Source organism: Odontesthes bonariensis, chromosome 21 (assembly GCF_027942865.1).
Source record: "Odontesthes bonariensis isolate fOdoBon6 chromosome 21, fOdoBon6.hap1, whole genome shotgun sequence".
NCBI classification, from domain to species: Eukaryota; Metazoa; Chordata; class Actinopteri; order Atheriniformes; family Atherinopsidae; genus Odontesthes; species Odontesthes bonariensis.
In genome coordinates, this window is record NC_134526.1 from 30980024 (window position 1) to 31124202 (window position 144179).

Consider the following 144179-nt stretch of genomic DNA (forward strand, 5'->3'; position numbering starts at 1 on the left):
TACAGAAAGGCCTCAGCCGGGAACCTAGAACCCTCTTGCTGTGTTAACGGTGCTAACCACCACACCACTGTGCAGCCTAGTTATGATTGTATTACAATGAATTACTGTATGTTCTAATTGGCTTGTATCTTTGAAGTGCCTTGAGAGGACATTTGTTGTAATTTCGCCCTATATAAATAAAATGGAATTGAATTGAATCATCGATGCAAGGGGGAAAGAAAGACTAGTCATGCATCAGGACTTAACAATTTATTATGTACTTTTCAAGAACTTGTGTGCAATACATAGATGTTAAAGACCTGGAAATTATCACTTTGTTAGTAATCCAGGCAATATATGGCAATTACATTTATTATGATATAAGCTACTTTTTATAACAATTCTATGAGAAAATGAAAATAATTAAAAGGAATGTCCTAGATTAGTAATCCTATCCGAGTGTGACATAATGCTGACCAGAAGCAAACTGTTCCACCTCTCTTCATTAATATGGCTGTCAAATTCTAATGGCAGATACCAGAGACAACTGAAAAAATTAAGAAAATCAAACATCGTCAACAGTCATTTATTTGTCTTACTGTATGGAAAAGAGAGAGAAGGGAGAAGGGCAGTAATGATGGATTTAAAGTGAAATTGGAAATGCTATTAGGATACAATTTTCTCCAAATATTGTTACCTTTAATTTCAATGTGTTAAACACAAAGCCAGATTACTGGTAAACTTAGCACTGAGGGCTTTATCCAAAGGAAACAAACTGCTACCTATCAGCGCCTCTAATGCTCTTTGATCAATGTGAAAACAAGATGAGGGTCTTGTCAATTTCTTGACGAAGCAAAAATGAAATTTCCATTGCATCTGGCAACTCCTTAAAAAGGAAGCTATAGTCTGGGAAATAGGTTTAGATCTTTAACTGGGAAAAGGTGTAAGTGCTTGCGAACAGTTAATTTAGTCATCTCCCCACTTTAGCTAAGCTAATTAACAGCTCAGCGTATCTTAATATCAACAGCAAATATCACTCAACCCGAACAACTACCTTTCAGACTTTTTTTTAAAAAGTCACTGTTGCTTTCAGGGCTGAGTTTCTCATTGTTCACCTCAGATGTAATGTAACATTTAAATGTTGCACACTCTTATTAAAATAACAGGTCATAATTTTGCCTCTTCTTTACACTGGCTTTGATAAATGTTTTAATCTGTTCCAGAGTTGATGAAATAAACAGCTACAGCAGTTCAAGTCAAAACACATAAACATTTCAGACTATTACAGCCATTCCCTGTTTCCACAGTGTTTGATAGACTTGTTGGAGCAAGAACGCTTCCTGGAAGTTACATAGCCAGCAGATTAACTGCAGTAAACCTGCAACCAGGATTCAGATGCTTACTTGATTTGTGGAAGCCTTTTCAAAAAAGCATCTGCTGAATCAAAATGAGGGCAATGAAGTCATCTTTATTAAAGAGTCTTAACTAGAAAGTGAATATTCAGAGCCAGAATGTGGGCTGACTACTGCAGCATTCTCCCCTCCCTTTTCTCCTTTTCCAAGAGAGAATCCCCTCACATTGTTCAGACAACAAGAAACACTGCCTGTTAACAAGTTCATTAATTCCCTTCCTTGTCAACAAGGACAAACACTGCCACTATTTATATAGACTAAATCAACTGTGTGTTGAAAAGGCTCGTTCTTAAGTAAATGATTTTAGATGTTTTGAGTGCCTTAATATCTCAATATGCTGGAGCGCTGAGCCCATCTTTGCCAAGTCTGACATCTACTGGTGGAAAAAATGCACTTGAAATAAGGAGTATATCAGCCAACTACAGTACTAGATTTAAATTTTCAACGAAATCAGCAAATTCTATATTAAAGAACTAAAATAAATTAAAATTAAATCTTGACAGGGGCATTAAATCGCTTTAAGCAGAGGGGGACAGAGTGATTGTGTTACTTGCAATGAGCACAAATGAAGTGTTACTTTATTTTTTCTTCTTCGCCTCACAACTTCTTGAGTGGAAGTAGAAAAAGCCCAGGATGGTGTAGTTTGCATCTTGTTGAATTAATTACAATAGACCAGCCCCCCCAAAAAACAGCAGGGTTTACAAATAATACACTCTACACCACTGTAAATTTCCATTAGTTTCAGTACAACAATGAGATATAAGCTTAACAAATGCATAAAGATGGATACAAATCAAACTGACATTTCTGTCAACAGTTTAATTCAGTATCTGATAAACAGATTAACTGTCAAATGATCAACACAATTAGAAGTGAAAATTAAGCATTTTTTCCCCCAATATAATATTCAGGAACTTTTGTATTCACAAATCCAGAGCTGTGTTGAGTCTTTATCCATCCTGGCCGCTGAGGCAGATGAGGTCCAGACTGAAAGTGTAGCTCGACTTATCCTTCGCCAAAGGAGACCAAGCACGTCCACAGCAAAGCCTGTTCTGACTTCCACTGTTTTAAAGGTCAGTCAAAGCAAACAAGGCTACTTTAAAGGATGGCCTGCACTGATGGAGGTTTACATCTCCCACTGCTCCGGGCCATGTCTGATCATCTTTGGCTGGAGCAGTGGAAGATGCAGAAGATCTCCCTTCATCTTGCTCAAACGTGTCGTAGCTTTCGAGCCTTCTACTCCCAGTAAAACTTTCCTTGGGCAAAAAATATAAAACAGGTTTGGGCTTGTGCGTCAAAATGTAACAACTTTCTGACGCAAACGTACTCTAATGCCCTATTCTCCCAGTAGATGGTGATAAGTGCTACCACCCTGTATTTCTCTGTCTGCAATAACCACACAATAAAAGCTTGATTCCAACCCTAAACCCTGGAATCACCTTTGAAATCAACATGGCTAATAAAGCCGTAAACTTAAGCATTGTATTCTTTTCCTGTATATTCCTCCCCAGCAATCGATCAATCAATTTAAAAAAAAAAAAAAAAAAAAAAAAAAAAAGGGCAGGGGGGAATTGCCCAGCTTCATGTCCAGCACCATCGGGTCAGGGTTGAGAGCTGCCCTGGCTGTCGGGGTCTGTTCCGGAGGAGCTGGTGTCTGAGTCTGAGTCGTCATCATTGTGGACGTGTTCTGCCAGGCTTTTCTCCCGTATTCGCCTGTGAGTGGCACTAAGGCGAGCCAGCAGGCCCTGGTAGTCAAAGCGGCCACGCTTCTCTCCAAAAGGATCCTGGGGAGAGGCAACATTGACAATGATAAAGGGAAAATGTGACAGGACAATGCAGGACCTTCTTCTGCTGCACAGACTTTTAAACAGCTAAAATTTTGTATTCAACATGAATGAACACAAATTCCTCTGCCAAACCTGCTACCATTAGTGTCTATGGCTACATTAAAAAGAGAAATCCAAATCAAGGGTGATATAAATACGCTAAACATGCTTCTCTCCCAGTTTTTTTTTTTTTAAATTCTACATTTGTTTAATTTCCTTAACAATAAAGTTGGTCATTGAAGACACTGAAAAAACATTTCATTTGTACTTGGACCCATTAACAATTCAAACAAATTACAGATTTTTTGTTTTTTTTGTGGCAGGTACCCAAAAGCATTGGACCTCAAATGGACCCTTGGGGGACCTCACATGTGAAAGGGTTTTTGAAGATGATGAGAAACCACCCACTGTGACAGAAATGCTTTAGTCAGTTGAATATGATTCAAACCAATAAAAGCATATCCTTTGATACCTATACTACGCTCCAGTCAAGAGACTTACCAATACTTCCTTTCAGATCCCTCTAACAACATGAGCGTTATCATTAAGCCGAGCATCAGTTTATAGGTTTTTAAATGCCCATCCAGACGGGGTAATGATCGTCGTAGGGGGACTTAAACCAAACAGTTGGAAACAGGGGAACTCAAAACAGTGCTACCCAAGCTCCATAAAAACATCTTTACAGCACTGTTTTGACATCACAGACTGGGATGTCTTCTCGGAGAGGTCCGACCTGGAGGGTTACAGCACTGCTGTCTTGGACTACATAAACTTCTGCACAGAGACCATACTGCCCACCAAAACCATCAGGGTGTTTCTAAACCAGAAACCCTGGTTTACTGGAAATGTACGGTCACTGCTCAAAGACAGAGATGCCGCCTACAGGTCAGGGGATCAGCTGGCCTACAGAGCATCAGGGACACCAAGAGCAGATATAGGAAGCAAATAGAGGATCACTTTCATAACAACGACCCTCGCAGCATGTGGAGAGGTATCAAATCCCTGACAGACTAAAAGAGCAACACCACGCAGGTCAGGCAGGATATTGATCATCCCGACACCCTGAACCTCTTCTTTGCTCGCTTTGATAAGCAACAGGCAACAGCCCAGCCTGATGTGAGGAGCCAACACTCACCCTCCAGCAGCACCAGGTGAGATCCTGAGGAAGATCAACACCACCAAGGCAGCCGGACCAGATGGGGTGACAAGCCGCCTCCTGAAGACCTGCGCTGATCAGCTGGCTGTCGTGTTCACAGACATTTTCAACCTCTCCTTACAACAAGCTGCAGTCCCCACCTGCCTCAAAACCACGACCATCGTTCCTGTGCCCAAAAAGTCTGCAGTCACAACCCTCAATAACTATCGTGCAGTCGCCCTCACCCCTGTCATCACGAAGTGCTTTGAGAGGATGGTGCTAAGACACATCAAGATCAGCATCCCTCCAGACCTGGGGCCTCATGTACAAAGACTTGTGTGGATTTCCTACTGAAACATGGCGTATGCTCAAACCCAAATGCCCTCCAACTTCAGATGTATGAATCTGTGCGCACGCATGAATCCAAGCACATTTCGTTTGTACATCCCAATCAACGTGTAATTGAGCGCACATGTCGCAGTACCCGACTCCTCCCTGTCCACGCCCCTACTTAAATATGCAAATTATATTTAAATGAGCCCTGCGATTCCCTTCTCTGTACGATTAGAAAATAAAGAAAAAAGAATGAATAAGACGGAAAAAAGAAGAACTTCACGGAGAGCGAGATGTCGGTGCTACAAAAAAACGCAAGAGGAGTGGGTTGGAGAGCGTGTGCGAGGCTGTCAATGCTGTGGGGTCTGAGAAGCCACACAAGCAGAGGTGAAGAAGAAGTGGTCCGACATTAAAGCTGCAGTCTGCAACTCTTTTTCAAGCATAATGCCTGGAACTGTCCGGGGATTCTGAAAGTAGTACATTAAATACCCCAATACAAAAAAAAAAAAAAAAAAAAAAAAAAAAAAAAAAAAGAGTTCTCTAGGTCCCCTATATGTCCCGCTAGGTCCCTCCAAAGCCAGCAGGTTTGTTTACAAAATTGCAGACCGGACCGGTAAAAGGTAACCAATCAGGTTACGAGCTGGGCTCTGCTGCCTGTCAATCACCGATTGTGCACGCGCGATACAAGGTAGGCTCGTCCCCACGCTTATTTATCTGGACTATTGAACTTCATTACGGGCTAGTCTACTTACTGTGTCTTCCATGATCGCAAATGACAGGTGAGTTGATGAATGAGGAGTCGTGTAAGCGCATCTGGCGTGCATGTAGACGTGCACGAGTTCTCATGTGTTTTGATGGGGCGGGACAGGAAGTTGAATAACTTTTTATTTTTCGGTTAAAAAAATAAGCATTTCTTGCATTTTGCGACTACGGAGGTCACCGTTTTCAACTTCAAGCGTTCTGATAGATCATGTAAACTCTTAAAATGCCAAAAATTAGGACTTTACGTATGACAACAACAAATCCTGCAGACTGCAGCTTTAAGGTGGAGGTGAAGCGGAGACTGGCTGCCCACCGCTGCAGTGTGGCCAAAGCAGGTGGGTGGGGTGGTGACCGACTGTTTGAACAGAGAGTCGGCGCAACTATGGTTGGCACTGCTCTCTCTGGGGTGGTGGGAGCACGTGTGGGTGACTCTGATTACCCCCGAGGTAAATACCGATGTTTTTGTGTAACTCCCAACAACGTGTTCATACAGTAACGTGCAGAAGTGCGCCGGGGAAAAGTCGAGGCTGATTAAGACATTTCATACTTTGCGCAAAGGGTTATTAACATTTGCACACAGAGACGATCAGGGGCTTGTTAGAAAGATCTTAAGCTGAAGTTTAACCAGCAAAAAACTAATTTTAACCTCCAACAGGATAGAAATTGGGGGGCGCATATACTCAATGCACGTCACGTGGGAATAATATTAGGACAATTACACGAATAAAGTTACTCATCAAGAAGCCAACCATCACGCACAGTGCCAGCTTGTAGTCTGTTCCCAACAGTGCTGTTACTCAGAATGTATGAATCGTGCGTTGAACCAGGCCACCTCGTCACAATGTTGGTTAATTGCATTTGTGCATCACATCACATCCGATTACATTTGGAAAACCGGCTCTCACTTCAAATTGCGCTTAAATGTTGGCCTGTTCAACGGCAATGTGGGAATTTGATATACGCGGTTGAGATGCGGGTAATTCTGTCCCACACGGCTGGCATGGCTCGGCTTAGGGTCAACTGGCACAGTACCAATCGGTTGGCCAGCTCCCTCTGGAATGCGCCTGTTACTAGGCCGCTGCCAACGCCAGCCGCAGCTCTGCGCACATTTCCAGGAGGATTTCCCTCAAAACGGCTGATGAGCCAGGTACCATCATGTGTCAAGAAATCCTCTCTCTCGGAATACACGCTCTATTCGAATTGCACCATTTGCAATAGGCGCATTCCCACTGTAGGAACCTTTGGCAGTTCCTATAACCTTTTAAGGAATAGGGCCGTTTTTTCCCGCATTCGTACATACAGGAACTAGGGACCACGGTCCTCAGTTCCTATAACCATTTTAGCTCCTTCTCCGAGGCTGGGTCTGTTCTGGGTTCTATAGGAACACATCTGACGGAGGTGTTTGGGGGTTGGTAGCTCCGCCCCTTGTCATGTTGTCATGGCTGAAATGTTTACTCATACGACACGGACACAACTGGCGCGTGTTTAATAAGTTAAAGTATCACGTCACTGTCGCAGACGGCTGTGTCGCATCAGTCCCTATCAAGGTTCCGACTCATGTGCGAATGCAAAATGAAACAGTCCCCTGGACAAAGGCAGTTATTAGAACGAAATTCGAGGTGGACCGTTCTTAGAACTGCATTCTTAGAACTGATCTGTCCGAATGCAGCTAATGTCTTCCAATACTGCTAAATCAGCCATTGTTTTTAATGGAATGCATTGCACCACTTTGCGCATGCTTATATCCACTCGTGTAATTGAAGACACATGGGTGTGTTAATTGTTCATCAGTGTTAATTGTTCATGTGTCTCAGATGTGCACATCACTCAGTCTAAGGACAAATTGTGTTCACATTTATTAATTATAAGTTTCCCAACATCACCTCTAAGTGTCGCCAAAGAATCAACAGCTGTAGAAAAGTGCGTATGCCAGCGCTGAAGTTGGCGCGAGGCACCGCACATTTCCACGGTCTTTTCGCTCTTGATACATCCGATCGTTGACGTGAAGAAGTGCGTACCCTTTGTACATGAGGCCCCAGGACAGCCATCAGTTCGCGTACCGGGCGAACAGATCGACAGAGGATGCAGTCTCCATTGCACGTCACACAACCCTGGAGCACCTAGAGCGGCCTAACGCTTTCAGGAAGCTCTTTGTGGACTTCAGCAGCGCATTCAACACTGTAGTCCCCCACAAACTGGTCCACAAACTCATAAACCTCCGACTATTCAACAGACCACAGAATGTCAGGATGGGGAAGCTGACATCTGACACCGTAATCATTAACACTGGCACTCCACAGGGCTGTGTGCTCAGTCCGGCCCTCTTCACACAGGACAAAGAGTTGTTGGTCATTTATAGTCTTAATTGGGAATAATATACTTTTGCTAATATTTATTTTATGCCCCGATAGTTGTTCGAATTTATTCAAAATTGAGATTATTGCAGGGACTGATTTAAATGGGTCAGAGATGTATATTAATAAATCATCTGCGAACAGCAAGACCTTGTGCTCTTTGCCTCCTCTATGAATCCAATTGTATTCTTTTGAAGACTGCAATGAGACCGTAAGAGGTTCTATTGCCAGTGCAAAAAGCAGCGGTGATAGTGAACATCCTTGCCTAGTGGAGCGTGTTAACATGAAGAATTCAGATCTCATCTTATTTGTCTGTACTGAAGACATTGGAGATGCATAAAGGAGCTTGATCCATGAAATATACTTTGAGCCAAAACCAAACCTTGACAGGGCCGAGAAGAGATAATTTCACTCGACCCTGTCAAAGGCCTTCTTTGCGTCGTCCAGTGATATCAGTAGCTCAGAGAGTGAGTTAGAGTTGGATGTAATAAGTCGGATGTGATAATATTAAATAATATGCTAATTTTATGGGTCAGTTGTCTGTTTTTAAAACAAACCTGTTTGATCTTCGTGAATTATTGTTGGGAGTAGATTTTCCAGTCTAGTTACCAATATGGTAGATAGAATTTTGGTGTCTATATTTAGTAGACTCACTGGTCTGTAAGATGCTGCTTCCAGTGGGTCCTTCCCTTTTTTGTGCATTAGAGAGATTGTTGCCTGGTAAAATGTTGTAACCCTGTCCCAGATGATTTGTTAAAAACTTTCAAGAGAAGAGGTGCAACTTCCGTAAAGAAAGCCTTATAAAATTCGGGTGTGTACCCATCTGGGCCTCGTGCTTTCGAGCTTTGTAAGCTGCGTATTGCTAAGGTAACCTCCTCTAAAGTTATAGGCTCCTCCAACAATGCACCTATCCTCCTGACAGATGGAAAGAATCTTTAAGTTATCAAAAAAACTCTTGTATAGTTCAAGAATCAACTGTTGGTTCTGTCATGTATAGTTTAGAATAAAACTGTTTGAATTCTTGATTTATTGGTCTTTTGTGGTATTTCCAGAACCAGTGAGAATTTCAGCTATATGTCTAGATGCCTCATATTTTTATCTGATGGGCCAGTTGCCTACCTATTTTCTCCCCATGTCCATAGTATTTATGCTTGGAACGATTTATTAATTTAATTGTCTCAGCTCTGGACAGTAGGTTGAACTCAGTCTGCAGACTTGTCCTCTTAACAAGCAGGTCTGGAGTAGGAGACACTGCATACTGTTGATCCAATTCAACAATTTGTCCTGTTATTCTATTTCTTCTCCCATTTCTTGTTTTGACCAACTGAGCGGAGTAGGAAATAATCTGTCCTGGAACGTATGCTTTTAGGGCCTCCCTTTTTAGGGCCTCCCATTGCTTTGCATTTATAATGCTATTTGGGAACTGATAAACTCTACATGGGTTTCGCTAGTTAGTAAACCGTTATCCATATACCACGTTTTGGCTGAGGGTCTGCATGGAAAGCTTAGTTGTAGTCTTAGTGGGGCGTGGTCTGATAAAACGATGGCTTCAGAATCTATATATTTCACTGCTGTGAGTAGTTTCGAGTCTATGAAGAAATAGTCAATCACACAACAGACCACAAGACATGTACGTCTAATAAATTCTAACAGTCTCTCATCTTCTAAACTTTCAAACGTTACAACTACCCCCACCCCCCCAAAAAAACTGGATCTGTAAGTGAAGTGACTCATATTAATCTCTCAAAGATAATAATAACTGTATTCCTTGTGTCAGTAGTTGTCTACCTCATTATATTATAGGTTGGAAAATGTTCATCCACAGCCTAAGCAGAGAGCGGGCACACAGGGGTGTACAGTGTTGATGAACGAGAGAAATGAAAGGGAAAACATAAAATACAAAAAACCCGTTACTTCCACTATTTCCATATAAGTCCTGAGTCCTCCACAACAATTATTGATACCACAAGCTTTAGCATAAAGGATATCAAACTCAGATCACTGCTAGCACTTGCGTTGATTGGGGTCAGTCCCCTTTGGCGATCTTCTGGTTGTGGAAATCCTCAGCAGCTTTCAGGGAATCAAAGGAGTGTCTAATCCCGTCGACACTGATAGCGAGCCTGGCTGGGTAGAACAAGCTGTACGTGACATTGGCCTGTTTTCTCTCCACTGGATTGAAAGCAGCTCGTTGTCTGCTGACTTCCAGGCTTATGTCGGGAAAGATGTACACCTGGTCTCCTTTGGATGTTAGTCGCCCTCTAGTTTTGGCCAGATCCAGTATCTTAGCATAATAGTGGAGACGGATGAGAATGGTCCGGGGTCTCTCTCTGTTGGCCGGCCGTGGGGCAAGTGTGCGGTGTGCCTGGTCTATAAGGGAACTGAAATTGTCGGCTCCGAGCATCGCAAGGAATTTGATCATGTTGCCTCCTTCGACTTCTTCTGTAATACCAACCAACCGTAGATCTCGTCTCCTGCTTCTGTTTTCTAGATCTTGACATTACGTCCTGCATTTTCTTACATTCCTTAGTGATTAATTGTTGTGACTTCTCCAGCACAGTTACTCTATCAATCGTTTCGCCGAGCGCGGCTCCTATCTCTTTATATTCATTAGCTGTCTCAGCCTGTGCCGAGTGGAGTCGTGCTAACTCGCTGGCTAGCTCGTCCCGTGTAGCCCGTATATATCGGTTTTGTCTCTTCGCGGAGCGAAACAATGTCTGTTTTAATTTCTTTAAAAGATGCTGCGATTTCAGCTTTTATCTGGACCAGCACCTCTCCTCTGGATGTCTGTAGCTCCTCTCGAAGCATCTGCAGCGAAAGCGTGGTCTCGGGGGTGGTATCAGGTGATTCCATCGGTGTATTCATCGTTGCACCGTCGGCCATTTTTGGACTGCCTCGTGTGAATGGAGTTATCGTTTTCTGTACCTGCGTTCCTTGTTGTTTCCCTTTGCGTGAGCGCTTCCTCATATCAAGAGTTTTGTTACTAAGTGGTTAAAAATCAACCCATTTGCATAATCACTCACCAGAATAGATATTCTGTTTCTTTTCTTAAAAACATCTTAATAAAAAGATTAAACCAAAATTGCAATCCTCAAAACAGAAAAATTGGTGAATAATACTAGATAAATACTCTGAAGGCGCCATCTTACTGGCCTGGTGTAGTTTTGCTTGTTGACCCCTATTTCCTGTTCTCTCAAGCCCCAGCCAATAGAGGCAGATAGCCACCCCTCCTGAGTTTGGTTCTGCTGGAGGTTTCTTTCTGTTAAAAGAGAGTTTTTTTTCTTTCCACTGTTACCTCGTGCACGCTCAGGATGGGGGATTGAACTGCCCAGCTTAGGAAACAATCTGTTGGTTTCCTAAGCTGGGCTTGTTTTTGTTTTACTTCTTTATTTTATTAATTGGCATTGTACAAATTGGTCTAATACGTATTTTAATGAATTTGATTTGGTTGGAATATAACTATTAAGCTGAAATGAAATAGACTTCAGAAAAAAATGGAAATCTCTGAAATGCCTTGTGATAACATTTGTGATTTGGGTCTATATAGATAGAACTGAATTTAATTAAATTTTGTAATTTTAATTTCTCCAACAACATGGTCATGTGGGGTAAAGAAACTGGTTAACAGATAACCATGATTCAAGAAAGACACACTGCTCTGGGTTTTAAGTAGTGGGTCTTCCAGTTTCCCTTAAAACATAATCGAAGTAGTAATGTTCCCTTCTGCATTGGCAAACCATGTCTTCCTGCACAGGTGTAGATGCTATATTAGGGCCAGCAGCTGGAAGTAATCTTTGCAGTGTGTTCAAAGCACTTTTTTTTGTCCAGATGCCACCTTTTGTTGCTGCTGGTTCATCATATGGGTTTGGTGGCTATGAGGGCTTCCAGATATTTTTTTTGAAGAAATGAATACATTGTGCTTCGGACTCAAGGGAATTCAGACTTGAGTAACAAGTCCAAACAACAAGTCTGGGTCTATGATGGTATTAGGCTGCATCAGTGCTCTTGGCAAAGATAATTTACATTTCTGTAATGGCAGCATTTTTTGCAGAATAGTACATTGAGACTGCACAGATTTTATACCAACAATGAAAAACCACATTTTGCACATATAAATGGTTATGACTGTAGAAGGAGGGGCAGCTGCAGAAGAAGTGTTTGGCTTGTCCTCAATAGAGAATGAGTGAAAAACCATGCACAGTAGAACACCTTAAACTATTTTGTAGAAAAAAAAGAACACACGAACCTCTTCAGTGCTTGGCATCCTCAATGTCATAATGTCTTAGTGTTGTGCAAAAGAACAGCGATGGTACAAAACAGTAAAATGGCTTCTGGAAAGTATCGCAGACCTGGTCATTCAAAAATGGATGCATACATTTTGGATGCACAAATATAGCTGCCAAAAATCAGTATGTCAATTTAAAATGACTGAAAATACTTCAGTGTTATGAAAGACTGAACTCATTTTGTTGCCTCTAGCTTCCAGTTTGTCACAGTTTCTGTCATCAACTCTTTTCCCCTGCCCATCGTACCTCCGAATTTCAAAACTACCTCCTAGCCAAGCTCCTTAAAAATCTTGAATGATCAGTTGAGGGAGTATTTGTGTTCTTTTAACATTTCATCTTTCAATAAGCCTCATTTCAAGACACAGCATAGCACAGTGATTGCCTCCAAAAAGTTTCTAATTATGTTGTGGAAGCCTTGGATGCCAAAGACAACAGTGCTGCACTTTTTCCATATCTGTCCAAATTTTTGGATGCTGTAGATCATGGCACCTATATCAGAGGCTTTCACACCAACTACTTGTTTTTTTTTTAGCCATCTTTCTGGTCAAAGGCGGTGTGTGCAACTCAGTTGTCTCTTGTCTTGTTATGTGAAAGTCACCAAGGTGTGCCCCAAGGTTAAAGTTTAAGTTCCATTCTCTTTATGGTGTGGACTAGAATGTTACCGATGCTGCATTATATCATTATGCTAATGACAGAATTGTTTACTGTCTTGCAAATAATGTTGCCCTGCTCTTTGATTGTCTGAAGTCTGTCTTTCATACTTTCTAGTTCGGTTTCTCTTATATTAAATTTGTACAAAATGCCCCTCAAAAAACAAAGCGTATTCTGTTTTTTATTCAGTTTTTAAAACACCAATAAAGTGCCAGTACTCTTCCCTTTAATTAAATCCACATAAGGCTCCTCCATTGATTGGGCTTCCTAACCGATGAAAGTCTCCCCTTTAAATCCCATGTGGAGACTTAAAGGGATAGTTCGCCTCTTTTGACATGAAGCTGTATGACATCCTATATTAGCAATATCATTTATGAACATTTTCTTACCCCCTGCTGCGTCCTGTGAGCAGAATTCCAGCCTCGTTTTGGCGTTGACGAAGGTAGTCCGGCTTAAAAAATAAAGCGTCTTGCTTCTCAAAACATTATGCGTTCAAAAAGAGTAATACATTTGCATCACAAAAATCATTAGCCAGAAAAAGTCAGACCTCACAATCGCTTGGCCCTATTTTCTCTCCCTTCATATCAACGCGTTCAGCCACCTGCCGATAGCTGCACCTGTTACGGTGTTTACTGCTCGGAAGCAGAGCTCAGTCTGCACTTCGGTCTGCACAGTTTACACAGCAGGCAGTGACACGAAGGGAGAGAGAAATAGCACCAAGCGATTGTGAGGTCTGACTTTTTCTGGCTAACGATTTTGTGATGCAAATGTATTACTCTTTTTGAACGCATATTGTTTTGAGAAGCAAGACGCTTTTTTTTCGGGACCCTAGCAAACTAGCCGGACTACCTTCGTCGACGCCAAAACGAGGCTGGAACTCTGCTCACAGGACGCAGCAGGGGTTAAGAAAATGGTCATAAATGATGTTGCTAATATGGGATGTCATACAGCTTCATGTCAAAAGAGGCGAACTATCCCTTTAAAGATACCCTTTTAAAGAAACTGAAACTGGGATTTTTCTTTAGGAGTAAATCTTGTTTTTCATTCAACGGAAATGGCTTGTTTCTGCTACCTTTTATTGATTATTGTGAGACTGTCTACTGAAAGCCTCTGTCAGCTCTCCACAGCTGTTGGGCATCATGAAGCACTACGGTTCACAACAGGCTGTAAACCCCTCAGTAACCATTCCACTTTGGACCCTCTGGTCAAGTGGTAATCATTATCTGAACACAAACTTTTGCATTATTACCCTAATGTTCCTTCAAAGACATTTTTCTTTTCTGCTCCCTTTGACTTGGAACAGGCTACAACAGGATCTGAAGCTGTCCAGTTTGGTCCCACTAAGGAACATTAAACTTATTTGAAAGAAAATGGAAAATGCATCCTTGGAAATTTGTTTATCCTTTTAGTATTTTCTTGTTTTTTTCCCTTGCTTTTGAATTTAAATGCTGTCTGAACTGCACTAATAATGATATCAAATCATTTGTTATATAGTATGTTTATTTGAAACAAGTCACTACTGAGAATGTCTCAGTGAGATTGCCTGTAAAATTTCCCTGACATTTAAGGGAAAATGAATTAGAAAAACTGTTGGTATTGACTACTGGTCATCGGTCATCTTTTTTTTTTTTTACCTAAACAGTCTGCCCATATTTCTGTTTATTTCTCTATTTATCTTATCGGTGCACTGTTAAATCAAGTTAAGAACCATTAATACAGTCACCTGCATGTTCTGACCCTGAAGATGCAGCCTTTCTCTGCACACTCCCTCGTAGAAATCATAGTATTCTAGGAAGGATTTCTCCATCACACTCCTAAAAAACATACACATGCACCACTCCAGTAAGTTATCAAAAACAGAAAGAAGAAAAGCGTGAATGAAAGACTAGACAAGCGATAATACTATTACAATTCATGTGAGTTGTTCATCTCACCAGAGAGCTTCAGGACAGGTAACTTTGCCCTCCAGCATGTCACACACGGCCACCCTCATGGTTTCATGGCGAATGCACTCATTGTAATTCTTACTGTCCCCTGGGTGACGCTCCTGAAAACAAATCATAGTTAAATGTACAGGTAACAAGAAAGAGACAGGACATGATGGTGGTAGGCTGGCATTTAAGGTCATCAAGGAGTCTTTAAAGAAGAAAATTAATTTGTCTCCGGAGACAAATTAGGACAAAACTAGCATCGCTTTATTCTCATGTAAACCATGACATGGTATCTGCAGTCTAATCTTCATCGACTTTAGCTCCGACTTGTGTGTAAATTGTTGGCCCTTGGACTCCCATATTCCACCTGTATCTGGATAAAGGACCTCCTGACGGAATGCATACAAAGGGTCAAGGTCGGCCCGCACACCTCCTCAGCCATCGGCATCAGCACCGGCTCGCCTCAGGGCTGTGTGCCGAGCCCCCTGCTCTTCACAGCGTACAATCACGACTATACCTTCACCCGCCATAGCAATACCATCATCAAGTCTGCAGATGACAACACGGTGGTGGGCTCATCAGCTCATCTGTGGTGAATTTCCCAAATCGTAGTCAGTTTTTAAGCAAGAAGTTGAAAAATAAATATTTTGATCAGTGATACTATGTCTTTAAAGCTACCAAATTACCAACAAAGGAGTCAATACAGGTAGCGTACCAGTTTATGTCAGCAGGTGGTATAGTTGCACCATTAAGTGGGATTTAAACGAATACTATGTAACATTTCTACCTTAAAATAACAGCTTGAAAAAAATTGTGCGGCTAGAATGAGTTTTAATATTACGATTGGCCTGTCTCCTATGCCCTTCGGGGGTCTGAGTTGGAAAAACTGCGCTATGTAACTTTGCTGGACCGGCCCGGGAGCTGAGCGGAAGTACTTCGACTTGCTTTCTGGCACACCTACCGCAAAAACAAATAGACCCCTCTCATGCTCCCAGGTACATTTGATTACTCTTACCTTCTCGGTCGACATAGCTTACACCTTCTGACTCCTCGCCGGTTCGTCAACAAACGTGAAACGTGAACGCGAAAGGGTGTTGTATTTACGACAGTGTAACCGTACATTACCTCCAAGCCTGTAGGGGGAGCTCCATAATGGGCTTTTTGAGAAGTTACATTGTATTGCTTTAAGATGAGCTGCAACGATAACGCGGATATTATTTTCCACATTTAAAAAAATTCTATGTGTCATAAAAAACTTTCAACACCTATTAGTTGAAACATATGTGCATACACGATACTTAAAGCTGCAGTCGGCAGGTTTTCAAAATTGCGAGTCTAAAGTCGGAAAATTCGAACTGACACAACTTTCAGGTCCCTCCCCCAACCTCTAACAAGCTCCGAATCGCCCCCCCCAAACCCCTCCCCCTCTGTGGACGAGGTTGTGCACGTGAGTTCACACCAGTGTGAGCGCACACAAGCTGGGGCAGACTCACGCTCAGCAGCGTGTGCACAAGCTGTGATTGACAGGTAGGATTCCTCCACCCTAACTTGATTGGTTAAAAACAGCCGGGAGCGCTCGATTTTTGCAAGCATGATTACAGGCTTCAGAGGGAGCTACAGATTTCGTTATTTTTTCTAAACAGCCTATTTAATATTCTACTTCCAGAATCCCATGACAGTTCAAGCTAATATGACTAAAAAAAAAAGTTGCCGACCGCAGCTTTAAACATGGTGACTTGCTTGTAGAACAATATTCATAATGGGACTAAACAACAGTATTGTGAGTTGGGTATCGCAGATTATTTCTCAACCTCAAAAAATATTATTTTCCATTTTACAATTATGTTTGATAAGTGATAGCACTTCTACAAAAGGAGGGAAGAGAAAACATAAAAACTGCTAAAACACCATCAAAGAAGAGCTGCTTTGGGATGGGAGCATGGTGCACTTGCATGGAGCAGGTATGACTGAAAAATGTGGGTTTTTTTTTCAAGAGCGGCAATACTTAAAAATAGAATGTCAGAAAGTCATGTCTGGTGGCCCATCACACAGTGTTGTTGCAGTGCTGACAAGTCCTGGTGTGGAGTGTTGGAAAATAAAATAAAAGGAGCTGTTTGTTTACAACAAGTTCAGCACCAGTGTGTGCTACTTGCATATAAACATATTTGTAGATTCATCATTCTAGGTGTACCTAGCAGGCTATCTGCTGCTCTCTGCCTGGTCAATAATTCAGTCCCTGGAAAGCCCTAGATTTAAACTGATATTCAAGCCCGTTTACAGAGTAAATAAATTCTTGCTAACCTTGCTCGAACTATGTTCTAAACATGGGAGCCCATATCACAATGCTCAGAACAGAGCATATCAGATATCATTTTTCTGGGTTATCCATATCCAACAGTCTCCCTATAGCAGTACTGCCCAACCAGTCGATCGCGGAGTGGTCCCAAGTCGACCGCGAGGGGTGTAGGGAAAAAAAAAAAGAAAAAAAAAAGAAAGAAATCATTCTCACGCTGAAAAGAAATTATAATATAAATTTCTCTGGCGCATCACTATCGCTATGGAAACGGCAGGAAACAAGCACATCTCCCATAAGTCTGAGCAGAGCAGTTATTAATAACAACAACACTAATGATAATATTAGTATTGAAAGACCCCCATTCCTGTGACCTGTCCAACCGGCCCGCTCAACGGGGTGGGGGTGTGTCTCACTCTTACCTGCATTTAAAATTCGAGAGCCCTGAGCTAGCAATCAGAGCGGTTAGCATTCCTAAAGCTAAACATGGCTGAGGTGAAACGCGCCAAGATCTATCAGAATGGGAAGAAGATTATTTTTTGGTTTATTCTCATTCAAAGCCAGTGTGTTTGATTTGCAATGCAACAGTGGCATTGGCAAAGAAAGGGAATCTGGAGCGGCATTTGAAAACGGTACACGGGAGCTAGCAGGAGGCGATTTCGTGCCGGTTATATATGGTGGCGCGAGTCGATGTGCCAATAGTTACAATTTTCTCCGTCACAGAGGTGTCGCTGCTATGTGAAGGTTACCGCTACTCTATAACCACAAAACTCAAGAAGAAAACAATGCCACTGTCAAGAGCAGGAACACTGTCATGATACTGCTGCAGTATCTGGAAGATGAAATGCTTCGTGTGTTTCTGTGTTTCACGAAGTTCGTGAGCCAAGACAATTCAGTCAATAGAGGTGAAGGTCTGAAGCCCCCGGCATCACCACTTGGAGTCTCTGTCCTCTTCTTTGCCTTCACGTATCTGTCCCGTAGCTTCTTCCACACATTCTTACAGAACTCTCCCTCTTTCCCCAAAGTTCTGCCAATCTCTGTCCACCAGTTTTGGGAGTTTACGTTGGTCCCTGTGCTGTTTCACTGCAGTGTCGTACAGCTGCCTGTACAAACGCAGCTCCTGACTGAGCCTGGTCTCACAACGGTCCATCCGGTTTGTCGTTCTCGGCGCAGCCAAGTTCCAAAATTCGACTGGTGCACGACAACGCGCAGCGCCGTCTTTTCAAGGGAAGCGCCAGGCCTGAAACGTCATTTTGACGTCACGGGCCGCCACCGCCGTGAGCGACGCGTCAACTGTTAATCCAGCTTTACTCGCCTCGGCTCAAAATACAACGGCAGCGACGTTTAAAAAAAAAAAATTAAAAAAAAGTGTGGGTTCAAACAAAGGGTGGTATGTCCGGAGTTTTTTAACACATCTAGATGTAAATACCAGGAAATAAAAACTGACATTCTGAACTCTTGTCTCATACTCATCTTTTGATCTTAAACCCTAATGTCTTCAGTGAACAACAAAAACAAGGGAATTTGCCTTGCTGTTCCAATACTTTTGGAGGGGACTGTATATGCATCTTTTATACTTGCATAGAATAAATCTAACTTTTTATTCCTCCTGGTCAAGCAGTTGATAAACTGTGAAAGGTTAGAAGTGTATCAGAGAGGGAGACATGATTGAAATCCCCAGAAATGATCATAAATAAATGTCACAGACAGTGTTGGCAGCAGCGCCAGGTAATATATAAACGTTACCAGAATAACACAAGTGCACTCTCTCAGTGGGTAATATGGACTCGCAGCTGGCAGTTCAATGTCCAGGTTACAGATACTCTCATTCACAGTGACATGTCCAGGATCTGTTGTTAACAAGCACTGAAATACCTCCGCCTTTGCTCTGCCATTGCTCCTGATATCTCTGCCACATTGTCTTTCCCGTATAATTAACATCTACAGTCTTTCCTCTTCAAGTTGTCAGGGTCTTTTTTTTTTTTTATAAACTCAATCAGGTGCTTCTGGTTGTAAACAACTGTTCTGTTGACATGGTAACTCATAAAAGATTTTGAAATGTGTTAGAAATACAATAAGAATCCACTCAAGCAGGACAGCTTCCAAACCAGCACGATAAATCTCTCAAAAATCACCATTTGTTGGAAAAACAAAAACAAAAAACAGTTCAGTAGAATCTCCAGCTGTCTGGGGACCAAGATTGGTGCGATTAGATGACTCAGAGAGAAGATCTTGAGGCTATTGGAGTGTGGAATGGGATAGCAGAGATTTCACAGCTGAAACTATTAAATGACTAATTCAGTTCATTGGCCCTGTCCGGGATGCTCGTACTGCTGCTGGCGGTCTTTATTGTTAAAGCCTGCGATTTTCTTAATCTCAGCCAAAAGGTCTCCGATGTTACTGCTTAAGTTTCACATTCAAATTCTGCTTGTATGAGTCCTTAGCCCCACTTTCAGCTCACATTTAACTCCTTCTCATCAGATCTGAAGGTTCTGTTTTTACTTAAGTAGAAGCTTCTGGTCATATGTGACCCCAATGTCTGTGAATAGTGAGGAGAATTGAGTCCAGACTGGCATAGCTGAAATAACCAGTAATAACTACAAAAGCCTCTGGGTGTTTGGACTGTAGAACAGAGACAGACAGTGGCATGTAATATGCAATGTGCCTCATGTAAACAACAACAAGTATAGCAGAAGAAGACACTCTCTGCAAAAAAAACAGATGCATAATTATGGCTAAAATATCAACATCCAAGGAGTAGAAATATCCTACCATGGTAACATGTTTAGGATTTTACAATCTTTTATTGACTAAAAAAAAGCCTTTTGTTGTACTGCAGAGCCTAGCATCCCCATTGACCAGCATTGTTCTGAATACAGCTATGAAAATACAGTAGGATGACGTCCTCTTTCACCTGGACACGTCCTCTTTTTGAGAGCTAAAAATTACTTCAGACTGGAATTTCAAAATTGTCTGCAATTTTGCTCCATCTTAGCCTCAAATATGCTTACATCGAATTTGCGTTGTGTGTCCGTTTTGGACTTCTTCCACACTCTGACTGTAGAGAATCACCATCTTTGGTCGATTGCCTTCTCTCTTCAAACATTCAGTTGGTCAGCACTATGATGAGCATGAAGTGAGTCTCTATGTTTACCACAGCTTATGGCGCCGGCATCCGTAGCTAGAAAAAGCCGAAATTTAAATGTAAATTCATGGACAAATTATAGGAAAAAATACCCATGTTTTCATCTTGGTCATGATGCATGGCAAGCTCAGTGCATGACATGCAAGGACTTTCATGCCTACATGATCAGTAGTTGCCGACTATTGGGAGAGATTCAATCTTCCGAAAAATATGCCCAAGCACATCAGGACTGAAGTGCCTGGTGCAATGGCCAACTCATTCATTTCAATACTTTAATCTGTGGCCATATAAAGACAGGTTTCATCTTTTATACATTTTTGTTTGTTGAATAGAAAAAATTAACTCTTGGCCAAAGGGTTGTCTTAGAGTACATTAAAAGACCACACTGAAAGTGGACTGAACGCCACAAGATTTTTATTTTTTTTTTCCCCCACACGGTTACACTTTATTTCATCTTTGGCCAAAAAAGAAACAAGAGAAGTTGTTGTTTAATGTTGTGGAAAGTAGCTAATATAGATTCAGTGTAAAAGTTCAGTGGAAAGTAAGCCTGTTGGTCACAATATTCTTAAAATATAAATAAAGCAACCAATAAATAACCAATAAAGCTCATTATCACACCATTGGACCCTTGACTGTGGGCATATTTGTATGCTTTCACATGGTCATGGTACCACATGTGCTACAGTACATCTCTCTAAAATCATGAAACTGAGTTTCTCAAAGCCAGACTAATATACCACATAATGTAGTTGGGGGCTTGTACAAGCTTAACTGGACTCACATTTTATAACCGTAGTGTCATCTGTCCAAATCCCTATTTTCTAATGGTCTAAACACCACGTATGTGCAGGGATTTCGGTCAATGTTCGTAAGCTTTTAATGGGCTGTTTTTCAGTCACAACTTCTTACACATTAAACTGTCAAACCAATGAATGAGAGCAGCTTTATTCAGCTGCATCAACACTGTTTGGAGCATGTGAAGAGCACCTAGATTCATTTACGTCTAGTCACCTTGCTGCAGCAGCAACAACTGCACTTTGTTGTGGCTTGGTTCTGTGTTGGATTATGTAATAATGAGCCCAAAAGCATTATTTCTGATATTGCTGTTCCTATACAGTATGTGGGAAAGCAACTGTCCATGTGCAAACATGTAAAGAGAGAATGTTCCATAATGTGACATGGCAAGACCTCTGGTTTCACCATCCATAGGACAACACTGAAACCTGAGTTTTTAAATATCTTCACCGTAGACTTTCTTGTGAAGTTTGTTTTTAAAAATTTCTACGCAGATGGAAAATCTGCATTTGCAAAAACACCTTAGCCTTAGGCAGCGACAAACTGATGAAAGGGTGAAATAGGATCAGACATAAGCATCCGTGTGGCTGAAACAAAGATGGTAGCAGAGCTAAAAATATTACCTGTTCAAAGCCTGGTTCGTTGTGATAAGGGTTCTCCGTCATCAGAGACTGGATGGATATGAGGACAGATGAGATGCTCTGGGCTGGACTCCATGCTGGGCCTGTCCATGTCCTACACACAGATACACACACACAGGTCACAGAACTAGTAAGCCGTTTCCTATTACAGAACATGTTCCGTTGCAGAGATGCATGTAATGAACAGGCTAATCCCTGCAGAACTCAAAAGCCAAAACAAACATAAACACAACAAAAAGGCAAAAACCTTGACCCACCCCAGGATGCTAAGGCACACTTTGCCATTGCGGTAGAAGTTGGGGTTGAAGCGGACGGTGTTGTGTCCGGTTGTTATGAGTTTGACCCGTGGTGGGTGGATAGGGTAGTCTGGAGGACAGCGGAAAAGGAAAAGGAAGAAGCCGCCCTCATATGGCGTGTCAAACGGTCCTGTGATCAGGGCATGGATCTAAAGTAGGAGAAATAAGGCAGACAAGAAAGATTAACGGAAGCGAGGACAGAAGAACGTGAAAAGAACAACACACCAGACACTATTTTTAAAGAAAAGTCTACAAAGGGCAGTGGAAAAAACCGACACGAGTGCAAGAAGGGCTGTTACTCTTACAGTCTACGGTACATTCAGCTGACCGAAACGCAATGAACTAACTTTCTGTGAGTGATTGCTTTAAGCAAATATAAACAAATAAATTACCATTCTAACAAAAATTGTAATTGAGAAAAGCTTCATTTGGGAATTCTGTTGCATTAGAATACAGTAAATAAGTGCAGAGCAGGAGAATGGCAAACATATTCTATGAGCTACTACATGGCAAATACAATGATATATATTCATGTCTCCATTTCTTTTTTTCCCCCAATCTGTCTAAAAACATTGAGACCACATCACCAAGCTCTAAAACGCTATCACAATATCTCCACCTGCACTATTGATGATGGTATCTGCTTCAGACTATTAACCAACCCAAGCTTTGGCCATACTTTTCTCTTCATTCTGGAACAGATGGTGTCGGATTCATCTGTCTGTTCATTCATCCGACAGTGGAGGAGATCATGATAATGTACTTTCACAGAAAGACGTACTAAAAGGCAGCCTAACAGTCGGCAGTCTCTCTTTAAAAGTTTTTAAAAAGATCTGCCATTGCTGTTTTTGTCCTCTTCTCGTTTGTTCCTTCCGCTTAACGCACGCAAACACTGAACCCTTCTTCTAGTCGGCAACTTGTCCAGCTGCGACCTGCCAGCAGATGGCATGGTACTGAACCTGAGGCCCCCCTTTACTGTTGCTGCTCTGTCTATGGTCTCTGCCAGCACGTAAAGTTAGAAAGCAATACCGAGGTGTTGTAGTCCAGCACAGGTTCTCGTCTTAGTGAAACAAACCTCCATTTCCAATATGTCCTTATCATGATACAATATCAGCAACAGCTGAGTGTCTTCTTTGAGCGGCTGCCTAGCTGTCCGTGCAAAAGTCCTCACAGACCTTTTGAAGCTGTCTTATAATGCATTTCCCTTCCAGTGGTAAGGGGGAGACAGCTCTCAATCCCCACAACAATGGATCTTTAGCAGTTTTCATTTATCTCGTAACAGCTGTAGGAAAAACACGTAGGCACTGCAACTACCTACCAATAACAGCATTGTTTTTTTATTCTTTCTGAAATCAGCTGTTGAATTCCTTTGATTAGAATATTTTAAGCCAAACCGACACTTATGCATGTGTGTATGACTGCATGCGATCCAGACTTGCAGAAAACCCATTCTGCGCCTACCCTAACCCAAACAACATATGCATCACTGTTAACTCGTGCACACACAAACACTCACCACTGATGGTTCATTTTAAGTTATGTCTATTTAATCACAGAAAATCTAATCAACATCAGCCTTCAACCAGTATTGCTCAGTTCATCATGGCTTTTGAGCCATTTCATGACATGCAGTACAATAGTTGGTGTGATTTGTTATGGAAGGGCACCATGGTTCTCAACCAGCTACAGTGCAGAATATTCACCACCTTTGGCATTTTTCTTCTTTTGTTGCGTGCCAATACCCACTAATGTTACATGTAGAAAGTAAAAAAAGAAAATGCAGAAGAATTATTTCTTATTTGAACACTTTTGTGTAAAATAAAAGTCTCTTGAGTAGTATCTCCATGTCTCTTGGCTGTAGATGGGGCATTCTATTTTAATGTACAGCACTTTGGTAACCTTTGCGTTTATTTAAAATGTGCTTTATAAATAAAATTGATTGATTGATTGATTGATTCTAGGCAAAGCTACTCCAGCTTTCTGTCGCTCTACATGCGTCATCTGGTATAAGTGATACAATTGGTTACGAATCGTGCGCAAAGCAGCATGGGAAGAACCAGACGCCATTTGATAGACATTCGTAGCGCCCAATAAACGACTCTAGGCATTCGTAAACCACGCCTCAAATACGAGAAAATGCACACCTAGTTCCCAGACCACCATCTCATCGAGATGTGGACGCGTCAGCCAGGCTACTGGTTTACAGCAATCTTTGAATATTGAAAGCTCAAGGAGAAATTTAAAGATTGCTTGGCAGCTGCAGAGGGCCTGAGTTATAACAATTGAACTCAAGATTTATTTTAATGGTGCATTTACAAACAACCACAGGGGATCAAAAAGGTGTAGAAGCTAGGGCTGGGTGATATGGCCAAAAATATGATCATGTTAGCATTTTCTATGAAGACCGTGCAGACCGAAGTGCAGACCGAGCAGTCCCCTGCGTCCAAGCAGTAAACACCGTGAAACAGGCGCGGTTGTCGGCAGGTGGCAGCAGGCAGTGATACGAAGGGAGAGAAAATAGCGCCAAGCGATTGTGAGGTCTTACTTTTTCCTTTACTTTGTGATGCAAATGTATTACTCTTTTGAACACATATTGTGTTGAGAAGCAAAACGCTTTATTTTTTAAACCCCAGCCAACTAGCCAGACTACTTACATTGACAACCTCAAAACGAGTTCCGTCCTCGTTTTGACGTTGTCAATGTTCATAAACGATATTGCTAGTATGGAATGTCATACAGCCTCATGTCAAAAGAGGCGAACGATCCCTTTAAGGCAAAATTGCTCCAAGTAAGGGAAAGCACAGTGCTTTAAACACATTTAAAAGCTTTACATATATACCAAAGTAAAAACAAAAAAGGGCCTTGCAGAATTTGGTTAACATTCCAAAATTGCTCAGAGCAAAAGAACATTTTCATAAAATGATGCAAAGAAAGCCTGAAAGATGTGGGTCCTTTGGTCAAAGCATGCATGCAAAGTAACAGGGATCGATTACCAATCAAAGATTCAGTGTCTATCTAAACCAGTGTTTCTCAATTCCGGTCCTCGGGACCCACTGCCCTGCATGTTTTCGATGTTTCCCTCCTCCAGCACACCTGATTCAAATGATCAACTCGTCATCAAGCTCTGCAGTGGCCTGATAAGGAGCCATTCATTTCAATCAGGTGTGCTGGAGGAGGGAAACACCGAAAACATGCAGGGCAGTGGGTCCCGAGGACCGAAATTCAGAAACTGATCTAAACAATGCAAGCGTGACACTGTGGCACCGTTAGAGAAAAGCAGTACAAGGCCACATGGCTAGCGTAAAAAAGAAAGAAAGAAATTAATAAAAGGAAAAAAAAAAAAGGTTGTCATTTTTACAAAAAAGCAGTTGGTGCATTAAGTGATGTTGGATTTCACACTGTTGGTAACACATGAAGTTTTTCCACTGGAGTAGAGAAAACTTGAACTGTTTGTGGATGGCTCAGTGTAACAAACAGCCACTGTTAAGAATTAAGTAGTAATTCACTAGTGAGAATCAAGTAGATTGTGTTAAACTCTTATGTGAACTCTTTAACTAAATTAAGAGAAGACAGACAAATTTAGCCTAAAGAAGTAAATCAATTACTCAGTGACATAAAATGACTGTCTTCTCGATGCTGTGCTGCTCCCAAAAATAATATCTCACCAACATTTCAGTCCTGCGGCAGACAGCAACACAAGAGTAGAAATGGCAATATGTCCGTACGTATCCGTATTCTTGGCAGTAAGTCGAACTTGTTTACAGTGCGTGTTGAACTCAGCCAGTGTTGGGCTGTACCTCGTCACCGATCCTGTTTGTGATTTTCATGGACAGGATCGTGAGACAGTAATGGAGAGGAGGGCGTCTGGTTTGGGAACCTCAGGGTCGCATCTCTTCTTTTTGCAGATGATATGGTTCTGTTGGCTTCTTTAGACCAAGGCCTTCATCGTGCACTGGAGCGGTTTGCGGTTGAGTGTGAAGCAACTAGGATGAAAGTTCCAAATCAGAGGCCATGGTCCTTAACCAGAAAAAGGTGGATTGAATCTTTGCCTCAGGCACAAGAGTTTTAGTATGGGATCTTGTTCACGAGTGATGGCAGATTGGAGCAACAGATGACGGATTGGGGACAGATTGGGGGGCTTCGTCAGAAGTAATAAGGACGCTGCCCTGGTCCAATGTGGTAAAAAGGGAGCTGAGCTGGTCCATCTTTGTTCCAACCTTCACATACGGTTACAAGATCTGGCTAGTGACAGAAAGAATGAGATTGCGGATACAAGCAGCTGAAATTAAAGGTTTCCTTCAGGGTGGCTGGACTAAGCCTCAGAGATTGAGTGAGGAGCTCGGCCATCTAGAAAGAACTCGGAGTAGACCCGCTGCTCCTCTGCATTGAATTGAGTCAGTTGAGGTGGTTCGAGCATTTCCTTAGGATGTCTCCTGGTCGCTTACCTTTGGAGTTTTTGGGAAAGTCCAACTGGGAGCAGTACCCAGAACACACTGGGGGGGGGGGGGGGGGGGGGATTATATATCCCTTCTGGTCTGGGAACGCATTGGGATCCCTAGGAAAGGCTGGAGAGTGTCACTGGGGAGAGGGATGTCTGGGTTTCTTAACCTGATACTTCCGCGACCCGGCCACAGATAAGTGAAAGACAATGGATAGATGTTCCTTCAGACTGCTGTTGAATGACCTCAACTTGTAACATTAGATCACAGGGGCTAGCATAGTTTGCCCAGAGAAACTGGCATGAGTACAGCACTGTTGGGGATGCTACAGGAACTTGTTCATTTTTGTGAAGGAAACTGAACTTTTATCCTGGACCTTCCAGTAGCCACCAAACTCCATCACAGCACTCCTCCCCACAATGACCACTAAATGGACATTACACAACAAAGACTAAACACTGTACAGTGAATAAAAAAAAAAAAAAAGTATCATTATTGTAATATCCAGCCATCCATTCATTCATTTTCTATACTCGCTTAATCCAGTTCAGGGTTGTGGGGGTGATGGGAGTCTATCCCATCTGCAATTGGGCGACAGGCAGGGTACACACTGGGCAGGTCGCCAATCCATAAAAGGGCCACATAGAAACAACCATGCAGGCTAACACTTACTCCTAAGATCAGTTTAGAATGACCAATTAACCTAACGTATATTTGGACAGTGGGAAGAAGCCGGAGTCCCCGGAGAGAACCCACACATATATGGGGAGAACATGCACACAGAAAGGCCCCAGCTGGGATTCGAACCAGGAACCCTCTTGCTGTGAGGTGACAATGCTAACCACACATGATAATTGCTAGGGGTTGCCAATGACATGCTGCATCAGTCTGGATGCTTAGTCATGGCGTGTGCACGTTTGGCGGCGCCCGTGTTGGCTGCGGCTGCTCTGATTCGCAACGGAAAAACAAAGAACGGAGTAAATAACAGCGAAATAACTGCCTCTATCAATGGCAGTGAACTTATAAGGACATATAACAGTCAGACCTTGCTGCATCTATGCTCAGAAAGCAAGTCGGCAAACATAGATGGGATTACTCTACAACTTCTGGAATCCCTCGGACTGCTACGCGTACAGAGCAAAGAGGCCCACACAGCTGCGGAGCCCCCGCTCAGCACTGGCTGCCTCAGAAAGAGACGGAGCAGGCGGGAGAGAAAGCAGAAGTGTGGTGACCGCGGAGGAGCTAGGGCTAAGCTAAAAGCTAACCCCTACAGAGCGCCACTACCGTCGATTCTGCTTGCCAATGTAAGCTACCTTGAGAACAAACTGGATCACCTGAGACTGGAATTAATGACAAAGAAAGGAGATCGGAGACTGTTGTGCGCTGATTTTTACCGAGACTTGGCTGAATGCGGACATACCGGACTCCGCCAGACATTGGAGGAGGTAACATCATTCCGGGCGGATAGGAGCAGCACACTCAGCGGTAAATCTCGGGGTGGTGGTGTGTGCATATACATAAATAACAACTGGTGCTCAAACCCCACAACAGTCTCTAGTCACTGCTCTCCAGACACTGACTATCAAATGCCGTCCATTTTACCTACCCAGAGAACTCTCTTTGGTTATGTTCATGGCAATATACATCCCCCCCAGTGGAGACACAAAGGAGGCCCTGAACACACTATACAGCGCCATCAGTGAACTACACTCCATACATCCAGATGGAGTGATCATTGTGGCTGGGGACTTCAGGCTAACATGAGGAGGGTTGACGCGCTGCAAGACAGCTTTGAGAGCACAGACTGGTCTGTGTTCAAAGAAGCAGCCACAGAACAACAAGGGGTCAACCTGGAGGAGTACGCGGAGGCTGTACCTGGGTGAAATGCACAGAAGACATCTGTGTAACCAAAAACATCACTGTACGTGCTAACCAGAAGCCCTGGCTGACCAATGAGGTGTGAGCAAAGATGAAAGCCTGCAATGCGGCCTTCAAATCGGGGGATGACGCAGCCCTCAGGTCAGCAAGAGCCAATCTGAACCGTGCCATCAAACGCAAAGCGGGCACACAGCAAAAAAATCCAGAGTCACTTCCAAGACTCCAAGCACGCCCAGCAACTATGGCAAGGCATCAAAACCATCACAGACTACAGACCCGCCCCCCTGCAGTGTGATGACAACACAGACTTCCTCAAACTGAACCGCTACTTTGGACGCACTTAACAATACACCCACCATTAAAACCCCCCATCACCAGGATGACCAGGTTCTCTGTATGGACCCAGCTGACGTACACCGGGCCTTGCGGAGGGTCAACCCAAGGAAAGCAGCTGGTCCAGATAATATGCCCGGCCATGTGCTTAAAGAGTGTGCGGACCAACTGGCTGAAGTTCTCACAGACGTATTTAACACCTCACTGAGCTCGTTCCCTCCTGCTAAAAGAAAGCAACTATCATCCCAGTACCTAAAAAACCCACCGTCACATGCCTCAACGACTACCGCCCCGTAGCACTCACACCCATTATCATGAAGTGCTTTGAAAAACTGGTGAATGGTCTACCCCCATCATTTGACCCACTTCAGTTTTCCTACTGCCCCGACCGTTCCACTGAGGACGCTGTATCCTACGCCCTTCACCTCTGCCTGGAACACTTGGAAAAAACAAAAAACCTATGTCCGAATGTTGTTTGTGGACTTCAGCTCCGCATTCAACACCATAATCCCCGAACACCTGGTGAACAAACTGGGCCCACAAGGTCTGAGTACTCCCATGTGCAACTGGATTCTGGACTTTCTCAACAGCAGGCCCCAGCAGTGTTGTTTTCGTCAACGATGACGAAATCATTTCGTTTACGCCACTTTTTTTCATGACGATAACGAGACGGTGACGAGATAAACATAGCTTTCTGATGACGAAAACATGACGAGACGTGTGTGAGTTTTCGTTGACGAGACGAGAATGGACGAAAATGTTAGTGGGTGATCTGTCAGACGTTTAAAATGCATGACATTTCTGCTTATTGTGCGTGTCAATTAAAACCTAAAAAGTATCTGCTGCGGCACCTTAAGGCTCGCCACAGGGATATTTTTTCGAAGGTAAGTTACAAATGCTGTTAACATAATCGATAAATTTCATAGTAAGCTAATACATTAGTACGTTTTCCACATACTCCTGGCGCAAATGGGCTGCTAACTTCAGGCTAAAGTTAGCTTTTGTTACGCTAACGTCAATTCATTATGTGTGTTACTTTAGCAGCATGTTTACATTCAGTGACGGTGTGGTTATCTCTTTGTGTGTACGTTCTGTCAGCACGTAACTTGATATGTTAAACAGGTCGAGTTACTGTTATACGTAGAGTCTGCTAGCTTTAGCCTAAAAGCCACAAGTGACGTTGTGCAGCCCTAACCAGGACCTGTGCGTTTAGTGCGCTTACAGTAAGTTGGGACACACGCACAGTACAGAATGAAAAATCAGAAAGCTTTAGTACAGGTGAGTAAATAAGCTATGTATTTTTGTTCTGCTTGTTTGATAGTTAAGACCATACTATTTTCTTAACACGGTAAACTATACTTATTTTTTCTTTTTTTTTTTTGACTAAAACTAGACTAAAACCCTTTTGAGTTTTCGTCGACTAAAACTGGACTAAAACTATCACATATAAGCCGCTTTCGGACAGACCGTTCTAAGAAAGTAGTTATCAGAACTACCCTCCTCGAATTTCGTTCTGATAACTATCCTTCCCCAGCGGAACTGTTTCAGTCTGCATTCGCACATGAGTCGGGACCTGATAGGGACTGATGCGCCGCGCGCAGCCGTCTGCTTCAGTGACGTGTTAGCCGTTAGCCATTTAGCGCTACATTCAAACACAAAATAAAACGGTAAAAGTAAGGAGAGTAGAAAAAACACCACCAAGAAGCTAATATGGAGAGCGGGGGGGGCCACCGTGTTTATGGTCTGCATGATGGTGATATTAATCATGGACAATCACATCAGGCATCTAATATCGAGGCTGGAAGAGCTCACAGAGAGAGTCAGGAGACGATACTTTTTCATTTCATGAAGGAAGAAAGGAGAGCAGAGCGCTGCAGACAAATGAGACCAGTGTAAGTTTAACTTATTAAACACCCGCCGGTTCTGTCTGTGTCTTATGAGGAAACAGTTCAGCCGTGATAGCATGACATGGGGCGTAGCTACCAACCACCACACACCTCCGTTAGATTCGTTCTATAAGAACTATGAAAAGACCCGACCTCGGAGAAGGAGCTAAATAGTTATAGGAACTAAGGGAGAAAGCCCCGAGTTCCTGTATGTCTGAACACGGGAGAAAACGGCCCCGCGGATTAAAAGGTTATTAGAACTGCCAAAGGTTCCTACAGTCCGAAAGCGGCTATAGAAGTGACTAAAATGTGACTAAAACTAATAAGCATTTTAGTCCAAAAGACTAAGACTAAATCTAAGATGGTTGTCAAAAACAACACTGGGCCCCAGTCTGTACGGGTGGGAAGCAACACCTAGAGATTGTCCAGAGCACCAAGTTCCTGGGGGTGCACATCTCCAGTGACCTGACCTGGACCCGGCACACATCCTCCTTGACCAAGAAAGCCCACCAGCGACTGCGCTTCCTCAGACGGTTAAGGAGAGCACACCTCCCCCCTCACATCCTCACCACTTTCTACAGGGGCACGGTCGAGAGCATCTTTACAAACTGCATCTCCATCTGGCATGAGAGCTGCACTGCCATGGACCGTGAGGCCCTGCAGAGAGTGGTGAGAGCCGCTGAGACGGTCACTGGCACTCCCCTCACTCCCATCAAGGACATTGCCCACAGCCGCTACCTGTCAAAAGCCACAAAAATCCCTGCAGACCCCACACATCCCAACAACGGTCTGTTTTCCCTTCTGCCCTCAGGCAGACGTTACCGGGGCATTCGGAGCAGAACATCTAGGTTCTGGAAATGCTTCTTCCCCACTGCAATAAGACTCCTGAACTCTCAGTAACCCCTCCCCCCATATTTGGGTCATGTTTACATTTCAACTGTTGCACTACTTTGCACTTGCAATTGCACATATTTTTAGTATATTGCCACTTTATTTATTCATCTTTGTCTTTATGTGGAGTAAGCGGCAACGAAATTTCGTTCCACTTTGTACCCGTCTGGCACAGGGTGAAATGACAATAAAGAAATCTTGAATCGGTTTTGGGGAAAAGAAACAAAAAACTAAACATATATTTTGAAAAAAATAAAGCATAATAATAAAATTGCACTTTGTGCATTTTGTTGGGCGTCTTTGTGAGTTTAAATGAGCATACAGGGGTATGATATTGGTCACACACACACAAAAGAGAGAAAAAGAATAAAAGGCACTTTGATACTTCATCAGAACATGCCAAAGTTTTGCCAGCTATCACAAGGATCAACTATGGAGCAATGGCTTCTCAGAAAAAAATTCCGGCTCGAGACTTTTGCCAACAAGAAGAGTCACAAGGTGGGTTACCTGAAAGTCTGATAGTACCACCATCAAGTGAAAAATGCAAAGCGCCGGAGTCAGAGTCCTGAGTGCCCAACAAGCTGCAAAGGTATCACCCTGACTTTGTCCTATATGCAAAATAAAAAAATAAAAAAAGTGGAATATCCACACACGTTTGTTCTGCTTGCACATGAAACCTTAAAACCAGTTAAAATTGAAAACGAGACATTTGAAAACGAAAGACACTTCTCACAGTAGCAAACCATTTGAGTTTTTTTGACACAAGGAGGGAGAACTACAGAGCCAAAATTAAACTGTGAATGACTATGCCACGACCCCTGACAGCATCATATGAAGTGGCACATCTGGTGGCTCAGCCAAAAAAGCTTCACACTATGTCTGAGAGCCTCATACGCCCAGCAACAGTTGCAATGACAAGCTATGCATGGTGAGAAAATGGTAAGCATGCTTTAGACTATTCCGCTGTCAAATGACACAATTGGACATCGCATTCATGACATGGCATCAAGAAGCAGCTCACAGACAGAATAAATTGGACAATTTTCGACGAGCAAGACCTTCAACACTGTGTAGTGTTCTCCAAACAGTGGTTAATATGGTACACAGTGCAAACCAGACAGTTTGCCACACTGACAAGAAATGGTATCGGACAATAGCCTGGAAAACCAGCGCCAACTGCTGGACGGCAAAATGTTTTGCCTGCGGTTGGGTCTGGCCTCGATCCACTTGTCATTTTGAAAATACTGCCCTGAATCTGGCAGATGGCAACTAAACCAATCACAACGCAGAGATGTGTTTTGAATCAACGCGGGCGGGCCAGAGGGTTCTGAGGGAGTGACGACAGAGCAGTGCGACGTTGGGCAGTGGAAGCGAACATAGACAAGCGAAAGCACAACAAGAAAGATGGCGGCGGCAATGGAACAGTGCTCGTTTGATTCAGCCTTGGCACACAGCCATTATAACGAACAGCCTTGCCACTCTCTATTAAGCCCCATTGTACCGGCTTTTTGGCTGCAGTTCCACCAGAATTCCACTGGGAGCGTCGGTGGAGACCAGAATGAATGGGGCCCAATGGAGCTAGATGCTACAAATGGTCAGTTTCACCTAAGTCTCCTCAAGAGCGCTCAGATTTGAATGTAGTTTCTGAGAGCTCAACATGGGTTTCAAGTAAAAAATCAACTGAACGAGTACATATATCCCTTTGATTTCTTACTGGTTGGCTTCTTGTTGTCCACAACGCGCTAGCATTGTGCTAATGACAGCTGGTCGACCAGCTATGTATGACGTCATATACACTTCAAATCCTTTTTTTAAGCAAATGAGTGGCTCTAAAAATCTAAAACTCAGCCATGGGTATTTTCTAAACACCCTCTTTCGAAAACAACATTCGAATTACTAGAGAAAAAATTATATCTTGAGATAAGGGCACGAAAGGGCGTATAGCTCCATAGGACTCCATTCATTCTGGTCTCCAAAATTGGGCGCCCCACGTGGAAAGAGGGTGGAACTGCAACCAAAATCGCCTCGTTGGAAACCGGAAATGCACCGTGAGTGGCGTATCTGTCCTATTATAGAATCTGTGCTTGGCATCAGTTTTGGAAGAGTCCCCTCCCACCAAAGCTTTCTGTCGCGCTTACTACGTCACAGTCAGTTGCGCTGATTGGTCAGAGCGTTGGCCTATAGGCACAGACGCGGTTTGAAAGACAACGGGTTGTGCTCATCAACAATGTTCCGTTGTATCCATTGATCGGTGCCAGACTAAATTAGACATCCAATCCATTTAGGCTGGTTTATCAGGCTAATCGGACAAGGCATCGCTCTACTGTTTCACATGGAGGTTGGATGGCTTTCTCTGGGTAAAGTTCTGGGCAGACTCTTTGAACCTCGTGAGGAGGTCTGCCTTTTCCTGACAGCTTGTGGCTGTTCACTGGTTGACCATCTGTGTTACCGGTGGCTTGCCAGCCTTGCATATTTGGCAGGCATTTTTTGACGAGCTGAATTGTCTAAATCTGTCCCAAGGACAGCACCAAGGCCCAAACACAAACATTATTACTCTTTCTGACAAGGTAGCAGCATTTAAAAAGAAGCTGGAGCAATGGGGCATGCGAGTTGAGGAGGGCAATGTTTAAATGTTCCCCAAACTGGAGACCTTTATGGATAGTTGCAACATGAGCATCCAGACAGTTATCACTACTCACCTTGGAAACTTTCTTGACAGTTTTAAGAGATCCTTCCCAAAAAATGACCAGAGATACAACTGGATATGCCAGCCTTTTACAGCTTCCAATCCGCAACATCTGTCGTTGCAGCTGGAAGATTACCCGTTGGGCCCGTCCTCTGATCAAACATTACAGGCTGCTTTCACAACATGCACGCCAGGAGACAGTGGACTTTCCAAAGATGCAATGAATGTACTCATTCCTTTTAGATCTACATATTTATGTGAAATTACACTTTCGTCACTAACATTTATCGAGCACAAACACGGATAACAGCTCACCAGAGTTGAGGATGATCTTAGTGTGGCAGTTTCCAACATTAAACCAAGAATACAGCTTCTTTGTTCAAATATGCAGGCCCAGCCAGCTCACTTGATGTTACAAAGATGTGTTCTTTATTACCATTATCAATATCACAATGATAACCGTTTTCACAAAAGTCCCCCGGCCCTAACCGGACTGCCTGTAAAAGTTAGTTTAGAATGTTCATTCTTCTCTTTAAAACCGTTATCATTGCGAAAGTATTTCTTATGGCATTAATCGATGGAATGAATTGATAGAATACTCCATTACCTATATATTTGTTTTCAACAGCCCTTGTGTTTTTCTAATCTTGTGCAGCCCTAACATTAAGAAGAGTTCCACTGTGGTTTATGGCCAGAGAAAGAGAACAAACAAACAAACAAAAACAAACACACACACAGGGCATAAGCAGAATGTGAGGCTGCTAAAGGACTGCTTACATGTTACCATGAATGCACTGATTAGTTCAATTCGAATTTTTGTTCTTTTCATGTTTTATGGTTGCTTTACTCTAGTTTGCATGCAAACTAACAATTCTCCTCTCTTTAAGCCAGTACCCTAAACATGAATTACACACATACTAGTAAATTGGAACACTACAAGAACTGGACCGAAATAAGGATTTTTAGGTCCCATCTTCATACGATACTTTATCGTGTTGTACAACGTATCGAAAAATGCACACATACGCAGTCAGAGCGCAACTGTTGATTCTCAAAGATTTCTGCAAACAAACACTATTGCACGGTCAAAGGTGAAATTTGCTGCAGTCATTGTAAGTATGTATGGTTCTAAAGGCTGTGGTTGAAAAGGTTAGCGGTGGAGTTTAGTCTGCTCTGCAGGTGTCATACCGGTTCCATTCTGAAACATCAGATAATCATCTGGTGCTGAAACAAAATGAATATCATGATCGGTTTTATTTAGGGCTGGGCAACGATTAAAATTTTTAATCTAATTAATCACATAATTTCCCTGATTAATCATGATTAATTGCATTCGTACGCAAAATCCAAGAGTAGTGTATAGCTTTTAGCATTTAGCTTTATTTTAAATGTGCTGCCATATGAATGAAAGTGCCATAACATTTGTTGTGCAAACACACTTTTAACATCAGCATCTTTCTGTAGTTTTTATGTAGAAGCCTCGCTCCACTGTCTGTTTCCTTGAATGACTTGCTGCTATCAGTTGTGTGTTTTGCCTTTAAGTGATATTTTAGACTGGAACTACTACGCTGAGAAGACAATTCAACTTGGCAGTGTTTACAGATGACTTTGGTTCTGTCGACTCCGCCGTCTGGAAGAACTTTAAAATGAAAATGGCCGAGTAAAAGTTCCGTACCTTTCTCCATGTTTGGTGGATCCGCCGATTACTTTCTTTTCCGGTTCCGCAGCAGACAGCAGCAGACTTTTACAAAATAAAAGCCTGTGAGCAACAGACTTTTACAAAATAAAACAAATGATAAAACAGGGGTGGTTTGTGGCGTAGTGGGTTGAGCAGGCGCCCCATGTACAGAGGCAATAGTCCTCACTGTAGCTGGCCCCGGTTCAAGTCCCGCATCGGACGACCCTGTGCTGCGTGTCGTTCCCCCTCTCTCTGCCCCCTGCTTCCTGTCTCTCTGAACTTTCCTATCTATTAAAACGCACAAAAGCCCCCCAAAATTATTTATTTATTTTTTTTAAACAAACGTGTTAATGCGCGATAAAATATTTATCGGCGTCTAATAATTTATGCGTTAACGCGATAATAACGAGTTACCTTGCCCAGCCCTGGTTTTATTACATGTTACCTGCCCATATTAATCATCAACATGTCGCCAGCGATGCAGATGGGGCTGAGAGAACACAATAGGATTATATTCTAAATTGCATAAAGTTGAAATAAGTTGGATCAACTTTTCTCACAGTTAGAACCAAGTGTAAATGGGATCTGTCAACTTAGTTTCCAAGTGGAAATCTAGTGCATCTAGAAACAGAAAAAAGGTGCGCAGTGGTGTTAGCTTAACAGACGTACTGTAAGCAGGAAACCTGCACAGGGAGCAGTGTATTCAGCATCATGTGCAAAATAAAATGGGCCTCCATTTGGATCTTGGCAGTTGACAGAAGTGACAGAAATTGATTGAAAAATACAACATTTTCCATCCTCTGAAAAGCAAAGCATATGTTACCAGCTTCTGTGGTGAAAAGCAGGAAAAACATTTCTGACAAACGATCCGACCGTCTCAAACATTCTGGTGCCAAAAAAAAAATAAAAAAATCTGTTCATGAGAAAGTGTGTTAAATATGTATTCGAAATGCAGAAGATATCCAATGTTGACTGTTCTTCACTTTTTACCTTGGTCATGTCTTGGGGATCCGGAACAACAAACATTCCAGGTGGAGGTTCCTTGTAGATGGACATGATATCCCTACAGACAAAGAGAGGGACAAACATTGTTTTCTACAAAGAAATGGAATAGTGATACATGTCCGTAACAGAGCCACAACCTTGCAGTCCACCATCAAGTTAAAAACTATTTCTTTGATAAGAATTAGATCAGATGACAAATGTTTGAAATTTTGTTCTCCATACACAAGATACCGTTTTCAAATGTTATTTTTAGAGGTGCACCAAAATGAAAATTTGTGGCCGAAACCGAAACCGAATAATAATTAATCACTTGGCCGAATACCGAAACCGAATATTACAGTTCAGTTAAGTTATCAAAAGTTACATTTTTCACCATTTTTAAATATTGCTTAAATCTACGCCTTACAATAAATGTTTAGACATGTTTTTCAAAGAAAATAAATGTTTATTTGAAATCTTCAAAAGTTATTACTAATAACTATAACTAATAACTAGAGATAAGTTTCATTAATTCCCATTTTCAATTAATTCTGGGTTTTTTTTCATTCATTTCATACAACAAAAAATACAACATATTATAAAAGCGCTCCAACACAAAAATGTAAAAACATGCAATATAACAAATTATCTGAGTGTCCTAGCCTGCTCCTTCAGGAACAGTGGCAGCATTTTTTGTAGTTTGTGTGTTTTGCCTTTAAGTGATATTTTAGACTGAAACTACTACGGTGAGAAGACAATTCAACTTGGCTGTAAATGCAGGAGTTTTTATTTTTAATTTATTTTGAAATACATGCTTTTATGTATAAACGAGTAAAACAGGAAGTAGCGTCGGTTAGCTCCGAGAGCTTCACACAGAGACCGAGGAGCACCTGTAGCGTGATGTTACCTGCTAGTTTGTTTTTATTTTATTACTCTATGCTTCGTGGTGTTTGCTGTAACGGTGTGAATGTGATGCAGAGGAGAAGTGTAAGTTAAAGAATCCTAGTTCTGACCCTGCAGATTGCCCCTGGGGAATGACTCTGCCGTTGGTTGAGAAGCAGCTAAAGTGGCCAGTACTACTTTGATTATTTATTGGTACCAGCGACAATGCTAAGAATGCTATTTCTTTAAGGATTACAACAACTAATGTTGTCTTTTACTTTGTTTACTTGAACATTTAGTTATACGGTGTTGATGTGGCGTTAATAAACATCTGTGAAAAGAACCGGAGTCTCGCATTGAATCAATGGGCGGCATATTGGCAGAGTTTACAGATGACTTTGGTTCTGTCGACTCCGCCGTCTGGAAGTGGATAATTTTGCGTCACCACTATTCGGCCTCCGATTCGGCCACTCATTTGTCTTTCGGCCGAAAGCCGAATGTGTTTTTTTTTTGCGTTTTCGGCCGAATATTTTCGGTTGCCGAATATTCGGTGCACCTCTAGTTATTTTATTCAATTAAGTTTCACTTTTCTTACAGTCAGCTGTGAGAAACATCTGAAGCGCCGCTGAAAGTCTGACCATTTGTTGTTTTTTTTTTGTTCTTTTCCAGCCAATTTAACATGAAGCATCATGTTTTCTCTGCAGGTTTAAAAGGGAACCAGGCACCGAGCAGGCCTACGCTTCACTGACATCAAATCTGATTGTTTTTACAGCATCTTGTTCGTTTAAACTAATGTCTTCAGTCTGTAGATAATGATGGCTATGATGATGATGAGAATGACAAAACAAATCCATTACAACTGGTCAAAGGGCAGGTACCAGAGATGGGACCAAGTCACACATGTCCAAGTCTCAAGTACGTCTCAAGTCTTAGCTTTCAAGTCTCAAGTCCCAAGTAATTTGGACAAGTCAAGTCAAGTCCTGTAATTGGTCAAGTCAAGTCACCTTATTATTGCAATTTTACCTGCAGAATCTGATCTTAATAAAGTGAAAAGACAAGATATAAGTAACTGTCAGTAAACATCATTGGCCAATGTGTCCAACCTGTCCACCCCGTATCATATCAAGCTAACGTTAGCTAACTACCGACTAGGCTAACAGGATAATATTAGCTAATTTGACGAGCACTTACTGGTCAGAATGGATCTTCAAATGACGAACAAAGTTCCAAGTTATGCTAGATGCTTAACACTCAAGTCATTCAAGTCATCGTGTCTCAAGTCAAGTCAAGTGCCAAGTCTTTAACTTCCAAGTCCGAGTTGAGTCTCAAGTCTTTTATTTTTTGTCAAGTCAAGTCACAAGTCATCAAAACAGCGACTTGAGTCGACTCGAGTCCAAGTCACAGTGACTTGAGTCCCTATCTCTGGCAGGTACTGTACCAGAAGACTTCTGTCACAAGGAACACCTAAAAGAATTTGGAAGCAAAACTGCCACCATGTGAGTTCCAAACACAATAACAGCACACACACACACACACACACACACACACTGCTGTCCCAAAGTCAACAGGACAGCAATGTTATTTGCATTTAGGACACACACACACACACACACACACACACACACATATGTATGTATGTATGTATATGACAATAGAATTGTTATTAAAGCTATAGTGTCCTGAAAAGTACCTTCACTTACATGGGCGTCGCACCCGTGGGGGATGGGGGTGTTTTGACACCCCTACTTTTACAGCAAGATGAGCAAGGTAAATCCCTTTGCAAAGTAATTGAAAGTAAAGCATTGAAAAGTAAATAGTTTGTTTTAATGTTACGACAGTGCACTTTTGAGTTTATCTGATTGGTTTTGATGTTTGGAAGGGAGGATTTTTGGTGAAACATGAACAAGGATGCATTGTCAACTTCAGATTTGAAGGATTTTATTGAAATAAATGCTGAAAAATGACCTGAAACACCATGTTTGCCTCATGTTGAATATATTTTACATTCATGCAGGCTGCTTGTGTGACCAGTAAAACCTACAAACTTGCACCTGATCAAGTCGAGATCATTTTGTATTAATGAATAAATACTACTGACAGATTTTTGGGTAAACTACATGGAGTAGTTTTACATGTCACTGTATCTAAAACACACATCGGAACTTAATGGGGAAAAACAGTGTTCAGAAGCTTACTCTTTTGGCGATCTACGATGGGCTCAGGGCAATTATATCTTTTCGAGAGTTTTCCATCAATCGCAGAGTTTTTTTCCGGAACTTCGTAGCCTACAGTAAATCCATGGTGATAACTCCGTGATAGTGATTAAATGTTACATTTTCTGATCAAAAATGTGTAAATTATGATACCGGACCTTTATTGTGAGGCTTGGCCTTTTTATATACAGTCTATGGCAGGGGTCGGCAACCTGCGGCTCTTTCATCCTTATACCGCGGCTCTGCGTGGCTTGGGAAAATAAATAAAAAAATATCCAATTCAAGTGTATTTTATTTGTGTTAGTTCGATTTCTTTTTATTGTAGTTCTAAATTGGAAGATTATTGTGATCTTGAAATATTAAAAAACTATATTTCATTATTTTTCGTTGCTGAAGATATGCGTCACACTCGAGACTTTCAACTCCACGTAGGCCAAGTATGGAGAAATGTAAGAAAAGAAAAATATCTGAAGAAAATAGAACATTTAATAATGCCTGGGCAGATTCGTTTGCATTTACCTCTGGCGAGAGTGGCTTTCCAGTAGGCCTAATTTGTGGTGAGAAAGAAACCTTCAACTCGTCGTGTTTTTTTTATTATTATCATTATCTTTTCAAGAGTTCAAAATGTGTTCATTACATAAATAAAATTTAATTTTAGCACTTCATGGATTTTGTAAGCAACACACTATAGTTGTTTATTCAAAGCATTAAGGTAAAAAAACAATATCTTCATTTTAGATGTAGAAAAGTATTAGCGGGCTCCCAGTGTTTTCTTTTCCGTGGGAACCGGGTCCAAATGGCTCTTTGAGTGTGAAAGGTTGCCGACCCCTGGTCTATGGGCTTGATGTGGTGCTCATGTGCCACCCCTGAAACACCCCCACATTTAAAATCACTGCTCCGCCCCTGTTCACTTAATTGTGAACTTGAGTGAAGGCACCATCTTTCAGAATAGATTTGACTCATTCAATGGGATTACAGGCCTCAGCAGCACTTCTTAAACCCGCTTTGCTACTTGGTAAAGTCTGAATTTACCTCTTTATCCTGAGGATGCACTGCTGGGAAGCCTTCTCGTTGTCCCAGTCCGTACTGAGTGTCGGGTCCCAGGAAGTGGCGTGGATCTGGGACAGGAGGCCCCCTCCTGCCACTCCGGCGACCCCAAGCCCAACGCTTGCGACCGGAGATACGGCCACGAAAGGCGGCGCGGTACTCGGAGTGTACGAGTTTCCCAAACACACGGGAGCGGTAACAGCGGAAACGGGGGCCACTACGGAGGTTAGGCCACTCTGCGTGGCAGCAGCTGGAGGAGGAAAGGCCGAGTTGGGGCTGCTGTGAGCACCGCTTGCTGCCGAGTGTCCCGCCGGCGGAGAGTTGGCCAAAGTCGGCAACGGCGAGGGAGCGCCGCCTTGTCCGGTAACGTCTGAGCCAAGGGCACCACCGCTGGACTGCTCACCATAGCTGTCTGCCATGGTAAGCTATCAAGCTACAGCGAATCAGTTGGTATTGGCTAATTAAAAATGCTAGCTGCTAGCTACATTGACAGCGGAGTCCAAAGTTATCTGTGTGGGTTCTGTTTTCCGGTGGGTTTAGAGAGCAGAGGAACACGCTGGAGGCGAGGCGAGAGAGCAAGACAATTCTTCCCACGACATGGTGGCTATTTATCTTTAGCTTAACTATATTCCCCCCAGGCCTCCTGAAAGTATCCAGTCTTCAATTAATATTCAAAACGCTCACCTCGTTACGACCATCGATCCTGAAACTTGTATATTCCTGCGGACTGTTATCAAGCGCAGAACGGCAATATGATTTCAGAATTTCCGGCTTTAAACCGAGTCCACCAACACAATGCAATCATCATATCGCAACTTCAGGATTTTATCTCCTCTGTCAAGTCCTCCGTGTTTAGTCAACGTAGCACATCCGGCGGGAACTTTCAAAGTAAAAAAATAAATAAATAAAATAAAAAATAAATAAACTCCCAGTAGCACTTGGTCACACACCCGGACACAAATAGTAACGGAAACACTTTTTGGTTTTATAAAGAGTGATGCTCCCACTGAAAAAGAATATTTTTTAATTAATCTCATTTTAATTCTTGCTAAGTATTACATCCACAAATGTAAATTTGCAAAGTGAAACCCAATTTTTGTGCTTTCATGGTAGAACTCCAGATGTATTTCAAGTCAATTTCCTCCTCTAATAACAAGAAAGCTATCAAAACTATAAATCTAGTCTCCCACTTTGAAATCTTTAACTCAGTGTAATCCTCATTGTTCATGCGCTCTCTCTCTCTCTCTCTCTCTCTCTCTCTCTCTCTCTCTCTCTCTCTCTCTCTCTCTCTCTCTCTCTCTCCATTTATTATTTAAACTACTTATGTATGTATTTATTTTGGTATGCTTATTTGTTCTTCATTTATTATTAATGATACTTGTCATGTTTTTGCACTGTTTTTGTATCTTGTAAGGCAAAATAAAGTTGTATTAAGACAAAAAGTAACACAAACAGACATTGTGCGATGACAGCGCATTATAATGACTAAACACACGTAAGTAATTTGATTAAGTCACCTCTGACTCGAGAGAACTGAGTAGCTCTTTAAAATTCAATGTTCATTTCAATATCTAATGTATCTGCAAAAAGAATTGATATTGCTGCAGCACACGTTGTTGTTATAGAAAGAGAACAAAAGAAAATGAAAATAAAAATGAGTCGACACATTTGTGGAAAGTTGAAGTGTAGTGAGGAAAGAGTGAACGTGACCGTGACCGAAGAGTGACCGTGAACTGGTAGTTGCTTGCCCAGTGTTGGTAAATAGGAAAAAAGATGAACTCTCGGAGAACAACATGGACAGAAACTCACAGTTCACTACGGGCTGTGTAAACCGTGCAGACCGAAGTGCAGAGCGAGCAGTCCCCTGCTTCCGAGCAGCAAACACCGTAACAGGCGCGGCAGGCGGCAGCACGCAGCAATACGAAGGGAGAGAAAATAGGGCCAAGAGATTGTGAGGTCTGACTTTTCCTGGAGAACGATTTTGTGATGCAAATGTATTACTCTTTTGAACCCATATTGTTTTGAGAAGCAAAACGCTTTATTTTTTAAACCCCAGCCAACTAGCCGGACTACCTTCGTCAACGCTAAAACAAGGCTGGAACTCTGCTCACAGGACGCAGCAGGGGGTAAGAAGATGTTCATAAATGATGTTGCTGATATAGGATGTTATACAGCTTCATGTCAAAAGAGGCGAACTATCCCTTTAATGCGCTCATTAGTTTCAACGCGTTTTTAGAAAAAAGTGCAACACTTCTGCAGCTGCAAAAGAGAGGGAGGCGGCGTGGGAGAACATTGCTGCTCGGGTCAATGCGTAAGTTTAAATGTAGTCCTTTGCAATCACAATATTACAGGGGAAAACTGCTTGAATGGTAACCTATTAATTTCATTATTTCATTTAGGTGCAATCCTGCGGGGGATAAGCGCACTTGGCAGCAGTTTAAGATGAAATATAAAAACATTGTTCAGACAAGTAAGACACTTTGGAGGTACATGGAGGTACTTCATTTTGATCATGTTTTACACTGTAAAGTAAATATTGAGTGGCTGTTTTACTGTGCAGTTGTTTTATCCCCAACATAATGCTGTTTTCACACACATAAATATCTTCTCATCTATATCATGTTCTGTTAAATAATTAAGCCTATTTACACTAACACAGACTTCTACTCAGCCAACAGAAAGAAGGCTGGTGTGGTGGCCCAGCACCGTCACCTCTAACGGAAGGCCAGTGGCTTAGGGAATCCCTGGAGGGAGTCCACCGCCAAGACACTAAGCCTCTTCATACAAATATTTATTTGTATTTTCTTTTGTCCCAACAGATTATGATGGTGCTATCTGCCTGGTGGAGCCCCCTTACGCCACAACAGACCTTGTAACTGTAAATTAGCAATACTCCAAAGATTTGACCAAAAAGGAGTTTAAGTATACTGAAACGTACCACTCATCTGGGACGAAACGGATGAGGAAACTGTGTCTGCTGCCTTCACAGAGGGGGACCCACACAGGCCTATAGAGGTAACATCTTCATACGTTACTGATAGTTCTCTTCCCGTTCCCATTTCTTCACTTTCTGGTGGAATATAGTGACATTTAGCCTACACTGAAGTATTAACACATTCTCATCCTTTTTAACAGAGCAGGGCTGGGCAGCAGCAGGAGGGTCCCTCAACTTCCACTGCACAGATTGACACAGTGAGATGGATGTTCAGTAAACACCAGAGGTTCATTCTGTGGAATTCGTGTGCAACTGTATAATTTAATGTCGTCCTTATGTATTCCCAGTTGACGGTAAAAGAGGTTTATAAATTTCACCTGCTGAAATTTTTTTTAAAAACTGATAAAGAAATGTTCTACTTGGACCGCCAGATTAGGAAGACAGATCTGGAAATTGAAATACTGGAGCACAAGTTAAAGGTGGCTGCATGGTCACAGGTGAATTATGTTAACTATTGGAACATTAACTGAACTAACTACTAACTGTATTTGTAGGAAATAAAGAAAACCAAATGAAATTTGTACTATGTCTTTATTTGACTGCTGTGGTGGTGATGGTGACTTAAACTCTAAAGTGATTATTGCATATGGTGTCTCCAGAGATGGGGACTTGAGTCACTGTGACTTGGACTCAAGTCGACTCGAGTCGCTGTTTTGATGACTTGTGACTTGACTTGACAAAAAATAAAAGACTTGAGACTCGACTCGGACTTGGAAGTTAAAGACTTGGCACTTGACTTGACTTGAGACACGATGACCATTCTGACCAGTAAGTGCTTGTCAAATTAGCTAATATTGTCCTGTTAGCCTAGTCGGTACTTAGCTAACGTTAGCTTGATATGACACGGGGTGGACAGGTTGGACACATTTGGCCAATGATGTTTACTGACAGTTACTTATATCTTTGTGTTTTCACTTCATTCAGATCAGATTCTGCAGGTAAAATTGCAATAATAAGGTGACTTGACTTTGACTTGACTTGCCCAAGAAAAAATTACTTGGAACTTACTTGAGACTTGAAAGCTAAGACTTGAGACTTACTTGAGACTTGCACATGTGTGACTTGGTCTCATCTCTGGGTGTCTCTGACTGCTCTGCCGTCCTGGATAGCTGGCAGGTGGATGGGGTCATCATCAGCGTCTTCCATCTGTAGGGCAGGGTGTTGCTCTACTCTAATATTATGCCACAGTTATATCACAGGCCCTCTCAGGGGTCACCCTGACGTGACGTAGGCACTGAAACGGGCTTTCAACAGGCCTATGGTCATCTCCACCCGGGCCCTTGTCCTGCAGTGAGCCCGGTTGAAGTTCAGTTGGGGGGCCTGGTTCAGGGTCAGGGGTCAGCAGCCTAGGTTGGCATGGGTAACCCCTGTCACCCAGCAGAAGGCCATCAAACTCTCCTGTAATGCATAGTGGATACATTGGAGTGTATTAAAGGAGGGAGACAAGTGAATTATATTGTGCAAATCTTTAGGCTGCTTACCATGTTGTAGTCTGCTGCTCACGATAAATCCTTGAATCATGAACAGACCCAGGCCACTCGGCCTCCACATTTGAAATGATGTATTCAGCATCACATATGTTATTGACAGTGCAGAGAATGAGAGATGTTGGAGCTATGATGAAGTCTTTAACATCTTGAAACAGTAGTCAGTCTACATGTACCTGCACATTTATGCTGTGAATGGACTTCCTGTTCACATAATCGGCTTCATTATGTGAGGGAGCCGTGATGGGGATGTGTGTGCCATCTATGCAGCCAATCACACTGGGAAATCCTAAAAGAAAGTAAAATTACTAATCCCAGTCTGATATTGCAGCACAATGTCATTAACAGAATATAATTTAACAGATCTCTACATCATTCACCTGCAATCCTGTGGAACTCCTCCTTGATGGCTCTGACAGGTTTATATCCAGGGAAAACCACAAACATGGGTAAAAGCCGTTTCAGGGCGAGGCACACTTTTCTGACCGCCCTGCATACAGTTGCCTTAAGTGCTCTGCATCTCCGAGATTGTAAAAGAAACTTCCATTTGCAAAGAAACGCAGTGCAACACATGATATCTGCTGGGATGTGACTACAGTTGCTAATGTTGCTAATGAAAGGACGGATTAGGTTGTGTATGTAAATGATGGACTGTGACGTGAAACGGTGCCGCTCAAAAAGATAATTGTCTGGAAATGCTAAAACATCTATGGTCTGATAACCATCTCCTGACGAATATTTAATTTTCTGTGCAGTAATGCTGCACCTTCATCCACGGGATCGTTGACAACAGGACATGCCATGTTCGTTAAAAAAGTCATCTCATCCTGTGCCTAATGGACTTCTAGAAGTAGAAGAATTCGCTCTGCTGACTGAATGAATGAGGAAATCAAATGGCGTGTGACGGAGACAGAGAGAAACTCCAGGTTCATTGAGTAAAACCTGGTCCCGACCAGGTTAGGTTCATAGAGTCTGTTACTACGGTAACTGACCGAGAGCTTAAGTTACCTCCCTTTGTGAAACAGGCTAGAGTTACCCCTCTTTCTCTGGTTTGAGTTGCCTCCCTTTTGTGAAACAGGCTAGAATTGCCCCTCTTTCGCTGGTTTGAGTTACATCCCTTTGTGAAACAGGCTAGAGTTACCCCTCTTTCTCTGGTTTGAGTTACCTCCCTTTGTGAAACAGGCTAGAGTTACCCCTCTTTCTCGGGTTTGAGTTGCCTCTCTTTCTCGGGTTTGAGTTACCTCCCTTTGTGAAACAGGCTAGAGTTACCCCTCTTTCTTTGGTTTGAGTTGCCTCTCTTTGTGAAACAGGCTAGAGTTACCCCTCTTTCTCTGGTTTGAGTCACCTCCCTTTGTGAAACAGGCTAGAGTTACCCCTCTTTCTCGGGTTTGAGTTGCCTCTCTTTGTGAAACAGGCTAGAGTTACCCCTCTTTCTCTGGTTTGAGTTACCTCCCTTTGTGAAACAGGCTAGAGTTACCCCTCTTTCTTTGGTTTGAGTTGCCTCTCTTTGTGAAACAGGCTAGAGTTACCCCTCTTTCTCTGGTTTGAGTCACCTCCCTTTGTGAAACAGGCTAGCTCAGGGGTCTCCAACACGTCGCTCGCGAGCTACCAGTAGCTCACCGCCCCTTTCCAAGTAGCTCGCCAAAGGGCCAATGAATCATACATTAATTTGAAAACTTAATTGGCCTCTCGGCAAATCTTGATGAGTCAGTGGTGATGTGAGAATCTCACATCGCCACTGACTAGCGACCGCAAATTGAATTTGCTCCCGGGCTAGTCTAGTCACTTGTTGTCGTTTTGCGAGGCTGAAAATCGAAACTTAATCAGGCCAATCAAATCGTGAGGAGCGGGGTCGGAGGCCGGGCTATCTAGTGACGACAGAGGTGCTACGTTTCAGTGTGTAGTTCCAGAGAGAGGTAAACAATGGCTGCGCCCAGCCAACAGGCTTTCGAGTTGGCTTTGGCAGCGACTCTAGAAGATTTAAATATAATTTTTTCTTTGCGAGACGAACAGATAACTGCACTTAAGTTTTTGGAGTTTTGCTCACCGGGTACAGTAAAAGTTTAATTTACCAGCTTTCTCTGTTGGTGGGACGACGCTCTGATTAGTTGTTTCGCCATCCTATTGCGTGGCGTTGAGTGCAGAGGGAACTTAACAGACAACCGTACAGCGTCAATAAAAGCTGTACAGGTCTGGCTTGCTAGGCTAGTGAGAAGGAGTTTACGATGGCGACAACATGATCAGTGCTGTCAAGGCGTTCAGTGCAAAACTGTCATTGTACATTCAGCAAGTGAAAAGCAGAAGATTTCAGCACTTCCCCTCTTATCTCAAAGATGCTGGACAGTCACACAGGTGCAGCCAGCGTTTTAAATGTGTCCAAGTATTGTGACCTCTTATCAAGGCTTGGACAGGAGTTTGCTGACAGATTCAGTGACTTTGAGAAACTTGAGCCCTGTGTGACATTTATGGCCAACCCTTTCATGGATGTGGACATAAGTGAGATTTCAGGACAGATGGCTGAACTTTTCTGTGTCGATCCTGTGGAAATGGAAATGGAGGTTATAAACCTTCAAAACAATGTGCAGTTAAAGTCTCAGCAGCATTCACAGCATTTCTGGAGCTTGGTAGAGCCAGATAATTATGAAAATCTTCACCAAGCAGCTCTGAAAATGTCTGCTTTGTTTGGGTCTACATACCTCTGTGAGTCAGCTTTTTCTGACATGAATGTCCTGAAATCAAAGCTCAGAACGAGACTGATTGATGAACATTTAAATGACTCCATAAGAGTGAACTTAAGTGGATACACTCCAGCATACACCTCTCTTGTTGACTCTTTGCAGTGTCAGTCATCTCACTAGCTAAAAAGGCTGGACTTCTGAACACATTCACACACACACACACACACACACACACACACACACACACCTTCACTGCTCAATATTGAACTGAACTAAATGGTTTTTATTGTGAATGCAATTTTTGTTCTTTATTTTTGTGATGTTTTAATACAGAATGTGAGATGTGGACAGTAACATATTGTAAATGTTCAGGAAAAGAAGGCTTATTGAGTTTGTTTGTTCAAAATGAGCGATGATAATAAATGTTACAAAACACAAGTAGCTCTCGGCCATTTTTATTTTGTTAAAGTAGCTCTCAGAGGGAAAAAGGTTGGAGACCCCTGGGCTAGAGTTACCCCTCTTTCTCTGGTTTGAGTCACCTCCCTTTGTGAAACAGGCTAGAGTTACCCCTCTTTCTCTGGTTTGAGTTGCCTCCCTTTGTGAAACAGGCTAGAGTTACCCCTCTTTCTCTGGTTTGAGTCACCTCCCTTTGTGAAACAGGCTAGAGTTACCTCTCTTTCTCTGGTTTGAGTTGCCTCCCTTTTGTGAAACAGGCTAGAGTTACCCCTCTTGCTCTGGTTTGAGTTGCCTCCCTTTTTGAAACAGGCTAGTTACCCCTCTTTCTCTGGTTTGAGTTGCCTCCCTTTTGTGAAACAGGCTAGAGTTACCCCTCTTTCTCTGGTTTGAGTTGCCTCCCTTTTGTGAAACAGGCTAGAGTTGTCCCTCTTTCTCTGGTTTGAGTTACCTCCCTTTGTGAAACAGGCTAGAGTTACCCCTCTTTCTCGGGTTTGAGTTACCTCCCTTTGTGAAACAGGCTAGAGTTACCCCTCTTTCTCGGGTTTGAGTTGCCTCTCTTTCTCGGGTTTGAGTTACCTCCCTTTGTGAAACAGGCTAGAGTTACCCCTCTTTCTCTGGTTTGAGTTACCTCCCTTTGTGAAACAGGCTAGAGTTACCCCTCTTTCTCTGGTTTGAGTTACCTCCCTTTTTGAAACAGGCTAGAGTTACCCCTCTTTCTCGGGTTTGAGTTACCTCCCTTTGTGAAACAGGCTAGAGTTACCCCTCTTTCTCTGGTTTGAGTCACCTCCCTTTGTGAAACAGGCTAGAGTTACCCCTCTTTTTCTGGTTTGAGTTGCCTCCCTTTTGTGAAACAGGCTAGAGTTGCCCCTCTTGCTCTGGTTTGAGTTGCCTCCCTTTTTGAAACAGGCTAGAGTTACCCCTCTTTCTCTGGTTTGAGTTGCCTCCCTTTTTGAAACAGGCTAGAGTTACCCCTCTTTCTCTGGTTTGAGTTGCCTCCCTTTTGTGAAACAGGCTAGAGTTGCCCCTCTTTCTCTGGTTTGAGTCACCTCCCTTTTGTGAAACAGGCTAGAGTTACCCCTCTTGCTCTGGTTTGAGTTGCCTCCCTTTTTGAAACAGGCTAGAGTTACCCCTCTTTCTCTGGTTTGAGTTGCCTCCCTTTGTGAAACAGGCTAGAGTTACCCCTCTTTCTCTGGTTTGAGTTGCCTCCCTTTTGTGAAACAGGCTAGAGTTGCCCCTCTTTCTCTGGTTTGAGTCGCCTCCCTTTTGTGAAACAGGCTAGAGTTACCCCTCTTTCTCTGGTTTGAGTTGCCTCCCTTTTGTGAAACAGGCTAGAGTTGCCCCTCTTTCTCTGGTTTGAGTCACCTCCCTTTGTGAAACAGGCTAGAGTTACCCCTCTTTCTCTGGTTTGAGTTGCCTCCCTTTGTGAAACAGGCTAGAGTTACCCCTCTTTCTCTGGTTTGAGTTGCATCCCTTTTGTGAAACAGGCTAGAGTTACCCCTCTTTCTATGGTTTGAGTTGCCTCTCTTTCTCGGGTTTGAGTTACCTCCCTTTGTGAAACAGGCTAGAGTTACCCCTCTTTCTCTGGTTTGAGTCGCCTCCCTTTGTGAAACAGGCTAGAGTTACCCCTCTTTCTCTGGTTTGAGTCACCTCCCTTTGTGAAACAGGCTAGAGTTACCTCTCTTTCTCTGGTTTGAGTTGCCTCCCTTTTGTGAAACAGGCTAGAGTTGCCCCTCTTTCTCTAGTTTGAGTTGCGTCCCTTTGTGAAACAGGCTAGAATTACCCCTCTTTCTCTGGTTTGAGTCACCTCCCTTTGTGAAACAGGCTAGAGTTGCCCCTCTTTCTCTGGTTTGAGTTGCCTCCCTTTTGTGAAACAGGCTAGAGTTACCCCTCTTTCTCTGGTTTGAGTTGCCTCCCTTTTGTTAAACAGGCTAGAGTTGTCCCTCTTTCTCTAGTTTGAGTTACTTCCCTTTGTGAAACAGGCTAGAGTTACCCCTCTTTCTCGGGTTTGAGTTACCTCCCTTTGTGAAACAGGCTAGAGTTACCCCTCTTTCTCGGGTTTGAGTTGCCTCTCTTTCTCGGGTTTGAGTCACCTCCCTTTGTGAAACAGGCTAGAGTTACCCCTCTTTCTCTGGTTTGAGTTACCTCCCTTTTTGAAACAGGCTAGAGTTACCCCTCTTTCTCGGGTTTGAGTTACCTCCCTTTGTGAAACAGGCTAGAGTTACCCCTCTTTCTCTGGTTTGAGTTACCTCCCTTTGTGAAACAGGCTAGAGTTACCCCTCTTGCTCTGGTTTGAGTTGCCTCCCTTTTTGAAACAGGCTAGAGTTACCCCTCTTTCTCTGGTTTGAGTTGCCTCCCTTTTTGAAACAGGCTAGAGTTACCCCTCTTTCTCTGGTTTGAGTTGCCTCCCTTTTGTGAAACAGGCTAGAGTTGCCCCTCTTTCTCTGGTTTGAGTCACCTCCCTTTTGTGAAACAGGCTAGAGTTACCCCTCTTGCTCTGGTTTGAGTTGCCTCCCTTTTTGAAACAGGCTAGAGTTACCCCTCTTTCTCTGGTTTGAGTTGCCTCCCTTTGTGAAACAGGCTAGAGTTACCCCTCTTTCTCTGGTTTGAGTTGCCTCCCTTTTGTGAAACAGGCTAGAGTTGCCCCTCTTTCTCTGGTTTGAGTCGCCTCCCTTTTGTGAAACAGGCTAGAGTTACCCCTCTTTCTCTGGTTTGAGTTGCCTCCCTTTTGTGAAACAGGCTAGAGTTGCCCCTCTTTCTCTGGTTTGAGTCACCTCCCTTTGTGAAACAGGCTAGAGTTACCCCTCTTTCTCTGGTTTGAGTTGCCTCCCTTTGTGAAACAGGCTAGAGTTACCCCTCTTTCTATGGTTTGAGTTGCCTCTCTTTCTCGGGTTTGAGTTACCTCCCTTTGTGAAACAGGCTAGAGTTACCCCTCTTTCTCTGGTTTGAGTCGCCTCCCTTTGTGAAACAGGCTAGAGTTACCCCTCTTTCTCTGGTTTGAGTCACCTCCCTTTGTGAAACAGGCTAGAGTTACCTCTCTTTCTCTGGTTTGAGTTGCCTCCCTTTTGTGAAACAGGCTAGAGTTGCCCCTCTTTCTCTAGTTTGAGTTGCGTCCCTTTGTGAAACAGGCTAGAATTACCCCTCTTTCTCTGGTTTGAGTCACCTCCCTTTGTGAAACAGGCTAGAATTACCCCTCTTTCTCTGGTTTGAGTCGCCTCCCTTTTGTGAAACAGGCTAGAGTTACCCCTCTTTCTCTGGTTTGAGTTGCCTCCCTTTTGTGAAACAGGCTAGAGTTGCCCCTCTTTCTCTGGTTTGAGTCACCTCCCTTTGTGAAACAGGCTAGAGTTACCCCTCTTTCTCTGGTTTGAGTTGCCTCCCTTTTGTGAAACAGGCTAGAGTTGCCCCTCTTTCTCTGGTTTGAGTCACCTCCCTTTGTGAAACAGGCTAGAGTTACCCCTCTTTCTCTGGTTTGAGTTGCCTCCCTTTTTGAAACAGGCTAGAGTTACCCCTCTTTCTCTGGTTTGAGTTGCCTCCCTTTTGTGAAACAGGCTAGAGTTGCCCCTCTTTCTCTGGTTTGAGTCACCTCCCTTTTGTGAAACAGGCTAGAGTTACCCCTCTTGCTCTGGTTTGAGTTGCCTCCCTTTTTGAAACAGGCTAGAGTTACCCCTCTTTCTCTGGTTTGAGTTGCCTCCCTTTGTGAAACAGGCTAGAGTTACTCCTCTTTCTCTGGTTTGAGTTGCCTCCCTTTTGTGAAACAGGCTAGAGTTGCCCCTCTTTCTCTGGTTTTAGTCGCCTCCCTTTTGTGAAACAGGCTAGAGTTACCCCTCTTTCTCTGGTTTGAGTTGCCTCCCTTTTGTGAAACAGGCTAGAGTTGCCCCTCTTTCTCTGGTTTGAGTCACCTCCCTTTGTGAAACAGGCTAGAGTTACCCCTCTTTCTCTGGTTTGAGTTGCCTCCCTTTGTGAAACAGGCTAGAGTTACCCCTCTTTCTCTGGTTTGAGTTGCATCCCTTTTGTGAAACAGGCTAGAGTAACCCCTCTTTCTATGGATTGAGTTGCCTCTCTTTCTCGGGTTTGAGTTACCTCCCTTTGTGAAACAGGCTAGAGTTACCCCTCTTTCTCTGGTTTGAGTCGCCTCCCTTTGTGAAACAGGCTAGAGTTACCCCTCTTTCTCTGGTTTGAGTCACCTCCCTTTGTGAAACAGGCTAGAGTTACCTCTCTTTCTCTGGTTTGAGTTGCCTCCCTTTTGTGAAACAGGCTAGAGTTGCCCCTCTTTCTCTAGTTTGAGTTGCGTCCCTTTGTGAAACAGGCTAGAATTACCCCTCTTTCTCTGGTTTGAGTCACCTCCCTTTGTGAAACAGGCTAGAGTTGCCCCTCTTTCTCTGGTTTGAGTTGCCTCCCTTTTGTGAAACAGGCTAGAGTTACCCCTCTTTCTCTGGTTTGAGTTGCCTCCCTTTTGTTAAACAGGCTAGAGTTGTCCCTCTTTCTCTGGTTTGAGTTACTTCCCTTTGTGAAACAGGCTAGAGTTACCCCTCTTTCTCGGGTTTGAGTTACCTCCCTTTGTGAAACAGGCTAGAGTTACCCCTCTTTCTCGGGTTTGAGTTGCCTCCCTTTGTGAAACAGGCTAGAGTTACCCCTCTTTCTCTGGTTTGAGTTACCTCCCTTTTTGAAACAGGCTAGAGTTACCCCTCTTTCTCGGGTTTGAGTTACCTCCCTTTTTGAAACAGGCTAGAGTTACCCCTCTTTCTCGGGTTTGAGTTACCTCCCTTTGTGAAACAGGCTAGAGTTACCCCTCTTTCTCTGGTTTGAGTTACCTCCCTTTGTGAAACAGGCTAGAGTTACCCCTCTTTCTCTGGTTTGAGTTACCTCCCTTTTTGAAACAGGCTAGAGTTACCCCTCTTTCTCGGGTTTGAGTTACCTCCCTTTGTGAAACAGGCTAGAGTTACCCCTCTTTCTCTGGTTTGAGTTACCTCCCTTTGTGAAACAGGCTAGAGTTACCCCTCTTGCTCTGGTTTGAGTTGCCTCCCTTTTTGAAACAGGCTAGAGTTACCCCTCTTTCTCTGGTTTGAGTTGCCTCCCTTTTTGAAACAGGCTAGAGTTACCCCTCTTTCTCTGGTTTGAGTTGCCTCCCTTTTGTGAAACAGGCTAGAGTTGCCCCTCTTTCTCTGGTTTGAGTCACCTCCCTTTGTGAAACAGGCTAGAGTTACCCCTCTTGCTCTGGTTTGAGTTGCCTCCCTTTTTGAAACAGGCTAGAGTTACCCCTCTTTCTCTGGTTTGAGTTGCCTCCCTTTGTGAAACAGGCTAGAGTTACCCCTCTTTCTCTGGTTTGAGTTGCCTCCCTTTTGTGAAACAGGCTAGAGTTGCCCCTCTTTCTCTGGTTTGAGTCGCCTCCCTTTTGTGAAACAGGCTAGAGTTACCCCTCTTTCTCTGGTTTGAGTTGCCTCCCTTTTGTGAAACAGGCTAGAGTTGCCCCTCTTTCTCTGGTTTGAGTCACCTCCCTTTGTGAAACAGGCTAGAGTTACCCCTCTTTCTCTGGTTTGAGTTGCCTCTCTTTCTCGTCAATGGCAGGTTACTGTGCGCTCGAACAGCTCAGAACTATAGCTCCAGTACAGCTGTCTTGATTTAGCAACCCATCGGCAAATCACAAAATAGAATTTCTCAGCCAATCAGAAAAGAGAATTTCTTGTTGCCGGGTGAGGTCTGAAATAGCTTTCAGCTGCAAGCACGCGTGCTTGCAGCTGAAGCTCATTGTAGACGAGCTGGAGGTGGAAGAGAACCGTCAGGATCATCAGCAGGTCATATCTTCATTTATTTGAATCTTTTATTAGTTACTATAGTTTTCCTGCTCTTTGTAAAAGACCAATACCTGGCGATTAAAGTGTTCGTTGGAGTAGTAGGCCTAAATATTCAGCACACACCCTTTGACATGAGCAACTTAATGAAAAATGAAAAATATGTAGGAGTGTAATTAGGCTTCCGTGGTTAATTTTTTTCAAAGGTATGAGCAGATTCCCAAGGCTACCTACAATTGCCAAACTGGTATTAGTTCTGCTACACTGAAATGCTGATGCAGAGAGGGTTTTTTCCATGGTGGGGCTCAATTAAACCAAGACCAGGAACACGTTGGCTCTGAATGGAACTCTGTCATCCATCATGACTGGGGAAATGGCTGTGCTTTAAATGGGAGCCCCCAATATCAGTCATCAAGCATCAAAATCTGCCACAAACACTTACAACAAGACATACATTTTTTTTTTTTTTTTGTTAAGACTTTGCATAGGCCTACCTAAAACAATTTATTTTCAAATATAGCAGAATTTAGTCTAAAAGTGAAGATTTGTGATTTTGGTATAAATAAAACAATTTCTTTGTTCTTTAAGTAGCTAGTTTATGGCGATGGGATACTGCAAGGGACCAGCCCCCCCCCCCAAAAAAAACGAAAGAAACCCCGCCGCGCACACGGCCTGGCCCCTGCCCCGCCCGAATCTCACTCCAAGCAAACTTGAAAACTTGAGAGCCCTGGTGAACATATGTCGCAAGCGGCTCACTCTCCCGTATTCTGGCCTGCACCCCTGAGTAAATGCCACTCATATTTGCGGCTCCGTCGTAACCCTGCCCACGGCATTTTGATAAGTCAAGACCGTTGCACGTGATGCTGTCCAGCACATTAACTGCCAACTCACTTGCGGATGTATCGACGGTCTCCACAAATCCCAGAAACGACTCCATTATTTTTACATCGACAGCTTTGTCCATCGCATTTCGAACTATTGTTACATATCTGTATACTTGGCTGAGTTGGTCGTGCTTGGACATATCCTGTGTGCTATCCATTATGATGGAAAAAAACGGAGCTTCATTAATATCAGCTGTGATTGCGTGCTGAACTCTCAAGGACAGTATGTGAATGAGCTCGTTTTGGATTGCTGGACTTAGGTATTTAATGGAACCCTGTGGTCGGCTTATGAGCTCTTTCAGTAAAGGGTCGTAACCCGCGAGCAGCTCAATTATAGAAAGAAAATTCCCACTATTGGGCTGTCCCAGTACCTCCCGATGAGCCCTGAATGCAAGGTTACAAGACGCCAGAGTAAGTGTAACATTGACTATGCGCTCCAGCACTCCTCGCCAAAAAAGCGCGGCATTACGCACATCCCTCTCCAAATCTTTGTCAATGGTACCATGGAGCTTCCATTGCTCAAACACAACACAGGCTGCTACATGTGGCTGAGAGGACTCGTGACATTCAATTTTTTGCGACAAATGGCCCCAATCATTAACTCCATTCACCCATGTGTTATTATAATGCGATGAACGGCGATCTCCAAATAGCCAGCATGGTTCACAGTAAGCACAATCCAATTTTGGTGAATAGCAAAGCCACATCCGTGGCAATTTGACACCTGCCTTTGTTTGGGTATGATAAAACACATCAGAAAAAGAGTGATTGTGTCTATTTTTAGGAAAAGGGCCGGTAGGTTTACATGAACCCATTGTTAAAATGTAGTTTTTAACAGAAGCGTCCAAGACATGTTCTTGAAAGTGTCCCCTGTCTGTAGGATAACGTTCTTCCCCCGCTCCTGTCCTGTCCAGCTCCTGTTCTGCACTGTCACTGCCTGACGTCTGTTTACCACTAACAGTTTCGTCTGCAGACAGGTCACCTGCGCCACTGACTTCATCGCTAGTTTCTGGTTCTTTCTGTTGAGAGCTGCAACAAAGATTATACGAATCGAAATTTAGAATGAGCATGCAGTTTACTATAGGACTAGGCTAACAAGCGCTAGTGTAACGGATGACAACTGCCAACTAGAGTTCGGCGTAGAACGTTAGTAAACCTCCCTCCCGAAGCCTCATACAGTAGTTCTATCGGTACACTGTAACATGCTAACGTTCAAATAGCTGCACTGAAATTCCACCGAATGACAGCTCAGTGGAGAATAAACGGGCCCTGCAATGGCCACGGGCCCCGGTGCGGCTGAACCGGCTGAACCTGCTATAGTTACGCGCCTGGCTAGAGTTACCCCTCTTTCTCTGGTTTGAGTCACCTCCCTTTGTGAAACAGGCTAGAGTTACCCCTCTTGCTCTGGTTTGAGTTGCCTCCCTTTTTGAAACAGGCTAGAGTTACCCCTCTTTCTCTGGTTTGAGTTGCCTCCCTTTTTGAAACAGGCTAGAGTTACCCCTCTTTCTCTGGTTTGAGTTGCCTCCCTTTTGTGAAACAGGCTAGAGTTGCCCCTCTTTCTCTGGTTTGAGTTGCCTCCCTTTTGTGAAACAGGCTAGAGTTACCCCTCTTTCTCTGGTTTGAGTTGCCTCCCTTTTGTGAAACAGGCTAGAGTTGCCCCTCTTTCTCTGGTTTGAGTCACCTCCCTTTGTGAAACAGGCTAGAGTTACCCCTCTTTCTCTGGTTTGAGTTGCCTCCCTTTGTGAAACAGGCTAGAGTTACCCCTCTTTCTCTGGTTTGAGTCACCTCCCTTTGTGAAACAGGCTAGAGTTACCCCTCTTTCTCTGGTTTGAGTTGCCTCCCTTTGTGAAACAGGCTAGAGTTACCCCTCTTTCTCTGGTTTGAGTCACCTCCCTTTGTGAAACAGGCTAGAGTTACCCCTCTTTCTCTGGTTTGAGTTGCCTCCCTTTGTGAAACAGGCTAGAGTTACCCCTCTTTCTCTGGTTTGAGTCACCTCCCTTTGTGAAACAGGCTAGAGTTACCCCTCTTTCTCGGGTTTGAGTTACCTCCCTTTGTGAAACGGAAAACTCAGAGTTTCCCTCATTTCAGGGTTAAAGCTGCGGTCGGCAACTTTTTTTTAGTCATATTAGCTTGAACTGTCATGGGATTCTGGAAGTAGAATATTAAATAGGCTGTTTAGAAAAAATAACGAAATCTGTAGCTCCCTCTGAAGCCTGTAATCATGCTTGCAAAAACCGAGCGCTCCCGGCTGTTTTTAACCAATCAAGTTAGGGTGGAGGAATCCTACCTGTCAATCACAGCTTGTACACACGCTGCTGAGCGTGAGTCTGCCCCAGCTTGTGTGCGCTCACACTGGTGTGAACTCACATGCACAACCTCGTCCACAGAGGGGGAGGGGTTTGGGGGGCGATTCGGAGCTTGTTAGAGGTTGGGGGAGGGACCTGAAAGTTGTATCAGTTCGAATTTTCCGACTTTGAAAACCTGCCAACTGCAGCTTTAATAAAGTCAGTTTTAACTAAACCTGCTTTGTAAAACGGACCTCTGGTGTGCAGTAACACTCCTTCACAGTAACATGGTGAGAATCTGTTTTTAACAAGCATTGCAAACCGTCTTCCTTAACTCTTACCTCTCTGTCTGCAGTCTGTCTACTCATATGACATGAAAGCCAAATAGAGGCATTTTTAAACTTGTTTAGACTGCCATGTCTCAGTGAAACAAATATCATTGCCCTCCACATATTCCTGCTATGTTTTCGTCAGGACTCCAAACTCATCCATTTTATCTGCACATGATCTCACATTTCCCAAATTACTTGGGCTTTCATAAGCTTAGTCAGCTGCTCTCACATGCAAACAAAGTCTCTGCTGGCATGCAGGGCCGTGGGAAGTAGTTTTTAACAGGGGGTGCGGTTTAAAAAAAAAAAAAAAAAAAAAAAAAAAGGGGGGGGGGTTCTCAAACTTGTAGAATATTATGTAAATACAATAAATAGCTGTATATATCTCCTTCAATGAAATATTTTAATGAGCAAAAAACGGAGCCTTTCCTGCAATCTGACCGTGGAACTCTATCCGTGCTCGTCAACGCAAACACCCATACCATTCCAAAAAAAAGTATGCAGCCTCATCAACTGGTAAAATATTGCATTTTATTAAAGCACTAAAAATTCATGGCAACAAGGGTAGCCTATACATTAAGCCTACTGAACTCATGTGTGTGATGTGTCCCACGTCAGCTCACACAGCATCAGTCGAAAGTAATCACTAACAGAACTAATTAAGAATTAACTACATGCTGCGCGGAGGTAGCTGCAATAACAGCAATAACAGCATCGTCGAAAATAACTCAAAACTCAAAAAAATAACTATGCGTACATTACTGCTCGGCGGCAGCTGGCTTAACAGCATTTAAAAAAAATAAGCTATATAAAGAACAGAATGTTGCTGGGCTGAACTTGTTGGCCACACCTCCATCGAGGGTCTCTGTGGATGACGAGCACAGACAGACAGACAGACAGACAGTGGACATTAAACCAGAGGGGCCATAATATCATAAACCACGTCTCATTCTCAGCCTCCTCATGGAATGAGCCTACACGCAGGAGCACGCGAGTCCTGAGTCTTAACTTTATTTTTGTTTAACCTTTTTTTTTACTATTTTATTATGTTTATCGATGCATTTGTAATGGATGCAAACTAGCAGAGAACAGTCGAGTCTAACCATAGGCTACATAAGTAAACCGCGCTGTCTCGCATTACGGAGTAGCTACAGATGTCAATAGCAACTTTGTAACGGTAGCCTGGAGCAGTGGCTCAGTTGGTAAGAGACGTGCTTCCGTTGCTTGAGTTGGAACGTTTGTGTTTTGAGACGCGTGTTCGAATCCCGATCGGAGGAGACTGTACAATAGGTTTTCATGAAATATATTTTTGTTAGCTCCCCACCATCTCGCAATGCACATTCAGCAGGGGGTGCGGCCGCACCCCCTGCACCCCTAGTTCCCACGGCTATGCTGGCATGGTAACAATAGGCGCATTCCCACTGTAGGAACCTTTTCAGGAATAGGGCCGTTTTCCCCCACATTCGGACATACAGGAACTCGGGACCACGGCCCTCAGTTCCTATAACCATTTTAGCTCCTTTTCCAGGCTGGGTCTGTTCTGAGTTCTATAGGAACACATCTGACGGAGGTGTTGGGTGGTTGGTAGCTACGCCCCATGTCAGATTTCCGCTTCTTCATGTTCCTAATCTGCTCTACGCAAACAGTAGAATAACGGCTGAAATGTTTCCTCATACGACACGCCCGATGTGATCGTCCAGGATTGATATTACTATCATGTAGACCATGAACACGGTGGCCTCCCCGCTCTCCATGTTAGCTTCTTGGTGGTGTTTTTTTCTTCTCTCCTTACTTTTCGTGGGTTTTGTTTTGTTCTGTTTTGTTGTTGAATGTGGCGCTAAAGTAACACGTCGCTGTCGCAAACGGTTGTGTCGAATCAGTCCCTATCAAGGTCCGACTCATGTGGGAATGCAAAATGAAACAGTTCCACTGGGGAAGGGCAGTTATTAAACGGAATTCGAGGTGTGTTCTTAGAACTGCGTTCGAACTTCTGTCCAAATGCGGCTAATGTAAAAAAAAGAAAAAAGTACCAGCTGAAATCACTCAAGCACAGCATGAAAACCAGCATAGAAAAAATATTTGCAAAAATCAATATTTTGATAGAAAAAAAAGTTATTAGAAATCCAGATCTACAGCAGCTAACCACCACTAGCGCCACTGTAGATTACATTCATATTGTTCTAAAAGTGAATAGAGAAGAATATTCTGAATCTTTTTTTGTTAACAGTTTGTTCAGCACTGTCATTTTTCTTTTAGTTTAGACCATTTACACTTTGAATCACTAAAATACTAAAAGTCAAACGTCCCGACATGAAGTGGCTGGATATACACTGGCTTGCAGAATGAGTCACTCCTCTCGACATTTTTGTTTTTTTTGCGTTACAAATTCATTCAAATGGATTTTTTTAAGTGATTTTATGGGGGGGGGGGGATCTAAATTACAGGACTGATTTGGGGAAAAAACAAGTACTTTCATAGCCTGGCTGACGCGTCCACAATCTCGATGAGATGGTGGTCTGGGAACTAGGTGTGCATTTTCTCGTATTTGAGGCGTGGTTTACGAATGCCTAGAGCCGTTTATTGGGCGCTACGAATGTCTATCAAATGACGTCAGGTATTTCCCATGCTGCTTTGCGCGCGATTCATAGCCAATTGTATCACTTATACCAGATGACGACAGAAATTCGACGAGGAAGAAGAAAAAAATGGAAAATAAAAGTAAACTTGCGCTCTAAGCTACTTAAATTGACAACAAAGTAGGCCTATATGCTATATTCTACATGAATTTTTATGTTGTAGAGTTGTGAATTTATTTTAATAATGGAGAAATTGAGCAGCCTTGCTTTGTTGTCTACAGTAGTAGATCAACCCTCATCTTACTTTGAAGCTCCCAGCTCCCAGAAGTGACGTCGACGTAGCTTTAGCAGCAGAAAAGCTATCAGGCTTGTGTTGATGATAATAATAAACTCCTGGACTATGTACAAACTTCCAAATGCATCGTTTTGTGAGTACAGACCATATTTGTACTACTGTAGAAGTTTGGTTTCATGACATGTGATTTTAGTGTGGTCATTTTGGAGATACTGCCAGGGTCCGTTAGCGCTTGTACTAAGCTATTCGGGATAACTCAGTAACTCAGCTGATGTTCAGCCAATATCGGAAAAACTTCGGGTGGGCTACTTGGCTGGATGTCACGGTTCAAATGACCCTAGGGTGAATCTACTCCGAAACACTTTCTAAGGCTGCATTGAACGGTAACGTTGTGTCCGCTGTCATGTTGAATTAACACTCTACAAGCTTCGGTGTAGCGCATAGACGTCGTCATCGTCTTGCTGCCGCCCCCCGTTCTGTGATTGGTTCCCAAACTCTGGCAAAAATAAGGGCGGTGGTTTCCAGGCTGACTTTGCAGTGAGAATGAAATCGAGCGCAAAGCAGCATGGGAATTCCCAGGCTAGTACTTTCAAGCATTTATATTCTTCCCCTTTGTTACAAAGCCCATAAATAAGACCTGGTGCTGTAAATGACCTTCAGGAGACTGAACTTACTTAATGGGACACTATGTAATATATTAAGTCATTTATTAGCTCAAATCAACATATTCATTCATAAATTAGTCCTCATTGGTGTAAAATTATCTCTGTCAAAAATCTCACTTATCCTCCTGAGTGAAGAATCACTTGTCTGTATCTACATAGAGCGGGCAAGCTCTATGGAGGCTGCCATGTCCTTCCGCTCTATGAAAAACCACGAAGTGCAGAGAGGGACATAATAATAATAATAATATTTTATTTATAAAGCACTTTACATCAATTTAATGACCTCAGAGTGCTACATTTTAAAACTAGCATTTAACTCTTTCGGTGCCATTGACGTCTATAGACGTCAATTTAAAAAAAAACGTTCACTGCCAAAGACGTCTATAGACGTCAATTGCGTTTTTAACGGAGCGGCTGGGGGACAATCTAGCGGAGTTCGTCACTAAATCTTAGGCTTGTAAACACTAAACAGAGAATCCATCCATCCATCCATCCATCCATCCATTATCTATACCGCTGAATCCGTCGATCGGGTCGCGGGTGGGCTGGAGCCTATCCCAGCAGTCAATGGGCGAGGGAATGAACAGAGAATATACTGGCAAAATTACCCGCTAGGTGGCAGCAGTGCCACTATGCACAAAAAAAAAAAGAGCTCGTTTTCTCAATTTTTTGGGTCAAACAGCTGTTTTTGGTGAAACCAACCTATGTTCTTCTGTCTATTACTAAAGGACTGAAAATGGTAGAAACAAACTTTTTTTTCCTGATCAAAGAAGAGAGTCTACTCTTTCTTTTGGTAATTTCGGTGTGTACATAGTCATAAGACACACTTTTCTGTGAGTCTTGGAAAATCAGTCAAAATACTGAAAAACACTTGGCAGTATGGGTGTCTCTGAACTGAAAATGGCTGGCAGCCAATGAGTTAAAATAAAGCATATATAAATAACATAAAGCACTTCGAATCGCGGTTACCCCATTTTGACGTCATTTTGAGCCAGTCTACGCCATTAGACATTCTCTGGTATAAACCAGCCTGAACGGCCTGCACTTTTGTTCGCAATGGAAGACCATAGTTATCCCACGCCCCAGGAGAAGGGATCCTCGTCGCCAAAAAGAGAATTGAAAAGGCAATGTGAGCTTCTTGAATCTTGACACATACCGCCTGCCGTAGTTCAACGCACATTTGAAAACGCGAGGCGCTAGAGAGCAAATTCATTCGACTTTGCAAAATAAAATTGCACCACTAGATGGGGGAAGAAATTACATAGTGTCCCTTTAAATAAGGTATCACTGTGTGCAGTGGAAGTGTGCCCTTCCAGATTGGCCTTATAAAACCCAGACCTCAATCCAGTTCAGAATCTAGTGGCCTGACTTAAAGATTGCTGTACACCAACAGAATCTGTCAAATTTGAAGGAGCTGGAACAGTTGTGTTGAACAATTGCCAAAAATCCCAGTAGCCTGATGTACCATGCTCCAGCAAAAGGGTGCTCTACAAAGTACTGACTAAACCATGCATGCGTGCACCACTTATCTTTCTAAATCCCCCATTATAATCTATATTACAGGTTGCAAAAAAAAAAAAAAAAAAAAAAAAACTAAAGAGGCTACTTTTATACTTTACTTTTTTGCAATACATTACACCTACCTTTTCATTTTTAATGGTAATAACCTGACAACTACTGTAGATACCAGAGGGAAGGAGCTTTACTTTCAAATAAAATCTTCAGTGTCAGAACAAAGAAAGATGTAATATAAAGTATAATTAACTTACACCCATTTTACAGTTTTGAATTAACGCTCCATTTCAGTAAGGATATCATTGCCCATTATTCCAAATGGATACTTCTAAAAAAAGCTGCAATAGATATTTTCCCATTGAGATGTTAGGAAGGCAGATGGAACTCAGGAGGAACAGCGGTCGTCTGCCCATAGGAAGGTCAGTAGTTTGACCTCAGCTTACCTGGACCACATGTCGGTGTCCTAGAGCAGTGTTTGCCAACCGGGGGTACGCGGAGGTACTGCAGGGGGTACGTGGGGTACACTGGTGTGATTGAGGGAAAACCCGGTAATACTGTAGTGTTGAATGAGCGTGTATGTGGTTAAATGTGACTTGGAGAATAAACAGTTAACTTAAAAAAAAAAAAAAAAAAAAAAAAAAAAAGCCAGTTCTGTGGTCAGTTGGTGTATTTCTAAAGACTACAAACCTTGAGGAAAAGCAAAACAATGCATTGCTTGTACTCTGACATTGCTTACTATATGCACACTAAGCAACACAAGATAAAACAAAAACAGACCATTTTTTGTCATCCCAAGTGTTTATTTTGGACAGATTTCAAACAATGTGAGGTTTTACATAAAACTTGAGAAAAAAAGATAAAAGAGTAGGAACATAAAAATGTAGGATTGGAGGTTTGTTCACCTCTGATGCAAGTATCCTGTAATATTTTATTGTGTTGGTTGGAATGGCCTTCCACCCAAGTTCCTGTTTTGGAAGCACCACTTCGTTTCAGGATTAAGAGGGAGGGATATGGGAGCAAGGCAGACGGGGAAAGAGAAAGGGGGGATGGTGTGGTTGCATTTCCAGGTTTACATGGCGAACAGAATGAGGAACGCCACCATCAGACAGAAGAGACCCATGGCCTCAGACAGAGCAAATCCCAGAATGGCATAGGAGAAGAGCTGCTGCTTCAGGGAGGGGTTCCTGTGGAGGAAGGCAGACAGGTGGGATGACATGCTGAACTTTAAGTTAAGACCCCTCCAGATTTCGTATTAACAAATCTTAAACTCCTCCGACAAACACTAAAAAACATTTTTCAGGTTTGTGAATTGAGTAGTCCCAGTTTTAGGTCAGAAACTGTAAAGGTAGTGGTATGGCAGCCAGATACTTCTGCATTGCTTGCCAGAAGGCAGCAAGGTGAAAAGGCTGGTGACTTTTGTCTTCATCTTTAGTAAGGACTGTTGATGTAAGGCGATAGAAATATCCAAAAGCCAAATTAAATACTAAAATGTGTTTTACCAGCCATAAAATTAGATTATTATGCCAAAGAATAAAACAGAAATATGCAATATACAGAATATTAAATGCATTGATAATTACTAAAGACAGTTCATTGTTTAATCACTATTCTGTCAGGGATGGACAGCACTGTCCACCATGTTGAGTAGCTTGTGCAGCTTTCTGCTTTGCATCATCTGCTCGGGAGCAGCGGTCAACCGTTTAATGTCAGACAATATTTTCACAGACCGGCCTTTAAGGTGTGCCGGATAAATACAACAAATGACAATAAACGTGAATCCACTGTGTACTTCTATGGAACTTTTAGTTTAGAAGGCTTCATGGCCTCAATGGAGAGCCGGCCGCCGCATATGATGCAGAGCGGGCTTGGTGCGTCACCATAAATCCATATTTTAAGAAGGCCTCCTGGTGTTGTCTGTTAAATGCAGATTTCTTTTTCTTAGTGGTCATAGGCTCTTCTATCTCCTAACTGGAGCTTTTCCCCTTTGTAAAAAAACTTTTCAAAGACTGTTTTATTTTCTCATTTTGCTAGCTTGTGGGTTTAATATTAGCGTTAATGTATCACATGACCGAGACAAGCATCTTGACACGTGTCCAGAGGGAGTTATAGACGGATGTAACAGAGAGAATTTGTTTTTTCTCAAAATAAAACATTGTTCAGACTTGGATAATAAATAAAACGGATAGAATGTAAGTTATTTATTCTTTCTGTGCGGCCCGGTACCAAACGTTCCGTGGCCCGGGGGTTGGAGACCACCGCTCTAGAGCACAGTATGAACATGGGTGGGCCAACAGAAAGAGAGTACTTTTTTTTTTTTTTTTTTTTTTTTTTTAAATTAAAATATCCAAACTAAACCAAGTTAACACCTCTTTGTGTGAAATGTGAGATATTTCCCCGCAGAGAACAACTCATTTATTCTTGTACCACAGACTACATGTCATACACTTTTCTCCTGCACTGCCCACTGATGGGCAGCAGTTGGGCATTTATTGCTCACTACTAAAATAACAAAAATAATATTTCTAAGAGGCTAAAGTCACCAGAAATCTATCTGAGAATTTTTCTTTTATAGGGTTTGAGGGACATTGAAGTGATAAAAGATTCATTAACATCCTTATCATACGGTGTCAAAGCTGGAGATGCCTTTAACAATCGTGGCCGACACAGTACCGACTGATTTTCCACCAGCTTTGTGTCTCCTCGTGCCTCCTCGTCTCACCCGGTGAATGACCCTCCGTCATTAACAGGCAAGTTTAAACTCTGGGTCATGCATTGGCCATTTTTAAGATCCAGGTTTCCTTACACACACTTTATTTTTTTTTTTTTAAATGAGTACAGAGTTGTTTAAATTGTGTCAGTCATTTAGTACACCTTTCCAAAAGACATGTCTAAAAGCTCTTTGCTCTGTGGAAAGATGTTATTATCCAAACCAATGAACTCAGGATTAACATTCCTTCTTTGATCGAATAACAAGTGGCCAAAATGTTAATGCCACCTGTGCTGTTACTGCATGACAACTCCATATCATCAATGATGGTGGAAATGGACCCATTTTCTTCAGGCACTCATATTTCCATGTTTTATTGGACCTGCAGCAGACTTAGATCCCAGTACTATCTCCTTTTCCGTGGCAGATCTGAATATCACCTTCATCCAATCATCCTTAGTCCATGATTACTTGGTTTTAGCCCACTGTAACCCGGTTTCCTGCTCTTCAAGCGTCAGTGAACATTTATGAAATTTCCTTCAGCTACTTTCCCATTTACTGTGTATTTGCTTACATTTTTATACAGAGCTAAGTGGGAACAACCAGAATCTTCTGCCACACTGAGCTGCCTTCCCTTCGTGTGGGACTTCATCCTTTCCATCCTTTCTACTGACGGCTCTCCTGTTGAGGCCATGTTTCCTGCCAATCAGCCAGGTGCAATAACTTAACTGTAGAGTGATTTGCATTCATAGATTTGTGCAGGTATTCGTTTTAGAAATGCAAATTACAATAAGATTCCATCATTTATTTTCAGTACTTTATGTAAGGGAAAAAAAAAAATATATATATATATATATATATGTTTAAGGCGAGACACGGCAGGCAAAAACAGGGATTTTTCATGCAGTGGTCAATTTTGAGATTTTGGGCCAGTCTACTCCTTCAATATGTGTTATTTCAACCTGCTATAGAGAAATTTTATTCAATATTAGTATTACTAAGGGCCTGACCATTTATTCTGTTTTTGAGCAATTGTTTCCAATACAAATGTATTGAATTCCCCCATTTAAATCTTTAAATGCCGTTTTCTCAAAATCAGTTTTTTTTTTTTTTTTTTTCCAGTACAGTGAACCCTCGCTATAACGCGGTTCACCCTTCACGGTCTCACTGCTTCACGGATTTGCATCGTGTTCTGCATTCTGATTGGCTAAACAGTCTCCCTGCTTCTTCTCTATTTGTTTGTCAATAACGTTGCGGTTTAATATGTACCGTACACGTACGTAAAACAGCTTGCCAAATCTCTTGCTATTTCAAGTTTCTCTGAAACCCATAATGTCGACAAAACGTTCTGCACCGACAAAGGCACTTGCGGTCGGGCCCAAAAGGCAGAGGAAGATGCTTACTATCACAGAAAAAGTTAAACTTCTGGACATGCTAAAGGAAGGTAGAAGCTATGCCGCTGTAGGTCGTCATTACGGAATTAATGAATCTTCCGTTCGTTCCATAAAGAAGGAGGAAAATAACAGAAGGACGACAGCAGCAATAAGTTTCAGTAAGGATGCAAAAAGGGTTGCAACTGTCCGCAACAAGACAATGGTAAGGATGGAGTCTGCATTAGCTTTGTGGATTAATGACTGCAGAAAAAAAAAACATTACGCTGGATACGAACGTTATCTGCACAAAAGCTAGAACACTGTATCAAACCTTTGCTGACAGTGACAGGGAAGAGGAGGATGCAGATACCGGGCCATCATCAAGTGCTGTTCACGCAGTACCAAGCGCATTTAATGCTAGCAAGGGCTGGTTTGAAAAATTTAAGAAACGCTTTGGACTTGAAAATGTTTCTCTGCACGGAGAGATCGCCTCTGCGAATACCGCTGGAGCAGAAGCGTTCGTGAACAATAAATTTAAAGCGATCATTGAGGAAGGGGGATATAAGCCTGAACAAGTTTTTAATATGGATGAGACCGGCTTATTTTGGAAACGAATGCCCTCCCGCACCTTCATCATGCAGGAAGAAGCCAAAGCCCCAGGATTTAAAGCCCAAAAAGATCGTTTGACTCTGGTTATGTGCGGAAATGCTGCAGGTTTTATCATGAAACCAGGGCTTATTTATAGGTCTAAAAATCCCAGAGCACTGAAAAACAAAAATAAGGATGCTTTGCCCCTTTACTGGATGCACAAGGCAAAGGCTTGGATGACCAAAATCGCTCAATCTGGATTGGTTCAAACACTGTTTCATCCCGGAGGTCAAGTGTTATTTGAGAGGAAAAGGACTAGACTTTAAAGTGCTTCTGCTCGTTGACAACGCCGGAGGTCACGCTGGTGATTTGGCATATGAAGGTGTGCAAATCGAATTTCTGCTGCCAAACACTACATCCCTGATTCAGCCCATGGACCAAGGCATCATCCGTGCTTTCAAGGCTCTCTATACGCGCAACACCCTGCAACATCTTGTTGAGGCTATGACTCGGATCAAGATTTCTCACTAACGGACTACTGGCGTGGATACACCATCGCGTCATGTCTCCAAAATATTCAGAGGGCCATTCAGGAGATGAAAACTGAAACTTTGAATGCCTGCTGGAAAAAACTGTGGCCAGAGGCAGTGCAAAACCCAACCGGAGGCTCGCTTGACGAGATCCATCACTCTGCCGTAGATGCAGCTGTGAATCTCGCTAAACAGCTTGGAGGAGACGGCTTTAATGACATGACTCCGGATGACATTAATGCCCTGATTGATGCAGACGCACATCCGCTGACCGATGCAGACCTGGCAGATATGACAAAGCCACCAAGCGACGATGAAAGAGAAGAGGAAGAAGAGGACACAAGTGTGGATAAAGATGAGGAGGATGGACTAACACTTGGTCGCTTAGCAACAATGCTGAGAATGGCCACTGAACTTCAGCGAGCAGCTCAAGAATGGGACCCTTTGATGAGCCGTTCATTACAGTTCTCAAACTTAATCGATGGTGGCATGTCGGTATATAAGAATCTTTTTACTCAGAAGAAAAAAAAAAAAAAGAGACAACTACCGATAACTATGTTCTTCTCTCGAAAAAACACACCTGCACCGCGGGCTTTAGGAGAAAAAAAACGCTACAGAGCGGAGTCAGGATGCAGCGGCTCAGTCAGAAGAGCAGTGAAACACACGCGAGTCACCATTTGTCCTACTGTACTTTTTTTAATCATTTTTCATTTTCTCCCGTTCTAATCCAATGACTCGGGTCGCGGTGGGGCGGTGCTGATCTCCGCAATTTGAAGCCTTCAGTTCGTATTGATGATTAAAATTATTATTTTACAGTAGGCCTACAGTAGTTAATTGTAAAAAAAAAAAAACAAACAAAAAAAACAACGTTTATACAGTACTTTTATTTGTTAAACAAATGCTTGGGCCTGTAAAAATGTTTTGTTCTTTGGTTTCAATGTGTTATGGGGTATTTCACTGTATAATAATTGTAACAAAATAAAGTTTTCTACTTCACGGATTTCGCCTATCACGGGTTCTTTTTGGAACGTAACCCCCGCGAAAAACGAGGGTTCACTGTATCGATATCTCAGCCTATGGAGCACCTACTAACACCAAACTTTCCAGGTATACACTTAACAGTATTCCAAAGATATTTACAGAAGGATTTGTTGATAAATCATTCCTGGCCTGATTTATGTGACATTATAATAAAAACATATGGCGAAAATCTATGTTTTTTAGTCTATGGACAGTATATTTTGATTTCCTAGAAAATGAAAGCAGATATCCTGAAATCCTTCTGTAATCTTTTCATTATGTGTGTAAACAAAATGAAAAAAGAATTTTGCACCTGGCTTTATCATATGTTCAGATCTAGCTTCTGGAAATATATGCAAATGTGCACATATTTAATGAGATAATGCCTCATTTGCATAATTAAACATACACATTTCTAAAACTTGTAATCGTTTTTTTTTTTTCATACTTATATAAGTAATCAACTGAGGAAGTTTCAAGGTGATATCTATTATTTTAAAATATTACCCTATTCACCTGTAGTGTCTCGCCTTAATAAAAGAAAACTGTTAAGCTATTAAACTTACAATGAACAGACTGTTAAAAGAAGAGGGGATGCTAAGCATTGCCCCATCCCACCTTGAGACGAGTTGCATCCATTAAATTTAGTATGAACTCATTCTTTTCATCAAAGAGAACATTGTTTTCTGTTATATTGTGAATAAAATTTAAGAGCTTTGGAAAAAAAGCCTTCTGATTTGAATTCAGCATCCCAGATCTTTGGAACTGGAGTTTTATCTATAGAGGAGTCTCAACATGAGCCCTTCAAAGATTATGTGCATCATCTTAACCAAGCGGCAGAGGTGGTTGATAAAACAAAGTTACCTGGCATAGCCAATGATGAGGCTGCCAAACACCGTTCCAATTCCAGCTCCTGAACCAGCAACACCGACTGTGGCAGCACCAGCACCAATAAATTTGGCAGCAGTGTCGATGTCCCGGGTGATGGCGCTGGTCTGGAAGAAGCGGGTTAGGCCTGCACATGGACCGACTGGCATCAGGGCCTAAAGCAGGGAGGTGGAGGTTAAAGAAACTGCAGTGGATGACACTACTGCAGTAAGTCCCAGTGAATATTTACCAGTCTCAATTACTTTTAGCCATTCAATCTATTCAATTTGGTTCACTCCAAGTTCTATAGCATAATTAGTAGGGGTGGAACGATATGCTTTGGTCACGATTCGATTGTGTCACGATTCTTTTTTTTTTTGGGGGGGGGGGGGGGGGGGGGGGGCTTTTCATGCCAATAGGACAGTGTGAGAGAGACAGGAATGCAAGGGGCAGAGAGAGGGGAGACATGCAGCAAAGGGCCGCTCGGTGCGGTACTCAAACCGGGGCCAGCTGCAGCGAGGACTAAGCCTCTGTACATGGGGCGGCTGCTTAACCCACTACGCCACCGACCGCCCCTGTATCACGATTCGATATAATCAGTAATTGCAATTTTCTTCCTCTTTAAAAAAAAAAAAAAAAAAGTTGAATCATACACTCCTAGAATGAATGTCGTTCCCATAAACAATGCACATCAGTCTGTGTCAGTCAGTCCAGCAGCTGACATTTATTTCAACTGAGACAAAAAGAGGTGCTTAACATGTACAGCATTTAGTTTAAGTTTACAGTCACAAAATTAATTGAAATATGCACATAGCACAAATGTGGACTAGTCTTAACATAACTTCATGTTATGAATTGAAGAAGTTTTTCTGGATACGAATATGACGTAATATATTTATGGGAGAAAAAAAAAAAAAGAAAAAAAAAAAAAAATGATATGTACATGAATCGATTTTTTTCGCCCACCCCTAATAATTAGTCAAAACATTCAGTATGAAGACTGGCTTATTGGACTGTTATTTTTCATTAATATGGAACAACAACAACAACAAGTTAAAATGATAAACAGTGAAATTATTAGCCAACTGCAAAAACACTTCTTGGCACAGCTGGAGCCAAAAATATTTATTCCTATATATTTTATATATTGCAACCTAATAATAATTCCATGTGTGAACAAAGTAGAGTTGGTCGCCATTTACCGGTCTTTGGTTGAGAAGCAGCCTGACCTCATTTCCCTTTCACAGGCTGAGCAAATCTCAAAGGCTCTGAGACTCCTCGGCTACTCCAACATGAAACACTTGTACTTTTGTAAGGTTTAAAGATAGACACACTATGCACATGTTGTACCACGGTCATGGCCAAACTTTAGTTAGAGAACTAGTTTGCCAACTCAACTATCAACTTCAAAACATGAAACTCTAGAATGAGCCTTCAACAGTATGATTAATTACTTCTGGGAAGGAAGATGTACCGATGGAACTGCGGCACGTCTGCCAGCAGCATTTTAAAGGTAGAAATCAACTAAACAAAGTTCAGTACATGAAACATTGGAGGTGGAAAGGAAGAGCTGTGGTTTATTAGAATCTTGGCTCACAAGGTTGTTTTTTTTTTTCTTTTGAGGGTGTGTCTGACTCTCAGAAAGCAAATGCATGAACATGTACATGATATCTCCAGTATGACAAAACAAACGTTTCTCTTCTTAAAGCACCACTGAACAGTTTTCTGTCCTTTCAAAGGAAATCTTGAGGTTAACTGTAAAACGATCAGTTTATCACCAGGTCATTTATCAGTGATGCAAGAAAGTTGGATAAGATATGAAAGCCTTGTGGAAAAGTCAACTGTGACAACGCTTTTAAGAGTTTGAGTTAGGAGTCTCTGTGTCTGTGACAGCGTTTTAAGTCCTCCACCAACATGTTCCTGATGCTCGTCATGTTGCTACGGATACACTTTGTGAGCAAGAGAACCGCGGGTGAAAGTACCAACCTGCTGCTCCACTGGGGCTTCAGGTCTGTTGAAGAGGGAGACGGAGACTGGCCGGACGAGGACTCTGGACCCCCCACGCAACTACAGACGAGCAGACATATTTGGAGAGACGACATGTAACGCACTTCCAAAATGGGACACGATTTTGACATTTAAGAACAAAGTTTGTGGCTATGTTAACGGCACAGCAAAATTAACGGGAGCCATTAAAAGCTAAATGAATGCTGTATGATACGGGATAGAAATGCAACCACACGTGACTGACAGTCTGCATTTTTAGTCAATCTATTTAGTCCTAAAAATTGGAATCCCTTTAACAAGTCCTTTCTCAAATCAGTATTCTGAGCTTGGTAAATTGAGGAATGCTGTGATTTGTCAATAAAATTGATTTTTCTATACATTCCTGGGTTTATGTTTCAATTGTAAATCAACCGATCTAAATGGTACCAGACTTTAGGAGCTTCCCAAGGCCAATGTGCTTCAATACAGTGTACCAGATATACACTGAACTTTGTACTCCAAAACACCTCCATGAATGACATGTCCAACATGCTGCAAGGTCAACTGGCATAGATGTGGCCGTCAGTGTACAACTGTCCAAGAGCATGGACCACACCGCCATCATTTACTGACATAAGCAGCTTTCAGACACAAAGACGCTGTAAAGTGCATCAAGTACTAACCTAGACCTTTTACCTATGAACAGCCACTAAAGACAAGTACAGTACAGTTTGCTATTCTATTACTGGTTTTTGGCAATACCGTTAAATCACCACACAACAGTTACAGTATATATATATATATATATATATATATATATATACAAATGTATTCTTAAAATATAAAACAGACAGCATACCACAGCTGGAGACGTGACGAACTTTGAGCAGGCATACATGGCTGGAACCTGGAAAGAGGGGAGAGGTTTGGTTGTAAGACTTTTCAAAACCTGGATTCTTTAGGATCAAGCAGACATTTATCAAAGGCTGCATGTAAACACTGCATTCTGTTACTGCTGCAGAGCCAACAGCACCTGAGGAAAAATTGTTAAAACAGAAACATATCGTCGTGCTACATAGCTGGGAATTCAAATCCAGACAATGCAGGGGGGGGACACAAACGATAAAAGCAAAGCGTTCAGTTGGGGCTTAAAAACCTTTGCAGGCATGCTGAGTGTAATGTTCCATACTACGGAGCCCCTAAAGGGACATGGAGGGATTTTTTTTTTTTTTTTGCCAGATCTTGCAAAAAGTATTGCGAGATCTCGCAAAAGTTTTTTTTCCCACGTCAGTGAACCTGAAGTAAAACAGACACAGCGATGGAGGAGCCTACCCATCATCCGTGGGAGAAGTTTATTGATTTCTATTTTAGTATTGGCCTAAAATATAAAGACATCAAATCCGTTCTTGCACGTAGACATGGCTTTGACATAAGTGAGAGACATCTGAAATCGCAGTGTCCGTTTTACTTCCGGTTCACTGATGTGGGAAAAAAACTTTTGCGAGATCTCGCAAAAAATAAAAAATAAAAAAAATTCCTCCATATCCCTTTAGGGGCTCCTTACAATCCTGAGTCCACAGCTCAACATTAAATAGCCAAACTCCAGACAACGTTTTAAGTGCATCAAAATAATCCAAACTCATGAATTAAACTTAGGTTAAATGCCACGGTTATGGAAACGAGCCCTGGAGTGTTCACAGTGTAAGTCTTGCAACAAGTTTAACGGAGGAGAAATGAGTTTGTTGCTCCTGAATAGTTTAGCCAAGAAGCTTAACCACTGCTACAAGTCATTTGGGACAGTGCTAAACATGCACAGAGGCTACCAAGTGAACGACTTTAAAGAATCCACAGTAAGACGTCTTTAGTTTATAAAACCAGAAAGGAGGTTCTCGCATAAGCACGTCACAGCTTATTAAAGTAAAGTAGTAAATAAAGTAGTCCGTTTACCGAGAAGAAGGGGGGAAAAACGGAGCTAAAATTCTACGCTAACCAGCCTGCAGGCGTGAAGGTCAAAAATAAGGCACAGACTAGCACATGTGGCCTAGAAAGCAAACACAGTGCACCCCCTGCTTAGAAAACCTTACCGCGTTGTAATAACAAGAGGTTTCGTGACATCACTGGACTCCGACAAAAGCCTCTTTGCAGCGGCGGAATGATTTAAAGTTATGTAGGCCAGGGGCCTACGACAATCCAAACTCGGAGTAGCTAAAGCGCGTTGTGCTCCCTTCGTGACCCGGTGCTTGTAAAATGATAATTACACAGTCTCCGACACGCACGCTATTTGTTTGCAGCTAGCCTTCACATAAAAGTACATTTCAAATAGACAAACAGGCTCACAGGCGAAATCAAAAACCAAATCACTGAAAGCCCGACCTTGCTTTCTGGCAATCGAATGACTACTCGCTTATACTTGCGTTTACAGACAACCTATGCAAACATGCACACACCATACGTATATAAATTTGCATATGTACCAAACTGAGTAGAGAAAGTGTGGTGGTTAACAGATATTACCAGTTTGTGTTAGCTTTTGGAGGGTCCGTAGATGGTTATTCTCGTGCAAAGCGGCAGCCAATAAGTGTAGGATTAAACCGCCTGTCACCTTGTCATTTATAATATCCGGATATACGTCCTAAACACCCATTGGTTAGAAAAAACCCTCCTTCATTTACAATTGGTACTTGGCCACATCACGTCCGCCTCTTTGGCCAATCGCGCAGAGTTTTATTGATACACAATGTTTTTGACTGGCTGAAGTATTTATTAAGGTGGGACTAAATGAAAGTTCATTACATTTATTGGACAACGTCATAGAGAAACAACAAATCTACAAAGAGCGTCCTTTCAACAATAAACGTAGAAAACAACTCCTACAAGTGCGCTGCTGGTGGAAGCAGAGGAAACCCCACTCAGTTTAAGATTTAAAAAACTTTCCTTAACATATTGGGTTAGACTGCAGGGAAGTGTTAACAATCCAGCAACAACAGTGCTTCATGATTGCTGGGAGTATCTCAAGAAAACAAAGGGATTTGGATGACAAATATAAATCTATTTGAGGAAAAGAAAGATCATCCAGATCAGCAAAGCTTTGCAATAGTATGTAAAAACTATCTGAGTTCTTCATATCATGGGTACATACACATTTACACAGATGGATCAAAAGATATACAAAATGGACACTGGGGCATAGGAATATATATACAAGAATTCAACCAAACATAGGCCTATGGATACAAATTGAGTAATTTATTATCAGTATACTCAGTTGAAATGACAGGAATAATAACTGCTTTGAGGTGGATTGAGGAAGTTAAACCCCTTAAGTCAGTCATATGCACTGATTCAATGGCAGTCTTACAAAGCCTTGTGTCAGGAAATTCAATAAGAGAAGACCTGGTTATAGAAATGAGACATCTGTTAGCACACCTTAGAAACCTTGGTATTGTAGTCCAGTTATGTTGGGTTCCAGCACATATTGGGATTAAAGGTAACGAAGTAGCTGACAAAATAGCCAAAAAATCTCTTAAACAAGATCACATAGCTATCCATATTCCATTGGGGAAAGGGGAAGCTAAAACAATAATTAAAGAGAAGACTACGGAAAGATGGCAGGAAGAATGGGATGCTGATATCAATGGAAGACAATATTTTAAAGTCCAGAGTCATGTTGGGGGGAAAAGGGTTACAGCAGTGGGTGTGAACAGAAGAGAAGAGGTAGTGTATACTAGACTGAGACTAGGGCACACAGGCCTTAATGCAACAATACAAATAATAGGGAAAAGTGATGGCCTTTGTGTTGACTGTAAGGTTAAAGAAGATGTAGATCATGTTTTATTTCATTGTACAAAGTATAATGATTGCAGAAAGGAATGGTTTGAAAAAGAGGAAGAATCAGGAATCCATAACATACTGGAGGAACAAGGAATGCAGAGAAATAGAATTAAGGCTCTTATCCATTACCTAAAGATAACAGATTTAATTAAAATAATTTAATATACGTTTTGGTTTGTTTGTTTATTTGATTTTATTCTGTTTATTTGCTTTAGTTTGTTATTTTTTTATTTTAGATATTATTTATCTACACTTCATTATGAAAAAGTGATATAGTCTGGCCAGTTCCTTTACACACTCCTGTACAGTAGGTGGCGGTAGACACACTAAATGCTGTAACCCGCCAATAAACAGAAGAAGAAGAAGAAGATAAACGTCGAAACCTCATACAATAGACATAGAACGCTAGACTGAGCGAGAGCTGCACCACTCTGGACTGGGCATTGGCTGCTGAGACGCGAGAAAAACGACCGCCATCTTCGAGTGGTGAACGTCGAGAGACCACACCAGAGACACTGACAGAATGCCGGGCTGGTGCGCTGCGTACTCCTGCTCAAACGAGCGAACGGTAGAGATGAGGAAACAAGGGATAACTTTTCACAAGTAAGATTTAACATTACCGTGCTATTGTTTGTATTTTGTAAACAGCATATTATCATATTACCAGAGAGTTGAGAAGGCGCAAAGATACTGAAACACAAAAGTATAACTATAATAGCTAGAATTGCTTGGCGATGAAACTGATTAAAACATGACATGTTTGAACAACATAAAGTTGAAACAAGTGATGGAAGATAAAAATGGTAAAAGAGTAAAATTTCAGTCCACATTGAGTTGGCGGCGGGGGGTAAGTTGTTAGATAGCAACTTAGTCAGCAGCTAACGTTAAAGTTAGACAATCAGATGGGCAGTATAGCTTTCCAATGCAATGTTGTGTGGTACAAAATGCGTGAAAACCCCCTTCCAACCTTACTTGACACCTGGAGTGGAGTAATATTGGGATTAGTGTTGAACTATTACATCTGAATTGACTAGCTGTCGACTGCTGTTCCTAGACCCTCGGTGTTTACCTCATAAGCACTGACTGGCCTTAATTCTGTGCAATATGAGCAGTTCAGTGTAGTAAACCCCCAAAACACACACACACACACACACACACACACACACACACACACACACACAGTCACTGAGTATGTTGAAATGGGGAGTGGGGATGCACATTAAAAATGATGAACCAGAATGTATGTAACCAGCACTGACCAAGACTACGTCTGACACTTTTGAAGGTTTCCCAAAGATGACAGCTTGAGGAAGAAGTGGGAAGTGGCTTTGAGGAGAGAGGGATTCACTGCAACGAATAATTCAATACTCTGTAGTCAACATTTCAAACAGGCTGATTTTGATCGAACGGGTCAGATTGTCAGACTACGTAATGGAGTTATTCCATCCCTTTTCAGCTTTCCAGTTCACCTCCAAAAAGTAGGTGTATCATCATAAGGCTATTGGCATTCGAATACATGTAAATATTTTATCGTCAAATATGTATATTGTTGCTGTTGTTGCATTATGTTTTATGCATAATGTTTTCTTCAATTCAGCTGGTGAAGGACAGGACTACATCTACCTCCAGAAGAGCTGAAGAAAGCCTGTTCATGGCCTCTGAGGATTCCCCGGAAATGGCAACCTCAAACCAACAACCTCAGCCTAATGAGGTGAATATTTCTGTTTTAAACATCATATCATAATTAGTGCAGTACTCATACAAACAATGTTTTCCAAGAAACTTGTCATGTTGAATTGGTGATGATGTAGATTCAGGGCCGTGAAGTTAGTATAGCCTTTTTCCTCAAAGGAATGTTGCAAACTAATATTAGTTAAGCGAAATAACAGGTTGGGGTTGCAGCTGATGACATTGTTAGACGCACTGCATACCCGTGCCTTTTGCTGTTGTTGCGAAATTATATTTTTGTCCAAAACCCACCAAACTTTGCACTGTGCTCATGCACACCAGTAGCAAGATACATGCCAAATTTGCAGTCAGTCTGAGACTTATGCATGGAACAGACAAACTGGTGGACAGAGTGACTCACAGACAGATGTTGCATCCATAGATAGATAGATGTTCCTGGACATATAAAAATATCATGTGTTTTGCTCCCACTCATTAAACACACTCAAAAATGACTGGCTTTGATAGCTGATGATGCCATAAACTAGTGGTGTCAAAGTGATGTTTGTGAAGTAAAACATTGCTCAAACCATGTTCATCCCACTTTCTACTAGGAGCATGGGTATGCGTTGCCTGCTTCTCTAACCGCTTTGAAGACCAGACTCAATGAAGCCTTGGAAAGAGTGGAAATTCTTGAGCGAGAGAAGAAGAATGCCATCTCCAGAGAAAAGAGGGCAAAGATGACAGTGAAGAGTGTTTTGGGGGAATTGAGGGAAAAGAACCTCATTAATGAAGAGCTCAGTGAGAAGCTTTCATTCCACTCGGGTAAGAGAAAATGAGAACTTTGAAAATCATATACATGTTATTGTTACTCTCTATCACTCTCTTTATTAAACTCCTTGCTTAATATCTGAAGGGGCCTAATTCATCTCTGCTCATAACATTTCAGATCTTAAGATGGACTTTGTACCAAAGCAGGGCCATGAGTATACACAGGACTGTGAAGAGTTTGCACTGACGCTCCACCTTCATGGTCCAAAAGCATACAAATATCTCAGAGAGACTCGACATTTTCCCCTCCCACATCCACAGACATTGCAAAGGTAGGAAGGGTTAGGGTGCCCAGCGTCCACCTGCTCCTCTGCTGTCCTCTGCTGCCCAGCGTCCACCTGCTCCTCTGCTGTCCTCTGCTGCCCAGCGTCCACCTGCTCCTCTGCTGCCCTCTGCTGCCCAGCGTCCACCTGCTCCTCTGCTGCCCTCTGCTGCCCAGCGTCCACCTGCTCCTCTGCTGTCCTCTGCTGCCCAGCGTCCACCTGTTCCTCTGCTGCCCAGCATCCACCTGCTCCTCTCCTGTCCTCTGCTGCCCAGCGTCCACCTGCTCCTCTGCTGTCCTCTGCTGCCCAGCGTCCACCTGCTCCTCTGGTGTCCTCTGTTGCCCAGCGTCCACCTGCTCCTCTGCTGTCCTCTGCTGCCCAGCGTCCACCTGTTCCTCTGCTGCCCAGCGTCCACCTGTTCCTCTGCTGTCCTCTGCTGCCCAGCGTCCACCTGTTCCTCTGCTGCCCAGCGTCCACCTGCTCCTCTGCTGCCCAGCGTCCACCTGTTCCTCTGCTGCCCAGCATCCACCTGTTCCTCTGCTGTCCTCTGCTGCCCAGCGTCCACCTGTTCCTCTGCTGCCCAGCATCCACCTGCTCCTCTGCTGTCCTCTGCTGCCCTCTGCTGCCCAGCGTCCACCTGTTCCTCTGCTGCCCAGCGTCCACCTGCTCCTCTGCTGCCCAGCGTCCACCTGTTCCTCTGCTGCCCAGCATCCACCTGCTCCTCTGCTGTCCTCTGCTGCCCAGCGTCCACCTGCTCCTCTGCTGTCCTCTGCTGCCCAGCCTCCACCTGTTCCTCTGCTGCCCAGCATCCACCTGCTCCTCTGCTGTCCTCTGCTGCCCAGCGTCCACCTGCTCCTCTGCTGTCCTCTGCTGCCCAGCGTCCACCTGTTCCTCTGCTGCCCAGCGTCCACCTGTTCCTCTGCTGCCCAGCATCCACCTGCTCCTCTGCTGTCCTCTGCTGCCCAGCGTCCACCTGCTCCTCTGCTGTCCTCTGCTGCCCAGCGTCCACCTGTTCCTCTGCTGCCCAGCGTCCACCTGTTCCTCTGCTGCCCAGCGTCCACCTGTTCCTCTGCTGTTCTCTGCTGCCCAGCGTCCACCTGCTCCTCTGCTGTCCTCTGCTGCCCAGCCTCCACCTGTTCCTCTGCTGCCCAGCATCCACCTGCTCCTCTGCTGTCCTCTGCTGCCCAGCGTCCACCTGTTCCTCTGCTGCCCAGCGTCCACCTGTTCCTCTGCTGCCCAGCATCCACCTGCTCCTCTGCTGTCCTCTGCTGCCCAGCGTCCACCTGCTCCTCTGCTGTCCTCTGCTGCCCAGCGTCCACCTGTTCCTCTGCTGCCCAGCGTCCACCTGTTCCTCTGCTGCCCAGCGTCCACCTGCTCCTCTGCTGTCCTCTGCTGCCCAGCGTCCACAAAAAACTAAAAGAAATTGACAAAATACTCTTTGATTTTGTTTGGAAAAAAATAATTCACTACTTAAAAAAATCTGTTGTAATGGGTTCCTTTGAGAATGGTGGTCTTAATTTTTTGGATTTTCAGACTTTAAATAATACATTTAAGATCAGTTGGATAAAGCAACTAATTAAAAACCCCACTTCAATTTGGAATATTATTCCAGCCCATATTATGTCCAAACTAGGTGGTATAGATTTCTTCCTTGTTTGCAACTATAACATAGACAAAATTCCTGTTAAAATGTCTGAATTTCACCGCCAGGCTTTTCTCTCATCTACAAGCGTAACTTTTCTCCTCACAGATATTTTGTATGGAACAATAAGGATATTCTCTAAAAGCACAAATCTCTCTTCTTCCGATACTGGTTTGAACACAATATCAAATGGGTGGATCAGTTGTTCAATGATGACGGGCTACTCCTTTCATATGGAGAATTTCTGAAGAAATATAACATTCCTGTTACCCCAGGGGACTATGCCAAGATCTTTGGAGCCATTCCTTCTGGTGTGTGTATGCTATTTAAGAGTCAACCAAGACTTAACCTCAGTTATTTCTCCTCAGCGTGTGTAGTTAATACACCAGGAGGAAAAGTCTGCTTCTCCAGCCCTCCAGTCAACAACAACAGATCCATTCGTGCTTTACTTCAAAAAGACATCACGTCTTTACCTTATGTTCAAAGTTATTGGGACAACCTAGGAGTTGGGATACCATGGAAAAAGCTCTGGCTATTAACAGATAAATATATGACGACTAACAAGGTTAGAGAAATCTCTTTTAAGCTTATACATAGATTCTATCCAACCAAAATGTATATTAAATCTAGATTTAACAAGGACATTGATGTAAACTATACCTTCTGTAATGACTGTCCTGAAATTGATGTACATTTATTCTGGCATTGCCCTGCTGTGAAAGGCTTTTGGCAGAGATTCTGTGACTTTGTTGTTAATAATATTGTGGAAAACTTTGTTATTTTCTGGAAGGATGTACTGTTTGGCATACACAAGAACAGCCAAATCAAAAGTGATGCATTGTACCTGATTAACCTTTTGATAATACTTTCTAAATTTTATATTCGTTGTTGCAAGTACTCAGGGAAGAAGCCAAGCTTTATAGCATTTTATAATACATTTAAACAGTACATCCTTTAAATCAAGAACTCAAAGAAACCCAAAGCCATAAGAACTATCGAAACATGTTCCTCATTGAAGATAATTGATGAACCCTGAACCTCCCTGGCAACTCAGAAAGCATGCTCTCTCTTCTTCTTTCTTATTGCCTATATATTGATATAAGCACTTGTATATTGAGAATTCACGTTTTGTATTGCAATGTAGATTGTTGTTGTTGTAACATTGTGGTTTTCAATAAAGAAAAAAAAAACATTCTACGTTGTTGTAACATTGTGGTTTTCAAAAAAGAAAAAAATATTGGAGCTGACGTATCAGCGCAGCAAAGCAAAAATTTCATTCATTCTTAGAGATTATAACAAATCTGAAAAATCAACTATTTGGACAAAATACTTAAAATTCCCCTTTCCCCCAAAATGTAAAGAAGTTCATTAAAAAAAATAGAAACAACATCTATCCCTCAAATGAATTTTTAAAAAGAAGATTTAAATTTGTTATAAAAAACTGTTATAATTGTAACACAAATCTGGAAACCTATTTTATGAATGTGAGACTGTCCAAAATTTGTGGAAATCTCTCCATGACTTATTATCGTCCAGTTCCATAAACACTGATTTCTGGTCTTTTCAAAACATCCAAGTAGGCGTAATCCTCAAAGATAAAAAAAAAAAACAGAGTTCTTGGTAAATAACCTCATCATCATCACTAAATATTATATTCACAAGCGTCGATATGCCAAATCCCCAGCTCCATGGCTTGCATTAAAAAATGATATATCCTTGTTACAAAAATGTCTGAAACATATAAATAATCCCCATGTAGATAAATTATACACACTCATAGCAAATCTTAACCTGTCCTAACTCCTTGTAGCTGTTTAGAATGGATTTACCTTTTCTTTTCTCCTTGTTTTTTATGATTTATCCTTTTTTTTATCTTGTGCATCCAAGATCCGAAACTTGTAGATTGTTAATCCAACATGGCAGCGGACACAACGTTATCGTTCGATGCAGCCTTAGAAAGTGTTTCGGAGTAGATTCAACCTGGGGTCATTTGAACCGTGACATCCAGCCAAGTAGCCCACCCGAAGTTTTTCCGATATTGGCTGAACATCAGCTGAGTTACCGAGTTATCCCGAATAGCTTAGTACAAGCGCTAACGGACCCTGGCAGTATCTCCAAAATTACCACACTAAAATCACATGCCATGACACCAAACTTCTACAGTAGTACAAATATGGTCTGTACTCACCAAACGATGCATTTGGAAGTTTGTACATAGTTCAGGAGTTTATTATTATCAACACAAGCCTGATAGCTTCTCTGCTGCTAAAGCTGCGTCGACGTCACTTCCTTGATCTGGGAGCTTCAAAGTAAGATGAGGGTTGATCTACTACTATAGAGGCAACTTAACAGACAACCGTTTATCCCGCCCACACTGCTATCCAGCTTCACTAGACCCCTGTACAGCTTTTTGCTGTAGGGTCTGGCTTGCTAGGCTAAGGGACATCAACAACCTCAGAAAACTAAATCATTACCCAAAATCAATGAAATGCCATCAATTGGCAATCTTGGATGCACAGCTACTTTTACGCGTCCCGTCACAAATGCTGAATGCAGGTGCACCACGTGCAAAGGGGCTCTAACAACACTTATTTTAATACCCCACACCAATATATCAGAACCACAATAAGTTTGTTCTGACGATGGCAGAACAGACTCCAACACAAATGATTTGTAAGCACCCGTATCTCTTAATATAGTAACTGGTACCTAGAAGCCTTTCGAAATAAATGGCAAAAAACGGTCATCTATTGTTGCATCCACTTCTGATGTCTTTGAATTATTTTGTACATGAAATGTGCCATATAAATAAATTTGATTTGATTAGATGACATGCTTCTACGCATCGATTTTGGTGACTGGTTTATTTGTTCAGGTCTTGATTTTGAAACACGAGTGGTTGGTAAAGAAAATACACTCTTATGAGTTAAAACAAACTCGTCAGTCAAAGCTGCTGCTTTAGAAAGTGAGGACACCTTCTGCTCATTTAAGTAGATCACCATGCGCTCTGGGAAACATTTCTCAAACTCCTCAAGCAAAAAATACGGAAGAGTATTAGGGCCAGGCATAAGAAAAAATATTTATATTTTACCTGTCGAGAATAAAGTCGAAATGTTGAAACGACTTTATTCTTGACATTTCAACTTTATTCTCGACATGTGGACTTTATTGTCGACAGGCAAAATATAATTATTTTTTCTTATGCCTGGCCCTAATACTCTTCCGTAAAAAAAAGCTCTCTCAAATCCTCAAAACCTTTGACTTTACAAGAGTAACACATCTATCAAATGAGAGACTTTTTTTCTCACGCAAGCTCAACAAAAGACTGGTTGGCAGTTTTTTCAAGAACAGTCTTCTTCAGAACTTCATAATCCAAACTTTCCTCAATTGCTAAACTTGCACAAACTTCTTGGGCTTTCCCAACAAGTTTGCATTGTATCAACAAAGACCAAAACTGTTTTGGCCAGTTTAATGCAATGGCGATACGCTCGAAAGCGTTGAAGTATGAATCCACTCCAGACTCAAGAAACCGAGGAACTAATGCAGAGCCGTTTCTTGCTATAGGCTAACTAGGTGAATGCTTAGGCCCCCCTAGCCACCAGCTTGGTTTTTCAGCTGGCATTAAAAGTACTAAAACAAAAAGATCACATTCATGTAATGTGAAAAGATACATTTTCTCGTATTTTAATGATCTATGATTAATAGATATTCATTGTCCTTTGTGTTCCAGATGTTGATTTAGGCCATAACCTCAAAAACTCAATTTTTTAATAAATATAAAACCCAAAACAGCTCAAGTTCCTGGTCGAGAGGATGAGAAGTGTTCTCATCCTGTGTTCAGTACACTACTGCAATTTGTGTGTGTGTGTGCAGTGGGCATGTGCTGTTTGTATTAAGTGTGTGATATGTTAGTGACCATGACAATAACATCTGTACGTAAAAAATGTTCATATGTCGTTGAAAACTGCAATGAAAACATTACTAATTATCTCATGCCAAATGTGTGTTAAAAAATGCCCCCAAAATGAGGAATTAAAAAAAAAAAGCATATGCAACAATTAACAAAACTAACTATTTATTTTTGTAACGTTTTTCTTATCTCTGTTCATGTAATTACTATGTATCTATGAATAACTTGTGTAATGTGGATATGATTTCCTTACTCTTCCATACCCCGCCCTTCTCCATCTCTCAATCCAACCCATTATCAGTGATGTCTGACCCTAATGTTGTCTGTCTTGTAACTGCAGTGTACTTTGCCAAATCTATTCCTGCTTTTTCAAGATGAAAATGTGAGTTAAATGTTAAAAATGTAAATGTAAAAATACCTGTGCCATCTACCTCCAGCGCAGAAGAGGCAAGCTGTCATGACTTATGTTTACTATGTAGTGTGCTAATTGGTTGAAGGCATTGTTTAGAAATATTTATCAGATTCACCTCAGAGCTAAATGATTTCCACTCTGCAGCAGCAGGGGGCGCCAGAAGATAAGAAAGATGGCTTTGTTCAAGGTAATTGAACAAAGATAAAAAAAGATAAATGAAAACCTTGGCCATGCATTCAGTAGATAGAGTTTTTAGATCCACATTGTCCTAAGACTTTTTGCCCATGTATATTGTTTAAGTTTTTGACATTCACATTTATTAATGTAGCAGATTATCTATGATTTTCTATCTAGAGCAATTTACAAGTGAGGAACAAGACTCAAGCCTAGTAAGAAACCCTGGTGTAAGCATTAAGTGCCATCTATTTCTAGTACAGAGTATAAGTTAGAGTTCGAGTAAAAGTAAGACTGGACGAACACGTGAGTTTATAATAATAATAATAATATATAAGTTTTATATAGTGCTTTTCCAAATGCTCAAAGACGCTTTACATAAGGAACAAACAGAAAGCAGAGACAAAAACAAGACATTATAAACAAAAACACAAGAGAAAAACACTGTTACAGACATTAGGCACAGGGGGGGGGGGGGGATGGTGGAAGATGGCGGGGGAGAGGAACATTTTATCAGGTGTTGTAGGTTTAATTTAGTTTAGTTTAGCTCCATAGTATCTTCTCAGAAGAGGTCTTCAAGAGATCTTAAAGCTAGAGAGGGAAGTCCCTGCTCAAAGTGTGAGATCCCTCTACCATTGTGACACAAAAATGAGAACAGTATGTGCTGAAGCTGTCCTGTGAGTGGGGCTGGCAGAACCAGACATCATTTCTAAGCAGTGCAGAATGGTTATCAATATAAATAAGTTCAAATACAAATTATTATTCAAATTCTACGTCCTAAAGTTCCAACATGACATTAGTTTCTTTATGAAGACCTGCATATGGTCTATATAAGTGTTGTAAACTTGTAGAAATATTTCATTGGACTATTTGACCTTATATGCTTTACTGAAAATTTATTTTGTCCTTTGGGGTTGTTAGATAACAACAGAAATATTGAATAATTTAATATTAGGAACACGGCTATAATGATTCATATGAGAAAAAGTTAATAGATTGTTAATATTTGGGATTACAACAGTGCAAAAGTGACTTTTTTGTCCCTTCACTAACTACATAAACTGAAATACAGTTATTACACTTTCAATCAAAATTCTCTGAAATCACACACAATGGTTCTTTGGTGTAGGTTAAAGGTGTAATAGCCGTATGATATTGTATATTAAAAAAATAGAAAAAGCATTGTAAAAACATTTTTTATCTTTTTGAAATCTAAATTTTAATAATTTTTTTTCATTAAATAAAAAAGGCTGATCGATCATTAAACATATGCTTCCAAATTTCAGAAACTGTTGTTGAGGGGCTATTTCGAATGAAAAGATACTCCAGTATGTTATTGCAGTATGCTTCTTCTCCTTTTCTTGAACAAAGTAGAATAAGAGTGTCTGCATTGTGTTAAATGTCATCTTCTATGATGCAATTTATAAAGTAAAAAATAGATCAATGAATTAAGGTGGAAATATCTTAATAAATGGCCCAAAAATCTATATACAAGATTTGTCAAAGATTTTAATCTTTTTAGATGGTAAAAATCTCCTTTGTGATCCCATTCTAAGTAACAGTTTGTTTTGCACAATTTTGCTGTGATACTCCAAAACTGGAGAGGGCTGATTGCTATCTACAGAAGTTAAGACATTAACAATTAACGAGTAATTCACACGACCATACTGAAAAAAAGAAGGATAAAAGAAGTTCTTAAACATAAAGTCAACTGGCTATAAAAATTTTTCCTAGATGAAACACAAACCTCTCACTCTTAAGTGTGTGAGAAATGAGTTGATCAAACTGGTCACAGGCAGTGGGCGCTTTAGCCCAAAAAAACATTGAGGATCTTGAAATTAGGTATTTGTTTTTGACTGAATAACCTGTGTAAGAACACTAACACTACCAATATGTCTCTAATTTTGTACTTTTTTGATTTCTAGTTGAAGATATTAAGAGATTATGAAAAAAAATAATCAAACATTTGCTCTCAAATGATGACATTTAGTGACGGTGGTTAGCACCGTTGCCTCACAGCAAGAGGGTCTCTGGTTAGAATCCCAGCTGGGGCCTTTCTGTGGAGAGTTTGCATGTTCTCACCATGTATGCGTGGGTTCTCTCCGGGTACTCCGGCTTCCTCCCACAATCCAAAAACATGCATGTTAGGTTAATTGGTAACTCTAGAATTGTCCCCAGGAGTGAGTGTGAGCGTGGATGGTTGTGTGTCTCATTTGCCTCCGTCTGGCACTGGGATGGACTGCCGACTCATCCAGGGCTCCCCCCACCACTCGGCCAATATATATACAGCTGGGATAGGCTGTATAGGCATATATGTATATATATATATGTATTTATACATATAATTACATATATATATATGTAATTATATGTGTATATATATATATATATGTGTAATTATATGTATATATATATTCAATTCAATTCAATTCATTTTTATTTATATAGCGCCAAATACAACAAATGTCATCTCAAGGCACTTAGATAGTAAGTCCAATTCAAGCCAATTGGAATTCAATTAATTAATATATATAACTGTATGCAGTCTAGATAACTGTCCTTCCAATTGTTCCTCTCTTGTACCTCTCAACCACAACTATCACCAACTCAAGTGCCTTGAGATGACATTTGTTGTATTTGGCGCTATATAAATAAAAATGAATTGAATTGAATTGAAATGTGCACAGAATTGTTTCTGAAGTTCCTGAAAGAGGAAACAAAACAGACAGTCAGGCTCTCCTAAGGTCTGTCATGCAGACATGCAGGTGTGCTGAACCACATTCTGGGAATTCTTCCAGAACCCTGTCACCCTAAAGATGAGAGGCGTTTTAGAAACTGGATGAATAGATAAGGGGGAGGGTGAAACATCCAGCCATGTTTCCATTGTCCTGCACATATTTATCAAACACACAAACACCGTGTTATTAAAGTGATGAAAAAATATTCACAGTAGTGTGTATAATAATCTTCCCTTCACTAAATCGGATCTAAATCATGAACATGGTGTTTTTGTGTCCACGGAGACTCATCTGTCTCTAGTCTGTTGATCACGTTGAGATTGGTCATTATTACGAGGCTACTGTGGAATGTTGAGCAAGAGTGTATGTGTGTGTTTGTACGTGTTTTTCCATATTCCTAAGGTCCAGAAATGACAGCTTTCCTATACTTGTTTAAAGGGATTTTTGAAGGTCAGAGCTTGGTTTTAGGGTTAGGCATTCAACTGTGATGGTTAGGTTAAGGGGCATTGTGCCAACAGTGAATCACTGCAAATACAGAAAAACAAGTTGGTGTGTGTGCATGTAGGTGTGTGTGTGGTGACTATGAGGTAGTTTTTACAAGCAATCTCGTTACTGCTTTGTGTGGCGCACATCTATTTTTACTAGACTACAAGACAGAGAACACACACATACACAGACAAATACACACACAGCCCATTCCAATAAGTACCATGTGAATGGTTTGAGCCAGTTGGCTTGGTATTGAGTTCTCTCCGGCTCAGTTTATGAGAAAGCTGCGGTGCAGGAGGTAGGGTGAAGGTGGAATGCAGATAGGTGGGGAGAGACATTAGTTTAATTGTCAGTTTTTGTCAGAATTTGAGACCAAAGCAAGTGTTCATACTCTATACTCTCATTCAAGGCTCTGGGTCTCGTATACTTTTACTGTGGCGCTTCAGAACCCTTAATCATTGAGAATCTTTGAGAATGTTTAATATATCTATATTTTTCTGTCATTTCTTGATTTTCATCACAATAGAACAAAAGGAACACATATCAAAATGTTCCCCCATTTGCACTCACACCCATATTTACCCTTTACATTGTAACAGGCTATGAAGAACGCATTACATGCAGCGTAGGGTCCAGTGTCTTGCCCAAGGACACTTTGACATAAAGTTCATGGAAGCTGTGGATCAGACCATCCTCCTTCCGATTGGCAGATGACTGCTCCTCCTCCTGTGTTGGGTTCGTGTAAGAGGCTGGAGAAGTCATTGTGGAGATGGTTTACCACTGTGGTGTCCCCTCCACTACGAACTAAGGGCTGTTATGCTTTGTGGATGGTAGAGAGATGAGGACCCAAATGCAGATCAGCTGACTGGAGACAGAAAGAAACTTAATTTGAGGTTTATTAAAGTCGAGCTGGAAAAATTACACTGTGGAAAAAAACTAAATTAAATACAAAACAAACCAGTTGGTGAAAACAGATAAGCAACTAACAGGGAATTACCAAAAGGCAGTAACAGTGAGGATCCGACAAAGACTGAGCTGAACAAAGGACTATATATTCTGAGGGGGGGACTATTGAGGAAGTGGCTGCAGTTCAGGTTGACTGAATGGGAGAGAGATGTGGAAGTGGAGTTGATAACCAAAATGGGGGAACCCAGGATAACTAGGAGAAATGACCAGAACAAGAATCTCAAACACAATATGAAGTATAAGCTCAAACAAAACACCAACTAAGAACATAGAAGAGTAAAACAAAAAAAGAAGAAATAATTCAACTATAGAAAAGACCAAAAACTAATTTCTCAAAAGCTATGAAGTAGCTATGGACAAAAAGACAAATCAAGACTTGACAAATATAAAAGCAGAATAAATCCTGACCAATGACTAAATAACACAAACAAGAAAACAGATTAGACACAAAAACACAGAAAAACCAGGACAAGAAAAAGTCAGAAAATCCATAAATCCTAACAAGGACACGAGTTGCTGAGCCTTTGAGAGCAGAATGTTATCTCATCATTGTCTGAAATAGGATTCTAGTAGCTAATCCCATGTCTTTTTTTTGGGTCATATTTTGTGTTTCACAATGCACCAAATTTTCTCGATTGAAACGTTTGGACTGTAGACAGACCAGACCGGAACATGGACTTTTCTACTACGAAGCCATGCTGGTGTAATAGATAAAGTATGTGAATGGGTGGAGCCGAACCCAAATACAGTATTCAGAACTTTATTGTCCCTCGGGGGGGACAATAAATACTTTTCAGCCGTAGTTAAGAATACAGAATACAAGACGTAAAAACAGAAGACAGAACACAAGATATTGCAAGCAAGCAAAATGACCAAAAAAAGTCCACTGGAATGTCAGCAATAATAAATATTAAACAAAATAATACTGCTGCTTAAAGTGTCGTAGCGGATTTGGCTGATTGATTAAGTGTAGTAATTGCACTTTGAATAACGGAAAAGTTATATCTATTGCTCTTTGCCCGCGGCAGCCTGTACCCTGACCACATGCCAGAGGAACAAATTCCTCCAATAGAGGATGTCATTGCTGGCTAAAACTTTGATACATTGATAGCAGCTGAATGCTAATTGTCTTGATGATTGTAAGTATTAATAGAGGACAGATGATATTTGTCCTGCATTGAAAGGTTACCATACCAAGAGACATCAGTGTCACCACCATCAGCAAAACCCTCAGTGTTTTGTCCACATTACAATCTTCGTAAAAAGTAGTCTTTGCAGGCCTTTTTTGCAGATTGTTCAGATCCAAGGTGAGGTTCTTGTCCACAACTGTACCCAAGTATTTATAACAGTCAAAACTCTCAACAGATGTGCCCTTAATAATTGTTGAAACTGCTGTTTGAGAGGTTTTACGCAAGTCAATGGTAATGTCTTTGGTTTTGTTGACATTTAACTTGAGGAAGTGGTTGTCACACCACTCCACAAAGTAATCCGCCATGATGAACATCTCCATTCTGTAGACGACAAATTAAAACAGTATCATCTGCAAACTTAAGGAGGTTAAGAAGGTCTTAAGGGGATAGTTCGCCTCTTTTGACATGAAGCTGTATGACATCCCATATTAGCAATATCATTTATGAACATTGACTTACCCCCTGCTGCGTCCTGTGAGCCGAGTTCCATGCGAGTTTTGGCGCTGACGAAGGTAGTCCAGCTAGTTGGCTGGGGCTAAACAAATAAAGCGTCTTGCTTCTCAAAACAAAATGCGTTCAAAAGAGTAATACATTTGCATCACAAAATCGTTTTGCATGAAAAAGTCAGACCTCACATCGCTTGGCGCTATTTTTGCCTCCCTTGATATCAATGCGTCCAATGTAAACAGTGCAGACCGAAGTGCAGACCGAGCAGTCCCCTGCTTCCGAGCAGTAAACACCGTAACATGTGCGGCTATCGCTAGGTGGCTGAACGCATTGATATCAAGGGAGGTAAAAATAGCGCCAAGCGATGCGAGGTGGTTAGTGCTCCGTTTGTGCTGGTTTGTGCCGTTAAAATCTTTGTTTGTGCTCCTTCGGTGGAGAGGGCATTCCACCCTTTCCCGGCCAAGGACCATGGTCTCGGATTTGAAGGTGCTGATTCTCATCCCAGCCGCTTCACACTTGGCTGCAAACCGCTCCAGTGAGAGCTGAAGGTCACGGCCCGACGATGCTAACAGAACCACATCATCCGCAAAAAGCAGAGATCTGATTTTGAGGTCGCCAAAACAGACCCCCTCAACGCCCTGGCTGTGCCTAGAAAGTCTGTCCATCAAAATTATTAACAGAATCGGTGACAAAGGGCAGCCCTGACGGAGTCCAACCCTCACCAGAAACATGTCCGACTTACTGCCGGCAATGCGGACCAAACTCTGACACCTGTCATACAGAGACCGAAACAATCCTCAAGATCCTGTCCATAAAAAAAATCACAAATAGGTTCAGTGACAAGAGGCAATCCTGTCACGCACTACAAGTTCACAAAAGACATGGTCTGGATGGTCAAACTACCAGGTTCCCCTCAGTAACTCTGCAAGGGTAAAGATCTGGTTCACTGTTCCATGACCTAGGCAAAAACCACACTGCTCCTCCTGAATCCAAAGTTCGACAATCGGTCGGCGCCTCCTCTCCAACACCCTGGAGTAAACTTTCCCGGGGAGGCTGAGTAGTGTGATCCCCCTGTAGTTGGAACACACTCCAGTCCCCTTTCTTAAAAATGGGAACCACAAACCCGGTCAGCCACTCTAAAGGCATTGTCAGCCAAGACAGCCCCACCATGTCCAGAGCCTTCAGCCCCTCAGGACGAATCTCATCCAACCCCAATGCTTTGCCACCATGAAGTTTTTTAACAACCTTCACACCTTCCACCAAAGTAAAATATGTGTATATATACAGCATATATGTACTAATGGCACAAAGAGTGTTTAATAAACTCGCAATCCACAAGATAATTTTGAGCATCGTCATGTTCCATGGTCCAGGAACCTGGACAAAAGGTGGAAACCATTGAGCTTAACAAAAAGAGTTTATTGATAAACTTCGAAAAAGATGCGATCAATAGTCAGTATGTAGTGCGGCATGGATGCGGGTGGGTGTTATGAATGAATGTGTGTGTACAAAAACCTAAACCTAAACCCAAACAACTAAACAAAGGCCCTCAAACACCCCACAGGTTGTGCTGGAGGTCCAACCCGACCTAAGTGCAGAGAGCGAGTGGCTTCCATAGCTGAGCCTTTCTGCTCTGACCTGGGTAGCCACAGCCAGCCAGGTGCAAGCCATTAACCCTGACGAGCCTCCTCCATCCACAGCATTTATTAAACACATTTTGTGTTCTCAGTACTGTCAGTGAATAACTTCAGCACCATGCTTAGCTGTCCAAATGTAATTCTAAATACAACATGCTTTTGAATCTATTCTAAAAAGTTGCAACTCTAATCCCCATACCCTGAAATTACCAAAGGTGTCAGGGAATGCTACTTAAAATTGAATGGATGTAAAGATGAATACAATCAGTATTCTTTATCTAACAGCAGAAAAAATCCAAACAATTGTTAAAACCTGCAGTGTCATGAGTCACTTGGTTGTGGTGTGTTCTGAGTTCTCGGCGGAGCGGAGCAGGAAGTCCAGGCGGAGTCTGGCCTGCTCCTGTCTGCACACCTGTTGTCCATCTGCCTCCATGACTGGCTGCTTTTTAAGGAGCAGCAGGAGTTCCAGTCTCTACCAGATTGTCTCACAGTTACCTGTGGCCCACTTTTGAGTTATTGGCACACTGAGTGTAACTCTCAATAACTAACCTGCCGTTGTACTTTTCTTCTTAAGGGGATAGTTCGCCTCTTTTGACATGAAGCTGTATGACATCCCATATTAGCAATATCATTTATGAACATTGACTTACCCCCCGCTGCGTCCTGTGAGCCGAGTTCCAGCTGAGTTTTGGCGCTGACGAAGCTAGTCCGGCTAGTTGGCTGGGGCTTGAAAAATAAAGCGTCTTGCTTCTCAAAACAATATGCGTCCAATGTAAACAGTGCAGACCGAAGTGCAGACCGAGCAGTCCCCTGCTTCCGAGCAGCAAACACCGTAACAGGTGCAGCTATCGCTAGGTGGCTGAACGCATTGATATCAAGGGAGGCAAAAATAGCGCCAAGCGATGCGAGGTCTGACTTTTTCATGCAAAACGATTTTGTGATGCAAATGTATTACTCCTTTGAACGCATATTGTTTTGAGAAGCAAAACGCTTTATTTTTTAAACCCCAGCCAACTAGCTGGACTACCTTCATCAACACCAAAACGAGACTGGAACTCTGCTCACAGGACGCAGCAGGTGGTAAGTCAATGTTCATAAATGATATTGCTAATATGGGATGTCATACAGCTTCATGTCAAAAGAGGCGAACTATCCCTTTAAGGTTGTTGCGCTTATTTTTGTGGACTTCCAGTCTTCCCAGTTACTTGCTTGCTGCTGCCGCCTACCTGCCCGCCTGCCCGCCCGCCCGCCCGCCTAACTGCCCGCCTGCCCGCCCGCCCACCTGCCCGCCCACCTGCCCGCCCACCTGCCCGCCTGCCTGCCCGCCTGCCCGCCCGGGATTTCCACGGAAGCCCTGAACCGCCTTTTGTCGACACTCTGTTTCTCCCCAGTGAGCACCTGAACCGGATTCACTCTCTTCGGGGACACACACACCAGCCAATCCTCCTAATAAACTGGTTTTTGATCTTCCCACTCAGTCCCTATCTGCATTTGGGTTTGTATGTGCAGCCCCTTTTCTGGCGTGACATGCAATGATGTTTTCATGTGTTATTACACACATTTTCAAACTTTCCGTTAAACAGTATGTAAATCTGAATCACATCCCACAATCCCACTAGCTATAGTATAGGTATATCTGAGATGGTAAATAAAAAAAGTAGAAAATATTTTGTGGCAGTGTTACCAATGTTCATGCTTGTTTGCATGTGCTGCAACCTAACAAATGTACTAAAACAATTTTTTCCTCCAAAGTGTAGAAACATAAATAAATGGACTAGATCCATTTCAAGAAGTAATTAGCCCTTTATATGAAAAGTGGAGGATTTTGAAAAGGGTGGTGGATGGATGTGTTGAGCATCTAGATCTGCAGATCCTGTCACATTTAAAACAATAGGGCTAAACACAGGTTTTACACACTGTTTAATGTAATCATTACAAAAAGAAACAGCATATACAACCCAGCATTGCATTCTCACAGAATGAATAACTGCTATTTTAGTTCACAGTGCAAAATATGTTTCAAAAAGTAGGCTCCAGAATTGTCCCATACTTATGTTTGACTTTAATAATCGTCACATGTCATAAAAGTAATGTTAAGCTATGTCCTTAAATATTTGTTTTCGGACATAATAGTAGCTTTTGAATATTAAGATATACATGAGTAAGGTTAGAAACAAAAACACAATATAAAATGTCAATCAAAGTTGACTCAGTCTCACTCTTTCGCTGTTAAAAATGTATTCCCATTTAAGATAAATAACTGAGTACTTAGAATCATGACCCACATTCCATGTCAGCTGATAACAGAGCACCGTAACAGTTATTCTATCTAGATCTAATGACTGATCATTTGAAATCTCATCCTCTGTCAGCATACATTGATTATGAGGCTTTGCTTAACAGGGTTACGCACAATGCAGCCCTCTAAATGGCAAAGGTGTTTATGTTCATGTTGTAGAAAGCGTATTTGCATGAAAAAACCTCTTTCATTTAAAAAATATCAAAATGTTTCATAATACAATGAAATCGGAATTTAGGATTAATCTCAGTTATCTACACAGAATTATGTCATTACTCACAATTAAAAGTTGGAACTGTTTGACAGCCCACAATCGAAAGTCTCCACAGGCTGTGATTTAAATTGCTTGAACATAATCTCTGCTCTTCTATCAGCTAACATTCATTGGTTTTTCCAAAAGATAAGAAGATTAGTAGCTAAGGTCATTAACTCCCAGGCAAAGTATTGTTGTACCACCAGAATTAGGAGCATTTAGTTTTCCTCAGGCTGTGATAGTTTATATTTATCTGATTTGACCTTATTTATGCTATTTACAGTTTTATTGCTTGTGGCACTGAGATTTAATTCACTTTTTCTGGTTTATAATGGCAACATCCATCCATCCACTTTATATACCCACTGAATCCGTCGGTGGGTCGCGGGGGGCTGGAGCCTATCCCAGCGGTCATCGGGCGAGAGGCGGGGTACACCCTGAACAGGCCGCCAGTCCATCACAGGGCTAATGGCAACATAATGATTTCAATTATTTAGGATTTGTTGCTTTACAAACTACATGTTTTGGGGAAAAAATAAAATAGTGGAATACAACTCAGAGAAAACAGAAAAGAGTCGACAAGACTCAATGTGTTAATCGACTCAAATAGTAAGGCAAACTTACAAATCATTTCATCGATCAACAATGAAAATGAAAAGGAAAACTTTACCGTTTGCTCCTAAATTGTAACACCAACCATTTTTTAAAATTACACTTTTTCTGAAATTTGAACAATAGTAAAATCAAATTTCAAAACAGGTTAAACTTTTAAGTTCATATTTGAGAATAAAAAAAATTCTGTGACTTATGAGGATCGAGTTCCCCAGTGGGGTACGCGTCAGTAGAACAAATGTTCATGAATCTTAGTCTGAAACTTGGAAATGAAAGATAAGATGAGGTGTTTGTGATTGGTGAGAAAATTGCAAACATCATTTGTCATTTGCGTTTTGCTTTTTTTTCAGTTTGCAGAGTTTTGGTCAGCTTTCACACCATCTCTCCCCTTTGCTCTAAAGAGGTAGACTGAGTTTTGGCCTTAGGATCATTAGCATGGCTCAGTCCTACTGCCTCCCCTCTGGTTTTGAAAAGTTGTTCTTGTCCCCTGTGGGGGGAGAGGAAGCAGTGACATGAGGAGGGATGGTGCATGGTGCTGGCAGAGGGGTGAAGGGATACCATTGATGAACTTTGCTGCCCAGGTCTGTTGTGGTTCTGGGGGAAGTGAAAAGGATTCAGTTGCCTCATCACTGCATTGTAAGGACTGTGAGCTGGAGATGCTGGGTAGGAGAGACCCAGAGGGAAATGGTGGTGTAGAGGGAGGTAGGGAAGATGAAGTGGGATAAAGGAGTAACTCAGGGTTGAGGGTGGAGATGCATGGCCCATCATAAGTGTCCCCAGTGGGTCAATGAGCTGGTTAGGCCATGGCATGGAGTGTCTCTGTCGTTTATCCTTCATCCGTCTGTTCTGGAACCAAACCTGGAGAGAGCGAGGACCAGAAAAATGCAAGAACGGCAAGTTAGGAACAAGAAAAAGGAGCAACACAAAGAGAGAAGAAAATTTGAAGAAGGAAGTGTGACAGAGGTGACTAGATGACTAGATCTTTCAAAATGGTCAAAAAAAACATGATAAGAATACAAAATTTGACAGATAAAAGGTAATAGACAAAGAAATAACATGGGAAAAGTTAAAAAGAGTCAAGGTAGTAATGCATCCTAGGAATTGCTGTGGAACTATGTGAAGTATTTCAGGATTCAGCACAATAGCCGCTTTCGGACAGACCGTTCTAAGAAAGTAGTTATCAGAACTACCCTCCTCGAATTTCGTTCTGATAACTATCCTTCCCCAGCGGAACTGTTTCAGTCTGCATTCGCACATGAGCCGGGACCTGATAGGGACTGATGCGCCGCGCGCAGCCGTCTGCTTCAGTGACGTGTTAGCCGTTAGCCATTTAGCGCTACATTCAAACACAAAACAAAACGGTAAAAGTAAGGAGAGTAGAAAAAACACCACCAAGAAGCTAATATGGAGAGCGGGGAGGCCACCGTGTTTATGGTCTGCATGATGGTGATATTAATCATGGACAATCACATCAGGCGTCTAATATCGAGGCTGGAAGAGCTCACAGAGAGAGTCAGGAGACGATACTTTTTCATTTCATGAAGGAAGAAAGGAGAGCAGAGCGCTGCAGACAAATGAGACCAGTGTAAGTTTAACTTATTAAACACCCGCCTGTTCTGTCTGTATTGTATGAGTAAACATTTCAGCCATGATAGCATGACATGGGGCGTAGCTACCGACCACCACACACCTCCGTTAGATTCGTTCTATAAGAACTATGAAAAGACCCGACCTCGGAGAAGGAGCTAAATAGTTATAGGAACTAAGGGAGAAAGCCCCGAGTTCCTGTATGTCCGAACACGGGAGAAAACGGCCCCGCGGATTAAAAGGTTATTAGAACTGCCAAAGGTTCCTACAGTCCGAAAGCGGCTAATTACAGATGGTCAATTTGACCCAGAAACAATAACTGAAAGGTTGACAACAATGGTCAATTACCCAAACAACTTTGAATAAAATACTACTTTAAGTGTCAGAAGTCAACTTCAAAATAGCTATGTTGGTGAAGTATTTGGTTTTAAAGTTTAGAAACTAAGAATTAACATTTTTGTAAAACAAATAAAAAGCTGTTGCAAAGCTATAACTGCTTATCATTTGTAAATGAAAGAGAAGATCAATAACAACCCTTGGTTTCCTTTGAGCACTGTTGCTATGCTATGTCACTATGCTGACCAAGAGATTGTCTTGGCCAGAGTCTAAATCAAGTTTGTGCATGTGCGTGTAGTTACTTAATGATTGTGTTTTATAGACGAACATGCAATGACACCTACACTGGCTTGAAGACAAACCCCTGCAGCTTGCTGGTAACATCCAGCTGTGAGAACCATCCCTTGTCCATATCTACAACTTCCTCCGAGACACATCCTGTGGTTCACAACTGCGCACAGCTAGCCTGGAATAAGGATCCTTTGTGCATCCAAATTCGCCCTCAGACACCAAACCATGGTGCAGCAGCGCCCCAGTATGACACCTGCAAGCATAGTTTAATACAACAACAAATTCCTCATTGGCTGAACATTCCTCCTCCCACACCGATCATGGGCTCATTCATACTCAACGCATACCCACAACTCTCACCTAGACGAGAAGCCACTCCTCCTCACCACGTTTTCCTGCATATGTCGGGTTTGTACTTCAGAGCTTTGACGTGACACTATTGTGTTAAGAAGATCCTGTTTGATGCTGCTGTAAAACCCTCCATGTTTTATTTGGTTGAAACTCATCGCACCATTTTGTATCGGAACCATTTTGCCAGCCAGCTTCCTTCAGATTCTTTACATGAGTATTCATCGGAAAGAAAGAACGACAAGAAGACTTCTTTACAGCTCAAGAACCAGCCAAAGCTTTCAAAACTGAGGCTTACAGTGTCTGAGATGCAATTCTTAGGCCTTTTGCCGTTTTTCTGAGTATTACACAGTCTGACCTTGGTGGGATATTTGCTCCTGGAAAGACTGGCAAGAGACATTTTTTCACTTGTTAATAACCTTTCTCACTGTAGAAAAATGTAGTCAGAATTAATTGGACGAGGCCCCATATTCTTTCCTGTATTAATGGGCAGCAAAATTTTGTTGTTTTTCAGAGGCTTTCTGTATTTTAACTAAGTATTTAGTCAAATAAAAAATGATACAGTGGGAAATTTTACCTGATTTTAAGACCTGGTAAGAACATGATTATTTTTTTTAATTACATTGTAATACATAACAACTTACAACTGAAAGAGGGTGCACTTTTTTTCCATCTAACAATCATAACCTTCATTATGGTTGGTGCTGTAGGCAGGAATGACCTCTTGCATCCTTTTATGGTGCATTGAAGCTGAAGCTGTCTCTTGCTGAACACACTTTATTGTTTCAACACATTGGGCCTCATGCAACAACTGTTCGTACGCACAGATTTGTTCTTAAGTCGTTCGTACGAGTAATTTAAGAGAATTAAGTACGAACAGAATTTACGAGTGATCCAGAGCTGTCGTAGGAGTTTCATAAAATAGTTCACTGTTATTCCAATCAAATTTGCTTGACTAATGGATTCTATATTTAATTGTTTTGAGGCAAACATAAATAAATATTTACATTATACCCCATAATGATGCTGACATTATTCTGTTTGGCTTAAATTATGCACTAATTGAAGGTTAATTTGAATCTGTATATAACAAGGTCAATGGGAAGTGTAACCAGCGGCTGACTTTCTACTTTTGGATGCATTAGCGCATGTGTGCTTCGAGACCGTGTTGACAGACAAATGACTGACATCGCGATTTAGATTGCCAAGCACTGTGCTGCTGCAAATATGCAGCTTGCTAGAGCCACAACTCCAGAGAGAAACACGCCGATAAAACCCAATTCCACCACACGTCCAGGTCCTCACCACCCTTGGATTTTTGGCCACTGGAACCTTTCAGAGGGAGATTGGAGACAGATCGGGGGTGTCCCAGTCCTCTGTGAGTCGTGCGCTCCCCTTGGTCATCAAAGCTCTCATCAGGTTATCACCCATGGTACATCAGATTCCCATACACCGCTGTCCAACAAGTACAAATTAAGAGGAACTTTCGTCCCGTGGCTGGACTGCCAAACATAATCGGAGCAACAGGAAACATGCATGCGCCCTTTGAGTTATGCTTGAGGTGATGATACGTATCAAATAAACAATAAAACACGTAAAAACATGCCACAGGCCCCGTAACATAACAGTACCAGAGCATGATAAATGCCAGCACCTGTAGTTAAGGAGCAAGGATGGAATTTATGAAAATCAAAAGAAATTGAACTTAAATTAAAAAATATTTAATCTCTCCCAAAGGAAAAATTATAATGTTGTGATAAATACTTTTTTAAAAATAAAATGACTGTTGAGTGTTGCATATCGATTGCTGTTCTATGTTACAGCTGAGCTGAAAAGGCTTCTAACTGAAGCAACTTTGTTGCTTCATCACTGTGTTGTGTAGAGTATGTGCAGTGTTGTCTTTATGTTCAGAAACTTATTTGCACAAGAATAATCAGAGCATCAGAGTCATTTGTTCTGATCCTGCTGCTCCAATTGATCGCTGAAAAGTAGATGGCACTCACCATCATAGATTTATAGGGGATATGCAACATCTTGGTGCAAACAATGAAGGACCTAAGCTTTCTCAGGGAGTATAGTCTAATATGACTATTCTTGTAGATAGCTTAAGTGTTGCATTTCTTGTCTAGTCTGTTGTCCAGGTAAACTTCCAAGTAGGTGTAGACCTTCACCATGTCCACCTCCTCTCCCAAAATGTAAAAAAGATGTTAGGCTCGTCATAAAAAAACACAAATATCTTGTTTTCTTTGTGTTCAAAATAAGGACATTGTTCTTGCACCATGCCAAAAGGGTTCTTCTTGTCCATCTGTGGTGGATGCTCCTACCACCACCACATCGTGTTAGTATTTATTCTATATTTGCATTTTAGATATTTTTTTGAATGATTTACTTACACTTGTTCTTCTGCTTTGAGGTGCTGCAAATTGAGATCAGCTGGAGGAGGTAGCCTGCAACATGCCACTCTTTCTAAAAGACTGGGGTGAACTTTATTTGTTAAATATTTTACTTAATTTTGTCACTTTAACGTTCACTTATTATTTGTGCTAAGTTAAAGTTAGTTTTGCTTTATTTGTTTTATATCTTGCTATAGCTAATGTTGTAATTTTTCCCTTTTATTATGCTCCCTTGTGTGGCAGACTTAGGTTACTCCGTCCCTATTTAAGCAGCCTTTGGTTCTTTGTTTGGAGGTCAGTTTTTGGTTGTGTTGTTAGTGTTCAATTAGTTGACCTTTTAGTTGGGCCCAAATTTGTTTTTTGTATGATTTAATTGTTATTCACAATTGACTTTTTTTGGATTTATTAATTTTGAACTATCAAATTGAAATTTTTCCTCATTTTTTTAATACCTTTGTCCTTAATTAAGCTTGGTCCCTCACACCATCCCTGATGCACCCCAGAAGTGAAGAGTCACCTGACTATTTCTGAAGATAACAGGACTCTGAGTTGTACTGACACTGTAGGTGTACAGTTTGAAGAGAAACTGCAGAAGTACAGTTCCCTTTGGGGTGCTCCTTTACTGCCGATCAGACACACAACCTAAACTGTGGCCAGTTTGTTAGGTAGTCAATACTCCAGGCAGGTGTGTAGGCAACCACTTGTATTTTCTAGAGCTTCTCACATAACAGTGCAGGCTGAACTGTATTAGAAGCACTGAAGAAATCAAAGAACATGATAACCACCATGTTGTCTGCTTTGTCCAGATGAACAGTCTCTCCAGACCTTTCCTAAGTGGGGGAATAGGGCAACTGCCCTGTTGTCACTGTGAGCAGATAGATGAGATATTTTAGGCACTGGAACAAGACAGGATATCTAGAACAGATCTGGAACTTTCTTCCGAATAAGGCTGAAGAATGGCACATAGCTGCTCAGTGCAGGACTTCAGGAGCTTGAAGATGATACCATCTGGACCTTCTTCACCTAACTGCTGGAGACAGTCAGGCTGGAGGAGGAGGCAGAGGAGGTCTCAACATGCTCCTTGAAATTTGCCTTTCCAAGCCTGCAGAAATGCCCAATGATGCATATCATGTGATGTAAATGTAGGTGCAAAAGTTGACTAGCAGATATTCCTGGCTTACACGTGTCCAAAAACCTGTTGTCCTTAAAAATCCACAAGTCCAGCTAACGTTAGAAAAAATATAGAAATTTATTCCACAAGTGTCACTCAAGTATCCATGAACCTGGCTTTCAATGCAACATAGGACGGGACACGGTAAAAAACCGTGTGTCTCCACTGCTGGTCTGACGTTCACAACACAGGTGTAACCTTCCCAACTTCTTCAAGTTACAGTACCGCCAGTATTAAACTGAAATAAAATAGCCCGTACTAAACAGAAAAGATGAACAAACAGCCACATTCAATAAAACTTTCTCATCAATGACTATTAGACCAATATTCAAACTTAAGAATATAGAACATATAGTTAAATTACATAAGCAGAAATAAGAAATCGGCAAATCTGTACTTGCCTCATACAGTAAATGTTGATGAGGCTGTGTTAAGATCCAAGATTGAGTTGACTGGGTGACAATATGGGGGGTATGGCAGGGAAAATATGGGTCCATGAAGGGTCTGAGGTCAGTAGAGCTGGGGGCAGGTGAGGTTAGTCTGATCCCTGTTTACCTTAAAGCCTGTCATTTTTTTTCATCTGACCATGCATCTCCCATGTTGCTCTGCTGGAGTTTACCTTCTAGCATTTTCACACTCCTTGCTCTCTCACATCAAAAGCTCCCTTTCTGCCTCCCTGAAGGCTTTCTTCTTCATGTTCAGCAGCTATTTTCAGATCACTTGGGATCCAGGGTTTGTTACTGGGGAGGCACCTCGCTGTCCTTCTGCGGATAACACTCAGAAGTTAACGTAGTCTGTCACACACTCAGTCATTTATCAGCTCCATGTGGCTCAGAGTAGGTTCCAGTCTTTAGCCTTAACCCCTTAAACGCCTGAATTTATATAGCTGTATATTAATACTTTTTGATTATTTAGAATAAAGTATAAAGTAATATTTTTCTTCAGCTCTTCAGCTTCCTCCCTTTGCACTGACCATAAATCATGACAGTATGCATCTTTTACATTTGCGTAGAATAAATCAAACTTTTGACTTTTTCTGGTGGAGCAGTTGACAAACTGTTGTGTAGCAGAGAGGGAAAAACCTCCATCAATTGTGATGAATGCGTTGGGATGTTGCCATGGTACCTGGCAGTGTTGGTAATATTGCTTCTAGAATAACACTGGTGAATTCTCTCTGTAGATATTATGGATATAAACTCCCAGCTAGCAGCTCGGTGCCCCTGGTACAGATCCTCTCCTACAGGATTGCACCATCTGTTAACAAGCACTGCACTACCTCCACCTTTGCTTTGGCCGCTGCCCCTGATGTTTCTGCCGGCCCCATTAAAAGCAGTTAGAGAGGCAGTGGAGCTCAGTACATGGGAGTACTTGCATGCCATTTGAAATGTGAAAGCACGACACTTATTTTTGGTGAATTAAAAAGAAAAATTCTTCATTTTCTACATATTTATATTCTTGTTTTTGGCAGTAATATTTAATGAAGTATACACAATGCTTTTAGAATTGATTCAATGTTTATGTCTGTACTTATTCATATAACCTTTATCTAGGCTGAATTTGTGTTAGCCTTGCTACTGGTAATGTTCTTTTTTTAATCTTTTTTTCTTCAACCAAGTTTTTTGTAAGAACTGGAATTCTGAGAGAAAATGTTCAATTGTATATTTTCTGAATCTCCCACAGTTGTATTTGAATTTTTCTCTTCTAACATCACTTTTTCACTTACAGAAAATGGGTTCAGAGATTCTCATACTGATTTTTTTTTTGTCCTTCACAACAAGGGACGCACATCTTGATGGCTGGGAAGTTCATTTCAGGAATTATATATATTGTACAGTAACAAGCCAGGCGTATGATTTTGATGCATGTATGAGCTTCCATTTGAAAAAAATAAAAGGAACAGGGAGAACAGCGTTTCATGGTTGATTTCCCAGCAGAATGTGTTTCATCTGCTATAACGGACACATTGTGCCGATAAAGGATGGAAGTTTCAGGATTTGGATGTTATAAGGTAACAAGCTAGCAGCATGATTTCACAGATGTGTCGGTATCTGAAGGGAAACCGCCAGCCGGCAGGATGTATGTCTCCTGCTGTAACGGACAAACTCAGACAGAAAGATTACAGTTCAGGATTTATGTTTTGTAAGCTAAAAATTCAGAAGTATGAATTTCTTTTTCTTTCTTCTAATCAAAAGGGGAGATGTTATTAGATCATGCATTTCCTAGCCATCAGGATGTGTTCCCCCTGCTACTGTGGACAAATGAAGACAAAGGAGGATAAGAAGTTAAGGACTTATATCTTGTGAGGTAACATGCCAGCAGCATGAGTTTTACAGACGTATGAACCTGCTTTCCTTCTAAACACAGAGGGAATGGGATCTGGTGGTGAACTTCCCGGCCCTTCCGGATGTTTCCCCCGTTATAACGGACAAAAAGCAGGATGAGAATCTCTGCACTTACTCACTGTGAGGTAAAAAGTGACGTTTTAAGACAAAAATAACAAAGCCTGAAAGATTGTGTGAGGATTAAGCTAATCTACAATTCAACATGTTCTCCTAGAATATCAGTTCTTCCAAAAAATGAAGTTGAAGGAGAAAAAGTGACACATATTCAGGAACCAGGCAAACACATGTTCAGCTTAGATAAAAGTTACGATTGAATAAACATTTCCTCTGAAAGTCTGCAGCCAAAGTAAAAACATTTAAAGTATTGCAGTAAAGCATTTTGCTATTTATTATTACAAAAAAACGGGGAAAAAACAGCAGTTGGTTGAAAATATAAGGACATAATAAAAGCGTATTGCTGCCACTCTACGAAATAAAAAGAGGCTCAGTATCACGTAATTACGTGAAACGTTTATTGTTATAACAATATCTTTTTCACGTTTTAACAATATATTTATCACGTTATTTCAAGATGAGATATTTTCACGTTAAAACGTGAAAAAGATATTGTTATAACAATAAACTTTTCATGTAGCCTATTACGTGATACTGAGCCTCCTTTTTTTTTCGTAGAGTGGCAGAAATACGCTTCCGTCGAAAAAGACTTTTGACCGGAATGTTTTCCACAGAGGCTCCTCAGTGAGAGCACAGGGGGACCGGGGCCGTTTGGATGGGGCGGAGCTGAGGAGGAAAACACCTTCACACAGCAGCAGCTTTGCAAAGAGAAACTAACCGCACAGCAGCTGCTTCGGTGCTTATCAGAGTGTTTTATTTTACATTCTCTCTTTTCTTTTTGGCAGCGTGAGTTTCATCACTGAGGTGGATTATGTAGCCTAATCATTGTTGGACGCTGTCATTTTCTTGGCTCCAAAATACATTCAGTGCTCTTAGACAAATCAACACCACGGGGAAGAACCGCACGTGCAGTGATGTTGATCTCTGTGGATGTGTGTCTGTGTACCGACACGCGCTTTATGGAACTGGATTTGATCAAACCATTTCTTTCTTATTGTTTTGACTTTTAAAATCTAGATTTCCTTTCTCAGGTGCAGGCTTATTATGATTTACTTTTGCTATTTCTTTTCTCTGGACCGTGTGCTGGTAAATAATATCAATCATCATGTTTTCAGTCGTGTTGTGTTGGCGCGCGCGCGTAAAATGCTCCATATAAATAAATAATGCCAACTTGTCTTGAATGAGCTGAGTTTAACTGAAAGCGCAATCTTTGTTTTGGCTGTTTTTTCTCTTCCATGGGGTCTCCACAGGGGTGCAGTGTTACCATGCAGGGCGTTTCTGAGTGGAAAAGGACCATGAACGCGCACGGGCATGGTGGTTTGGAACTGCGAGATATTTCCACAGCTGCTTACTAATGTGCGTCCAGCGCACGTTCGCAGATTTATTTTGTACTTATGTGCATCAGAAATGAGATTCGTGAGACAGAATTGAGACTTTTTTTTTTTTTTTTTACGAATGGTTGGAAAAATTCAAATATTGAAATTAGTTTTTTTTAAATAAGGCAACGTATTGTTTTTCAGCTTAACAGTGTTAAACGACACAGGAAATAATAGTATTGATGCGGCCTTAACAATTCAGTTTCAATCTTTTAATCAGACATTTTCCCAGATTTCATTTTGCGGTTAAAATAGAAAATTTTTAACTCGTAGCTGAACAGATAGGCTAAGTGGAATAAAGATTGGAAATAAATGAATATAACAGCATGATAACACAACATTGTATCTTGCACCAGCCGGGGACACAGCCTGTCTGCCGGGGCTCCGGTGAGCTGGTGGCTCAGAGCAGACATAATACCGGCTTCTTTAACCAGCCAGCGGGCCTACCTTTATCGTTGTTTCAGGCAGATTTAACGCCGCGGCCAGTTCGCACCGCCGGGCCCGGGACACGTAGCACTCCGCGCCGTACTCCTGCTCCAGGCGCGCCAGCTGGTGCCGCGTGAACGCGGTGCGGTGCCGCCGGCTTTGGTCAAGCGCGGCGCGGCGCGGATGAGAGCCCCCCTCTTTCTCACCGCAGGGATCAAGGACAATGGAAGCCCCCCGCACTGCTGTCTGCCTGCCTTCCGCCACTGACAGGAGGACACATGTGGAAACAAAGACTCGCATCAGACACCCAGATATGCCTGAAAGATAAAAGCTTGTTGGTTTCTCAGGCCTATCCCACTTCTGAAAAATGCTTTAAAAACATTCTATTGCTACTAAAAGGCTTTTATACTTTTATTTGAATTGTTTCTGAGGTCATTTGCAGCTGATCATGCTAAGCTGAAGTCAGAACACCATAAATGTGTCTGGGGGGTTAAAGCAACTGCAAAACAAACCAACTAAATGCATTCCCAGTTCTCTGTCTGTCATTTCCATTCACACAACACAGAACACAGAACACTGATCCCAGTCCATCAGTTTTAGAAAGGCTCTGAAGAGGAGTGTGGCCTCTCTACTTGAAACATAGGTAACATTTTGTAGGTTAGTAGGTACTTTTCCTGGAATAGGCCGTTTTGGCAAACGTGTAAACACATGTTAGGCACAACAAGTGACAGAAATCTTCAGGAAGTGGTAACATGCAAACTGTCAGAGGATGCTGTTATCATGATATATACTTGGTATCACATTGTTATATAAATAAATTCTAGCTGAAAAAAGACTAATCACATCTTACAGAAACGTTTGGAAACGCTAAATAAATTTTTGCAAAGTTTTTTTCATGGAAACAACTTTTACATTTACTTACGCATTACTTCGTTTCTGTGTGTATGGTGTCCGAAGTGTAATTAATAATAATAATAACAGTTATAACAACAACAATAATAATATGAATAATAACAATCCTTCCTTTAAAGTCGGTGGTTCATCTGCTGAAATCTGCCGCAGACTTCAGGAAGGCCCAGCGGAGATGCTGCAGATGGACACAAACTTCCCCTCCAACACATCCAGAGATACTCTCTCTCACACACAAACACACACACACACACACACACACACACACACACACACACACACACTGCTATCTGTCGCTTTTTTTCGACACTCAGGTGAGATGTTTCTTCTTATCATCCCTTCTTGCAGCTCTCCCTCGCGCTGCGCTACCTCCTCGTGCTTTTTTTTCTCTCCCCACCACAGACCTTAAGCTCTCCAGATGGACCACGCACAGGCGCCGCAGCCCACAGAGGTGTTAGAGGTGTTAAGAAATAAAGCCTTTGGTCTACGTCTCGGCCTTTGTACTTTTGTTATGGAGAATTAAAGACGCACAGACACAGACAGCAGCCAGACACTCATTGTTATCACCTGTTTGATGTCTGCCAGTTAGGAAGCAAATCATTGCTTTCCCAATGGCAAAAAAATATGTATGGAAATATATATATATATATATACTGTATGTGTGTGTGTGGACATATGAAGGGAAATACAACTTTTAAATCTTTCATGTTTTTTCCCCCATGAATAGAAAAACCTGTTGCAGCGGGACTCAGGGAGCAGTGAGCATACACACTTCATATAAGCCTGTAGCCTTGTAGATCCTGACCCTTGAACCTGTGTTTTGGAGTTTATTATAACTGTAATCTGCTCTGATTGTTAATCCAGCGGCCGTCGAACAGAGACAGACAGACGCCAGGGTGGAGTCATTGTTACACGGAGGACATTTATTCTCCTAAAAACTTAATCAGGTTCTGAAGAGGGAAAAAACGGAGACATTATTTTTATCTGTGCTTGATTAGTTTCACTTATCATGTCACCGTTTTTGTAATGTTGTATAGGTATGTTAACTCACTTAAACGGTTATTTTTTTTAATTTTTTTTAAATTAATTAATTATTATTATTATTTTTATTTTTTTATATTTATTTTATTCTATTCTATTTGCTTGTTTTTACTACTTCAATTGTTTTCATTTATTTTACTGTAAACAATTTCCCAAATTGGGATGAATAAAGTATCTATCTATCTATCTATCTATCTATCTATCTATCTATCTATCTATCTATCTATCTATCTATCTATCTATAAGGGCTTCAGTTAACCCAAAAAATGGGTCGGCAGTATAAGCGCAGATTGTCGGCTGTCATTTGTTACTTAACAGAAGGGAGCATCAGACCGAAATTATTAAGCTAAATTCTATTCAGGAAACAAACCAGACCAACCTAACCAAACCACAGAAAGCAAGTAGTGCCAGCCAGAGAAAGGATTAAATTGGCAGCTTCGCCTCCCCAGGAAAAAAAAATCATGACTGCAGCTGAATTTAGTTTGATGCACATAAGAAGTGGGTATGGGTGAGTGAAAAACATGTGTACTCTGTAAAGTTGTGTACTCTGCCCAACACCCCTGCATATCATCATATTTCTGACTGAAGAGCTATAGGCTAAACTTCTTCTTTCACTGTCTTTGCTAGAGGTTTTAAGAAACTTCTGAGAAGCCTAATTGTTTATGAGGAAGGAAACCAATTAAACTTTTGATAAATGCAAGTAGTCACGAGTACAGTAAAAGCTGAAGTTAAAAAAAGCTAAAATACACAGATATATGATTCAGTTAATTTCATGATATTTATTAGAGAACACCCATAAATGAGAATAATCATGTCAAATTAACATTTATTTTACTATCTATCAACATCAATTAACATCATTATTCTAAATTATTATTATGAAAATTCTTTCCTACACTTTCATGATGACTTTATGAAAATGCAGAACAAACAAAAGTATAAAAGTAATAGCTCTCTCTTTTGTATATAAAAAATATAAAATAACTTTTAATTTTCCATTCCCGCTTTATGCTCTTGTGCAAGGGACAGGTTTCCAGTCCATCCAAAGCCCAACACTGAGACAAACAACGACGTACACTCACACTCATTCCTAAGGTCAATTCATCATCACAACTGAAACCAATATAAATGTCTTTGGACTGTTGGAGGAAGCTGGAAAACCCAGAAAAAACCCATGCATGCTCAGGGAGATCATGCAAACTTCATACAGAACTATGGCCCAAGTTCAAATCAAGTCTTGTCTGCTGTGAGGCCTCAGTACTGTCTGCTGTGAGGCCTCAGTACTGTCTGCTGTGAGGCCTCAGTACTGTCTGCTGTGAGGCCTCAGTACTGTCTGCTGTGAGGCCTCAGTACTGTCTGCTGTGAAGCCTCAGTACTGTCTGCTGTGAGGCCTTAGTACTGTCTGCTGTGAGGCCTTAGTACTGTCTGCTGTGAGGCTTCAGTACTGTGTGCTGTGAGGCCTCAGTACTGTCTGCTGTGAAGCCTCAGTACTGTCTGCTGTGAGGCCTTAGTACTGTCTGCTGTGAGGCTTCAGTACTGTGTGCTGTGAGGCTTCAGTACTGTCTGCTGTGAGGCTTCAGTATTGTCTGCTGTGAGGCCTCAGTACTGTCTGCTGTGAGGCCTTAGTACTGTCTGCTGTGAGGCCTTAGTACTGTCTGCTGTGAGGCCTTAGTACTGTCTGCTGTGAGGCCTCAGTACTGTCTGCTGTGAGGCCTCAGTACTGTCTGCTGTGAGGCCTTAGTACTGTCTGCTGTGAGGCCTTAGTACTGTCTGCTGTGAGGCCTTAGTACTGTCTGCTGTGAGGCCTCAGTACTGTCTGCTGTGAGGCCTTAGTACTGTCTGCTGTGAGGCCTTAGTACTGTCTGCTGTGAGGCCTCAGTACTGTCTGCTGTGAGGCTTCAGTACTGTCTGCTGTGAGGCCTTAGTACTGTCTGCTCTGAGGCCTCAGTACTGTCTGCTGTGAGGCCTCAGTACTGTCTGCTGTGAGGCTTCAGTACTGTCTGCTGTGAGGCCTTAGTACTGTCTGCTGTGAGGCCTCAGTACTGTCTGCTGTGAGGCCTCAGTACTGTCTGCTGTGAGGCCTTAGTACTGTCTGCTATGAGGCCTCAGTACTGTCTGCTGTGAGGCCTCAGTACTGTCTGCTGTGAGGCCTCAGTACTGTCTGCTGTGAGGCCTTAGTACTGTCTGCTGTGAGGCCTCAGTACTGTCTGCTGTGAGGCCTTAGTACTGTCTGCTATGAGGCCTTAGTACTGTCTGCTGTGAGGCTTCAGTACTGTCTGCTGTGAGGCTTCAGTACTGTGTGCTGTGAGGCTTCAGTACTGTCTGCTGTGAGGCTTCAGTACTGTGTGCTGTGAGGCCTCAGTACTGTCTGCTGTGAGGCCTTAGTACTGTCTGCTGTGAGGCCTCAGTACTGTCTGCTGTGAGGCCTTAGTACTGTCTGCTGTGAGGCTTCAGTACTGTGTGCTGTGAGGCCTCAGTACTGTCTGCTGTGAGGCCTTAGTACTGTCTGCTGTGAGGCCTTAGTACTGTCTGCTGTGAGGCCTTAGTACTGTCTGCTGTGAGGCTTCAGTACTGTCTGCTGTGAGGCCTTAGTACTGTGTGCTGTGAGGCCTCAGTACTGTCTGCTGTGAGGCCTTAGTACTGTCTGCTGTGAGGCCTTAGTACTGTGTGCTGTGAGGCTTCAGTACTGTCTGCTGTGAGGCTTCAGTACTGTGTGCTGTGAGGCTTCAGTACTGTCTGCTGTGAGGCTTCAGTACTGTCTGCTGTGAGGCCTTAGTACTGTCTGCTGTGAGGCCTCAGTACTGTCTGCTGTGAGGCCTTAGTACTGTCTGCTGTGAGGCCTTAGTACTGTCTGCTGTGAGGCCTTAGTACTGTCTGCTGTGAGGCCTCAGTACTGTCTGCTGTGAGGCTTCAGTACTGTCTGCTGTGAGGCCTTAGTACTGTCTGCTGTGAGGCCTCAGTACTGTCTGCTGTGAGGCCTCAGTACTGTCTGCTGTGAGGCTTCAGTACTGTCTGCTGTGAGGCCTTAGTACTGTCTGCTGTGAGGCCTCAGTACTGTCTGCTGTGAGGCCTCAGTACTGTCTGCTGTGAGGCCTCAGTACTGTCTGCTGTGAGGCCTCAGTACTGTCTGCTGTGAGGCCTCAGTACTGTCTGCTATGAGGCCTTAGTACTGTCTGCTGTGAGGCCTCAGTACTGTCTGCTGTGAGGCCTTAGTACTGTCTGCTATGAGGCCTTAGTACTGTCTGCTGTGAGGCTTCAGTACTGTCTGCTGTGAGGCTTCAGTACTGTGTGCTGTGAGGCTTCAGTCCTGTGTGCTGTGAGGCCTCAGTCCTGTGTGCTGTGAGGCTTCAGTACTGTCTGCTGTGAGGCCTCAGTCCTGTGTGCTGTGAGGCCTCAGTCCTGTGTGCTGTGAGGCTTCAGTACTGTCTGCTGTGAGGCCTCAGTACTGTCTGCTGTGAGGCCTCAGTCCTGTGTGCTGTGAGGCCTCAGTCCTGTGTGCTGTGAGGCTTCAGTACTGTCTGCTGTGAGGCCTCAGTCCTGTCTGCTCTGAGGCCTCAGTCCTGTGTGCTGTGAGGCTTCAGTACTGTCTGCTGTGAGGCCTCAGTACTGTCTGCTGTGAGGCTTCAGTACTGTCTGCTGTGAGGCCTCAGTCCTGTCTGCTGTGAGGCTTCAGTACTGTGTGCTGTGAGGCTTCAGTACTGTCTGCTGTGAGGCTTCAGTACTGTCTGCTGTGAGGCTTCAGTACTGTCTGCTGTGAGGCCTTAGTACTGTCTGCTGTGAGGCTTCAGTACTGTCTGCTGTGAGGCCTCAGTACTGTCTGCTGTGAGGCTTCAGTACTGTCTGCTGTGAGGCCTCAGTACTGTGTGCTGTGAGGCTTCAGTACTGTCTGCTGTGAGGCTTCAGTACTGTCTGCTGTGAGGCTTCAGTACTGTCTGCTGTGAGGCCTTAGTACTGTCTGCTGTGAGGCCTCAGTACTGTCTGCTGTGAGGCCTCAGTACTGTCTGCTGTGAGGCTTCAGTACTGTCTGCTGTGACTTTTTACCATAGCGTTCATGGGGCTGCCATAGACTTACATTGCAGCAGAAAGTAAAAGAATAATAATAATAAGAAGAAGAAAAGCTACTAACACAATGGGTGCCTTCGCAGCTTCGCTGCTAGGCCCCCAATTACTTCACATTTATATAATTGCAATAATAAACCTTTATTATGTAAAAGAAAACTGAGAAAACAAGAAAACTGTTGGTCCAACTGACAGTTGGTTTGTGGTAAAAAAAAAAAAAAGTGTAATCCTGAAAACTGGTGATTGTCTTTTTATATTGTGTAACAAAAAAAACTGGATAAAAAATGTATTGAATTGAGTTGAATAGATAAACAACAGGTGGTTTCATCATACAAAACAGATTTTGGATTTAAAATTCAATTAAGTTGCTTTATTTTGGGGCTTTGGTAGGGCGGGTCATTTTTGATCCGTAGGACAAGGGGAGTAAACACAATGTTAAGACCGCACTTTTCTACATATTTGCTAGTTTCTGATCATGATGAATATGTAACTGTGACATGCAAATATTCATTGTGTTACCAATTATCTGTATAGAAAAGTTCCCTTCAAATCTGCTGTTTACTGAGTTTAAGACATGCATGATTGGCACTTAAGGTTTGCCCACAGTGCTCAGTCGCAGCAGCTCAGGACTAACCCTCCATTCTTTTTTTTTTTTTAACACTTTATTCATAAAGTTTAGGCTGTTTAGGAAAAATCCCGAATTCTGTAGCTCCCTCTGAAGCCTGTAATCGTCCTTGCAAAAATTGAGCGCTCCCGGCTGTTTTTAACCAATCACGTTAGGTTTATTATTTATCTATTATCTGAGCAGAACAGTCACCAACCACGTCTTCCATGCTGAGCGTGAGTCTGCCCCCAGCTTGTGTGCGCGCACACTGGTGTGAACTCACGTGCACAACCTCGTCCACAGAGGGGGAGGGACCTGAAAGTTGTATCAGTTCGAATTTTCCGACTTTAGACTCGCAATTTTGAAAACCCGCCGACGGCAGCTTTAAGCCAACTTTGAGCTAGAGCTAGCATCAGCAAACATGGTAGTTTGGGGCAACTTGTCTCAGTCATCTGGGGGTTAGTTGTCACATGTGACAAGTTACCCCATACTAACAACTGTCAAAAATGATTTGAATAAACAAAGACAGTCTGCTTATCAGCAGTTGTCATAATGAAATTTTTACTTTTTATCTTTAATCCATCCATCCATCCATCCATCATCTACCGCTTCTCCGGGGATCGGGTCGCAGGGGCAGCAGCTTGAGCAGAGAAACCCAGACGTCCCTGTCCCCGGCCACTTCCTCCAGCTCTTCTGGGGGGACCCCGAGGCGTTCCCAGGCCAGCCGAGAAACATCATCATCATCATCATCATCAACTTTATTATATAGCCTTTTAACACAGCCGTGGCTGAAACAAAGTGCTGTACGACACAAAATAAAACAAGGCTTAAAACGCAAGAACAATGTAAAAACAACAATAAACAACAACAATATTAAAATAATAAAAACAATAAAACAACACTAGAAACAGAGTCTCATGCTGGGTTAAAAGCTAGGCAATAAAAATGGGTTTTAAGACGGGTTTTAAAAATGGGCAGTGAAGGGGCTTGTCTGACGTGAAACGGGAGGTCGTTCCACAGTTTCGGACCGGCAGCGGAAAAGGCTCTGTCTCCTCTGAGCTTCCGTTTGGCCCTCGGTACCTCCAGGAGCAGCTGATCAGCTGACCTGAGGGACCGGGCAGGGGCATAAGGGTGGAGCAGCTCAGAGAGGTAAGGCGGGGCGAGTCCATTTAAAGATTTGAAAACAAATAAAAGAATCTTAAAATAGACTCTAAAATGCACAGGCAGCCAGTGGAGGGAGGCTAAAATGGGAGTGATGTGCTCCCTCTTACGTGTTCCAGTTAGGAGGCGAGCGTCAGCATTTTGGACCAACTGGAGACGTGCGAGGGAGGACTGGCTGACTCCAAGATAAAGTGCATTGCAGTAATCCAGCCGTGATGTGATGAAGGCGTGGATTGCTGTTTCAAAGTGCGTGCGTGCGAGGAAGGGCTTCACCTTTGCCAGCTGCCTAAGATAAAAAAAGCTGGACGTCACTACTGCACAAATTTGCCGGTCCAATTTAAAATCACTGTCCATCTTAAAACCCAAGTTTGTGACTGTTGGCTTCCTGTATTGCACCAAGGGGGCCAAGTCAACAGGAGGGGATTCACAGGAGCCACTGGGACCAAACACCATCACTTCTGTCTTCTTCTCGTTAAATTTTAAAAAGTTTAAGGACATCCAGGCTTTAATGTCCTCAAGACTTAACAGAAGTGGTTTCATAGAAAAAGCATCCTTCTTCCTTAAGGGCACATATATTTGGCTGTCATCAGCATAGCAATGGAAAGAGATACCATCCTTTCTCAGGATGGAACCCAGGGGCAGCAAGTACAGGGAAAAAAGCAGGGGCCCTAAAATTGAACCCTGCGGAACCCCATAAGCATAGTCTCTGCAATGTGTCCTGGGTCTCCTCCCAGTGGGACGGGCCCGGAACACCTCACCAGGGAGGCGTCCAGGAGGCATCCTAACCAGATGCCCGAGCCACCTCATCTGACTCCTCTCGATGCGGAGGAGCAGCGGTTCTACTCTGAGCCCCTCCCGGATGACCGAGCTTCTCACCCTATCTCTAAGGGAGAGCCCAGATACCCTGCGGAGGAAACTCATTTCGGCCGCTTGTATTCACGATCTCGTTCTTTCGGTCACTACCCACAGCTCGTGACCATAGGTGAGGGTAGGAACATAGATTGACCGGTAAATCGAGAGCTTCGCCTTCTGGCTCAGCTCCTTCTTCACCACGACGGGCCGGTGCAGAGCCCACATCACTGCAGACGCCACACCGATCCGCCCGTCAATCTCCTGCTCCATTCGTCCCTCACTCGTGAACAAGACCCCGAGATACTTGAACTCCTCTACTTGGAGAAGGATCTCATTCCCGACCCGGAGAGGGCATTCCACCCTTTTCCGGCCGAGGACCATGGTCTCAGATTTGGAGGTGCTGATTCTCATCCCAGCCGCTTCACACTCGGCTGCGAACCGCTCCAGTGAGAGCTGAAGGTCACGGCCCGACGACGCCAACAGAACCGCATCGTCCGGAAAGAGCAGAGACCCGATTCTGAGGTCGCCACAACGGACCCCCTCAATGCCCTGGCTGCGCCTAGAAATTCTGTCCATAAAAATTATGAACAGAATCAGTGACTCACTATCAAGACCTGAGCAACAGTCCATGAGGGATTATATTGAGTCATTGCTTAAGGCGGGACTCATCCGCCCGTCTTCATCTCCCGCTGGAGCAGGATTTTTCTTTGTAAATAAGAAAGACGGTTCACTCAAACCCTGCATTGATTACAGACCATTACCATAAAACATCGTTATCCACTTCCTTTAATGTCATCAGTTTTTGATCAACTCCAACAGGCCGCCATCTTCACAAAATTAGTCTTACGCAATGCTTACCACCTTGTCCGCATAAGAGAGGGGGACGAGTGGAAGACCGGTTTTAAGACCCCCAGCGGTCACTATGAATACCTCGTCATGCCCTTCGGTCTCACCAATGCTCCTGCAGTCTTCCAGGCCATGATTAATGATGTTCTTAGAGACTTTCTTGATCACTTTGTTTATGTATATCTTGACGATATTCTGATTCATTGCCCAGATCTGGTCACTCACAAACATCATGTCAGCCAAGTACTGAAACGTCTGCTTGATAATCATTTATATGTTAAAGCTGAAAAGAGTGAATTTCATGTAAACACCACCACCTTTTTAGGTTTTATCATCTCTCCCGGTAAGGTCCAGATGGATCCAACCAAGATCAGTGCTGTGGCCAAGTGGCCTACCCCAGGAAACCGCAAAAAGGTCCAATAGTTCCTGGGCTTTGCAAATTTCTACAGGCGGTTCATTCGAGGCTTCAGCACCATTGCTGTCCTGCTTCACGCCCTCACCTCACCTCTGGTTCGTTTCCACTGGGGGCCGAAGCAAGCAGAGGCGTTCCAACGCCTTAAGCACCTCTTCACCACCGCACCCATCCTCACCTTGCCTGACCCACAGCGCAAGTTCGTCGTGGAGGTGGACGCCTCCAGTGAGGGCATCAGGGAAGTCCTCTCCCAGAGATCAGAATCTGACGGTAAGATGCACCCGTGCGCCTTCCTTTCCCGACGGCTGAGCTCGGCGGAGAGGAACTACGACGTAGGGAACCGGGAGCTGCTGGCGGTCAAGGTCGCTTTGGAGGAGTGGAGACACTGGTTGGAGGGGGCAGTAAATCCATTTATTGTTTGGACTGATCATAAAAACTTAGAGTATTTCAGGAAAACCAAAAGGCTTAACTCTCGCCAGGCCAGGTGGACTCTGTATTTTAACCGATTTCGTTTCATGTTGTCTTACAGGCCAGGGTCCCGGAACGTTAAGCCAGACGCCCTGTCCCGCATTTACGACCCTGCGCCTGCTGCCAAGGAACCCGAATCCATCCTTCCACTGAACTGTGTGGTTGGAGTGGTAACTTGGCAGATAGAAAAGGAGGTGAAAGAAGCAAACGGTGAGACCCCTCCACCTAGTGGTTGCCCAGATAACTGTTTATTTGTCCCGGTTAATCTGCGCCCACAGGTGATTCATTGGGCCCACACCTCGCTGCTCACCTGCCATCCTGGAGTTCGGAGAACTATGTTCGCCATCTCCCAACGGTTCTGGTGGCCATCAATGGAGCCGGAGGTCCGGGAGTACATTGAGGCTTGTTCGGTCTGCGCCCGTAATAAAACTTCCTCCGGGGCACGCAGGAGGCTACTGCACCCGCTACCGATTCCCTCCAGACCGTGGTCGAACATCTCTTTGGATTTTGTCACGGGGCTCCCGGTCTCAGAAGGTAACACCACGGTGCTGACCGTGATGGACCGTTTTTCTAAAATGACGCATTTTATAGCTTTGCCTAAGTTGCCTACGGCCAAAGAAACGGCAAGTATCATGATGAAACATGTTTTCAGGATCCACGGTTTCCCCAAAGACATTGTTTCAGAACGGGGGCCCCAGTTCGTTTCCCGGTTCTGGAGGGAGTTCTGCCGGCTCATCGGTGCTTCAGTCAGCCTGACCTCAGTTTACCACCCGGAGGCCAATGGCCAGACCGAACGCCTGAACCAGCAGTTGGAAACCGGCCTCCGGTGCCTGGTGTCCCAGAACCCGACATCGTGGAGCACCCACCTGGTCTGGGTGGAGTTCGCCCACAACTATCTGCCCACCTCCGCCACAGGTTTCTCCCCCTTCAAATGCATTTATGGTTACCAGCCTCCCGTGTTCCCTGACGCTGAGCGGGAGGTTTCAGTTCCCTCCGCCCACGCTCTGGTTCGCCGTTGCCGACGCATCTGGGCCGCAGCCCGTCAGATTCTCACCCGCCAGGGGGAACGGTTCAAGAATACCGCCGACCGCAAGCGTCGCCCTGCACCCGACTATCAGCCTGGGCAGAAAGTCTGGCTCTCGGCCTGAGACCTCCACCTCAAAGTTCCCAGTAAGAAGGTGGCACCGCGGTTTGTGGGCCCAATCAGCATCACAAAGGTCATTAATCCAGCCGCCATCCGCCTAGGCCTGCCCCGATCCCTCAGAGTGCACCCCACCTTCCACGTCAGCCAAGTCAAACCTGCTAAAGAAAACCCCATGGTTCCGACCACCAAGCCCCCGCCGCTGCTGGAGTCGGCCGCCGGGGGAGTTTTGTACAAAGTTAAGAAACTTTTAGCCGTACGCAACAGAGGGCAAACAGTATTTAGTGGACTGGGAGGATTACGGCCCGGAAGAGAGACAATGGGTTTCTAAGAGCTATATAGCCGACCCTCCCTCATTACTGACTTTTATAAGGACCACCCTGAGCTACCTGGACTGTCTGAAGTCGGTCCTAGAAAGGGGGGCTCTGTCACACCGTGGTGAGGTTAGTGGGTTTTTGTCTCGTCATTTCCTGTTTTATTTTGAAAGGTTAACTCTCCTCTCGTTTCAGGTCACTTGCCCTTCCTCTCGTGCTCCAGTCTGATTGTCGTATGAATGATTCCACCTGTTTCCCATTATCCCGGTGTGCATAAGAGTCTGCGTCTCCCCCCGTCTTGTGCCAGTGTGTTGTATCTGTCCGACTGATGTGCATCACTCTTGCCTTTGTTCCAAGCCTGACCTTAGCCAAGTTTTCAAGTTTTGCCGTTTGGTATTTATCCTCGTCAAGAGTTTTTTGTTTTCTGATAAAGTTTTATAATTAAGTCCTGTTAGTGTAACAGTGAAAGTTTACTTTTAAAGCATTCTTGTTTTTCCTCCTAGTTGGAGTGATTTTTGTTTGGTAAATTTTTCATAGTGTAGTTCCTCCGTTTTTTAAGGAGAGGCGATTTGTTTTTTCCTCCATAGCAGGAGTGACTTTTAGTTAAAGATAAAGTTTAATAGATCATTTTGTTTATTCCTCCGTATAGTGGAGTGATTTTGATTTCTTGATAATTTTCATAGATATATTTCATGATCTTTTTAGCAGGCGAAACCTTGACTTCCTGTTCCTTACAGAGACTTGGCAGAGAGAAGGGGAGTTCATTCATCTAAATGAACTTTGTCCTGATGGATGCTCGGTCTTTGGGTTGCCCCGCCCCTCGCGTCACGGAGCCTTGCGGTGGTATTCAGAGACAGTTTCACCTGCAAGATGATGAACATGCAGACTTTCTCTTCATTTGAATCTCAGATGGTCAAGGTGGGCTCCACAGACTGTTTTTATTGTGTTCTGGTTTATCGCCCTTCTGGCCATGCTGCTGTCTTTTTAAAGGATTTTAGTGACTTTTTATCTTCAATAATAAAGTTAGAAAATGTTTTTATTAATTGGTGATTTTAATATTCATGTTGACAACAGCACTTCTAGTGAAACCTCTGAACTTTTAAACTTGACAAAAACTTTTAATTTTGAGCAGCATATTTCTGGTCCCACCCACCAAAAGGGCCATACCCTTGATTTGTTTTTTTTCTCTTGGACTAAATGTCGCCAATCTCTCTGTGGAGGACGTCCACATGAGTGATCATAGCTGTGTTCTATTTGATGTACTTTTTACCCCTGAACCGAAGCCCTCTGTGATTAGGTCTCAGAGGCGCATTTTCTCTGAGAATACAGCTGAAGGGTTTTCTTCAATATTCGATTCCAAATTGTTTGTTGACTGCCATGATGTGGACAGCCTTCTTTTTAGTTTTAATAGTCATTGTGAGGCCATCTTAGATCAGGTTGCTCCTGCCAAATCTAATCTGGTGACTAGGAAGACTACTTTTCCCTGGATCAACGACAATATTCGTGAACTAAACAAGTAAGTCGTAAAACTGAGCGCTTGTGGAAGTCCTCTAATCTTGAGGTCCATAGACTGCACTTCAAGGAACTTATTTCCTCCTTAAATGAAATGATAAAGAATGACAGATCTGAATACTTTTGTCAGTTGATAACTTTGAATAAGAAAAGACCCCAGGTTCTGTTTGACACCATTTGACTCCCACTACCCCTGTTTTTTGCAAGGCAGACAGCAATGATTTTTTAAAGTCCTTTGTATGCAAAATTCAGGACATTAAGGCTAAATTTCCAATTAATTCTTTGTGTAACACTGTTGCTGTTGAGCCTGTTGGTCAAAGTTGGTCCTCTTTTAAGTCTGTAACAGATTGACATCTTAGCTTTGGTAACCAAAATGAAGCCCTCTTTCTGTCCATCTGATGTTCTTCCTTTTGGACTATTTTTAAGAGTATTTACTGTCGTTGGCCCCTGGGTTACCAAGCTAATAAATATGTCACTGTCCTCTGGTGTATTTCCCAGCTCTTTTAAATAGAGATGTCCCGATCAGGATTTTTTGCCCTCGAGTCCGAGTCATTTGATTTTGTGTATCTGCCGATACCGAGTCCCGATCTGATTCTTTTATAATACTTTAAAAAATATATATTAATAAAGAGCAATGAAACAGATTCAAGATGTTCCTCATATTTATTTAGCTCATCTCTAAGGAATCAACAATTAAACATGTAATCTGAAAAATACTAAGCATATAAACAAATTGAGGAATTAACAAACAGAATATATAAAAAGTAACAATAATAAATTATAATGATTTAAAAAAATAAAACAGCATCTCATCTTTAAAAAAAAAAAAACTCAGCAAGCATATAAACAAATACAAAACATGTGCCACAGACTTGCTTAAAGTGCAGTTTTGTTTCATTGGAGGATATTAATGTTTTTCTTTATAAACACCAACATCTCTACGTTCTCAGGTTTGAGCCGGTTTCTCTTTTCATCAAGAACATTTGCAACTGCACTGAAAAGTCTCTCACTGTCCACAGAGCTGCAGGGGGCACTGAGATGGCGAGCTGCAACAGCAGCCATAGAGGGGTACTGTGCAGCACGATCTCTCCAGTAGTGAAGTGGCTCACTATTCTTAGGAATTGTTTGCTCTGACAAGTAGTTGTACACTTGGATTTCCACAGAAGTGGTACTCACGGACCGTCCCTGCGACTGCCTCTTTTGTAAGATTTCCAGAAATGTGATGTCCACGGTGTTGTGTGCCTCACTGTGTTTCACCTTGCGCAGTGGCTCTGCTGCAGCATCATCTGGCACGGCACTGGCACCCCTCCTTTCCTCTGCCTTTGCCACCTCCTGGATGAGATGGTCCTTCGCCAGCGACAGGTTGACTGACTTTGTGAAGAAGCTAGAAAAACACATTATTGTTGTTGTTAATTCAATTATAAGACAAAAAACAACACATCTCTTCAGTTAGGCAAGTAGGTGTGTGCTTGTGGTAACTAGCAGCCAAAGGCCATAGGAATGGAGTAGTTACATGAAATACTATATCACTGGTGGGCTTCAGTCTGTGCGAGTAATCGCCAGCAGGCCCTTGGAAAAGATGCATTATAATATGTATATTCTTACCCATCTTTATATCTAGGATCTAGGAGAGTGGCAATGTAATAGAGAGGCTGAGTTTCCACATCGGAAAAGCGCTTCTCCACTGCCTCCAGCAGAGTCCTCTTCATAGTTTTCACACCATGGTCAGCTTCCTCCCGAGAGAGAACACGCCTGAGGACTACTGAATGAAGGAATAAATGCATGGTATTACAGCTTGTTTCAAACATCATCAAATAACTGTTAGGGCCTACTGTATTAAAAAAAAATAACAAATAATATTCCAATTACCTGTTATGGCAGGGATCATATCGGCCGCAGTTGCAGACTCCCGGCTCACATTCCTGGTGAGCTCTTCAAAGGGGGAGAGCACCTCGGCAGTCTTGGTCATGAGCTCCCAATGGGTAGCGGTCAGCGTAGCTGGCAGACTGCGCTCAGCTGCATAGACACTGAGAGCACGCTGTTGCTGCAGGAGGCTCTGCAGCATGTACAGGCTGCTGTTCCATCTGGTCTGCACACAAGAGAACATGATTCATTTATAATAATAATAATAATAATATATCAATTTAATGACCTCAGAGTTAGTCTTGTGTATATTAAGATACTAGCAAGTGCCACACACTTCACTCTGAGAAACGGCTATGAGCTCTCGGTTAACAGTTTAACTTAATACAGTTTCTCGTCACGTAGGAGCTCAGGAAAGACAGCGGGGAAACAAGACGTGACACTCGCGATATTTGAATATAAAATATTAAGTTTGAACTCGAAGTCAAACTACTAATGCAGAGCACGTAATGAATTAGAACCTTGTGGCTTACTGAGTAGGCCTATGAGAAATAATAATAGAAAATAGGAGGAGGATTCTTACCTGTACATCTTGCTGTAGACGCCTAACATCCACATTAAGCTCCATCTGAATGTCCTCCAGTCGAGAGTAGGCCAAAGGGGAATGTTTGAAATGACCCACTATCTTCCTTGCGTTGGCCAGGGTGTCAGTCATGCTGCGCTGAGACAACAGGCCCTCGTGCACACAAAGTTGGAGGGAATGGGCGACACAGCCCACGCTCGGCACCAGCATATCCTTCATCGCCTTCTTCATATTGGCCACGTTGTCTCGTACAATTACATGGACTCGTGTGTTGTCGATGGCCCAGTTGTTAAGCATATTCTCCATTGCTGTCTGGATGCGCTCTGCGGTGTGGGATCCGCGAAATTCTTGCACATGCAGGGTCGCACGGCGTAAAGCAAAGCTTGAGTCGATCCACTGCGCTGTGAGGCTTAGGAGAGACATTGGCGCCACAGATGAACTCCAGATATCCGTGGTGAAAGAAACATAGGGTACACTGACCAGCAGCCCACGTATTTTGTCAGCTGTCTTTTTAAAAAGGGCTGGCAGCGCCTTCTCGGTGAAATAGTGGTGCGAGGGCACTTCATACCGTGGCTGGAGGTGCTCTCTTCTGCCCAAACTCTGTTGCAGAGTAAGCTGACTGGCCTTCGGTTCTTTTGACCGCGAAAACTCACCATAGTGTGAGGGGTGCTTGTTCCTTAAGTGTCTTATCAGGTTAGTTGTGTTGAATGCCGATTTTTTTTTTTTTTTTTTTTTTTTTTTTTTTTTTTTTTTTTTTTTTTTTTTTTTTTTTTTCCTTCCCACCCCTCGAAATACCAAGGTTGCACACCGAGCAGTTCGCTACTGCTATGTTTTTTTCGTCAACTTTGAAGAAGTTCCAAATAGCAGACATACCGGTAGCTTTCTTCTCTGGCTTGCTATCTTCTCTGTGCTTTCCGCAATGAGTTGCATGTACTTCCGTTAGCGTGGATGATGTCATGTCGCACAAGCGGATGTTTCTATGCGGATGTGTCCTTTTAAGTGTTTCAAAACTGTGCATTTTTCCATCTTTCATTACCCTGCATAAAGCCTGATTCTTACTCGGCGCAACCGCGCAACTGTTCTGGCTCGAGAACCATTAATGACGTCATCGAAAGCGCCAGCCCCTTCACAGTTCCTTCAGCTCATAAGCGCAGTTTGCGCCGAGTATGCGTCACATTTGCAGTTCTCTCCAGACCAGCGGGCGTCACTGTTGAGGAAACAAGCTGAAGAACCGGACGAAGAAAAGCATACGAAGAAAGCATACACAATGCCACCTGTGGTGTCACGTCAGCAGAGGCTGGCACATCTGATGCGGAATGAATTTACTCTGGGTGTAGAACTGTATATGTATCTCAGAGCTAAGCGGCTGCGGCAAAAACAGAAGAGATGGTGGAATGTTCGTCCTTTGCAACAAGACGAACTTTGTCAAACGTTGTCCTTTGGGACAACGTTGTCCCAGTGTAACTTCATAGACGTGTCGTACAGATGTTTGTAGAGGCGCACCCTCTCGGTCACCGCGGTCTTTGCAGTGTTCATGTTTCCTTTCTCTTGGTCAGCTGTTTCCGGTTGAGCTCGCGCGAAGTCAGAAAAAAAGTTGTGTGCGCGCCCTTGCGACGCGCAAGGATTTTTTAGCTTGCGACGGGGGGCGTGGCGGAATTTTGGGTCACGTGACCGTTTGCGCCACTTGCGACCAGCTAGTAAGAATGGGGTTGTGCCGAGTAAGAATCAGGCTTAAGGCTGTTATACCCTTAGCTATCCAATCTTTGAATCTAGAGTCCAATTTATTAGGTGTAAACTCTGAGTCATAGGCGCACCATTTAAGAACTGTAATATCACTCTCGAGTTTATGTTCCTTTATGATAGTTTTCCATGTTTTAAGGGTCCATTTCACCCATGGGTTATCAATGTTATTTATGTGGGTTTGTAGGTTATTATCAGCTAAGATTGCCTGTATGGGAGTTAAGGGTATTAATTCCTCAATGTTTTTCCATTGAGCAGTATATGACGGGTTGCACCAGCATATCACTGCTCTCATCTGCGCTGCAAAATAATAATTTCTAAAACAGGGTAAGCCCCATCCTCCCTCTTGTTTAGCCAGCTGTAAAGTTTTGAGGCGAACCCTTGGTCTTTTACCTTGCCATATATACCTGGATAGCATTTTGTCCCACTCGTTAAATTGGTTTTGGTTAATCTCTATTGGTAGGGTCTGAAATAGATATAAAAATCTTGGTAATATATTCATTTTAATAGAGTCAATTCTCGAACTAAGGCTTAAGAAAGGAATTAAGTTCCATCTATCTATGTCCTCCTTTATTTTTTTATGTATGGGTAGATAATTGTGTTCTGATAATTTTGTAAGATCTTTTGGTAGGTTGATGTCTATTAGTATTTAAGAGACTCTGTTTGCCATGCCAAGGGGTAACTACTTTTGATTTCTCCTGGTGGGCTATAATTATATGAGTAACTGAGTTTTACTTATATTGAATTTATATCCTGATAATTGACCGTACTGTTCAAATGATTGCATCAATTTAGGTAGAGAGTGTGTTGGGTGCCCAAGATAGACCAAAATGTCGTCTGCATAACAGGCCAATTTATATTCCGTCCCTTTAATAGTGATTCCTTTGTCTTCATTTTGTCTAATATACTGAACTAGTGGCTCCAAATATAATGCAAAGAGTAGTGGTGACCAAGCGCTGTCCTGTCTGGAGCCCCTTTCTAGCGTGAAGCTATTTGATAAATATCCGTTGATTTTAATCCTAGCAGGGGTTGTCATATAGTGCCTATATGGTTTTAATAATTGTATCGTGGAAGCCAAATCTATATAGGACTCTGTAGAGAAAATTCCAGTTGACCGAGTCGAAGGCCTTTTCAGCGTCTACGCTTATCACAACAGCTTTAATTTTATTTTTTTGTATATGGTCCATAATATGTAGTGTCTTTCGTATATTGTCTTGTGTTTGGCGTTGGTGTATAAAACAGTTTGATCGTTATGTATCAACGTTGGTAGAAACTCTTCTAATCGTCTGGCCATGATAGAGGTAAATAGTTTATAGTCTACATTAAGAACAGAGATTGGCCTAAAAGATCCACACTCCATTTTATCCCTGCCTTCTTTTGGTATGGCTGATATTACAGTAGCCTCCTTCCAGCTGGGTGGCGTTTGTGCCTTTTTTAAAGCCCAGTTCAATGTGGGAAGTAAAATAGGTATTAGTTCTTTTTTAAATTTCTTGTACCACTCTGCCGCGTAACCATCAGATCCTGGTGACTTGCTTAATTTAAGCCTACTAATTGCAGCTTTTAGTTCTTCTTCAGTTATATCAGCAGTCATTATTTCATTTTGTTCTTCATCTAGAATGGGTAAATCTAGGGGATTCAGGAAGTTGTCAATTTGGGTTACACTCCTACCTGGGACTTCAGAATATAGGGTTTTATAGAACACTTCAAAAGCTTCCTGAATTTCAATTCATTTTTATTTATATAGCGCCAAATACAACAAATGTCATCTCAAGGCACTTAGATAGTAAGTCCAATTCAAGCCAATTGGAATTCAATTAATTAATAATAATCATAATTCGTAAAATAATCCAATTCGTTCATATAGAGCCAATTCAAAAACAATTTCCTAGCTAAGAAAACCAACAGATTACACTGAAAACTTTTTGTTTTTCGGTCCAATCTCCCGGCCTGAGCGTGCCTGAGGCGACTGTGGAGAGAAACGACTCCCTTTTAACAGGAAGAAACCTCTGGCAGAACCAGACTCAGGAAGGGTGGCCATCCGCCTCGACCAGCTGGGGTTTGAGAAGACAGAAAGGGGGGGGGGGGGGTGCGGCGGCGGCGGCACTGTAACACCATTCAAAGAATATCTGTTGGAACAGGGAAACACGAGTTAATGACCACAATAATGTCACATTTACATAAAGAGAGTAAAGTGAGGAAAGGTGTGACAGATGAGGCCCCCCAGCAGTCTAGGCCTATAGCAGCTTAACTATGGGATGTTTCAGGATCACCTGAGCCATCCTTAACTATAAGCTTTATAAAAAAGGAAAGTTTTAAGCCTGGTCTTAAAAGTGGAAAGGGTGTCTGCTTCCCGGACATTTACTGGCAGCTTATTCCACAATAGAGGGGCCTGATAACTGAAGGCTCTGCCTCCCATTCTACTTTTAGAAACTCTGGGAACCTCAAGTAAACCTGCAGTTTGGGAACGAAGTGCTCTGTTAGGAAAATATCTTACAATGAGATCTTTAAGATATGATGGAGCTCGGTCATTAAGAGCTTTATATGTGAGGAGAAGAATCTTAAATTCTATTCTGAATTTAACAGGGAGCCAATGAAGAGAAGCTAAAACTGGAGAAATATGATCTCTCCTGTTAGTTCTCATCAAAACTATGGCTGCAGCATTTTGGATCAACTGAAGGCTTTTCAGAGAATATGTGGGACAGCCCAATAATAAAGAATTACAGTAGTCCAATCTTGAAGTAACAAATGCATGAATTAGTTTTTCTGCATCACTCTGAGACAAGATGTTCCTGATTTTAACAATATTACGAAGGTGAAAGAAGGCAGTCCTAGAAACCTGTTTTATATGCGAGTCAAATGATAAGTTCTGGTCAAAAATAACTCCAAGGTTCCTCACTGTAGAACTAGAAGCCAAGGAAATACCATCTAGAGTAACTATATAGCTAGACAATTTCTCCCTGAAGCGCTCAGGTCCAAAGATAACAACTTCAGTTTTGTCTGAATTTAGAAGCAGACAGTTCTGAGTCATCCAGGTCTTTATGTCTTTAAGACATGCTTGTAGTCTGACCAACCTATTGGGTTCATCTGGTTTTATAGATAAGTACAGCTGAGTATCATCAGCATAGCAATGGAAATTTATGCCATGCTGTCTAATAATGTTACCTAATGGAAGCATGTATAAAGTAAAAAGAATTTCATTTTGTTTATTTTTTATCTCTTTTGTTCTTGGATGCCTAATTTTATTTTCCGCTATCTTTTTTTTCAATTTCCATGCCAATACTTTCATAGATTTAGAGCCACTTTCATAGTGTCTCTGTTTCAGAAACATTAAGTTTTTCTTGATTTCTTGTGTGGTCGGACTATTAATTTCATTCCTGTTGTTTATAATTTCTCTTAAAGCTGCAGTCGGCAAGTTTTCAAAATTGCGAGTCTAAAGTCGGAAAATTCGAACTGACACAACTTTCAGGTCCCTCCCCCAACCTCTAACAAGCTCCGAATCGCCCCCCAAACCCCTCCCCCTCTGTGGACGAGGTTGTGCACGTGAGTTCACACCAGTGTGAGCGCACACAAGCTGGGGCAGACTCACGCTCAGCAGCGTGTGCACAAGCTGTGATTGACAGGTAGGATTCCTCCACCCTAACGTGATTGGTTAAAAACAGCCGGGAGCGCTCGGTTTTTGCAAGCATGATTACAGGCTTCAGAGGGAGCTACAGATTTCGTTATTTTTCCTAAACAGCCTATTTGATATTCTACTTCCAGAATCCCATGACAGTTCAAGCTAATATGACTAAAAAAAAGTTGCCGACTGCCGCTTTAATGTATCCTGTGCCAGATCCAATTTATGTTTTCTTTCTAGTTCTTTTAGCTTGTTTTTTAAATCCTCTAATTTTTTATTCCTATTTCTTTTCCTAAATGTAGATATTGCTATAATTTTCCCTCTTAGAACAGCCTTCAAAGTATCCCATAACATGGGAGGTGAGACCTCTCCGGTGTTGTTGAACTCTAAGAAGAGACTAATTTCCGATTTAATTAGTGCCTTAAAAGACGGATCATTCAGCTTGAACTCAAGCCTGCTGATAACTGAGTTATCCCGAAATATCCTGAGATATACTGAGCTATTCGGGATAACTGAGTTATCCCGAATAGCTTCGTAGAAGCGCTAACGGACCCTGGCAGTCTCTCCAAAATTACCACACTAAAATCACATGCCATGACACCAAACTTCTACAGTAGTACAAATATGGTCTGTATTCACAAAACGGTGCATTTGGAAGTTTGAAAATAGTCCAGGAGTTTATTATTATCAACACAAGCCTAATAGCTTTTCTGCTGCTAAAGCTGCGTCGACGTCACTTCTGGGAGCTGGGAGCTTCAAAGTAAGATGAGGGTTGATCTACTACTGTAGACAACAAAGTATATGCTATATTCTACATGTTTTCTTTTTATGAATTTTTATGTTGTAGAGTTGTGAAATTATTTTATCAATGGAGAAATTGAGCAGCCTTGCTTTGTTGTCTACAGTAGTAGATCAACCCTCATCTTACTTTGAAGCTCCCAGATCAAGGAAGTGACGTCGACGCAGCTTTAGCAGCAGAGAAGCTATCAGGCTTGTGTTGATAATAATAAACTCCTGGACTATTTTCAAACTTCCAAATGCATCGTTTTGTGAATACAGACCATATTTGTACTACTGTAGAAGTTTGGTGTCATGGCATGTGATTTTAGTGTGGTAATTTTGGAGATACTGCCAGGATCCATTAACTTTGTACGAAGCTATTCGTGATAACTCAGTAACTCAGCTGATGTTCAGCCAATATCGGAAAAACTTCGGGTGGGCTACTTGGCTGGATGTCACGGTTCAAATGACCCTAGGGTGAATCTACTCCGGAGTATCGCTTTAATATCAATTCAACTGTAGTCTGCATAAACTCACCATTGCAGCGCAGCCGCCTGCTGCATCACAGCAGATTAAATAGGTTCTACCATGTAAGGGAATTCTCTCCTCCCAAATGTTTCAGATGGTTTGGCCCATGGCTCGTCTTTTAAATAACAATGGCGCGAAACAGAGCGCGTCAGTGATGGAGGGTAGAAAGAGGCCAGGTGGAACAGAGAGGGCTAAGCTCAAAAAAAGACAGGAGGTGGCAGCCAAATGTGCCAAATTGACAGATATCTTCTCAAGACAAGCTGGTAGGTTACTGAGAGATATGGATAATAGGCCTGGTTGTGAATTTGATCAAATAGGCTATAACGTGGCGAACGTTTGCAATGTCAACTCAACTGTCATCTGACAGCTTTTGTTGTTAAATATGTAAAATCTCACAATTTATATGATTTAGAAGTGTATTCCTATATTCAAAGAAGAACCGAACACTTTCTTTACATTCCAGTTCTGATGAACAATTGCTTAACGCTTTATCACGCTTTATCTCCTCATCAACTGTAGCCTGCATTCCCACGGGCGCGCACATGTGGTTACTAACGCAATATTAAATAGGGGCGATCACATTTGTTGTTTGATATTTGTTATTAAATGCATCTCAAACATGCAATTAAAATAAATATAATTATTTAGAAGGGCTGTATGCAAATATTGTACATGGTTCGCGTGCGCAGGGACAGGGGCAGTATGGCAGGGCAGGGGCAGCGCGAGCACGTTGGGGTGTTTAGTTGCCTTTTTTAATTACTGGAGACTCTGCACGCGCGTTCTATCCGCGGGAATCAGCATCATGTTTCATGTTCAAGCCTTCCCCTCCCATTTATTATAATGTGAGCTGAGCCCGCTCACGCCTGTGCAGGGAATAGACTGTTCTATTTTCAAGTTGCAATGAGCACTTATCCGGACACCGCGCGGGCACGACGCTTTGATGTGAAAGGAAGAATCTGTTTTCATGTTGATTTCTATCCATTTCGGACTGAACACGAATGCAGATGCAGACACATTCACGTCCCGTGCTTGCTGTGTGTAAACGAACCGAACACTTTCTTTACATTCTAGTTTTCCATTTTTTGACAAACAGTTTCAAATGTGCTGTCACGCTTATCTCCTCTGCAACTGTAACCTATTTGGTCTCGCCGTCATATCGTGCATTTCCACAGAGGCGCGCACACTGTGGTTATCAACTCACTATTAAATATATATTTTTTTATTGTTATCGATTGTTTTCTAGCATCAGATCAGCAGACCACTTCCAGTGCTACTGATGATCCCAAGGAGGGCGACTACTGAAGGGCCAGGTAGAGGAAGATACTGTAGTTAGTCAAGATAGACATTTGTGATGTAAAATATTGGCATAGAGAAGAAAACCATAAGGTGGTAGGGTGGTAGACTAAATCATGCAAATCATTTAACACAACCACAATTAAATTAATTAATTAATTAATCAGTGAATGAAAGGATAAATAAAGTGTGTCATGTTTTCCAGCAACATAGACAACTCTTAATGAACATTTTCTGTAGCCTCAGAGGATCAGGTGCAGTCTGAAGGAGAATGCAGTAGGCATGGAGAGGCCAGGACCACAGAGGAAACAGGTAGCAGGATTTCAAACGAACTAATTACTGGAAATGCATTAAAATAGGCCCAAATGAAATAAGTAATCACTTCAATCAATAATTGTCTATGTACATGACTTCTATTTTAATTGCTATAATATAGGAGAGTCAGATGCTGAGAGGGAGGCTCGAGGAACCTTAGAAACAGCAGGAGTGCAGCAGGAGATCTCACAGGCAGCCAATAGTATAGATAAGGAGGCATTTGATTATTTTTCTCGTCCTCAGAGACAAGACCTACAAATGTTTTTTAGTTTCCATCCTCAGCAGCCCACAACATCCCCTGTAGCCAAAGTGTTCTACAACAAACAAGGCACCAACCGCAAATGGTTGACTTTCAGTGACAAAACAGAATCACTGTACTGTTCTGTTTGTTTGGCATTTGCACCTGCTAAAACAAACAATCCCTTCATTAAGGGTGGTATGAAGGCATGGAAACATATCCATCAGCGCATTGAAGAGCATGAACAAAGTAAGATACATAGGGATTGTGCAGATGCTTACTTTCTGATGGCTAAAGATGCAAATGTAAAAAGCCTTTTGGCAGGCAAACAGATGTCTTTACATCATGAGAAAGTTAAACAGAAGCGCCAGGTAATGGAACGCATTGTTGATGTTTTTAAAGTCATTGGAAAATGTGGTCTTAGTTATCGAGGGGATAAGGCAGAGGCTGCTTACACCCTAGAAAACACTGCAGTCAATCATGGCAACTTTTTAGAGTTGCTACTGCTTTTGGGCCGATATGATCCCTGTCTTCAGCAACACATTAGCAGTTGCATTGAGCAAAGCAAAATTCACCATGACAGTGGGGGAAAAGGAAGAGGGTCTCTTGTGACACTTTTTTCCAAGGACATAGTCAACAAAGTTGTGGATGTACTCAAAATGCTGATAAAACGCACAATCGCTGATGAGGTAAGAGAGGCAGGCATGTTTTCGGTTCAGATAGACACTACTCAGGATGTGTCATCCACAGACCAATGTTCTATCATACTAAGGTATGTGACAGATGTCATTCATGAGCGACTGGTTGCTGTGGTGGATTGTGAAAAGTCCACAGGTCAGCATTTCACTGATGTGTTGAAACAGACCTTGGATGAGCTCAGCATTGATATTAGCACATGTGTGGGCAACTCCACTGATGGTGCTGCCAATATGCAGGGCCAATATCAGGGGTTCTCAGTATTACTCTCTGAACTGGCTCCTACACAGATTCACATGTGGTGTTATGCCCATGTGTTAAATCTTGTCCTGACAGACACAACAGGCAGTGTAGTTGAAAGCACATCACTTTTTTCCATACTGAATGATGTGGCAGTGTTTCTGAAGGAGTTGTGGAAACCCATGCAAAAGTGGGAGGAGATGAGTGAGGACAGACGTCACCGGAAATTGGCTCCAATAGGAGCTACAAGGTGGTGGGCTAAGGATCAGGCCCTTACAAAGGTGTTTGGGAGCTTTGGCGATCCAAGGGATGCTCTCTATGTTGACCTCTTGTTGACCCTGGTGGCAATTGAAGCGGATGACACTATGAAGTCAGTGGTCAGGGCCAAAGCAAAGGGGCAAGTGGAAACCCTTTTGAGATATGAGGTTATACTCACAGCCCAGATTTTCATCCACATCTTCAGGCACACCTCCCCTCTATCCAAGTATTTACAGACACATGGGATGAATATTTTGTCAGCTCAGCGTTTGGTTGAGGGGACAGAGGAAAGCCTCAAAACATTTGTCAGGGACTTTGAGGGAGTTAAAGGAGCAGCTGATGTGTTTGTGAGTTGGGCCAACAAGGAACTGGAAGAGGCAGACAGTGAACTTGTTGTGGAGAGTTCTCTCCCAGAAAAACTACTCAGAAAAAAGAAAAGAATGCCAGGAGAGCTCCAGGAAGATGACCCACCAGTCTCACCTCATACTGCATTTGAGGTCAAGGTCCATAATGTTATTCTGGACACAGTTGCTGGCAGTATCAACAGAAGGTTTACAGCCAATGCAACCCTTGCCTCAGATTTTGCTTGCCTTGACCCAAACAATTTTGCAGAGTTGAGGGAAAACGGAATCCCCAGTACAGCACTGCAAGAGTTAAGCAAGTGTGTATTGAGGTTTGATGACAGAGCGACTGTCAGCAGGTTGCATGACGAGCTGTATAGCCTGGCATCCCAGTGGGAGAGACTGAAAAAGTCTCCTCTGGAGGATTATGTGGTCAGGACAGGAAGAGAGGTCACACAGACTGATGAGGAGGGTAGTGGAATTTCATACATGGAGCCAGAATTTGAGCTGGAGAGCAGGACATGCTCTTCTTGCAAAAACTGTGCTATCTGCGTTTACTTGATCCTCACACAATATAACCTCCTCACAGATGCTTACCATGTAATCGGGTTATAAGTTTCTCTTGACTCTTGAACCACCCAGGTTGCATGCGAATGGAGCTTCTCTGCCTTAAAATGTGTGAAAACCAGGCTACGAAGCTCAATGTCGCAGGAACTCCTTGAGGCATTTATGCTCATGTGTGCTTGTTAGATTCGGTTCTTTTTAGTTGGAAGCTCAAGAACGGACTGGAGTAATTCAAGTGAAAATGAAGTCTTTATTTGTAGTCACACGTCAAAGCATATCAGCGCTGGGCTCAGTGGGAAAGAATCCCCGCAGGAAGTCTGTCAGACTGGCCATGATTTCCGGTTATCATGTTTATTTATAGTGTCATAGGTTGGACTCACACTCGACCGAGTATGATTGACACGAGTAGGTTCAACATGCTTCGTCATATTCTCTGGATCAGCCCAAAACAATGTGTGTGTGTGAATCTGCCCTTGCTTTCCCAGGCTTTCCTAATTGTTTTGTCTCCTTATTCCTGGATCACTTTAGGTCATATGGAAAAGTACTGAGACTTATTTAATTCATAATGTCTAAGAACAAAGCCAATTTTTACAATTCCCCCTTTTGAAGTGATTTTATCATTTCAACTAATTCAGTCAAATAACTGAGGTAGGAATGTAATCTTCTGTATTGTGTCACATCTGTATTAGCAGTAGCAAGTTTTTAGCAGTACCCCCCAAACTGCAAGAGCCACTTACCTTTTGAGATGTACCACAATCAAATAGGAGATTTCTGCCATCTCCGTTTTGAAGTGACTTCATGTGTCATTATGTAAGCTTTTAAGTGTAAGCTGTTCTTCTTTGCAGTTAAAGCAGCAAGCAAATCTTCATTGCACAGGCATGGAAATAGTAAACATAATTCTAATGCTTAAGCTACACTTTCAAATCAGGACTATTCCATCATTTTACTTGGAACAGAAACTCTTTCCGAGAGTGTTACAACCTTCATAAGTCACTGATTATAACTCTGCAAATAAGCACATTTAAAAATAATTCTAATGCTTTAGCAAAACCTTCTATATCAGGAGTATTAATCAAGATTCTAGAAATAGACTCTTTTCTAGTAAGTTTAAAACCTTCCCCACTCAACTGATAATAACTCCGCAAATGAGCACATTTCTTAATAAATTATATGTAGAAAATAATATTTTGCTATATGTATGTGGCCCCGAACCCATCCTCTGTGTGGAATCTTTGTTCATAATGGCCTAAAACCTTATGTGGTTAGCAAGGCCTTGCTCCCCCATAAGTACCATAACAACACACACCATTGATTAATTAACAATTATCACATAATTTCTAAACTACTGACACTCAAACATTGCATAAGGCAATTAACATTACCAGCAGGCTCGTCCACCGTTTGCAGCGAATAGGAGCGAAAACCCGATGGCTGAACCGGGAAAAATTCTCCTATGGCCCCAGTTGCACTTGGCGACCGACCAACTTATTACCGTTCTAAGTCTAAGGTCCCGCTCCAAACAGCCGAGTCACCCCACTGGCAATTGACATTCTAAAAATGATTCATTATCAGCCTTTAAGAGGAATTAGCTAAACACTTTAAAAAGTGAAACACAACAAATATCAATTTAACCAAGGCTCGATTATATGAGTATATTAGCCTCTTGAGCAATTATGATTAACTTTTCTTTTAAATGATATATCTTTCTTAGATGACCACATGACGAGTCGTGTGGTCTCTTGTGGTCCAATCCTGTCGGTGCTCTGTTTTCCTCTTGGCTGAACGTCTGTTCAGCATTCTGATCCGGAACTAATCTTGGAAGGAGGTCACCAGTACATCGCTTCCTTGAGGGATATTCAGCATCCCCTCCCTAACTAATTTTCTTTTGTGACAATTTCGTTGTGTAGTTCTCCACCATCATCTTGGCATGATGGGCAAAGCCTCCCAGAACTCAAGCTTATGAGTCCTCCGGCTGTACGTCCTGTAGTGGTTCTGAATCTGTGGAATAATATTAGCAAATCTCGCAGCGCAGTAGTGCAAAATGTCATTTGCACTGTATTTCTATACTTGGGGCATCTCTCTTTGAAAGGTTCAATTTTAATGCCCAATTCATTCTTTATTTATTTATTTTTCATATGGACCTCAAATCAAAACAAAACCAAAATACAGAAAATAAATGAAAATAAAAAATCATAAAACAAACATAAACCAAAACAAAACAACTGGCCAGTTGGTATAACCCTTGCTTTTAGGAACCAGAATAGTCATCAAGCTGCTGTGCAGCCTTAATGAGAAATCCAGTACCATCTCCTTATTTTGCTGTGAAAAAACTTCAAATCATTTAGGGAACACATCATCACGGAGACAACATCAACATCAGCACAGTTGGTATAATCCTTGATTTTAGGACAATACGAGAATTCTCACCAAGTTGCTGTCCAGCATTCATGAGATCTTCTGTATTATCCATTTATTCTGCTGTGGAAAATCATTTAGACAGTTTTGGGATCATGACAACACACAAACAACACTCAACACCAGACACCACAGGTTAGGACAACAGATGACAACAGATGACAAACATATATCGCATTTCTGGGTTTGCTCAAGCAAACCTCCTGTTTTCATTTAGGCCTAAGTAAACAAACTGGTCTTCATATTATGAGTCTGATTCCATGTCTTCCTCTTCCAGGTCCGGGAAGTCTTAATGCAAAAGAAGATACAAACACACACAGAATTTTTGGGAAAATTTGAGAAGTTTTAGTAAACCATGATTAATTGTTAATTAATTGCCGAACTGCTCCACTGCAGTTTCTCCACCTGTGTTGTTCTCTGCTGCAGGACAGAAATGTTTGTGGTTAGATCTCATCTTGGGAGCAGCACAGCATCAAGAAAGCAGACATTTCTTTTCAATGACCAACTGATTAACTCGTTTAGGATAAATATCGTCTGTCCTCTCTTAATTCAGGTCAGAGCGTTAAAAATAAAATTTCAGCATAATCTGCTTAATTCTCACTTATTAGTTAGTAATAATGTTGTTTAATTCTTACCAGTGGCTGTTTTGTGATGCTGAGCCATACACAGACAGTTCAATTCAATTTCAATTCATTTTTATTTATATAGCGCCAAATACAACAAATGTCATCTCAAGGCACTTAGATAGTAAGTCCAATTCAAGCCAATTGGAATTCAATTAATTAATAATAATCATAATTCATAAAATAATCCAATTCGTTCATATAGAGCCAATTCAAAAACAATTTCCTAGCTAAGAAAACCAACAGATTGCACTGAAAACTTTTTGTTTTTCGGTCCAATCTCCCGGCCTGAGCGTGCCTGAGGCGACTGTGGAGAGAAACGACTCCCTTTTAACAGGAAGAAACCTCTGGCAGAACCAGACTCAGGAAGGGTGGCCATCCGCCTCCACCAGCTGGGGTTTGAGAAGACAGAAAGGGGGGGAGGGCGGCGGCGGCGGCGGCACTGTAACACCATTCAAAGGATATCTGTTGGAACAGGGAAACACGAGTTAATGACCACAATAATATCACATATACATAAAGAGAGTAAAGTGAGGAAAGGTGTGTCAGATGAGGCCCCCCAGCAGTCTAGGCCTATAGCAGCTTAACTATGGGATGTTTCAGGATTACCTGAGCCATCCCTATTCAAGGTAAACACAAGAAACTTGTGCTAACGAAAAAATAAATAAATAAATAAAGGACCAGACTCAGTGAGTAATTCCCTATACTCCCTATATAGATCTGCTCCTCACACCACAACAACCATCTTTTTACAGCCACAAGCTACCTCAGCCTCTCACCAACTGCACACCAGTCACAGCGGGGTGGGGATGCAAACCCTGGTTCGGGTAGGGGGAGAAATAAAAGAGGTAAGATAAGCGGGAATGGGATTCAAACCCTGGTTCGGGTAGGGGGTAATGAAAGTATAGAGGGTGCCAGAGGTAGAGGCAGAACAAGACACACTAGCAGACACACTATCAGATTCAACAGACCTAACTATAAGCTTTATAAAAAAGGAAAGTTTTAAGCCTGGTCTTAAAAGTGGAAAGGGTGTCTGCTTCCCGGACATTTACTGGCAGCTTATTCCACAATAGAGGGGCCTGATAACTGAAGGCTCTGCCTCCCATTCTACTTTTAGAAACTCTGGGAACCTCAAGTAAACCTGCAGTTTGGGAACGAAGTGCTCTGTTAGGAAAATATCTTACAATGAGATCTTTAAGATATGATGGAGCTCGGTCATTAAGAGCTTTATATGTGAGGAGAAGAATCTTAAATTCTATTCTGAATTTAACAGGGAGCCAATGAAGAGAAGCTAAAACTGGAGAAATATGATCTCTCCTGTTAGTTCTCATCAAAACTCTGGCTGCAGCATTTTGGATCAGCTGAAGGCTTTTCAGAGAATATGTGGGACAGCCCAATAATAAAGATCAGTTCAGGATCAGCATTAAGTTTTTTCCGGTTCTGATTAAATCAGAAACACCTCTTGTGGTACCAACGGTCTGACATCAGAACTGTTTCTAACATCACATGATACCATAACATGTTTCAATTCAATTCAAAAATACTTTATTTATCCCAGAGGGAAATTAAATGTTGATGTAGCTCAATTAAATCAAGGAGTTATTATAGATGCTGATGGCTGTGGGCAGGAATGATTTCCTGTAGCGGTCAGTTTTGCATCCAAACTGAAGAAGCCTTTGACTGAAGAGACTCTGTTTTCCGATAACAGTCTCATTGAGAGGATGTTCAGGGTTGTCCATAATTCTCTTGATTTTATGCAAAATCCTTCTTTGCATTATTGTCTCCAGAGGTTCCACAGCCGTCCCCAGAACAGAACCAGCCTTCCTTATCAGGTTGTTGAGTCTTTTTAGGTCCCTGCTTCTGATGCTGCTGCCCCAACAGATGACGCAAGAGGAAATGACGCTCTCAACAACAGACTTGTAGAATATCTGCAACATCTTGTTGCAAACCTTGAAGGACCTTAGCTTCCTCAAGAAGTACAGTCTGCTCTGTCCTTTCTTGTAGATTGCTTCACTGTTGTGTCTCCAGTCCAGTCTGTTGTCCACATGAACACCAAGGTATTTATATTCCTCAACCACCTCCACTTCTTCTCCCATGATGGAAACAGGGTTTGATCTGACCCTGTTTCTCCTGAAATCTACAATCATCTCCTTTGTTTTGTTAAAGGTCCCATGGCATGAAAATTTCACTTTCAGAGGTTTTTGAGCCTTAAAATGAGTTTCTCTAGCCTCCTTAAGTCACCCCAGTGAGTAGAAATTGCGAAATGTATTCACTGAGCAGTACAGCATTTCCTCCGTGTTTTGAACAGAGCGCCTCCAAGTGTCTCGTTGACTCAAGGCTCCTGGTATGACGTCATGCCAGGATAGAGCTCATCAAAATTTCCCACCCCCTCTCTCCGCCACGCCCTCTGTCTCCACCCTCTGCTGGTAAACTACCTGTATCTTACCCGCCCAACTCATGTGGAGTAGACCGAGACTCGCCACGACTGAAGACAGTCACAGAAGATACAGCAATGACTTCCAAACGACGTTACCATGCGAAATGTACTGTGCCAGGATGTGAAGATTAAGAGAAGAATATGTTTGCCCTTCCATCCTCTGTCCCTTTGAAAACGGAATGGCTAATTTCATTTACGAGGGACGGGTGCCCATGCATGTTCCAAAGAGCGTCAGTGTTTGCACGACACATTTCAGAGGAATGATTTCACAACTTGGGACAGTACAGGGCAGGTTTTTCCCTACACCTGAAGTTGAAGCCTGGATCAGTGCCAAGCCTTGCCGGTCCATCAGCTACCCACACCGATCAAGTAAGTCATAATTATTTGCTAGCCGCTAGCACTTTATGGGTGACAGCTAACTAGCCAACATTAGCTGTGGAGGTATTTATCCATGAAACCTACACTGCGCTACAAAACCAATACTCTGTTAAACTGGTTAGATTTGGAAAATTGGTTGTAAAACAAGACATTTGTCTTTTGACCAAGTATCTTACGTGTAGGGGACTACATACAGCATGAATACTTAGGTAAGCAAGTCTAGTTATGTCAGGGCTCTCAAGTCTCACGCATTGAGCGTGAGACACACGCATTTCAACAAAATCACACGCTCACACGCCACACATGCCATTTCTCACGCTGAGAAATGATCAACTTCGTCGCACAGAAATTCTAATGGCCGATACTATAAACGAGTCAATGGCAGGTTACTGTGGGCTCGAACAGCTCAGAACTATAGCTCTGGTACAGCCGTCTTGATTTAGCAACCCATCGGCAAATCACAAAATAGAATTTCTCAGCCAATCAGAAAAGAGAATTTCTTGTTGCCGGGTGAGGTCTGAAATAGCTTTCAGCTGCAAGCAAGCTCGTTGTAGACGAGCTGGAGGTGGAAGAGAACCGTCAGGATCATCAGCAGGTCATATCTTCATTTATTTGAATCTTTCATTAGTTACTATAGTTTTCCTACTCTCTTTAAAAGATTAAAGTGTTCGTTGGAGTAGTAGACCTAAATATTCAGTACACACCCTTTGACATGAGCAACTTAATGAAAAATGAAAAATATGTAGGAGTGTAATTAGGCTTCCGTGGTTAATTTTTTTCAAAGGTGACTGGTATGAGCAGATTCCCAATAAGGCTATCTACAATTGCCAAACTGGTATTAGTTCTGCCACACTGAAATGTTGATGCAGAGAGGGTTTTTTCCATGGTGGGGCTCAATAAAACCAAGACCAGGAACACGTTGGCTCTGAATGGAACTCTGTCATCCATCATGACTGGGGAAATGGCTGTGCTTTAAATGGGAGCCCCCAATATCAGTCATCAAGCATCAAAATCTGCCATAAACACTTACAACAAGACATGCATTTTTTTTTTTTTGTTAAGACTTTGCATAGGCCTACCTAAAACAATTTATTTTCAAATATAGCAGAATTTAGTGTAAAAGTGAAGATTTGTGATTTTGGTATAAATAAAACAATTTCTTTGTTCTTTAAGTAGCTAGTTTATGGCGATGGGATACTGCAAGGGATCCCCCCCCCCCCCCCAAAAAAAAAAAACGAAAGAAACCCCGCCGCGCACACGGCCCGGCCCCTGCCCCACCCGAATCTCACTCCAAGCAAACTTGAAAACTTGAGAGCCCTGAGTTATGTTCTGCGGCTAGATACGTCTGTCACACGGAAAATGACGCCCGACCAAAACAATTCATATTTTGTAAGCCTTTCTTTAGATTGGTGACTTTATATTTTGAAAGCATTTGTTACGGTTTGGTGACCTTTTTTTTTTTTTTAACGTCGAGTCGTTTCTGCGTCTTTCGTGTGGGATACGCGATCGGGTGTTGTGGCTAGGTGAAGGGTGTTTAGCAAACGTTTGCCGACTACCCTCGAACATACACCATTATGTGTCTGTCAATTCGAACACAGTTTTGACTTCAAATCTGTCGTGACTCGTCAGTTTATCATGAGTGTAATGCTCAGCTTTCGAACCATGAGATGTGTGCTCTCTGTCTGCATCAGGTTCACTCTTCACTGGCCAGCACATCAAGTGCTCACGTCCAGACATCCCGGACCAGGGATGCTGCCTGCCAGACTGACCCCATTGTCACTAGGACTGCAGCCACACCGAAGAATGTTGTCTTTCCCTATATTGGAATGCTTTGCAGGTGAGATGTTTTACCTTGTAGCTGTTGAAAGTTTTTGTCTGAAATGTCATAATTGAGCCGGGTTTCTCCAGCACTATAAGGCACAAAACACCTAGACCAGGTCCCCTGAAAAGATTGTCTTGTGAATGTAATTTATATTTGATTTACCAAAAAATGTATACTTTTAGGGGGTTTTCAGATCATAGTTCCTATGAAACTTCACAATATATGAAAAGCTTTTTCCAAAATGTTTTATACCTACTTTCAAAAATATTGTTTTATTTGTTACTACCATTAAAAGCAGCATTTAAATGTTTCAAATGCTATCTCAGCTAATATCACTTTCCTGATGCTTGAAATCAGATTTAAAAAAAAGTAATGAGAACAGCTTTTATAGCATTTTGGAAAAGAGCTTTTCATATGCTCTGCCATGATGATGCATGTGTCTCTACAAGCTAACCCCCACCACCATGACAAATGAAAATTCTGTGGGAAACACCGTTTACACATTGTTTCTTGTACTTTCAGACTGTACTTGGCGGCGATCCACTTTAATGAAAATGTGAACCGACCACAGGCCCAGACAGCAGACGGTGTACCTCTCTTCAAAATCTCCTTTCCCAAATCCAAGAAGGGAGAGTGCAGTCAAACGTCAAAAGACTAAGCCAACCTTTGGTAAGACCTCAAAAGTTCAAGAATTCAAGTCCAACTACTTTTGCCTTTATCAAATTTACTGAGGTTAATTCCAACAAATAGGAATACAAAAAATGTGAGAAATAGAAATCTAAACAAACATAAATATATATAGAACAAATATAAATATATAAATAAACATTGAAATGTACAAATGACTAACTGAACTATACAAATGTTGTGCGTGTACAGTGTGTATGAATGTTCTGTGTGAAAAGGGTAATGTGGATGTCCTGATGGACCTAATTTTTCACACGTGAGGCAGTCTAAACCCGGTGCAGTGTCCTTCATCATCGGGGTACTCGGCACGGATACGCAGGACCACACAGGAAGGAATGACCACTCTGATCCGGCGACCCAAAAAGCCCCAGCACCACGCCACGAACTGCCTGTAGGCCAAATACCTGAAGCGCCTGGAAGAACAGATAGAAAAAATTACACTTGAAGAGAATGTTGTTGTTCTTCTATTATTGCTATGTTGTACATATTTACATATTCCTATGGATTATTCTTGATTGTGTTTTAATAATGTCTTGTAAATAAATCTACAAACACTCTTCATACTGTCTGCATAGTTGAATTATCAGGCTCTATTGGGTGGGTATACTGTAAACTCTATGTATGTGGCTATGAGTAATTATTTTACAGCGCTTACCGATGCGTTCTTCTCAGGCGTAAACTGCCTAAATGGTGCCTGTAGACTCGCCCAGCGGTTTGTAGCGAATATACATTGAGACATACCGGCTCAAACCCTGGATGATCCAGCATGCATGCTGGCTCTGCCGCCACTTCTCCTAGTAGTGCTGTGACCTAATAAAGATTAGAAATAGACATGGTAAGAGTCATTTTAGGAACAGGTAGATCCAAATGTTTACAGTGTTACCTGAGGGATCTCCATGCAGCATCTATTCTCCCTTTCTGTGGGCATTATCTCGCAAATTCCACATTGACACCTATTATAAAAAAAAACAAAAGGCAGTGTAATGATATTCTGTTTTCAGGTAATGCCGGCAAATATAACAATGAAACATCTTTAGTGGCAAGTAAATGAGTTAACAGGTGAGCATGGAGAATAATTACATGCTGGTCAGAATACTATCATGTTTTTTGCATACCATAGGCTACTGTATAACTACATGGGCAACGCACAGCTGGCTGTTCCCAGTGAAGACAGGCTACTAAAAAGGTGTACACAAAAATCTGTAGCATAAGTTTCACTTCGTGTAGTTACACTTTGGATCCAGCACCTGGTCAGGATATGATGAGGTATGTTTTTTTTTTGTATATTATAGCATGTAAACCTTTTTGTCTAGAAAACTTGGTTATAAATCGCTCCCCTTATGTCAACACTGGGTGGAGAATCATTTGCCAAACAGGACAGTGTTTGTGGGGGTAATTGCAATTTTCATGAAATTACCCACCGGCGTTTATTACAGTTGTTTTTCATAACATGTTGGCAATGTGTACTATGGGAAATAATTTGGCAGTGTTACTGTTGTACAATGCAAGGCGACATTGAGAAAGTTACTTGGTGTAGAGACTGGAGATGCCAGCAGCCATACTCACTAATGTTAGCACTGCAAATACGTGCCCACATTGCAAGATAAGTTGGGAACTTATACGTTTTGTAAGCAAAAATAATATTTTAGGTAGTCCTGATGTAGTGACTACAATTTCTGCTCTAATTAGGCTACCGTAGGCTAAGCCACTGCTAGTATCTGCGCACCTCAGTGGTTCGGACCGACCCAACTATAAACGTTTCCAGACATAACATTTCAAACTCACCATTCTGAGACGTTTTGCTGAAGGCGCTGCTGATCTGCAGTTTGTTGCTGAACTGCCTGCGCCTCGGCTTCAGGGTCCGATTCCGGGTCGAAGGCGAACGGTACGATGGTTTGCTCACCTGCCATTTCTATTTTTTTCCTACTAGCAGGCAGCTAACATGCGCGGAGCCAAAACAGAGATCAGACACGCCCCCATTCAGCCATGACACACCCCTCGCGCTCCTCCTTGCTTCTCATTAGGAAAACAGGGCACTGGAGAGAGCGCTGAAATGCGGCTTTTTTCTAAGAGGCCAAATCTGCGTTTTCCGGGTGAATTTTGAGAACGCCTGGGGGTATAACATCCTGAAGCCTCCGAAAGCCCATTTAAAGTGCCGCCACTATACCATGCCATGGGAACTTTAACATTCAAGATGAGATGATTGTTCCCACACCATGCAACAAAGCGGTCCACCAGCTCTCTGTACTCAGCTTCTTGTCCATCTCTGATACACCCGACAACTGCAGAGTCATCTGAATATTTCTGTAGATGACAGGAGTCTGACTTGTACTGGAAGTCTGAAGTGTACAGAGTGAAAAGGAATGGTGAGAGTACAGTCCCCTGTGGTGCTCCTGTGCTGCTGATCACCTGGTTAGACACACAATTCTTCAGTCTGACAAACTGTGGTCTGTTTGTCAGGTAGTCATTAATCCAGGTGATTGTTGAGGCCTCCACCTGAGTCTTCTGGAGTTTCAGACGAAGCAGATCAGGCTGGATTGTGTTAAATGCACTGGAGAAATCAAAGAACATGATCCTCACAGTGCTGCCTGCTTTGTCCAGATGACAGTGGGTTTGTTGAAGCAGGTGTATGATAGCATCTTCAACTCCAACTCCATGGCGATAAGCAAACTGCAGGGGGTCCTGATATGTGCTGGTTTGCTTACACAGGTGGGTCAACAGGAGTCTCTCCAGGACCTTCATGATGTGGGATGTCAGTGCAACAGGTCTGTAGTCATTGATGTCTGAAGGGTGAGTTTTCTTTGGTACCGGAACCAGACAGGATGTCTTCCACAACAGTGGTACCTTCTCTTGGGTCAAGCTAAGGTTTAAAAGGTGTTGCAGAATCCCACAGAGCTGCTCTGCACAGGCCTTCAGGACTTGGGGGCTGACACCATCTGGACCTGCAGCCTTGTTCCAGTTCAGTCTCTCCAACTGCCTCTTCACCTGACTTCTAGAAACAGAAAAGTGGGAGGGGGAGGCAAAGGGGACAGCAGCATCTCCTGATTGGGTTGAAGACAAACTAGTGGAAGCAGAAGAATCCATGACTGAGGTGTAGGTGGAGATGTTACAGGAAAGCTGTGGGTCAGAGGAGGGTGGGATGTCTCTTTGGCTGGGAACAGGAGGGGAGGATGGTGAGCTTGTTCCTGAACTGAACCTGTTGAAGAATGTGTTCAGCTCATTTGCTCTGTCCAGACTTCCATCCATCCGATCCTCCCTCTGTTTGAGGCCTGTGATCTTCTTCATTCCTTCTTCATTGTCTCAGTTCATAGGAAAGCATGAAGAGGGGGCGCATGCGCACGCTGCGACCAGCAGGAAAAGTTTGACTGAAAGCCTTGTGATGTTTTTATCGTGTTTTATTGTTTTATGTTCGTCTGTGTCGGGATAGTAACATCCCAAGTGATCGTAACTGTACAGTGCTCCTTACTGAAGCGATATGGATCTTTTACGCGTCACGTCGCTTATTTTGTTATCCCTCCTATTGTACCTGAAGTTTATCTCTGGGAGGCAATACAGCAGGTGTGAGCTGCTGCAACTTAACTTTGTGAGTCCAGCTGGCGTATCAGATATCACGCTCCAGATCCCGGATCTCATACGAAGAAGTCCAGAAAACATCTATGAAGAATCAAGGGGGAAAGGGAGAAGAAAAAGGGGGAAGCGCGGTGGAGTTCGGCTGCGCCTGAGGAAGGCGCAGTCCAATCAGCTACCGCTGCCCTCAATTATCCTGGGGAACGTTCAATCCATAAGGAACAAATTGGACGAACGTCAGGGAAATGCTCGCTTCCTAAAGGATTATAAAGACTGCTGCGTTTTGGCGTTCACTGAGACGTGGTTGACCGAGCGTGATCAGGACGCGGACTTGATGATCACCGGCTTTGGAGCA

The 144179-nt window shown here is 42.4% G+C and overlaps 3 protein-coding genes and 1 long non-coding RNA gene across 7 annotated transcripts; 2 read left to right on the top strand and 2 right to left on the bottom strand.

The window, feature by feature from the left end:
- Positions 1-549: 549 nt before the first annotated feature.
- On the bottom strand, positions 550-41616 carry ube2z (ubiquitin-conjugating enzyme E2Z). 2 transcript variants are annotated; one of them, XM_075453395.1, is made up of 7 exons: positions 41438-41616; positions 36618-36690; positions 21798-21985; positions 21523-21634; positions 14670-14782; positions 14459-14549; positions 550-3175 (listed from the first exon to the last, which is right to left on the bottom strand). In XM_075453395.1, exons 1-7 carry the CDS (start codon positions 41449-41451, stop codon positions 2993-2995), a joined length of 774 nt encoding a protein of 257 aa, XP_075309510.1. In that variant the 5' UTR covers positions 41452-41616; the 3' UTR covers positions 550-2992. The 2 variants fall into 2 exon arrangements, with proteins under 2 accessions (XP_075309510.1, XP_075309509.1); XM_075453394.1 differs by having other exon boundaries at positions 40739-41616.
- Positions 40635-44265, top strand: LOC142370875 (uncharacterized). Of its 3 annotated transcripts, XR_012767915.1 has the most exons (5): positions 40635-42879; positions 42990-43064; positions 43153-43249; positions 43573-43768; positions 43889-44265. It is a non-coding gene; the product is annotated as an uncharacterized LOC142370875 (long non-coding RNA). The 3 variants fall into 3 exon arrangements; XR_012767914.1 differs by having other exon boundaries at positions 40635-43064; XR_012767913.1 differs by lacking the exons at positions 42990-43064; positions 43153-43249 and having other exon boundaries at positions 40635-41173.
- A 19218-nt stretch (positions 44266-63483) lies between these two features.
- Positions 63484-74384, bottom strand: atp5mc1 (ATP synthase membrane subunit c locus 1). Its single transcript, XM_075453656.1, has 5 exons — positions 74290-74384; positions 72635-72682; positions 71776-71856; positions 69787-69965; positions 63484-63888 (listed from the first exon to the last, which is right to left on the bottom strand). The coding sequence occupies exons 2-5, from the start codon at positions 72671-72673 to the stop codon at positions 63774-63776; spliced, it is 414 nt and encodes a 137-aa protein (XP_075309771.1). The 5' UTR covers positions 72674-72682; positions 74290-74384; the 3' UTR covers positions 63484-63773.
- Positions 74385-75992: 1608 nt separating this feature from the next.
- Positions 75993-81202, top strand: LOC142371655 (THAP domain-containing protein 6-like). Its single transcript, XM_075454365.1, has 6 exons — positions 75993-76209; positions 76892-77084; positions 77204-77317; positions 77889-78099; positions 78224-78377; positions 80379-81202. Exons 1-6 carry the CDS (start codon positions 76130-76132, stop codon positions 80389-80391), a joined length of 765 nt encoding a protein of 254 aa, XP_075310480.1. The 5' UTR covers positions 75993-76129; the 3' UTR covers positions 80392-81202.
- The last annotated feature ends 62977 nt before the right edge of the window (positions 81203-144179 follow it).

Bases quoted from the DNA above. Each gene is read 5' to 3' on its own strand.
- ube2z (XM_075453394.1), bottom strand. From the start codon at position 41,172: ATGGCAGACAGCTATGGTGAGCAGTCCAGCGGTGGTGCCCTTGGCTCA. The intron at 36,691-40,738 runs GTAAATTCAGAC...CTTTGTCTGTAG, and splicing joins TGCATCCTCAGGATAAAGAG to GGATATCATGTCCATCTACA. The intron at 14,550-14,669 runs GTGAGATGAACA...TATGTTTTTTAG, and splicing joins ACCTGTCCTGAAGCTCTCTG to GAGTGTGATGGAGAAATCCT.
- atp5mc1 (XM_075453656.1), bottom strand. From the start codon at position 72,673: ATGTATGCCTGCTCAAAGTTCGTCACGTCTCCAGCTGTG. The intron at 71,857-72,634 runs GTATGCTGTCTG...GCTCGTCTGTAG, and splicing joins TCGTCACGTCTCCAGCTGTG to TTGCGTGGGGGGTCCAGAGT. The intron at 63,889-69,786 runs GTAACTTTGTTT...CTTCCTCCACAG, and splicing joins CTCATCATTGGCTATGCCAG to GAACCCCTCCCTGAAGCAGC.
- LOC142371655 (XM_075454365.1), top strand. From the start codon at position 76,130: ATGCCGGGCTGGTGCGCTGCGTACTCCTGCTCAAACGAGCGAACGGTA. The intron at 76,210-76,891 runs GTAAGATTTAAC...ACACTTTTGAAG, and splicing joins CAAGGGATAACTTTTCACAA to GTTTCCCAAAGATGACAGCT. The intron at 78,100-78,223 runs GTAAGAGAAAAT...ATAACATTTCAG, and splicing joins GAAGCTTTCATTCCACTCGG to ATCTTAAGATGGACTTTGTA.